We start from the raw sequence: 132,850 nt of genomic DNA, 5'->3' as shown, positions 1-132,850 counted from the left end.
TCAACCTTTAATTTAGTTGTGATGGGTAGCCTCTGATGTCTGCTACAAATTAAACTATGGTAATAGAATAGGCTTGTGCTCCTATCTTGCCAAAGATTTCTCATAGCCCTCAGTTTGAAGTGTGCTTTTAAAAATGTCTATTTGAAGGGCTATATACCCCTAATTCTTTACCCTACCCCTCAAGCCTAACAAAAATTGTGACATCCACCCTTTGGCTTGAACATGCAAAAAAACAGAAGGGTAGGGCTAAGTGGTAGGGCCAAGGGGTGAATGGGATTGGGCCTTGGATAACATTAGCTGACTAGCCATTTGGAGCTAAACACACATTAGAATGGAAAAAATGTGGTATTTATTGCCAGTTTAGCTAGCTATAGAAACAACTGGGTAAGATCACTTCCAAATGGTCTGGTCTGGTGAGGTGTTCCCAGTTTGCAGTGACAAATACCTACTGTACAAAAAGATGCCCAAAGGACATTTCTATCAGCCATAAAAAATACTGGCTATGTTTTGTGAAATCTAGAGCTGTTTTTGTCAGCACAAGTAGAAGCTACATAGTAGCTGCATTCCGAAGATGAGATAGGGCGAGTTCTCCTCGAGTTCTCTTCGGTAGCTCTTTGGTCTCCTATATGGAAGGTAAAAAATTGTATTTCTTGTCTGAAATAACAGTTATTTTATAAGTAATTTACAGTATTCTAGGTTATAGTATTATATATGTACTTATCTGCAGTTTTGCACATAAAACAAGTTAATTTTACTTTCATTCAGATTATATTTAGCCTATTTGTGTTGTAGCACACAGCGCTGCTGTAATTGGACCCCTCAGCGACTGACTGCAAAGCGTTCTGGCGCGCTCTAGAGAGGGAGCACTGGCACTGCATAAACAACAAACGAGACGGAGGGCAAAAGAGGGCCATGTTTAATGGTCAGCAGCATGAGGACTATAAATTAGATATGTAATCTGACCTGTTAGGGTTTAGTCTGCTGCAGTAGTTTATAAAATGTTAATCCGGGGACGTTAGCAGTGACGCTGTCTCTAATGTACGTCTGTCTCATTAGCTGTGGCTCAGCTGGAGCTCAAGGACAGAACCTGTGAGTCACACACTTCCACAAGCTGCTTGTTGTCAGTCACTTTTTTTACAGTAAAGACAAATTCAGCTAATATATGTTACTAGTCAACATGTCTGACGATTGGGACACAACCAAGTGAGAACTTTGCTTAGACAGTGAGCATGCTGCAGTATGACAAGGACAGACAGACCTACATAATAACATGTGACCAGACACCCTATCATTACTATACATGTTTGAACCTCACAACCCCCATACAACAAGAGTACAGTCAGATCTCTATGTTATTTAACTTTTTAACTAACAGTGCTACAAAAGAGTGTTTGTAACTTTTATGCCTGCATAAGGGAACTCTGTTCTCCTTTATGAGCTGTAAAATATCAGATTAAATGTTTATTGCCTGTCTGCGTATCACCTGCTACAACTGCTCCTGCAGGCTAAGGGGGGCAGGGATGCCCAGGATTTTTCCTGCTGTCCTGACCAGGCTAATTATTTGAGTTTGAATCTTTGATTTATCTGTTAGGTTGCCAAACCAACAAGTAATGCCGTATCTTAAAATTGATTTAAAAAAAAAAAAAATATATATATATATATATATATATATATATATATATATATATATATATATATATATATATATATATATATATAAATTTTACTTAGATTTTTTACAGAGCAATTTTTATGTATTAAATATTAATTTACAATGTAGAAAACAAATTAAATAAAGCATTAAATGAGAATATATTACAATAGTATCACAATATTATGTTTTGAAATACTGCATTAATTCTCAAAAACACAGTATCGATTTTTAATTATTAGTTTAGTAAACATTGGTGTCAGACAGGGGTTTATTTAGTGTTGTGTTTAAATCTCTACCTCCAGATAGCAGCATTGTACTCTGTAATATATTCCACTGTTTTGATTGCTTAGAAAATGTAACTTTCCTTTTACTGAATACTAAATATTGAATTATAACATTGTGTTTTCCTGTAATTTGACTACTGCTTATAGTCGTACTCGCAATATACTGTATCACTATATATTAAATCCCTTTATTAAACGATTTATTTTAATATGCGTTGTAGTGCCCTGTTCTTGCCAATACACAACCCCAGCCTTTGTGTCTGGTTGAATAATTTCCAGTAAATTTCATTGGCTGTAAAATTAGAAGTCGACAGGCCCTACAGACAGTGGATGCTGAGTGTCTCTGTGGGAGCTCTTGCTTCCAGTCTGTTTCAGTAACCAATTTCTACTGTATGCCAGAGAGCTTTAATCTGAGAGGCTGTATGGTGCAGTAAGTCTCAGTGTTTGCTGAGATGATACTCCAGCATGTCAGCTGTGTTTGCTCTCAGTGTAAAAAGCCATGAGATTTACTTTCACAGTTGCAGACCACAGCATGCGGAGGAGCAGAGGTTCCCCGTGAGTAAGCAGTGGTCAGAGCATCCATATGTTTAAATTATGGCCTCATATCTTATTTCTTTGACAAAAACACATCTTTCAGTAATGGGAAAATAATAAAATGTTTTCTACATAAGTCCACATCACTTATTTAAAAACGAGCATACTTATATAAATAGGTTTTGTGATGAAGTTGTGAGTAAGAGTCCTCTATGTGAGAGTCCCATTAAGCTTATGTTTGTGCAAGTAATGCTGCAGCATGTAAATGTGCACAACTCTCTTACTTTAGGCAGAGGAGGTGTAGATTTGCCTTTCTTACCAGCATATGAGCAGTTTTTTAGGTGTTTTCTTTGTCCATCAAATCTCATCTTGACTTCCATAGTTCCCCTGAACTGCAAATTCTTAATAACAGTTGATAATGTAAAAAATGCAGGCTGAGAATGCTTGGCAGTTAGCTTTCCGCTAAATGATGATTATAAGGCTTAAATATTTAATTAATAAATCATATTTTTTTAAATATAACTCACATCCTATTTCTGACAATACATGTTACATCCACAGCTTTTTAGGTGTTAGGTGGAGGAGGTTACCAGTGTTGTGTAACTCCAGATGTATCATCATCCTGTATTTTGTTACCTATAGTTTTACCATACAAATAATGACATCAGCATTTCATTTTTAGTCACCTTTGGGTCAGCATGTGCTTTTAGCAAGTATATGACAATTCTGTAAAATCATTTTGAGTTAAATATTTAGTGAGCTAAAGTTTTAGTGAGTAGCTGTTTTCTAACAATTCATGTTTCTTGCATAATAAAAAAAACAGCAAAAATGTAACATTATTCACAAAAATTCCCCAGTTTTTCAGTGTATTATATGCTGTTTTATTTGAGCTCTTTAAAAGTGTTACACAAAATATAACATGCTGTTTTTTAAAAGGGAAGCTTGAGTCATCTGACACTCGTTTTTTACACTTCTAATGAGAATTTGCTACAGATGTTTCACAGCAGTTGATTTCATCACAGCTGTCCTTGTGCTCTTGCCTCACATGCTGGTCATGAACTCAGGAACTCTTCCACACTGGGTTAAGAGTCTCCGGGTGTTCCAGGCACTTGCCCTTTTCCCCGAATGAGACAACGAAGACCACTCAAAGAGCGCAACACACCAGAGGAACAGACCAACATTATAAATCCTGGATTCCTGGGCACAGAGTGTTTCAGGAAGATGATGAGGAGGGGATTGAGAGGAGTGGGTGGGCAGTCCATGAGGAGCCGGCAGATCTGAAAGGTGTGAGTAGTCTCAGACTAACAGTATTTGCAGAAGAACTGCTAATGTCAGGTACTCAGATGTTCATTATCATGTATATACAGTATAGTTTGTTTTTTGATTATAGTAAAATGGTCTACAAGTATGGAAAACGAAAGGGAAAGCTGTGGAGGTCAAAGACAAGAGAAAAAGATAGAATAAAAGAGTAGATTATGTAAGAAAAGTGTAAGTCTAAACAATTCCTTGTCTTCTAATCTTCCAGGCAGTTGTAAATACCAGAGCTCAGAGATGGACGACATGGAGAGCGAGGACCCCAACATTCAGGAGCTTGGGAATCAGATTGGGGGTCTAGTGATGGGCATCCAAGAAGCTCTGACCATTCTGTTTATCAGGATCCGACAAAGAGTTCTACAGACTACTATTCTTCTGTGCGTTCTCCTGCTGATGCTCTGGGTGGCCATATTCCTCTATGGGAGTTTCTACTACTCTTTCATGCCCACTGCCAGTTTCATCACTCCTGTGCACTTCTATTACAGGTGAGAGGAAAACGGTCCAGGTGAGCCTTAAAGGAACACTGCAGTATTTATATCTGTGCTCTCTGATCTATACACTCTCAGAAAACACAATACAGATTGTCACTGGGGTGGTGCCCTCAAGAGTATGTAATCAGTATCTCTTGTTAAAGGACATATTTGTTCTATATTTCTTTGCAGTTGTTTTTTTTCCTGTTTTAAAGAGAAATAGTTGGACCAGTTTGTACTTTTTGAGAGTACATTTACACTCTAGAACGTAATTGCAATGTTTCTCTATAAGGAGTAAAAAAAAACAGAAACACTTTTAGCAGTATTTATTGTTTTATCTAATTGTTATTTCCTTCATTTTTGTTCATGCCAGTCAAAGTGGCAAATAGAAATGACATAAAAAGTCCAGGCTTGGATATAATCCCCTTGTTAATAAAGTTGTCATCTGCCCATCCTACCCACCTAAATGTTTTAATTCTTCTAATAGATTAAATTCTAATACCTAGATACAATCAGAAAATGTATGTTTATCTCTTATTATGCAATATACAAAGGGACATATCTAAAAATCATGAATTTCCTGAATAAAAATGCAAATATGTATATACAAAAATTACTATTCCATTTTGTTTTTCAGAAAAAGGCTGTAAAAAAAGCTTAAGCATTCCTTTATATTTGCCATATGACATTGACATACCAGAAGTGATGGGATATCAGTATGTAAATTTATCAACGAAGGATTTAATGCCCACACTTGTACAAAGTGTGAGGTGTTATCGTACAAGTGAGACTGAACACTAACCAGTATGTTTATGGCAAGGCGATGTGAATTATCAGAGTTTGAGTGAGGTACAGATGGATGATGGGACATTTTATTTCCTAAGTTGCACAGGCATTTAACATTCCTCAATCCACAGTGTCTTCTGTGTAATTTCCGAGGTTCCTGACCCATGACTTTAGACTTATTGTATTAAAATGCTAAACTCATATTCCCGAATTGTTTGTTAGGATTGGATGACATTATATCCTTACTATAACAAAGAAAAGTTGTTATTATAATGTAAAAATGTTGATTAGGTTATCATAAAAGATTACAACAGTCTAAAAGCAACTGGTGTTTTCAATTATGTATAGGTAAGTACTTAATATAGGTAAATACTGTATATATAATATATTCTGGTATACTTATATAAATGATATATGAAATCATTAAAATTATTTATTAATAAGCAATGGTAATGCAATGGTATTCATCCATTCAAATATAAAGCATGACAAACACAAAAGAAACGTCTTGTATTTTGTCTATGGCATAATAGAAAGATTTAGTTCTAGAACTTTCTGTTTATTTAAACCCACAACACTTCAAAGCCAGAGAAACAAGACATTGGAGTTTGTGTATCCAAGACATTGTGTAACATTACCCCATTTTGATCGTCCAACAGAACTGACTGTCCAACTCCCCACCACTCCATCTGCTCTTTACCAATGGCAAACTTTTCACTGCTTAAGAATGGAAAGAAACAGGTAATATCATATATATTTTTCTTTTAGGCCTTTTACAATAGTTCTTATTGACTTATCTTACAATATATGGTCATAAAAATGTTTGAACGTCACAAAAAACTTTCATATATATATATATATATATATATATATATATATATATATATATATATATATATATATATATATATATATATACAGTGATGTCAGTAATAATCTGACCCTTTTTTTCAGTAACGAGTAATCTAACGCGTTACTATTTCCAATCCAGTAATCAGATTAAAGTTACTTATTTAAGTCACTGTGCGTTACTCTCTCTCTCTCTCTCTCTCTCTCTCTCTCCACCTCATCTCCTCCACACACACACACACACACACACACCGCTCCCTTACCCATTCCCCCTCCGCTCTTCCCCAATCACACGCGTCTCGCTTTCTCCCCTGTCTCTCTCTCTCGCACGCTCGGCGTGTCTTTAGTTTCCGCCCGTTTTCGGCCACGTCCCAATTCACTAGCCAGGGAAGCGGTCTGCCACAAATTTGATTGGCAGAGGAGAGCATTTAAAGATTTTACACCACACGTGATTGGAAGTTCACTGTGGCGCAGAGCGCACATACCGTAAAGACAAGAAAAGTTCCGGTGCTTTAAATGAACACTGTCACAATTAAATCCTTCTCAGTAGTTGGGTCCGGTATGGGTCCGCATTGGACAACGTCTCGGTCCGGACCCGGACCGCAGTCTGCAAATATGTGATCCCTGGTCTAGACCATATACACGGATCTGTTTTATAAAACCACTCCTTGCTGCCCTGCAGAGAACAACAAGTTCAATGTTCAGTTTTACAGTGTTAAATATGTCAGGTCAAGAAAGACTTTCTTTATTTTATTTATTTTTATAAAAACAATTATTTATGTTTAGTAAAATCAAGAAAGACCATATTTTATTTTTTATTAAAAAAATATTTATGTTAAGTAAATTTTTTTATTTTTATAAAAAAAAAACATTTTTTTTAGGAAATAGTTCAACTTAATAGAGATAAATTGTTGCTGTTAAAAATTCATTTTCCAATAAAGGGAGTATTGGCAAAACTGGTTATAATGTTTATGTTAAGGCGGCGGGAGGTGGTCTCTGCAGCTGCTGAAAGTAACTAATAAAGTAACTTAGTTACTTTTAAAATCAAGTAATCCATAAAGTAACTAAGTTACTTTTTAAAGGAGTAATCAGTAATCAGTAATCGGATTACTTTTTCAAAGTAACTATACCATCACTGTATATATATATATAGAACATTAAAAAAAATAACAAAAATGCGAAAGAATCTCAGAAATGTTTGGTCCTAATCTAAAACAGTTTGGTCATATTTGCAGAAACATATGGAAATAAAATTATAACTTTTCATACTTGTACTCACTGGCTTTAGGTAATGACATATGGGCAGCCCTACCAGATCACACTGGAGCTGGAAATGCCAGAGTCTCCAGTCAATGAGCAGCTGGGAATGTTTCTGGTGAAGATGTCCTGCTACTCCAGTGATGGGCAGGTTGTTGATACTGCTGCACGTTCTGTGAGTTCACAAAAATAGAAATAATACACACAGACACATACATGCATACCCAAACATCTGCTTTTCTTTACTGTGTATCAAAGCATTTTTTACACAAGGTGAGAAGTTGATCAGAAAATACATGCTTACTGTTTAAATATTGCTACTTTAGTTAGCACCTGAACCACATGTCTGGTGTCATGGACATTTATAGCCAACATACTGTACATACATGTTGCATTGGTTACTCATGTAACAACGTGATGTGGTTTGAGGTGTGTTAAGGTTTATGTATGCTGTTTGGAAACTGCTAATAGTTGGGGTATAAGTTTAGCTACATTAGCCTTAGCTTCTGTGTACAATGCATGTGCAAATTATCACTTACTAAACACACTTTCTTTAAATGGCGTATCTGTATATGTCTTGCTGTTAGACCATGCTGCACTTCCGCTCCAGCCTGCTGAATTCTCTGGGCACTCTGGCGTTCTTTCCCCTGCTACTGATGGGCGCAACCGAGCAGAAGCAGTACGTCCTAGTGGAACTCTATTCCTCTTATGTAGACAACTCGGTGAGAACCCACCCTCAGGAACACTGAACTTATAATTGGAGTAACCATGTAATGGAGGTTTATTCAAGGGTGTGTGGACACCCCTTCTGTGAATTTTTGCATTCGTTAAGCACTGCCATTGGATGGGACTCTTTGGAGAAATGTATTAGCATTCTTAGCATTCTTACATTAGATTACATTTAGTGGATGCTCTTATCCAAAGCGACTTACAAATAATGATGTATATTAGCAACAGAGGATATAAGTTCAAAGCAATTTTTTTTTAGAAATGGCCTAAAGGAGGTGAATAGTGGGCTAGAAATTTTGTATTTTTTGCTTTTAAGCTCCCCCTACAGCTGGGGCGCATATTTCACTTTTACACCACCGCTGTTATTTCAAATCATGCTATGAACTGCTCTAATGGACAGCTCTAAATTTACATGGCATCTGACGTAAATAAAAACATACAGACTGACATGGTAGAGTAATATTACAGAATTTTACAGAAATGACATTGAAACCATTCTACCAATGACAAGTCAATGGAGTATCAGAATAATTTTGAAGCTGTTATTTCATATATTGCTCATGCTTGGACAGAAAATAAGAAAAAAATAAAAAGAACTGTAAAAAATGTGAAGCAGGAAAGATGCTATATTGGAGGAAGCCACGGCACAGAATACAAAGATAAAAAAAGAGATCAATCTTTTTATCTTCTTCCTCTCTCTCTCTCTAACCTTCTCTTTACTTACCTTTTATTGGTTCTCCGTTTGTATCTTCAGTATAAGCCTACTGTTGGAGCAGTTGTGGAAATCTACTCCCAGCAGGTTCAGATCTACAAAGCCCAGCTCTACATCCATGCCCACTTCACTGGCATAAGGTAAGTGTGTAAGTGTGTGTTGTTCATGTGTGTGTGTGTGTGTGTGTGTGTGTGTGTGTGTGTGTGTGTGTGTGTGTGAGAGAGAGACCTTTACACAAAAACAGACTTATAAGGTCCTATTTTTTTCTTTTGCTGCATCCAGATACATCCTCTATAATTTCCCCCTGGCTTCAGCTGTGGTGGGCGTGCTGAGTAACTTCACCTTTCTCAGCATGCTCATCCTCTTCAGCTACCTGCAGATGGCTCTGAATGGCATCTGGCCAAATCGACAGGTATGTCCTCCCAGATCTGCGCTAACATTACTTTTACAGTACCGGTTCAATGTTTGGACTCACTTGAGTGGCATCTCATGATTCTGAAAGTTTTTCAAGTTTTTGATCAATTAAGTTGATTAGGTTCTTTAAGTTATGGGAGCTCTATATAGAGAAGAATCATAATCTTTAGCAAAGGCTCTACAAAGGCCCCTATGTGTTTTCAATGTTCATGCTTACTATCTGTAAACATTGGAATGGGACTTCTGTTCCTTTCAGGATGCACGTTGGAATCAATTCAGGCCGAGGAGAAGAGATGTTTCAGAAGCCACAGGTCTCTATGAGAGAAACGCACAACCTGAGGACAACAGTACAGGTAAATAAGACAGATTGCAGGTATGACAAACATCCACCAATAGAATTTGTTCAGAATTACGGAAATCTCCATTTAAATAGAGCTGCATTAATGTTTAGTAGGGATGCACTGAATGTTTGGCAAACAGAATTATTTGGCAGAAAATGCATCCCCACTAAATGCATCCCCATCTGGTGTTTGGATAAGTTCAAGGCCAAATAATATATATAGAATAATGATGTTTTTGATGACAAGAACCTATCACGATCAGCAGTGAGTGGAGTGAGGTGCTCCTTGTTAAAAAATGGCAAAAAAACAGAGGTACGATATAAGTACTTTTTTTGTACTACAAGGTACTCTTTTCATAATTGTATTCTCAAAGGTATAATACTGGTCTTCAGAGGCCCAGATGTGTTCCCTCTGAAGTCCAAAGTATTTCCTAACATTTAAGTACAGATGTAACATTTAACCAGCCAAAAGTGTTCTGTATCACTATACTAATAAACAATATAAACAATATACATTTTTCATTTGAAAGCCAGACAATTTTGGATCATCAAGTTCTTGACAAATATTCAGTTGATGAAAATCTTTAGAATCTTTACTGGTACAAAAACATTAGTATAAAAAAAGATTTTCACTGAAAGGTGCTCTATTGTACCTCAATAAAAATACAGCTCCAGTGACAAGCTCTGTACTCTTTTAAGTACAAAGTTGTACTTAGTGTGTATAAAACCATATAACCCTCTTAAAACCCTTTTCAAAATTCAGGCTTTGACCAAATGTTTATTTATTTTTTTCAATTTGTTCATTTAGTTGCATCCCTTATGTTAAGTCCTTAAAATGTCTCCTAAATTTACTAGTTAAGATTTATTTATGCTTACAAATTGAAATGTAAATAAATATTTTTTCATTTGTTTCATTTGTTAGGCCCAAAAACAAATATGTCTGGTGCATCAGTAATGGGACCCAGTGACATCACGGATTCCAACCCTGGCAAGATGGAAGAGTCTATTCTGGATGCAGGGGTGGAGGACATTGTAGAGATAAATAACTCCAAATGCTGTGATGAAAACCACTGCATACCCGAGGCACAGAATGAAGAAATATACTTGAAACTTAGGTTTCTGTCTGAGGGAGTGTCTGATCCGCCTGCAGATGCTACAGACAAGGCCTATTACCGCACTGGAACATGTCTGAGCTCTTAGAACACAGCAGTTGGGAAGTTTAGTAATGAGGCTAAAGGTTATGATAAGCAAAAGGGGACAGTGAGCTGCTGTTCTCAGTTATCAGCAGAATTTGAGCAGCAGATTCAGTCAGGCAGGGTGGCGGTAAACATTGTATTTGAATGAAAAAGATAGGAATGTGCACTCCAGTTGGTTGATTAGTTAGTTGCCTGTCAAGACGCTCTCCTATTACACACTCATTTCTTATAAAGTAGATGTACTGTACTGTCATGTTCAGACATGGGTTGTGTAATCACTCAGATATCCAAATCTATGGCCCTTTTTCAAGAAATTCAACACTGCAGAGCCAACAACATTTGTTTGTGGTTTACTTGTGGAAAGCAATGTCTGTATTTGCATTCATTTACATGTCCTTTCTCTTCACACAAGTTAGTCAAAGATGACTGGTTGCTCTTGGAATAACTAATGCCTCCATTGTATATTATGTGTTTATGTGCCCATTGATATATTATGTCATTTTAGAGCAAAAAAAGATCAACAGCTTTTCGTTTTTTTCTGTTACTGAAGGAGAGGGTTAATGTTGTACTATTGTAAAAAAAAATGGAGCCAATAATAAAGAAGTAAAGATTACCACACATTAACACTGTGTTGTATATATGTTGTATATGGTTTTATAAATAATGGGATGGACCATTCAGTTTTTTTTATTTCTGCATTTTTGGGCATTTAACATTTTTTTATACACGTGTGTACCTGGAATACTCCATAGATGACATTAACACCAACAGGAGACAGCGTGGTAGGTGTAAATGATCCTGATCAGCATCTTATGGCTAGAATTGTCCATTTGAAAACAGGATATGTGGCATGTGTAATGACATTGTATATCATAAGACAAATATTAGGACTGCACATTATATTCTTTTAGCATCACAATATGGGCATGTCCAATATCAATGTATCAATCATATCAATGTATGCGCAATGTCATGCAAGGCAAATTTAAGTCAATGTTACAACTAATACAATTACAAATACAAAATTCACTTGGACACTTTTCTTGGACTAGTTTTTTAAAAACATATTCACCAGAAGCAACTTCTTTCTGCCCAACATAATTTATTGTACTCCAACCATGGATACAAATCGTACATCATTAAAATCAGTTTTAAACATTGAAACATTGGCTTTTAATGAAAATTCGTATTTTTATTTAACTACACAACATGTTTATTACTCTTTTACGAAATTGTTCAGTCCTAATATAAATAATAGTTTGAGGCCTTGTGTAGCCATCGTTAAATCTGCTAATCTGGTTATAAAAAGATCAGAAGATTTTTTTGGCAGTATTATAAGCTCAGTATTGTCTGGGCTGGCTTTCTCCATGTCGCAGGTTCTGTAACAATTGGTGGAATTTACAGCTTCATTTGCATCCTGTGACATCACCATGTTTCCACATGGCATGTGTGAAGACAGACTTCATGCAGTTTTGCTGACCTAATCATCTGATCTGAGATCTTGAAAATGATGCACTGGGAAAAGTGACGTATAAATCACTGAAATGTACAACAGGTATTTATTCACACTTAGCGCTAAGTAGTGCTGACTAAATGAGTGAATATCCTTAACAATATAAAGCACACAGTTGAACACAGCCTTACAACAACATTTAAAAAGACCCTGTGTGGACAAGACATTAGCAATCGGAAATTCGGAAAAATCGGAAGAGTGGACATTGTCTCTATGGTTGTGCGTGCATCCAAGTGCCATTTCCTTACGTAAGCATTGTACTAAGCTGACCCTAATCATCCAACCACCTTCCATTGTTCCAAAGACTGGTTTCAGATCTTGCCTGTCTATTGTATGCACTTTTACATTAGATAGTTCTTGGTCAAATGACTGGGTTGTGAGTTCAAATCCAGGGTTCGGCATGGTTCCTAGGTGCTTCCCAGACACCTCAGCAATGGTCACCCACAGCTCACGGCACATGTGCTCATATCACTAGTGTATGTGTGTAAATTTGTTCACTGCATGGGTAAGTTAAAGGCAAAAAACAAGTTTCATTTGCATCATACACAAAAATAGTGCCTTATTTCAAAGGCAGAAAAGATAGAATGGACACTCAAACATGTCTTTTGTGGCTTCACAGCATGATGTAATTCATAGTGTGTAGTTTAGCTGGTAAATATGGTTTAGTGTTGTTTTTAAATCCATAAATTAGTTTGGGCTGGATGTCAGTGTCTCTATGCATAAAAAAAAGCCCTGCTATTTTGGGGATGCTCTGACCAGGCCTGCTCATAATGATTTGGCCAAATGTTATGTCAGTCACTCAGATCTACTGTACATAAATGTAATTTTTTTGACAGTTTTATTTATTATTTTAACTGAACTTTTTACTGAATTTGTTAATGATCGCGAATCCAGAAGCTAAAGATATTGTCAATGGGAAATAAAAATGGGAAATAAAAAATAAATAAATAAATAAATAAATGGAAATGATAATAAAGTCTAGTCTGTAGTCTATGTTATACTGTAGGGTATACAGGGTCTAGCATTATAAGGTATTGGTTTACATAACCCCACAGGCCAGCATATTTTGCATCTCTGTACGGTAGCTGGTGTGGTGAGTGTGCTGACTGGCATCCAGCTCAGTTCTTTGGGAGTCACTGCTGGAGCTTGTGGAAACTTCATGATGTCAGGGCATGCAAATAAAGGACTTCGGACGTCGACGGCAAGCTTTCGGAGGGAATTGTCAGGTGTAGTTTGGTAGGCTACTGAAATGCCTTTGGACCCCTCAGGGCAAGCTCGTGCCAGAAAAGGACAATACAAAAGTGAGGTCTGATTTTTGAGAAGCACTGCAGATGATCTGGACTTCAGACTTGGTAAATATACTTTATGAGTCGGTTTTCCAGACAGGAATTAAGCTCCATTTAAAATTTACTCTTGTAGTCCAGGAGTCGTAGAGTTAATCCCTCTCTGGGAAACTACCCAAATAATTATAATTTTAATAATTTTCTTAATACAAATGTTAGCTTAAGTGAATTCATGAATTATTGCAGTTTTTACTGTATATAGCATCCAGTTTACCCTTTTTTTGTATTTTTGTAGTTTGCTTGACTATATTTTATTGTTAGTAACCATGACCCATCTTCTTGTTTGTTTCACAAGGCTCTTCTTCTAGATCATAAGCTACTGGATTACTGGACATTTGTGCTTTCCTATGGATTGTATGCAATAACCATCACAATCTTCATTAATAGACTATTCTCAGTTCTTGTTGAAAAATATGAGCACATCAGCTGTCATGCATGTTGAAGATGATCCAGAACGGTCCACCAAGCCTAAGCAAAAGGAGAGTTTGGAGACCAAGGTGAGAGAAGAAGCTGAAAACAGAGGTAGCCTCATGTTTACTTCAGATTCTTCTCACCTTAAAAGCATGGAGAACAACTTAACGAAGGAACGATGTCTCACTGGACAAAGGTCAAAGCCCAAACTGGTATCCGCTCAGGCAGTGCTCTCGTCCAGACTGCTTCCAGAGTCTATTCAGGAGGAACCTGTAGTGACTTCAGAAAATGCAACAGGCACTCCAGGGAATATGGCACCTAATGCTGTCATGGACTACCATGAATCCAATGGTGGAAAGCCTACAGATGAAGAAAGAGAGGAAAAGGATGGAACAACAACTAGTACTGAAAAGGATTCATTAACAGACAGCAGCAAAGTCTCCAGAAAGGCCATGTGGCGAGCAGGACAAAGGGCAAGATGGAAGGGAAAGAGGAGAGAAAGGCTGGGAGGCAGCGTGGAGGATCTCACACAGGAATCTGAAGCTGAAGCTGTTCAGAAAGATCTAGGAAACCATGAAATTAGATGGAGGCACCAACAACAGCACTGGGGGTGTAAAGAAAGTAAAGATCAAGGTTCAATAGAAAAGGAGGACAGGCTATGCAACAGAAGTAGAGGGCAAGGAACCATGGAGGGGGACTCTGAAACCAAAGGATTGGTGTCACACAACATTTTATCGAGGGTCCTCGCTCACTCTCTCGCCTCATCCTCATCATCCTCGTCTTCATCCTTCAACTGCTCCTCAGCGGAAAGTGATGAGGTGTTCAGCGAGGGTGAGGAGATCATCAAGAAGAAGGACATGAGACGGGTAAGCCTGGCTGACAGAAGCTTAGACAGCATGTCATCTATTACTGAGCCTATCAAACATTTAGGGACATACATATATATATATATATATATATATATATATATAGAGAGAGAGAGAGAGAGAGAGAGAGAGAAAGAGAGAGAGAGAGAGAGGGATTAAGTTTACTCTTGGACTACACATCATTTAGAAGAAAGAATGATGTAGTCTGTAACTAGGCTTGATCCCTGTCTGGGATTTTGGGATGTTTTTGCCCTCACCAAAACCTTTTGGGATTTGATATCACATTGGGGGCCAAATTTGACATTCGAAGATTTAATCCAATTAACCTCTTGTTTATTATTATGCAGAAACAATTGTTGTTTTTTGTTTCATTTGTTTGTTTGTTTTTTTGTTTGATTCAGACAGTTTGATTTAGCCGCTCCTTTGAAATCCCACAAGTTTCTATAATAGGGCCTATAAAACTAGCATTAAAGAATAAAGTTTTGATAATTAAGAAGTCTAAGTGTTTAAAATTAATTTTCCCTCTAGTAACTTTACAATTACTGCTTTCCATGAATACACATTAAGACGTAATGTACATAAGTTGTACACATGTTTACTCATATATGGGTTTGTTTATGCATGGCTTGTTTATGTTATATCTATTGTAACTCCAATATGTTTATTTCTTGCAATCATGGTATTCTATAATGCTTAATTTTACTTACAGACTGTATATAAATCAGTTTATTTATTTTTGTAAATGTGCCAGTTCATCCAGTTTGGCTCATTTTCATCTATAGTTCCTGGGCAGGCTCTTCTGCTGTTTGGGAAAAACAGTATTTTCAGTAAGACACCCTCTCTCTGTCTCACAGGCAATTTGCATAGTTTTGAAAGCGAACCTTGACATCGGCCATTTGAATAAGCTAATTTGCATAGCCCAGTAGATGGAGATAGGGTTGTGATAGTAGGCTGTCATAGTCAAATTTGAAATATTATTTGCTGATATACCCAATGGAATGGTGTAAAGCACAAAATATTTATATTAACAATTATTTAAAAAATTGAAACTAAAATGGTATGTTATGACTAACATTTTCTGTGTCTTCTTGAAAAACTTCATACATTTTAAAGTAGAAGATTGTTGATTCTAGCCTGAAGAGACAAAGCTTTCATGAATTTATCATTTTGTAGACCAGCAAACAAAATCTGACACATAATCTCACTATTGAAGATAAAGAATGACCTTTTCCGTTGGCAGTGTCGATCCTGGAGGACGTTTCTGACCATGATGCAATGGTCATTAAGAAGGCAGAGCTCCTGGATTCAGCTGGCTGGACATCAAGGCATGTGAACTGTATTTTTTCAGTGTATAGTTAATATACACATAAAAATATATACCGACTATATGCAGAGGTTTTAGGCACCTAAACACATCCTTTAATACAGCTAGCTTGTTGAAAAAGGGGTTTGGGACGCCTCACGTTTGGAGCCTTCCGAAGGTGTTGTGTGCAGTATTGTGTTACCTTTTCATATATTATTTGAATAATATTTGAACATCACTGGCCAAATATTATTTGAGCAGTTATGCTTTATTTTTCACTGCCCACATTTTTAGAAACATCTAGCTTGGGGCTACACCTTGTTACAGACTATAACTGATATTTTTGCAAGCACAGTTTAGAGAGTTTATATAAACGCTGGTAACCCAATATGTTTTATGAATCTGTAAAGTGCAGCACAGATACAAATAATCCTGATGCTGCCTGTGTTATCAGGTAACATCCAGCTGGGTGAAGGCGGTGAGGTACTGAAGAGATTTAATGAAGTGGAGGACAGCTGTCTGCAGGCTCTCATGTCGGACCCTCTCCGTCGCTTCGTGCCTCGGTACTATGGGCAGATTAGCAGGAACGGAGAGACCTACATCCGTCTGGAGGACTTGCTGAGTGGCCTCAAGCAGCCGGTCATCATGGACTGCAAAATGGGCATCCGGTATGCAAGAGCACCATTCAGTCTGTTTGATGTGCTTCACATAAAACCAAGAGGTCTCATTCTGACTGGGTAAAATTCAGATCACACTGCATGGCCACAGATTTTGGTGCCTTATCTGATTTGAAGGCTTATATCATGGTCAACTAAACTTTTTTAAACAGCATAGTTTGATGCAGTAAGTAAGCAAATTATATATATTTTTTAGAATGTACAGATTATTCCCCAGAGCTGCCACTTTAATAAAAGTAATGGTGATAATTAATTGTAGTTTTAATCATAATACTAGGAGAAAATAGAAGATTATTAGTTAGACTCCAGTTTAAATGTTATGTAGTTGGTTACGGAGGGTAGGCAGCTAGTCGAGGCAGCAAGCTATGGCTAAAGGGTGAACAACTGGCCTGAGGCAGGTAGCAGATAAGTCTGACAATCAAATATCCATAAGTGTCAATCCAGAATGTGAACATTTTCCTAATATAGCTAATGAGTTAGGTCTGTATGCAACAGTCTAACTAAAAAGAGAGAGTCAAAAGGTAACATAGACATGAGTCCACCCTGAAACACTAGCATCCATTTACTGTCTACAAACTTGAGTGATCATGTGCATGTGGCAGGAGAACAGCACCAACATGTCCACAACCCACTAGATCTGCAGTTTTTACCTAAAGGAAACCTTTAACTACCAAAACACTATATTAAACAAGTGCGTTTTCAGTATAGACTTAAATACTGAGACTGTATCTGAATCTCAAGCACAATCTAGAAGATGATTAGAGTTTGTGAGCTTTATAAGAGACGGTAAAACTAGTAAGAGTCAAGCACCTGTTATCTATGTAACCATTGTTGCTCATGACGGGAAATGAGGTCTTGCAATAGAAGCTAATGTAGTGCTGAGAGAACTGGGCTGATTAGATCAAATTTTTCTGTTTTTATTAAGGACACAGGTCACAGCATTTACATGGAAAGTAATGCATTGTGATTGTCTAGACTTTTAATAATTAAGGAATGCACAATTCTTTTCACTATTTCTCAGCATGAAGGAATAGAAATGCTGTCCTATGTGTTAGTTAAATTATAGATATAAATTATGAGTTATATAACAAGCTAACAATAACCACTTTGGCACTGGGTGTGGCCAATTACACTCTCTTAAATTTCAACCCACAGATAGCTGTGATATCACCTGGTAGAACCAGTGACCTCCAAATGATAAGGCACCTTCCTCACTCTTGAGGTGATTCTGACGAGATTTTCCATGAAATGCATGCTATGCTATTTTTTCACACAACGTTTTATATAATTTGTATATTGTTTTATTAAAAAAACAAGTTTCCACAGATCTTTCGGTGTCCCAGGCTTTTGTTGAAGTAAAACGAGTTCACAGGACAATGACTGGGACCTTGAATAATTCTGTTAAATGGTCTTCCCTCTTCTATCTCAAGTCCAGGAGATTTTCATCCTCTGCATGACCTCTACTGTACTGCACTTTTACATTCTTTCTTGCATCACCTTCCTTTGATGCTGCTGAAATTCTCCTTCTCACTTTTGACTGAAGGACTTACAACTTATTTCACCTACAGAAAAACAGTGTTTCTTCTGCCTAAGATGTCAGGTACCCAGTATCGGCCTCCCATGCAGGCTTTTGTTCTGACAAACTATGGGGCAGTTTTCTAAACAGGGATTATGTGTAGACTTGGACTTCACAGCATTTTAAAATTTCTTACACTGATAGGAAAACATAGACTAGGCTTAATCCCTGTCTGGGAAACTGACATGTTGTTGCATTACAGCCACAATTATTATGATTTCAGGGCTGGGTACTGGCAAAAACCTGTCGCATATATGTGATATGTAACACAACACAATTGTGTTTTTTTTTTTTTAATAAAAGTTTAGGAAAAGAATAAATCATAGCATTTAAACCCACCATCATATGAATACAATCTGAGTTAAACAGAACAGTGGGAAGACTGAAGAAGACTGGAATTTAAACACAACACAAAACAAACTATTGTCTGCCACCAATCTTTACATTTGAACTATTAATGAATTAAAAACAAGTAAATCAATCAGTTAATCAAATAATAATGTTGTCACAGTAGTTTTTTTTTTTTTTTTTTTACTTTATTTTGGGATTTGAGGTTTGTTCGTTTTCCTTCTGTTGTTCCGTTCTTTAACCACTGCCTTTCCTATTTTGGTGTTGTCCACTCAGGACATACCTGGAGGAGGAGATTGTTAAAGCCAGGACCAAAGCAAGCTTGCGGACTGATATGTACCAGAAGATGGTAAAAGTAGATCCTACAGCCCCCACAGAGGAGGAACACGAGCGGAAAGGTGTGACCAAACTGCGCTACATGCAGTGGAGGGACAGCACCAGCAGCACCACAACTTTAGGGTTCCGGATAGAGGGCATTATGGTATGGCACTAAAAACAGCCTGCACTGCTTGGAGATCAGTTTTAATGCTATCTCTCGGTTATCTCACAGTGGACTCACATGTGTTTGTTCTTTCTCTATTTCAGATGGAGACAGGGGTTGTGTTACGAGATTTCAATAAAACAAAGGCCAAATCACAAATCATCGACGCTCTGTTATTATTCAGCAATAGGAAGGTACTCATTCTAGTAAGTTTCATTCATTAACGCTTATTGTCAACTTATTATAGATATCAAGTGATTGTCTGCCCTGTATTTCAACACTATATGACCAATGCTTAGAGGACATGTTTAGCCTGTAAACTTACAGAAAGAAGGTTCCAGGAATGTTCTAAAAACCTGACAATGGTAATAACGTTTTGCATCACAATGTCATTAAAATGTTTCTCACATAAGGTTCAACTAGAGGAATAAAAAATTATTAAAACTTTGAAAGAATTACTCAAATAAAATGTTTAAAAGAAATTATAACATGTTCTACTAACCAAATGTTGTTAGCAGGGTAATTTTATTAAGTATATTATTACATGTACTCATGTTTGTTTTTGGTACATATTTGTTTTTGGTACATATTTGATTCCTAACCAAAACATAGTGAATCAAAGCTGAGAAACAGAATTGCTCTGATTAAAATAGATTACAATATGTCAATATCAGCTGTAATAACAGCTACCTGTTCGTGCTGCACTTAAATTTTAGGATTGTTGGAAACATATTAGTGTATGGGTAAAGGGAATGTTGTAGAAAAGAAAATGAAAGATGGGTCCACACCCACCCCTCATCCGGGGTACAACTCCCCTACGTGTTCGTTTGATAGAGAGTCGCAGACAGGTGGAGTGAAGTTGAAAGCAAACCAAGCATTTATTACAAAGTACTGAATATTCAGGAGAACCCACATATGAAAGACCGTCTAACAGCCGTCCCAGCATAAGTTCTGACCCCCCTCTGATCTGACTCCATGTTTATACCCCAAATGACGTGAAACCTGCTGATGAGGCGTTGCTAAAATCATCTCATGTTAGCGTGCGTAATTTCACGTGTTAGTACTCAAGTTTCACAGGTCTGACCGGACCACTAGTGTTTGGCCTTGACTGTATCCAGCCGGACAGTGTGGTATTGTTTCAAGAATTGACTGGGTCCAGTCAGACAGTGTGATATTGTTTCAGTAATTAGACAGTGCCGCCCTCCCTATGTGCGCGTGTCCTCCCGCTTTGGTAGGTGAAGAACTTTGCACGCACAGAAAGAAAGGCCGCACTGTTCGTCTCAAAGTCTCCTTTGTATCAATTCAGTTTATACAGAGTGCACTAGCTGATGATTGCTGGCCGTTAGTCAGAGACATGCAGTGAATGAAATGCTTCAAGCATGAGCTACACAAGTCACACAATGGATTCCATATGTTATATGTTAATGTGTTGGTAGCGCGTGGTTAGTCCGCCATATAATAGATCCTATGTGTTAGTAAATGCCTTATGTATCATGTGGGTTAATTTGTCATAATAAAGTCTGTGTTAGTCACATGCCTGATCAAACAATGTTTTACTATATATGTAAAGAATATATATTGTGATTATTGGTTAATATTCTATATAAATGCGTGTAAAATACACTGTGAGTAATAAAAATGATCAAATACAATGTGAGTATTGGTTAATGCATATAAAATACAAGGTTTCACACAATGATTATGTAATTAAAGATAATAAGATAAGTAATTATAATTGAAAGATATTTGTCGATACACCCAGGGTAAAATAAACAGTTACTCTTCAGGAAGAATAGGTGTTTCTTGTTTGTATCAAATGTTTGATCATAAACAGTCACATAAACGTAACTGTTAGGTGTCAGATCGTGTTAATGTAATGTAGTTAAAGATGAGTTAATGGGACAGTGGGGTATATGAGAAAGTCCTATTTATAACCCCAGTTGATAGGTGCAGGTTTTATCATCTTCCTGTATCAAAATCAAATGTCCATATGTTTAAATATGCTCAAAAAGACAAAAGCTTAATTTTTCCTAAATCTTTCGATTTGTTCACTTGTTTTCTCATGTTTTTTAGAAGGCCTATCTGTCCAGACTGGAGGAACTAAAAGAGACGTTAAAGGAGTCTGCCTTTTTCAGCAGCCATGAGGTGAAGCATTACATTTGAGTTTTAAGTGTTTGCCTTTGTTTTACTCAAATAAAATTTTATGTCAGAAAAAAACATATTTAAATCCCTATTTTTGGCACCCTCTTTCCCAGGTCATTGGAGGTTCTCTTCTTTTCGTACACGACCACACCGGCAAGGCCAATATATGGATGATTGATTTTGGAAAGACCACACCCACGCTGGAAGGTGTGCACCTGAAGCATGATGTTCCGTGGGTCGAGGGGAACCATGAGGATGGCTACGTTATCGGACTGAACTCCCTCATCTCTCTGCTGCGCGAGGCCATCAGTGAAGCTGCAGGTCAAATCCTGGAGAAACAGAACCAACAGACTCACCACCAGGAGACAAATGACAAACCTAATCCACCCCAAACCGAGTCGACTTCCTCAGACTTGCTGAAAAAAACTGCAAATACCAATGAGCTTGTCTGATGTTTGTGATCTAAAGCTCATTTCACACACAGAACTGTTTTTGGACTGTACTTTACATGTGTTCAGCATTGTCTGCTCTTCACAGCTGGATTGTGGAATGCTACTTATTTATGTTTTATACTAGGCCTGTGTTTTTTTTATGAAACTTTGTGTTGCCAACCTACTGTGTCAATCTGTACATAAAGAACTAAGTAAACTAATTCTTTCATTAATGATCTTTTATTTAAGTTACTATATATATATATATATATATATATATATATATATATATATATATATATATATATATATATATATATATATATATAGTTGCAGCAAGATTTCTAAAACTAAAAAAGCCCATTCCCACCACCTCAAATAAAAAAACAGCACTTTTTTCTCATTATTATGTAAATTGCTATCTCATTATTTTGAGATACTAAGTCACTATTTTGAGATGTGTTTTGCTGAATCTGTATCTCAAAATAATAACATAGTTTCTCAAAATAATAAGACAGTACCTCAAAATAGTGACTTAGTAATTAAAAATAATGCCATTCTTTTTAAAATAATAAGATAGAACCTCAAAAAAGTGACTTTGTATATACAAATAATGTTTCTCAAAATAATAAGATAGTACCTCAAAATAATGATTTAGTATCTCGGTATAATAAGATAGTACCCCCAAAATAGCGACTTATTATCTTAAAATAATGAGTTTCTCAAAATAATGAAAAAGTACCTCAAAATAGTGATTTACTATCTCAACAATTATGAAATAGTACCTCAAAATAGTGCTTTAATATCTCAAAAATTATGAAATAGTACCTCAAAATAGTGATTTACTGTCTCAAAACAATGATTTAGTATCTCAAAATAATGAGTTTCTCAAGATAGTGATTTAGTATCTCAAAATAATGATTTAGTATCTTAAAATAATAAGATAGTACCTTAAAATAGTGATTTAGTATCTCAATATAATAATTTAGTATCTCAAAATAATGGTTTCTCAAAATAGTGATTTAGTATCTCAAAATACTGATTTAGTATTTTAAATTATAAGATAGTACCTTAAAATAGTGACTTAGTGTCTCAAAATAATAACATAGTTTCCCAAAATAATGAGATAGTACATCAAAATAATAGTTAAGTATCTCAGAATAATGAGATAGCATTTTACTGAATAATGAAATACAAAATACGTGCTGGATTTTATTATTATTTTCGGATGCGGTAATGCAACTCGGTTTCCATACAGAACAGGTATTTTGTCACACGGTGGAAACGTAATGTAATTTAACAAGAACTTACCCCCGCATTTAATTTAATAGATCATCTAATTCCCTCCCGTAAACTGGGGAAACTATGTATTTATTTATGGAAGGAGCACTTTATTATGTTGGGAGAAGATTTAATAATAAAAGATTTTTGTTCTAATTTGTCACTCTGTAATGAGAAAGGCGATGTGTTTGAGTTCATGTCGTGTACACCAGGTGGCGCCAGTTACTGTGTGGGTCAGTATCAGCTCGGGTTAAGTGTTTTATTAATCTGTTCTCAATTTAAACCGAGTGACACAGTTTAAATTCTCATCCTAAACTCTCCGCGGTTTAGTGGTTTATGGCATTTGAGCATGCATATGTTCATCTCAGTTTCACTGAATTAAACTAACTCATCTCCAGCTGCGCAGCTCCGCGCAGAGTTTTATTAAACCGCAGTTGTCTGAACAGCATGACTCCGCTACGCTGGTGGAGCCACAAAATAGCGGGAGATAACCCGCAGCAAGGTAATGCCTGTTTAATAAATATATACCGATTTAGAGTTTATTAACTCAACCAAACTCTGCTGCTTAAAGCCTGAAATTATAGTTAACCTTAAGTTTGGCAAAGTTTGTTTTATATTACTATGAGTTAACGTCAATTAGCTAACCTAGCTTGTTAGCGTTAATTACGCCTGCTGACATATGGTTAGCTAACTAGCACGCTGACCCAGGTTCTGGTGTTCTGTCAAATTGTGTTACCCATCAAAATGTGCTTCTTCCCACCAGTGCGCATGCGCAGAACCACGTTGTTTTTAACCTTTTCATGGTAATATATTACTTTGTACATTTATTATTTGTGTGAGTGTTAAACATGTGTAAATGGCAATGAATAATAAGTGAGCAATGAAAAATTAACGCTCAGCTGTACACTGATATATTGATTTTAGCTTTCCAAATATCTTACCGAGATCAAATGTGGTGCTTTCTCTGGCATGTTTGCGTTTCCATTAAAACAAGGGTAGCACAGTATGACCGTGTAGCACAACTCGACAGAACACCGGCACTGGACATGCGCTGACCCACATTTTATTGCACGTTTTCATGCCTTTTGTTCATGATAATTCGGTTTATCTACTTTTTGGGTTCTTTAAACAACCTGAATTAACCGTATTTTTTGTCTTGGTAATACAAACCTGTAAGTGACAGTTAATAATAAAAATAATAAAAATAGCATTAATAATAAATAAGCAATTTAAAATACAAAACCTTTTTTATCTAATCACGTCTGGCTATCTTAACGTTGTACACTTATACATTGAGTTAGCTTAAATATCCTGCTAGAAGTATGTTCCAGTATGGTGATTATTTTTTTGTATTTTTATCTTTTAAATATGCAGTAGGGTAGCACTGTTTGACAAAGTAGCGCAACCTGTCAGAGTACCTGCATGCAAAAGCAAGTCCCTATTTTATCATTCTAGATGGCAGTAGTAGTCATCAGTATCTTATTAAATTGATGATGAAAAAACAACCATTATTTAATATTCTTCCATAGGCATCAGTTAGTGTTGAAACCCTTACATTGACTCAGCATTTATTAGTTAATGTAGGGCTTTAGGAAGTGGTTTGAGCTCTTCTACTCCCCATGCCTTTAAGGAAAAGCTGCTCCCTTTTCCTTGTAGTATATAGGGATAAATATTATTATTTACTTGTCCCTTTATACATTGCAAGGACACATAAAATACACACAAAATACAATTTTAACAAGATATACAGGACCAGTCTAAAGTTTAGACACACTTTCCCGTTCAGTGTTTTCTTTATTTAATTTATTTTCTACATTGTAGATTAATATTAAATACATTTAAACAATTAAGGGACACAAATGGAGTTATGTACTAAACAAAAAAGGCATCTGTCCTCCACAATCCTCTGACCTAATCCTGATCAAATGAAATTGTGATTTGGGATGAGCTGGAGCTTCACAGCTTGAAGGAAAGCAGCAACTATTGTTCAGCACCTCTAGCAACTCCTTCAAGACACTGAGAAAACTATTCCTGAGACTTATCAAGACACTAAGAAGAAAATACCAAGAGTATTCAGACCTGTCTTCAAAGATAAATGTGCTACTTAGAAGAATCTAAAGTATAAAACATATTCTGGTTTGTTTAACACTTGTTTAGCAATTCTGCATGTGTTCCTGTATCACTTTAATGTCTTCAATATTAAATTTACAATGTGAAAAAAACTTAAAAGAAAGAAATTACATTGAATGAGAAGAGGCATGTCCAAACTTTACCAACAGGTACTGTATGTAACCTAACCTAAGTAAAGGTTAACACAATACATGTAAAATCATAACGTTAAATCAATGCTGAATCAAAGTGAAATAGATATGCACTAGACAAGTATATTAATTCTGCTGTCTAAGATCAACATTGTTTCAATACTTTGGAGATGGATAAATTAACATTGATTTAGCATACTTTGCTGTTCTGCTTTTTTTGTTATTCAACATGAAAATCCAATTCCGTTCCAATCCCATTTGCTAACATATACATACTTCCTGTAGCCTGTTGGTCTAATGAGAAGACCAAAAAGAAATAAATAACAATGTGTTGTGAAGTATGTGATGAAATTTGGAACATCTAAAAACAAATAATAAGCAGAAATAAAATATGGAAATATTCAGGCAGAGTTTGTTTGCATTTTTTAGCGAAACACTTTATTCTACTTTCTAAAAATGAATGGAAAATCCCGGACAATTCTTTTATTTGAGTTTTAAATCCGTTTAGCTCCATTCTCCCCCATTCACTCGCGGGCTCCCTCTAGCGGTTAGCAGTCATTAGTTTAATTTGTTTACAATATTATTTTTGCTAATAATTATGTGAAGTACTTATTTCTACACTGTGATTCAGAATACAATAATCAGGAAATGAAACAGATCACCTTACTGGAAATAATTATATACAAAAATCCAAAGCCGTGTAATTGGTTCTGAGTCATCTGCAATGACATTAGTTTTTTATGATTAGTGCAGGCTTTTTGTGTTTTTTTTTTTTTTCTTTATTGCGTATATAACAAAACAAAAAATCTGAAAAACGGCTGTTCTATTAATGGAAATTGTTAAAGAACTGTATGAAATGATATTGATAATATCAGTGTTACAAATATCAGCTGTGTGTAAGTTTGGACACACATTCTCATTAATAGTTGTTCTTTATTTGTATTATTACCTAAATCGTAGGTTAATATTAGCAATTAGATAGTAGATAAAAAAGAGTTTAGCCTTTACAAACACCTGATCTACAAACTCAACAAAACAGTTAAATAAAATAAAATAAATACGTTTTCCTTTCTTATTTTTTAAGCCTTTAATATTAATCTACAATGTAGTAAGTAATACAAATAAAAAAAGATTATTAAAGAAATGTGTGTCTAAAAATTTGACTAGTACTCTGTTTTTTGTTGTTTCAACTTTGTGATGTTTTCTTAATATGTATATATTTACTTTTATTTTTGTGTAATTTTGTAAAACATTTAATGTGTATCTTTTTAAAGATCTATCAAAAATGAGCATGTATTTTTTAAATTAAATGAAAAAATAAATATATAAATAAATAAAGTCTCCGTCTACGTCAGGGAACCCGGAAGCGAAGTACTGGCCCAAGCGATGGCGGTTATTGTAGTCTTTTAACTGTTTGGTTGTGAAGTTGTGCGCAGCCGCGGACTACAGTGACCGCAGTCGGTAGTTTACACATTGTAGTTTGTGAGAGCGGGGGTTTTTATATGTCATGTTTAAGTAAAAGCAGCATCCAGCTGGAGTTTATCTGAAAGAAGCGGGCAGTTTGCGGGACTGGCCGCGTTCACGAGGAACATGGCGGAGTCTGGCCGCTACTACAGCGGTAAGTGAGAGTAAACCGAGTGAAGCGGACTGCTGTCTGAACACAGTGTTTTCCTCACTCTTTAGATCTTTATACAGACCCTGCTGCTGTAAGAGAGGTCTGGATCAGTCACAGCTCTCCGGGAGGTAAACCTGTCAATTGCTTTTGTGTTCATATTTGCTGTTTCTCAACTTATTGTTATTACTGCGGTGTGTTCTGTCAGTGCATTCAATGTTACTGCTGTGTTTACTGTTGATGCCAGGCGGACTGACTCTTAAGTTAAACTGAGTTACTGCTGGGTTTGTATGTTTAGCTTCTTAACAGGTTAATATTTCAATAATTACGTGCATTACCACATACAGCTCTGAAAAAAAAATCAAGAGACCACTTCTGTTTCTGAATCAGTTTCTCTGATTTTGCTATTTATAGGTGAATGTTTGAGTAAAATGAACATAGTTGTTTTATTCTATAAACTACGGATAACCTTTCACCCAAATTCCAAATAAAAATATTGTAATTTAAAGCGTTTATTTGCAGAAAATGAGAAATGGCTGAAATAACAAAAAAGATGCAGAGCTTTCAGATCTCAAATAATGGAAAGAAAACAAGTTCATATTCATAAAGGTTTAAGAGTTCAGAAATCAATATTTGGTGCAATAACCCTTGTTTTTGATCACAGTTTTCATGCACCTTGGCATGTTCTTCTCCACCAGTCTTACACACTGCTTTTGGATAACTTTATGCCACTCCTGGTACAAAAATGCAAGCTTGGTTTGATGGACTATGATCGTCCATCTTCCTCTTGATTATATTCCAGAGGTTTTCAGTTTAATATTTTAATTTTAAGTGCCCTCTTTTTTTCCAGAGCTGTAGGAACATATTTACACTTAATTTAGTTTACATTTCACCATTTTGTGTAGGGTGCAGTTCAGTTAATTACAGTGCTGGCAGAACTATAGAATGTAAAACTACCTCTGTAGCTAGTAAGCATATTAAGCTTGTAAAACATTCTGCAACAAAATAAATACAGACAAGTGTAAATAAAAAAGGTATAAAAATTGACTAGTGAGTGTTATAAATCTATCTTGTTTAGTGCAATACTGGTTCGATTCCATTCTTCTCCAGTCACAGTAGCTAGTGCAGTAGCATAGTGAACTTATGAAAAATATGTTTGGTCTGTACTGTATGGCTGGGAAATTGATCAGATTAATTTGATTATACAAATTACTGTTTAAATTTGATTTACAAACTGGAATTATGGAGATTTATCTATTTAGGTTGAGCGATATGGCCCTAAAACAATAACACAATATTTCATGGTATGTCCACAATAACGATACTCTTGGCGATATAACAAAACACTGAATAAAAAAAAATATTTCAGGCATACACTATTGCAACAAAATGAAATTTTTATTTTATTATTGCATACGTATTACAGACCCCTAACTGAGATATTAACCCAAGAATGTGATCCAGAATGTCATGATACTAATAATGCTCTCCAAATATCTCCATATATCCAAGACTAAAATAAAATGAATGATACTAGACAGATATAATCTGTCTCTAGTAAATATTTATTGGGGACATTAGAACAGTGTGAATTATTCTTTTGCTAAAAACAGCAAAAATGTTGTACCCTGATGTGATAATTAGTGGTGGGTGATATGGCACGATATTTCATGGTATAACATCGTTCACGATATTTAAAATGTTGGTGATATTATTGCGCACGATAATATATGGCACACCCCTAATATCTATACGTACAAAATCTGAGAGAGGAAATTTCAGTAAATAGACATTTGCTTCTGTCAGAAACCTGTAAAGAACTCTCTTATATAACAATGATTTCCATATTTTACGCCTCTTCTTAACTAAAATAAGAAGGTTATATTTGCACAGTGTTTAATACAAAAGCTGCATATAAGGTATACATATATACATACTGTTACACCCCTAATTACAGTTTAATTAACAGTGTGCCATCACATTGTTCTGCATTTGTACCAGTTTTATTTTTACATTAAGATCATTCACGACAAATAATGTGCAGATGACTTCAGATTATTGCGAACTCCTTAACCACTCAAAAAAAAAAAACATAAAAAATATTGCATTTAAAGGAACACTGAAAACACAGGAATTGATTCTGTGTTTGTCTTTTATGTGGTCCAGAGCTCAATGGCCGTGTAGGTGGTCCTCAGTTCCATAACCGAAAGGGCCGAGGGTCCTTCAGAGGTCGTCCTCACAATGAGCAGATACGACAGAGGCACAGAGGGGGACAAACAGGAGGCTTCGGACCTGGACCACGCAGCAGGCTTGAGGATCGAGATGGCGATGTGTCCATGAGTGATTGCCAAGATGGAGCTTTTCAGCAGAGATTGTATGTGGTCTTTGTCAGATACTCCTAATAGATTCATAACTTGTGTGATAAAGCTACAGGACTATGTTTTTTTCTCAGAAATAAAAGTTCTCCTTAACATTTTTGTGTGACTTTTTGGTTTCTTTTAGCAATCCCTATGGAAGACCCAACCGAAAAGATGGTCGATTTGATCGAGACAGAAGAGGAGGTGGAGGGGGGCTTGTGGGATACAGGTCACCAGGAGTAAGTGCACCGTTACTGGATACACCCAGTCTGTTTGGTTGCACAAGCTCAGAAAAAAACAAAACTTGGTTTAAAATAACGGTAAGACTCTGAAAAGCATATATCTCTATTGGTCATATTTGATGGTCTGATAAAAGTTATTAGATTTGAACAATGGCTGCTCCTTGACAGATACCCTATGGCAAGAAATATGACAAGAAGTGGCTTCTGACTGCATTACAGAATCTGTGCCATGTACCTTTTATTCCAATACACGTGAGTAAGCTGTAAATGGACAACCATCATTTCTGTTTTCCTATAATAATAATAATCGTATTCATATTTACAGCGGTTTGGATTGAAATATCTTTGATTTGACTGATGTATAGGCTCTGTTATTAAACATATTTTCTTACACACAGAAATTAAAGTGCTTACATTTTACTTCTGAATGTGGCAATAGTATCTCATAGATAAAGATCTATTATAATGAAGGAATAAAACAGATTCAATGCAGAATGACATTACTTTATAAATAGTGTATTATGTGCAATATTACAGATTCTAAATCTCAACAGAGCATTATATATTTGTAATAGGGCTGTTTTTACATTATTCATATATCAATCTAAAATCTTGTGTTTTCTAGTGTTTTATGTTGTAATTTTACAAATTAATAATTGTCACAGCTGTACAGTAATGAATTACCATATTTAGCCAAGCCGTTACTTAAAACACTGCTTTAGAAGATCAGTGGATTCTCAGCTGTTATGTTGCTTATGTTGTACTTCAGCAGAGTATGATGAATGTCAAACATGTTCATATGTGTGTTTGTTTCGACGTGAAAATAGTACTCTACAGAGGGCAATAAAGTACAGTTCTTCCTAGAAGATGCCATATCAGCCAATGCCCTGAGCAAAATCACTCGCAGGATCACAGATACTGAAGGATATAAGGTATGAGACTATAATAGAAAATGTGTATTTTATTGTATGTTTATGTTCATTTCCCCAAACCATACGTGCCAAATTTAGGTTATTTAGTTAAAAAGCAAAAATATTTGAAATATTAATGTGGTATATTCCATTTTCCCTGTGTTTAGGTGGTTGTGCTTATAAACCCCTGCCCTCCTCCTGCCTTCCTCCAGAGTGACCTGACAGAACAGGACCTGGAACACTTGAAGGTAAGATGCCGACCTTAGGTAATGTATTTTATCTGGGAAATACCTGTCTGTACAATAACTATATATCTCTCTTATATTTTCATTTAGCAATGCATGTCCAAGCGTTTTGACGCCTCAGAGCAGCATCTTGATCTGAACAGCATCCAGACAGATCCAGGTTAGTGTTTTGTGTCTTGTCAACCACAAATGCACTCTGTTCAACAACAGAGCTTGTCTTTTTTATTTTAAAGTGTTTAAATTCATCACAAAAGAGCATGGACCTGAGTGTCCAGAGGGGGGCACTTGTAAAGGAGAGAATTATATCTGTTATTTGATTTAATGTGATGCTTTCCTCAGATTTGGTGTCTCAGAAAATTAAAGTGATTTTGAACCACAAGAATTGCATGCAAGCTGTAGTGAAGATCATTGAGGAGAATATTCCAGAGGTAAGCCTGAACTGTTGTTTTTTTTTTACTAATGCTGATCTGGGAATAGAGTTTAAACTGCAACATTTCTATGGTGTTTGTCATTGCCATTTAAAAGAATTAACATTCATCATTTTATGCCTGTAAAAGCATTTTAACACCTGCACTTTTAAGTCTGGTTAAAGTGGATTTGTTTTCACACCACATAAAAACCAAATGTTTTATTTAATATATATATATATATATATATATATATATATATATATATATATACACATTGTTTTTCCTCTTTAAGTTTTTTTTTTTAAAGATTATTTTGCTTATTTTTGGAATAATGATCTTAATTTTTAAGAATTTGTATCTTATTTTAAATAATTTGAACTAAAAATAAGCACAAAAAGACTCTGGTCAAGTTTTTCTGATTTTTGTGTCCAAATTGTAGCCAAAGAATCAGCGATTTTGCTTGGTTTATGTCTTACTTGACATATTTTGAAAGATCTTGTTGCTTAATGTAAGTATACATGTCTCAGTTTGCATATATATTTTTGTTTGAACAGGTGTGAACCCCCCTCCCCCTTTTCTGGGTTTTCCTGCTTTCTTCTGCAGCTCTCAGAGGGCTTGTTAATGAGCTGATTAGTTGATCAGGTGTGTTGGGAGCAGGAAAACCCACTAAATGTGCAGGGTAGGGGGTGCCAGAACCAGGATCTGGACACAAAGGCATAGAATTTAAATGCTTCTTATTTGAAAATTCACTTTTTTTAACGCTACAAGAAATGCATGTCAATTGCACTGCTATGATTAATGTATTGGCCTCGTTTTTTAATAGCTTTTTCTTTAAGAAAGTAAGACAAAAAAATAGGCTATTTAATTCATTCAAAGGTGAAAAAGTGCCAAAATGATTTAGATATCCGATTTTCAGACAGATGTTTCATTTCATTCGGTTTGAGCCCAACAATTTCATTTTGGTACACTTTTATTTAGATTGCAAGTTTTTACAAGCCAGTAATAAAAAGCAAAAAACAGTCCCCTCCAAAAGTATTGGAACAGTAAGGCCAATTCCTTTGTTTCTGCTGTACGCTTAAAACTTTGTGACATATAGAAGCTGAATATTCACCTTTTTTTCCAGCTATTTGTATCTGGATCAGATAAGTAGTTAGAAAATATCAGCTTTTGTCTGAACCCACCCATTTTTCTATCTGTAAATAAAAGCTGAAATGTTCATCTTTTTTGTAATGTTATCTTTTAATGTCGAACCTAAATGTTTTCACTCTGCATCAGAAATAACATTGTTGTTATAATGCTTTTGGAGGGGACTGTAGTTGACCAGAACCCAGAGACATATTTAAAAGGGAGTGGATTCTGCAGTATTTCAGTGAGAACTATAAAGGCAACATCATAAACCCTAATTTAGCGTCCCTTTCTCTTTCATCTTCAGCTGGTGTGTCTCAACCTAAGCAATAACAGACTCTACAAGTTGGATGATTTTGCAGAACTGGTGAACAAAGTGCCCAACCTGAAGACACTCAACTTGTCCCACAATGAGGTAACCAACATTTAAATACTTTACTAGTTAATACAGTCCTCCTAAATTTACAATTAAATAAAACTTTAGCTTGTAATTTTAATGATCTGTCTCTGTAATTCTGCTGTAGCTAAAGTCTGAGCGGGAGCTCGACAAGGTGAGGGGCTTTAAGCTGACGGAGCTGTGCCTAGACCGCAATCCTCTGTGTGACCACTTTAAAGACCAGTCCTCATACATCAGGTAAGTCCCTTCCAACAGTGTAACAGCTTTAAACATTGAGGCCAGGCAGGAGCAGGTCAGTAAGAGTGAAGATAGGGGGACATGTTCTGGCAATAGATGAATTGTTTATTCTGGTTAAATAGGACCAAAGTAATAAACAGGTAGGACTCATTTATGTAAGATTAAGATCTTTCATGGTGGGTCTAGACCAGGTACTGGAGTTCTTAGTAAAATAATACACTATGCGAACAGAAGTATTGGGACACCTGTCCATTCACTGTTTCTTATGAATAATCAAGGGTATTCAAAAATACCCTTGTTGATACTGTTTGTGGCTTTCTAACAGATTCGAAAGGAAATTTGCTGTGAGGATTTAATTAAATTCAGAAATAATACTGTTAGTAAGGAAATTGGGTGCTCATCACCCTACTTCATCCACAATTCCCCAATTTATCTCATCCCAAAAGTATTGAATGCAGTGTCATTATTCAACAGTTTTGGTGGGAGACTTTGTGTCCCTCTAGCCCATGCCTGGTAATTGACCACTAGTGTTGTGTTTATCTGGTCAAGAGCAGCATAAGAAACAAGAAATTATTTGCATTGTACATATAATTTAATGTTACTGTATTTACTGTGTGTGAGGTGGTATGTGTGTGTGTGTGTGTGTGTGTGTTTTCTACATCATTTATGTGCTATTACCTTACATCTAGCTCTTAGCTATGGTAATGGAGCAGAAGTGCAGCAGCCCGTGACGTCTTTTGGGAGCATTCTGCTCTGTGTGTTTAGTTTCAGCTCTCTCCCATAGGAGTCTGTATCTATGTGTGTGCTTGTGTCATTCTCTGGAGACCCAGTTAAATGTGAATTTAAGCTGTTCCACTATAGATAGACATTCGCACTTTGTTGATGAATATGGCAAAGATAGTTCAGTCTTGGACATGCTTCAAGTCAGTTGAATATAGAAATATTAAAAATAATTTAAATAAAATGAAAAGTAAAAAAACTACCTCTAAAGAGACTTGCTAAAATCTAAAAAAGAGACATCGGACAGATAAATTCTCTCTCTGCAGTTTGGCGGTATTGGCAGTATGACCATACCTGCTGCAGAATTTGTTCCCATGTTGTTTTTCATGCCACAGGTTTCTGATTCAGTGTTGCTTCTTCATTCCCCTTTCACCTCCCATCATATTGTTCCTTCAATCAAAGCAATGATCTTGGCCAGTAAGAGAGGCTGGTTAGCCAATGACGGGTAAGATCCCACCTTTAGCACCCGGGGCAACCTAAGGCAGGCACAGTCATAAAAACTGGCCACAAAAAACATGCATGTGTACAAGAATGATGTGCAACTAAGAGGGGGAAGTCCAATGGATGAAAGACTTGAACTTGGAAAAGAGTCTATCTGTGTTGGGTGAAAGGAGGAAAAGTGATCTATGCAACTGCTCAGAACCCTCAAAAACACAAGAGGTGACCATGCAACACTGATCTGAAGACAACCAAAATCTCCCAAAAACCAAGATGTTAAAAAAGAAAAAATAAGAAATGCCATTAAACATGCATCATATCAGCTTCCTTTAAGACAAAACCTCAATACAAAAAAACACTTGGTGCATCATGGTTGCAGCTTACCTACTGTAGCAAAATAATAATGACTCAGCATTTCAAAGCTGATTATGAGCTTATGATGAGTGAATCTGTTCTAGTGAAAGAGAATAGCTTCTCTATAGTGGGGCTGCTGAGGACAACTTCACTCTTCATTTCATCTTTCCTTTTCCCTTACAAACTTCCCCAACCTGTCCAATCGGTGTGGCTAACAGCATCACCTTTTTCTCCACAGCTTGCTCTGACACTTGGGACAATTAAAATGTAAATTTCTCTCCTGGTCTTTCTGTCAGATGGTGGCCTCTAGGCTGGGTCTTTCAAAATAAATTGGATTTTCTTGCTATTTCTGCACTGTCCCAGTGGTTTTCTAATACGTGCTTTTTTTCTCTGTCTATATAGCACATGCACATTTCTCTCTTAAGTGTGTGTGTGTGTGTGTGTGTGTGGTTTGTTGGCACTGTCTTGACAAGCTAGTCTACTGTCAGGGATACATGGACAATTGTTGCGTTTCTGTGTTTTTGGTGTTTTGTATGTGTATGCAAATGTCTTTGTATGTCAGACACTATGGGTTTTAAAATGTGTTTTTTTCTACATACCTGGGTGTAGGTGGGTGGCAGCAGCCGGTAAGTTAACTCTGGGTTTAAATTAACCCAAATTAACTAGGCTGGGCCAAAGCATGTATTTACATGCGAGTGATGGGAAGAATATGACAAATACTTCTAATCAGTACCTGAATATAATCAATATTTAGTAATTAATAATAATAATAATAATAATAATAATAATAATAATAATAATAATAATAAAAGCATTAGAGAAGGGTAATACAATAAGAATTTACATATGCAAACACTTCTATCTAATGCTATACCCATTATATTTTTATATATTTACATGTGATTTTACTGAAGGATATATTCATAATTGTGCAAGAAAATGATTTCAATGTGAATGTGCTTCACTGAATGATCAGAGCTAACTCTGTATATTCTTCTGTTATGTCCTCTTCATGTTGACAGCGCTATTCGGCAACGATTCCCCAAGCTCCTCAAACTGGTGAGACCCACCTTTCTAGTTTGTTGTCTTCCCTCACACTGGTATTTTATCATTTTGGAATCTTATTGAAATTATATTGGCATCAATTATATGTGTATAATATTTTAAGATGGAGCTTTTGAAATATCAATATGCCTTGATATATTGTTGTTAAAAGCTTGACAAACGTACATTACATTATGGAGGCAGCCGATATAGTGCTGGGTATTTGGATTTAGTTCACAATTTATGAAAATTAGAAACGTTTCACCACTGGATAGTATAGTGTGCCTCATGCATTGAATATGCATGTCATTTTCTGCCAAAGTTTGTTCTCAAAGAAAATTGATAAACACCGCCAATTACAATAATTCTCACACACTGCTGTTTACTGTGGATGGTAATGCCTTCTATCATGTATTCCCAATACAAATGTGATCCTGTGGACCAATTTTAAAGTTTATTTAGCCTCACTTACAGAATAACCCCTCACAACTTGTAGGTGTGGGTGTTTCCAAGCTGTCCCCTATTGTAACACATCATGATCAATTTACATACTGCTGTCCCATGACTTTTGACATAGGGTGAGAGCATAGGGAATGACCATTTACTAAGAAATCACAAAGTAATTTACCATCACTTTACCATCAGTGTATGTCTACACCAGTAGCATTAACAGTGGGCTATTTTTAGTCCTCATAGATTTTCATTAAACTTTTTTAATGTCTATATTTTTTCTGTTGCACTGTTTAACTGCAGGACGGTCATGATCTTCCTGCACCGATAGGATTTGATATTGAAACTGGTACTATAATTCCTACCTGCAAGGTATGCAATTCATTCATTCACTTAGATTGAACATCAATAACTAAATGTTTTTAATGAACATTTAACATGTGTATGTATGTGTTCCTAGGGGAGCTACTTTGGTTCAGATGAAATCAAGGAGTTTGTTCTAGGTTTTCTGCAGCAGTAAGTCTGTACTGTTGGCATTTTTCAGCTGTAAATGTTTTTCTCTGTGGTTGTTTAGTATTTAGACTTTGATTTTCTCAGAAATAGTCTGTCATGTTTCTGTTTTGTCAGATACTACAGTGTGTATGACTCTGGGGACAGGCAGTCTCTACTGGATGCTTATCATGAAGGTGCCTCCTTCTCTCTCAGCATCCCTATGTCCATGCACAATCCCTTCAGGTACATGGTCCCTTTATATACCCGACAGAATACACAATCCCCACTTTCTCTTTCCTTTTAAATCTGGCAGTTGTTTTTTTTTTTACAGTTTTTTACAAGCTTCATAATAAATGGACCAATAAAATAAAAATGCGTCAAAATAATTTAGTTTCCTTCACTGTCACAGGTCTTTTCTGGGAGACTATCAAAAAGATAGTCGCAACCTTAAAAAGCTCAAAGACCCAGGTGAGTGTTGACTCCATTTTGACAGAAAATTAATATGGTATTGAGATTGTTTTTTTTTAATTCATAATTGCATTAATCTTAGACACTTTGAAGGCTATTGTTATTACATTAATACAAGAATTTTGCACATTTTGTGTGTTTAGTGCCTTATCCTATCACTGTTCAGTTCAGGAGGGTCCCAGTTGTGTTTTATGAAGTTTAATTCATTTTAAACAGTCTAGTTGTGGTTTCTAATATGAATGAATGCCATGTGAGCCATTTTTTGTGTTTCTGTTTAACCCTGCTTAAGATCACTGACTTACTGTTCTCTGAAGAAAGACAGGATTTGGCTCTTGCTCATAAATATTTATAAATGCAAACATATCGCCTCTGATTGGCTAAAAGCACTGCAGTAAGGAAAGCTACCTGCCTTCCCCCATAATAATTTTTACAGCTGTAAAACTCAAAAGACAAATTTTTTTTAGAGATACAGCCTTAGTTGTAAAGATTGGCTCCACTGTAGTCCAGATTCAGCGCAGTGGGCGGTCCTGAGCCAAGGTGGGCGATGCCATGTATCTCCTTTTCTTAACTACTGCAGACAATAGAGGTTGAAGAACAGTTTCACATACAGCATGCATATACAACTCTGAGAGACCTATTGTATTTTACAAAGAACAAGAAAAAGTGGATTTCTTTTTCTCGTTTTCTGGTGGCTGCATTTTTATATTTTTCTCTTTGTACGTTCCTCACAGTTGCACGGTTCCGCTTGTTGAAGCACAACCGATTGAATGTGGTCGCCTTTCTGAATGAGCTCCCACGGACTCAGCATGACACAGCTTCTTTCAGTGTGGATGTAAACACATACAGCGTGAGTAAATGTCAGGATTATTTCAGGTGTTTTCTGAATGATCTCTTTTAAGCCTTTTGTAATTCAGTCGATCTGTTCTTCTCTGTTTCATATTTCCTACAGCAAACATTGCTGGCATTTACAGTGAGTGGGGTGTTTAAGGAAGGTGTGTATTACAGACCATTTAACAAGTCTTGGACTTTCTGTCCATTCTAATTCTGGTACATAAACTGGTATGTGTTTGTTTGTGCTGTTCTTTTGCAGTTGATGGCAAGTCGAGAGACTCTGTTCGTGCATTCTCCCGGGTCTTCATCGCTGTCCCAGCAGTGAATTCTGGGTATGAGAGTGAGAGAACTGGGGCCTCCCTTGTGTTCTTTCAGTAAACATTAAGTTGTAATTAGTTTATTACTTAACATGATTAGTAGTTTACTGCATTTATGCCTCTTGTAAACATCCAGCTGTTTTCTAAAGCACATTACATAAATGAAGAGAAGCTTCCTTTTTTCTGCTAAAAGCCTGTGTTTATCTCGTAGGTTGTGTTTAGTCAATGATGAGCTGTTTGTGAGGTTTGCCAATACAGAAGACATCCGTCGTGCGTTTTTCGCACCGGCCCCTACCCCATCCAGTAGCCCTGTGCCCACCCTCTCGGCTCCCCAGCAGGAGATGCTCTCTGCATTCTCCCAGAAGTCTGAGATGAATCTCGAGTGGTCCCAAAAGTAAGTGGACATTGTCAAAGAAATGTTTTTATTATGCATGTAAAATGAAAAGGCACATTTTGTGATTGCACTGATATACTACATATCAAAATGTTTGTGGACATTACATTACATTACATTACATTTGGCAGACGCTTTTGTCCAAAGCGACTTACAAAAGTCAAGTACAAAAGTAATAGGAATTAAGATAAACCATTTTAGATAGGGCTTAAAGGAGGTCGAAGGGAAATAAAGGGATAGAGAAGTGAAGGAGGGGAAGAAGGAAATGAGGTTAGAAGTAGTTAGTGTGTTAGAGGTGTTAAGAGAGTAAGTGCTCTTTGAAGATTTCTGTCTTCAGGAGTCTCTTAAAGATAGCGAGAGTATGAGAACAGTCTGGATTGCTTTGTGTGAGTGTTTGGCAAAGCAAGGCGACGTTCATTGGAGGAGCGCAGCGGCCGGGAGGTAACGGTGGGTAAAGGTGGGTAAAACGGTGGGTAAAGGTGGACACCCCTTACAATGAATTAAGTCAGCTACATTACATTGCACCCACTGCTGACACAGAATAGGTCTCTCTCTTGAGCAGATAAGCCTGAACATTTTAGTGGAATGCCAGGCCTGGGGTAGAGCAATGTAAAGCCCCCAGCATTGAGCTTTAGAGCTGGACATTTATCCAATACTTTTGGGATTATTTGAGCTAGGAAAGAGTTTGAGTTGTGATTGTGCAACATCCTGACCTCACTTATGCTTTTGTTGTTGGATGCCATTAAATCTTGACAGCAGTGGCCTGAAATGTGGTCAGTAGAGACAGTTACTTCAACAAAGCCAGGGTTAAATCTTATTTAAGGTAAAGAAAGATTGAATGTTCAGTTGTCCCAATATTTTTTGAGCTGCATTGATGCTGTTGTGGCTGCTTGGATGGACCAGTAACTTACTAAGACACTATTCTGGTTTGTTCACTCTAGTGGTTTCCCTATTACCTTGCTTTATTTGTTGAATGTTTGTGCTACTTATGTTTGTTTGCACCAGGTGTCTGCAGCATAGTGACTGGGACTTCAACAGAGCTGTTCAGATCTTCACAGAACTAAAGGTAAATCCAAATAACTTGCATTTTCTGAAGAGTATTGTTGATTTTAGAAAATATTTTTACAGAATTTTTATGTATTTCTTCTCTCACAATTATTCCATTGATCTCTCCTAGGCTCAGGGCTCCATACCAGAAGTTGCTTTCATAAAGTGAAGATGGATCAGCGTATATTTGTTTGTTGTTGGAAAATCTGATTGGTGTGAAAGGAATAAAAAAAAAGGAAAAATCAGGAACTTGTTTTATATGAATTTTTATTAGTTTTATTTTCTGTTTTTTTTTTTTTACTTTGTACTGCACTTCAAGCTGTACTGAGATTGAAGACACTAAGAGCACTTCTGTTTTGTTACAGTTGCATTGTTGTTATTAATTAATTTATTCATTTTGTTGAACCCCTTGTTTACTGTTTTAATTTCCTACATGAGGTACGAGTTCATAAAATAAACTCTTAAAGAGTTATCATTGTGTTGGGCTTTGTGTTTATTTTTTCATCACTGGCATGACTTGTTTACAGAATACACAAATTAACAATATTTTTTATTCATTGTTTTTTCTTATTTGATTGATTTCTTTTATTTTCTTGAAATTAATGACATTAAAACAATTAAGGGACACACATGAAATTATTATGTAGTAAAAAATAATTGGATCCCAACCAGAACCTGGATTCTTCTCTAATAACAGTACAGTTCCAGTTCATAGAAGTCCAGGTTTCTCATTAACAACACCACAATAAAAATATGGTTAAGGGTGGCTGGCCTATGGGTAGCCTAGATGGTGGGCAATCACCAAAACACCCTTCCTGCTTCTCTATTTTTTTTTGTGAACAATATATTGTTCCAGAAATCATTGCGATAGACAATATTATTGTTATTTAGATCAGGAAATGCATACTTTTTTGTTTATTTTCTGCTGTCCACATACTGTGTTAATGGAGTCACAGTTATTGAAGCATTGGTCATTGCATGACTGTTATATATATGTAAACAAAAACACAATAGATAGATATCACAATTATCAAAAATAATAGGTTATGTCCAATTGTTGTACGATAAGTTGAAAATGTAATTATTTGGACAGGCCATATTGGTACACTATGTTACACAAAACAGAATTTTAGAGCCATATCTGTGTTACAATTATTGATTTAAAGAGTAATTGACCGTTTAGATTGTTTTATATTTCTGCATAAATTTGACCTAAACATTTTCACACGTCCTTTAAGTAGATAAAGAGAACCCAGTTAAACAAGTTAGACTGTAAATATGAGGAAACCTACAAAAATCCCTGAGTAAATTTTTTTCTGTATGAAGGAATGGGCTAAAATTCCTTCAAGCTGTTCAAGACTGATCAACATTTAGAAGGGTGACACCAGATACTGAAAGCAAAGGTTTACACACTTTTGCCACTCACAAATATGCAATATTGTAATAATATAATTTACCTCATTAAATAAATTACCGAGTATAATATTTTTGTCTCATTTGTTGAATTGGGTCCTGTTTTAGGACTTCTGATGATGTTTTAGGTCATATTTACTATTTATTTATGCAGAAATAATTAAATGTTTCACAAACTTTTAAGCACCGCTCTCTGTCTATTTGAATATAAAATCTTGAATTGGTGCTACTTTAATTGCATAATTCTTTTTTTATAAGTAATGCGTAATTTCTGGATTTACTTGAAGAGAAGGTTAAGTAAGGAGATTCCTCTCAAAGTCCAATATATTGTTTATTTTATAGTAAATGAGATTTATAGTAAATTGATTCTAATTTTAGGTAGTTATTATATACACAAAATGACATTTGCTAAAAACATACCTTCATTCCAAATATTTGTTTATTCAGACTTACGCACTATACGTAAGTCTAGACCTTGGCTATTTGTTTGACATAAGAAATGTCATAAATCCTGATATTTTAAAGTTTTTCAATGTTATTTGCTTCCCACTTTTTTGAATATTCACAAGCCAAGCAATTTTTTTGCACCAGGAGTGACACAAAGTTATCCAAAAGCAGTGTGTAAGACTAGTGGAGGAGAGCATGCCAAGATGCATGAAAACTGTAACTATATAGCTCTAAATGACCATTTTTATTTGGAATTTGGAAGAAATGTCTGTAGTTTATAGAATAAAACAACATGTTCGTTGCAAAATCAGAGAAACTGATTTAGGAACTATTTTTTCCAGAGCGGTATGAACATGACCTTTTCAAAATGGCTTCTTTTGACTGCTGACTTCGGGACGGTACGTGCGTGGTGACGCAATGACGCTCTACTGTACCAGTCCGAGTATGAAAACAATAAACAAGGAGAAACGCAGGAGGACCTGTCGCTCTGTGTCGAAATACAATTTTATGAAAAGGTAAACGTGCGTTATTGAGCGACCAGTTTTCAGAGGATAAGAAGCTGCACTGGGCCAGCACTGGTCCGAGCTCGAACAGTTTCTGTGTTTTTGTGTCAGAGAGAGAATAGGAGGAAGTTCGCTAGCCAGTCTGAAGCTAGCCTCCCTGTCCTCTGCTGGTTAGCAGTTAGTACTGGGGAACGCGTTGTTTAGGCGAGCCTGCACTTGGTGTTTATTGTTATGCAGTTACCGGAGGACTGTAGTCTGCCTCGTCTCTCTCCGCCACCTCTTCACTCCCTCACCCCGCTCTCTCTGGCCCTATGTCTCGGTGGCTCTTTCCCTGGTCGGGCTCGATAAAGAAGCGGGCCTGTCGGTACCTATTGCAGCATTACCTCGGTCACTTCTTGGAGGAGCGTTTGAGTTTGGAGCAGCTGAGTTTGGACTTGTATAATGGCAGTGGAGTCATTAAAGAAATCAACCTCGACGTGTGGGTAAGTTAACCTAGGTTAGTTAACCTAGTTATCTAGCGAGCGTGAGGAAAGCTCGTTTGTTCAGCACGTTGTCGTGGTTCAGGCCAGTGTGCTCTACAGAAGCTTGGTTTAGAATATGAGACACATCTTGAGGGAGTGTTTCGCAATTTCTGGGAAAAGCAGCTGAATTCACAGCACAGTGTCAATGTGCACAACATACTGAATAGAGAAAGAAAGAACCAAAACCAGCTAAGGTAACCAGCTAGGTTTACTAGATCATCTAATGACTAGATAGGTTGTAACGTTAGTTATATCTGAGGGCTGAACATATCTAGACACAGCTCCAAGTTGGTAGCTTAGTTAGTAAATCAACTAACTAGCTAACCAAGTTAGTTTACAAACAGGGTGTCTAAAATAATAGCAAAGCATTTCCCTTGGAAAAATAGCTAAGCTAGCCTAACTAGCTTAACTATCCAGTAAACATGTAAGCCCATTTTTGCCACTTGGGAAAAAAATAAGGGTTCTTCACTAAGTCAGAATTATGAGATACTAAGTCACAATTATTAAAGGTTATTGAGTGGAGGTATTATCTCACAATTATGACTTAGTATATCATAAAATAATGCTTAGTTTCTCATAAACATGTCTTACTATCTCAATTATGACTAAGAATCTCATAATTATGACCACCTTTTTATTATTATAACTATATTATAACTGTATTATAGTTATTGTGGTCATAATTATGAGAGGTTAGTGAGTAGAGGTATTATCTCAATTATGACTTGAGTTATCATCTCATAATTAAGACTTAGTGTCTCATAATTATCACATAGTATCTCAGAATTATAACTTCATGGCAGAAATGGGCTTCCATTTCTAGCTAGCTCTGTTATTTGTCTGAGGGAAAGGCCTAACTCTTGTTTAGACATCCCTGTTTGTAAGCTAGCTAGGTTAGCCAGTTAGCTAGGTAACTACCAGCTGGAGCTGTGCCTAGACATGTTTAGCCCTAGACCTAGCTAGCTAGTTATTAGCTGCATTGGCTATTTATTAGTTGGTAGGTATGGGGTCGAGGAATGAACCAGGTATCAAACAATAAACAATGGTAAAAATCTATATCCTCTATATTCAGCTGTCTACTGGCATGTTATGTCTTTATACCTCTCTGAGCTGCTGTTGTTGATTATCTGTTTCTCTGTATGGCAGGCGGTGAATGAGCTGCTAGAGTCGCTAGGGGCCCCCCTGGAGATAGTGGAAGGGTTTGTGCAGAGTATAGCAGTAACAATACCATGGGCAGCCCTGGTCACTGACCACTGCACACTCGAAGTCACTGGTCTACAGATAACATGCAGACCCAAGTACAGAACCAGTAAGTATCTCATTAAAAAAAAAAAACAGTAAGCCCAGTGATGCATTCTGGGCTTTGGTTGTTTTGTTTAGTGAATCATGTGTAGTGAATCATTTGACCCACATTTTGTTGGTTGTTGTTGTTATTGTAGATGGGACCTGGGACTCTCAAGGCTGGTCCTCATGCATGACCTCAAGCATGCAGCTGGCCCAAGAGTGTCTGAAGGACCCACCTGAGACATCTGAAGAGCCACCTGCCCCTCTAGAGGGTCTGGAAATGTTTGCACAGACCATTGAGACAGGTGTGTAGCTATCCTTGGATATTTATTATTATTCTAGATTCTGTTATGCATGTGCAGTGATAAGTGGTAAAGGAGTTGTATGATTAATCAAAAGAAATGATCAATTGAACTAGGACTGCAATGAATAGTCAACATAATCGACAATGCTGATTTAAAAAAAAATGTCGATTGCAAATATCATTGTCAACTTGTCATTAATTTGTAACTGTACTGCACTACACAAGTGTTGGGGACAGAAATGCAGTGGGGGAGGGTTAAGAGTTGCTTCACCCTCAGCTCAGTCAAAAATGCAAACACATTCATATATTACATATTTACACATTTAAATGTTTTATGGGCATTTCAGGGGCATTTAAATCCCACATTCAGTTATTTCTACAATTTTAAAGTGATAGACAAAGCTAGGAACAGGGACATGGCAGAAATAATTGTTGACCAATCGAAAAAATAATTGCCAGATAAATTGACCACCAAACTAATCAATAGTTTCTAAACCATTGTTTACTGTACATTGATAAAAAATTTGATAACTGTCATGATAAATAATTATTTATAAATCTCAGAAATAATTGCCCTAAATGATATTCCATTCATATAATAGTTATATAATAGCATAAAACAATTACAACTTTTTAAATGACAGACATTTACTTAATAATAGTTTGGAATTTATGCCGCAGTCCACTCTATGTGAATGGAGATGCAGTTATTGACACATTGATTATTGTAGAATGATATAAAATATTTATAAAATATTAATTTAATAAAGTTAAAAGTTTTTAACCAGCATGCCAGGAAACACAGTATACAATATCCAGGTCAGCAAAAATGATTGAGATCATGTCCATTTATTGGATGATAAGCAAATAACGTAATTATTGTAATTTGTTGATACTGGTAACTGTCAATGAACACTATGACTACTTTACATACTAACTCTCCTGTTTCTGTACTGTGTAGTTCTCAGGCGGATAAAAGTCACTTTCTTGGACACTATAGTGAGAATTGAACACCAGCCCCTTGATGCTGAGTCTGGGGTGGCCTTAGAGATGCTAATTAAACGGTAAGAATAAATGCACTTGCCACACCACTGTGTATGATAATGTATTTTCAAATATTGCATGTGTTAATTCTGATATACATTTAACACTTTATATGATTTAAATGTTAATGTGTTCAACAGATGTGTAGTAAACAGATACAACTACATTGTAATAAAAAAAAAAAACGGTATATAAAAAAAGCAGATGAATTCTACAGATAATTAATCTGACTTACTATTGATAAGACTGGTCGACCAGACCTCCTGTCACTGTTGTACATGTAATTGATATGTATTCTGCTCCCGGTACCTGTGGCTCATACTACAGGCTGGATTACTGTGACGAGGCTGTGAGAGACTCGAATCAGACAGTGCCTGTAGATATCCACCAGCCCCCAGCCTTTCTGCACAAGATCCTCCAGCTGAACTCTGTAAAGCTGCTCTACGAGACTCTCGGAGAACCACAGGTGAGAGATATGTGCCATTCTAAATAGGACAGGAGATTTAAACATTTATACTGAGACTAAAAGTACAACATGAAACTAAAACCGATAATGACAGTACAAAGGGAACATTCTGCTGACAGCTAAATTATACTGCATTCACGTTGAAGTCAAAGCTTTATTGTTGCAATGCAGGAATATAGGAGCAACTGAGATGATCAACCAGAACCTATTATCCCAGGTGTTTGCATAATAATAAATGCCTATATAGACTGTAGATTGTGGCATTATTGGTGGTGGTGTAGTTAAGCATGTTGCTGTGAATCTGTTTATCAGGGACCACTTATTCCTGAGGATATTCGAGCTAGTAAAGATGATGTGAATGATGATGATGAAAAAGAGATGGACTCTGCCCCTCAGTCTTTACGGACGCCTCCTGAACCGCTGCTCATTGGGAGCTGTTCTGGCTTTATGGAGACCATTGTTAAAATTAAACAAAACGACATGCTTCCAGGACCCAAGGTTTGTGTAGTCCTTACTAAAGAAGAAAATGTGCTGACTTATGTTTATTTTTTTTTTGCTCTGAAGTAAACAGATTATTTTTTTAATGTTTTGCCTTTTTCCAATTTTCTAGTTGGAGCTTGATGGTAAGGTGGGCTGTCTGCACCTCTTGCTGTCCCCCAGTCAGATTATTCACTTGACAGACCTTTTGACGGCTCTCTGCATTGAGACAGGTAACATTCACTCCTGAAATCAGCATTGTTAACTTTTCTAATCCAGCCTTCTGCCTTAACAATCATCTTCCATATGCATTAGCTCTCTGCTTCTCTCTCACACAGTTTATCTCTTCTTCTTTTCTTTCTCCCTCTTTTCAGAGGGTAGCAGTAATGCTCATGGAGGTCCTGGTGGCAGCAGTCATAGTAGGCCTCTGGGTTCAGATGATCTGAGGTTGATAGAGGAAGATCTTAGTAAGCAGCTTAGTGTAGACACAGCAGACAGAGATTCAGAACTGGATGCAGACCCTTACATCTGTGGCCTGGAGAATGGAGGTAAGCGTACTGCCTGGTTGTGTGCTTTTTTTTCCATATATTTTAAGTAGCATCTTGCTGTATCTACGTAGTTAAAGTCTGTAGTGCAGAAGCCATGTGCTGAGAAGAGAAAGCCCTGTTTTGAGCAGCTAGCTGGTTTGCTGATTTAGACTTATGCTGGGTGGAACTGTTTGTCAGCACTTTTGAAAGCTGAATATTTTTAATATAAATACATGCTGCATGTCATGGTACATGAACATGTACTTTTATTGACTTTTTTTCATGTCTGTGGAAGCTGAATGGCTGATCTGCAAGATATGTGTGTGGGTGCTCCTGCATCGAATATAGATGTGATTTCTGACAGAGTCTATAGTCTGTCAATTCTAGCCAGATGCTCAGGTTCACAATCATTATCACACACCACACTGTAAATTTCATGTATATTATTTTGGACTTATTTTGGTAATTCACATAACCTCACAACGTATATAGGTGTGGGCATACCTAATTTATGCCTACTGTACCAAAGTTTGAGAGTCACTGAATTTCATCATATCCTAGTTATCTATATTTAATGTTTAATTAAAATATGCTGTGCTTTATGGAAATACCATATACACAAATGAACACATACACAAAATTGATTGAAAATAACAGTAAAACAGCAACCTACAACAGCACTTTAATGTTCTACATAAAATAACTTAAATGATGATTATGCCTAGCTCATCATCATCTGTAACATTACCTCCACCTAGCTAGTAGTCTCAGTTCTGTCCACACAGCTAGTTGCCTCTTTAAATTTGTCACTGTTTTCACCAACAACTTTAATGTACTATTCCTAATGTTTTCCATGTGTTCTCTTTGATGCTTTGTGTCCTAGAAATGTTTTACTCTATGGGGCCTGGATATATGACGAGCAGTGTGATGTCAGCACGCTCAGGAAGCGAGCTGTCAGACAGTGACATGGAGTCTTCAATACACAGTCAAAGCAGCCTGGCTCAAACACAACCTCTATCTCCACAGGTCAGCTCTGTCTGGGGCTGTAATGGGGCAATAAAACGTTATGTTCTCGTTGGAGTAATGAAGTACATTGCATGATTACTTTGTAAATATACACAGTATGCAATGTATTCACATGCAGTGTTCTTCATTACCAATCTTTTGGAACACTGGAGAACTGTGTGTACCATAAAAAAGACAATCAGTGTGTAATAAAACCATAAAATACATAGTTACAAGTAAAAATTGTTTTTTAGTTGTTTGATTCAGTTACTTTTGCAAGTTATTTGAATGGTGCTTTTTCTACATTTGACATGAAAGTGTTATGTATCATTTGGATCTCATTGTGTCCACCCTTAGTATCACTTTGTTTTTTGGCTTTGTTGTTGTTGTTTTGTTTTTTTTTTGTTTTGTTTTTTAATAATAAACTTTTCGTTCCTTCTTTAGGGAATACTCAATTGCCCCAGACGTTATCCTGTACCAGGTACCTTATCCAGCTTGCCTCAATGTAGCAGGCCTCCACGTACGTTACTTCATTTCACCTTAACAATAAACATACACTCCTATTTACTTTATATCCAGCCAACATGCTTATGTGGGGCTCACATGGCTGGAACATGGAATATAAAGTGGGTTCTATGGGCATAGGCTTTAAATGGGCCAATTGGGCCCTCTCATTGACACTAGCCATAGTCCCACATAGTTCCCATCTCGGCCAATATGGGGCCAATGTTTAATCCATCCTGGTCCTATCACTGACCCTGATGGGGCCCATCAGTTACAGCCTTCTGTGTTCAGCCAACATGGGATCCAAAATTTTTCGTGACCTCTTGCACTACCCATACAAGCCCCACATGGCCATGTTGCCTGAGTATGTATTAATTTCAAACATATTACAAAAAAAACTCCACTTTATTTTACTCCTTTCTGTAACAGGGCGCTCATCCCATGGTGGCCAAGCAGAATCCATGAAGCCTGACTCCTTGTTCCGCCTCTCGCTGGGGGGAGTCACTCTGACTCTTCTGGAGCAGGAGCCGCCCCCGGGTCCTGACGGCCTGTCCTCAATGGCTGAAGTGTCACGGGTGTTCTTCCACGAGTTGGCCTTCTTCAGAGACAGTATGTTCAGCGAGAGAGATTTTCAGAACCTGAGAGGCAGCTTTGCTAAGGCTTGCCCTCATTCACATCTCAGGTACATAATGTATTTCCTATCTCTCACTCTTTCTACCTTCTTCCCATTTTTTCAATGTACTATGCATGTATTATAATTTTAAATATTCTTGAGGAATATTTGTGACCGAAAGCTTTCTCTGCTGTTCACTCACAGCTCACATCTGGCACACAGCTGTGTTAATGTTTTACTTCAAGTTGTTTCACTGAAATTGATTTTAAATTCAGAATAAAAAAAGAATTGTATAAACAACACTTTAGTCCCATTAGTTTTGTTATAGTATATATACAATATGTAATATTATGTATCATGTTGGAATATGCATTATCCTAACACTATTTTGGATCAACATTCGGTTTCCTTTTTGTTCACTCCTGATAATAATGATGTTTTTGTCTCTAGGTTAACAGGAGCAGCAGTGCAAGTGGCATGTGAGATGCGTAGCTCTGGGCGGCATGCCCGTTGTGTGACCTCTGACCTCTCCTTCAGCAGGCTGGAACTGCTGGAGTGCCTGTGGGAGCCAGGCAATCCCCAGTACATTGAGGTAGTGTACCCACAGGGGTTTTATATTACAGTAAATCAAGGTGAATGGACTTGCAGTATGATCTTAAAGAGGTCCTTATTTGGGGTGTGCCATATCGTATCATATGCAAAAAAAGTATCACTCTCATTAGTATTGCCTTTAACACTCGTGTTGCTGTACACCATGAATATATTCATTTAAAAGCTGTTTGACCAGTGGTAGGATGTCTCTCCCCCCTCCCCCACTTATATGTGAGTCTTGGTCCTCCCAAGGTTTTTCCTTGCCTCCGCGCTCATATGTTCAGTGTTTTGTCTGATTCTTTGTTCTGTAAAGCTGCTTTGTGACATTAGTTGTAAAAAGTGCTTTGTAAATCAATTTGATTTGATATCACCAAATATTCTGACATGGTAAAAAAAGCTCCATATCGTGATACTTAAAAGCAGTATGTTTTTATGAATCCACTAAATATACTACACTATAGTTTTGTGGTAGATTTTTATTGTCATTTTATATTATTTTGTGTGATTTATATATTAGGCAAAAACCATGTGCCTCCATTTTTGTTGTGAGTGCTGCTATGTAATGGCTTCAACTCTACCCAGTGGTTTTTCTCCTTCATCATCAAAATTTCAGACAGAGTTGTCAGTATTTTCTGTTTTTGCTAATCTCAGCAGTTCAAATATACCATTGGGATATACAGTGCTGTTATTTTTTTCAAGCACATGTTGCTTCATATTTGTTTGGGGAAACAAAAACTTTCCGAATTGCAAAGCAAAAGTGAAATCAAATTGTTGTTGGAAATTTGCTCCTCTCCGAAAGCCTCTTACCGGTTACAAATGTTGTAAATGTGAAACTCTCTTGTTCTCTGTTAATTTAAACTCATTGCAGTTCAGTATTATGTTTCTATTACATATGTACACCTGATGAATTAATCCACTAATCTTAAATTAAATAGGTCTTAAATTGCATAGCTTACATATATAAAATATTTAATGATCTTAGACTTTTGTCTAAAAAAATGTCACCTCTCATTCCAAAAGGAAGACATTCACTGCATTGTTCGTCTGTGTTTTGTGTGTTTCTTCAGTTGCTGCAGTTCCAAACTGCTGGTCTCTTTACTGTGGGAGCCACTGCTAGACCCTGTGCACAACTACACTACAGCCTGACAGAGAAACACCAGCGCAAGGTGCTCAAATTCAGTTCATTTGCTTAAATGCCCTCACCTCTGCTTTTAGACAACAATCTTTAGCAGCCTCAGCTCTACTGGACTTGGGGAAGTCACAGATAATAATGCATTATATAACTCTAGACCAAGATCATCCTACATTTTTCTTTAAATTATCTGTCTCTGGTTTGCTTGGTTTAAGCAGTGTGGTTAACAAGTATACTGATACTGTTCTGCAGAGTGGATCAAAGCAGCGTGTGGTGCGCAGGGACAGCTCTCTGCGTGTAGAGCTAGGTGATCTTACCACTGAGGTAGACCTGGACACGCTGGGCAGACTAGGAAGCATTATACAGGCTCTGAGCCACTGCCCCAGCCAGCCTTCAAAACCAGCGCACACACAGGTACTGAAATATGCTGACTTGGTGGTGAAGTTCCATGTTGTCATTGTTGCTAATTGGAGATACAAGGCTTTCTATACACAGTGTCCATTAGTCATTAAATGTGTGTACAACAGAAATAGCATCTGTTAAAATCCAGTGCTTATGACTGTAACTAGACATTGTATATTTGAATCATTCTCTTATTCTCCTCTACACATGTATAATTATCTTTTGTATGTTATCTTCAATCTATCCTCCATCCCTCCACAGACTCAGTCATTAGAAGTGCACTCCTCTCTTGCTGTCCTATCCCCCCATGTCGTGCTGAGGCTCCGCTTCCCCATTCCTGACCTGCGACCTCTAGACCAGAGAAGGCCCATTAATGAGCGGGCCGTGCGTAAAGAGATCCTCAGTCTGGAGATATCCAACCTAGAACTGAAGTCTCAGCAGGGACCAGATATACAGGAGGAGACACCTTCCACTCTCTGTGCCAGGCTGACACAGCTGCTTGAAGCCAGCTTCAGTGACCTGCACGGTGAGGGTAGACCGAGGGTAGACTTTCTCTCACAGAAGTTCAGCCACTATTTCCAATCTAAAGCCAATTCTACACCAAACATTTAAATAAATGATTTAGGATGCATGGATAATTTCAGTATATAGTAGCTTTAAGCCAATGGTGGTAAATAGTAACAAAGGACTATAAAAGCTCTACTTAAATTGATCTTTACTGATGTATTTGCATTTTTAGTGACTTTTTAGATGAATTTGACTGCACTTCAAATGCAAATATCTTATTTTTCACTCCATTACTTTATTGGAAATCTTTTGGATTGTAAGGGCTGGGTGGCTTATGTTTTAACTTTTTACTTTTACATTTTTTTGCTTTTTGATGCAAAAAAGAGTGCATCAGTAAAATTAAATGTTGGACAAAAAAATATGCATACAAAATGTATTTTTTGCAATGTCAGGTTTTCCAATATTGTGTAGCACTAATATGCAAGTCTCTCTGAACAACAGGGTCTGTTGTCTATATTGAATAGAAGATTAAATAATTAATACCATTAAACAGTTAATGTAAAATTTGTTTTTTTTCTCCTTTCTTTAGGAATTTATGAAGGTTGGCAAGGAGAGTCTTTCCCTTGTATCCGTGCCCAAAAGAGTTCAGACCCTCAGAACCCAGATGGCATGCCTAGGTGTGTGTGGGTGCATCACCATACCTGAACTTGTATACACTAAACTTGAAACTGTAGATTATTGAAGATTTTAAAGTAGTTAAGTCTCTCTATCTCTTTCTCTCCACAGAATTGTTGTGCGTGTGAGTGGAGAAGCAGGCGCAGACAGTAGAGGAGTAGGTGTGGGTTTGAACCGGGATCTGGGTCTTGGCTCTGTGTCTATGGAAAACCCTTGTGAACTGAGAGAGAAGAACAGCTCCCCATTCTCATCCAACCAGACTATGTTTGAGACAGAGGAGGTAGACGGCTTTCTTTTTCTTACTCCTCTCTTGTTCTCTTGTAGTCACTCTTCTGATGCTGTTATTTTTTGTTTATTATGCTTATTATCACTTTATACCCATCTCCCTCAATTGTCAATGTCTCTTAATCCATATTTTACTTATTTTTACTCTGTTAGATGGTGATTCCAGCAGATCCAGAAGAGATGAAGGAATTCCAGTCCCAGTGTGTGGCTCAATGTCAGTATGTGGTGGATATCACACTACCTGTGGCCTACATCCTTTTGCCTGGCAAAGAGGCTTTCCAGAGCATCTACAATAGGCAAGTGCTTTTAATTTACAGTTCAGACATTCGTTTAGTATCAATACATACAGTTAGAGTAAATGTTTCAGTATAATTTTAATCACAATTCCTGTATTTCGCTATAAATTATAATAGTGAATTACATATACATCACTGATGCTCATTACAGGGTGTAATTGAAACATTTTCATAAATTTCAAGAGACAGATATCCGTTGTGTGCCATATATTGTGATATACATTTTGGCCGTGTCATTCAGGTCTAATAAAAGTATGTTTTTGATGTCACAAATAAACTTAAATTAATAATATAAAATTACCCACTTTTTAAACAGCTCTTAAAAGTAATAGTAGATTTGTTTACATTTTTTAAATGTAGATCTTTTTCAATTTTCTACAATTTAACCCTTTCTGTCTTTTGTTTCTCAGGATCAATAATGATTTGTTAATGTGGGAGCCACCACCTCCCCCACCAACCCCCACAAAAAGCTCTAATTGCCCCCCACAGCAACACAGATCAGACGATGATGAGTTTCAGCTCTGCAAATCTGCCTTCAGACTTGGTTTGTCCATATTTACAACCTGATTGTCTTTGCATGTGATTTTTCATATTCGTTTCATACAATTAATGCTTTTTTTATTTTCTAATCATAGAATCAGACTCAGAAGGGGAGGATGAGCCTCAACTGTATTCACACAGTGACCCACGGAAAAAGAAACAACAAGAGTCTCAGCCTAACCACGCCCTCAGTCTCCTGTGTTTAACAGTGCTTATTGGCAAGGGCCGCATACAAGCCATGATGGACACCAAGGTGAGCAAATTATAATATAACTGAAAAGTAAAGTCAGGTGGTGTGTTTTTCTCATATTCTGATTTTCTCACAGAATGAGGCAGGGCGGAAAGTAGAAGACTGCCATGGGGAGCTGATGCTAGACTTTGAAGGCGGAAAGATATTCAGTGTTACACAACATCAAAACAATCCCAATCTGAACTTCTTGACGATAGAGAGCAAAAAGGTTGATCTCTACCACAAAGGTAAGTTGTTAAAATAACTGTTGGATCTCTCAGAAACAAAGCCTCATCTATATTCTAGTATGTCCAAGTATCTATGTTCTTCTGATAACAGCATTCCCCTTCAATAAATTACATTTAAATATCTTTTGTTCATAAAAAAAGATATAGTCCAGGTCAATATTACAAGCTCTAATATTCATGTTTTCATCTCTCTGAAGCGGATGTCCCAGATTCCCCTATTCCTGTTCGATTAGAAATGCCCAGGTTCATCCCTCCAAAGCATCTGGACCCAACAATTTATCCCACAGAAGTGGGGGTCAGCAGTGTTTGTGGTAGAGACACAGGTGGTCAGATGCTGTCAACTGCAATCAAAATCACACTTGACCTTCAGCGCAATGTTAAGGTATGTATTTTTCAATCCACCGTTTTTTTGTATGTTCTTTACATTAAGATGACATGATTTATAACTCGCCTCTCTTTTTTTATATAAATAGGAGTTTCTGGTTGCCCTACGGCTCCAGGGTGCTACTTTGCGGCATCATGTGGCATTGACCAATCACAGCTGGCATGAGCAGGTACCATTTACTTTATTATGTAAGGAATGCACACAAATGCTTGGATTGAGTTGTGGAGTTGGAAATAAAGTGGGGTGGTAATCGTCCAACATCCAGACCTCACTAATGATCTTATTGCACACAGCAATGCTCCAAAATCTAGTACAGAGTCTTCCTAGGGCAGTAGAGACAGTTGGTACAAAACAATAAATGAGCAGGTGTCCAAAAATATCTGTCCATATAGTGCAAGAAGTTTTTTTCTTCATTAATATGCTTCTCCTGTTTCTTTCATTTTCAGCTGGTTGATTTCCTTGATGTCATTGATGACGATATTCTAGGATATACTGCTCCTGCCGTCATTACAGTCTTGCACACCCACCTGGCCACCTGCGCAGTTGACTACAGGTAAAAAATAAAATAAATTAAAATTAAACATTAAAGAATCAGTTCAGTGTAGTAGGTGATACATGAAGGTAATTTCTTCCACGTGTGACCCACCCATTGATTTAGAAATGATGCAGCCAATTTGTATTTGTATGAATGTTTTGTTCTTTTGTCTCATTTCCTTTGTTTTGGTCCCACTCAGGCCCCTGTATCTTCCATTGCGAGTGTTGTTTACAGCAGAATCCTTCTCTTTGTCCAGTAATATCATTGTGGATACTGCTACCTTTCACCTCAGGTACGTTATGGAGTTAGTTGTAATGGAGTATTGTTAGTCATGCTAATGTTGTTGTATATGCCGTATATGTACTGTTGGTGGAGCTTTAATGACTCTGAACCCCTTTTTAGGTTCATCCTGGATGACTCTGCGCTGTATCTAACTGATAAATGTGACAGTGAGACTGTGGATTTGAGACGAGGTACAATGCTTGATTACTCATCTGTGCATTATGTACATTATGTTACTGTGAAAAAACGTGTTACTTAGTTTCAAAATTTAATTTCACATAATGTTTATTCTGTTTTGCTGCTTTCCCCCCTCCCCTTTTTTACAGACTATGTGTGTGTATTAGACATTGATCTATTGGAACTGGCCATTACTACATGGAAAGGCAATGACACTGGCAAGTTGGTGAGTCTGCTAATAACTCTATTTTGTGTTTCAGCTTTGTATTACATTTTGGCATAATCTTCATGATCTTTGTATTCACTCTCCCATATTCAGACCCAGCCTCTTTTTGAACTGCGCTGCTCAAATAACGTGGTTCATGTGCGAACATGTGCAGACTCCTGTGCTGCTCTGGTGAACATCCTACAGTACTTAGTTTCCCAGGGTGACTTGCACCCACCCCCACGCCACACCTCTCCTACTGAGATTGCCGGACAAAAACTTCCGGTGAGACCCTTGACACCCTTTATTTATTTTATTTTATTTTTTTTAGATAAAACGTTGAGGTTATTATTTTGGCTTGTTTTAAATCCTAATTATGTGGGTATTATCTTGTTTTATCCAGCTCTCAGAAACTCCTGCGCCTTTACCACCCTGCCCACCTGCAGAGACAGCAGAGATTAACCAGTATGATCTCACTGATGCCTTGATTGATACAGAAAGGACCCAACGTGAAGAGGACCAAGACATTGGTAGGTCTCCCTCAAAAAAAAAAAAAAAAAGTCTATTTCAGGTATGTGAGATTAGGGGTAAACTGCAGGGCTCCAGGACCAAAAATGAGGGCCAGTCATAAAGGCTTACGCATCTGTATGCATCTTCATTGATTTTCTTTCAGTTTTTATAAACATTCTTTATAATTATTGAACTTTTGCATAAACATCAAGAAATAAATATTACATCACCTCAGGTTGTCTTTTAATTTAATTAAAACAGTTCTGGTGAAATTCAAACTGAGCACCTGCTATGTGTTCACAGAATGGCATATGTGTTTACAGTGAGGCACAAGGGTCCTATGGTAGTTATAGTTATGATAGTGATAGTTTTCTAACCCCCCTTTTGTGTTTGGTTGTCAGACTCCCCTTCCTCAGTAAAGAGAGGTTCCCCTGTCTCAGTCTACTTGTTTCCTGGAGAAGCCCCCAAGTCACGTGCTGCTGTGCCAGAGGGGGATGAGTCAGATCTTGACCACCTTGTGTCCACAGCAACAGAGGCTCATGCAGATATGATGTCTGAGGAGGGTTCTGAGGGCTCTACAGACAATGATGACTTCTGTATTCTAGAGGCTCCTGGCATGGGCATTCCTGTATGTTTTCTTTACTTTTCTGTAGTTTTATAGATTTTACTGTTATTTTTTTATACGTTTCTCTTGTCATCTATGGCATTGTTACTGTATTTATTCAGTATTTCAGCAACATTAATGATCCATTCAATAATATTGAAACTGAATTCTATGGAAATCACTGAATCACGGAAATCTCATTTTTTTTCTTTACAGCCTAAGGATGGAGAGCCAGTTGTGACTGTTTTGTGTGAGGGTCCTATAAAAGTGCGTGATGGCTACTTCTCTCGGCCTCGGGGCAGCTCTGACCTGCTGCGGGCCCCTGCTCGCTTCCCTGTTCCCCAGAGTAGGGTGGTACTAAGAGAGGTATCCATAGTTTGGCATCTCTATGGGGGCAAAGACTTTGGAGGCAAACCTACCTCTGCTCACACACAACTCAGCCACAGGTAAGAAAAAAAAAACGCAAATACAGTTCTAGAGACATCGTTGGTTTGCCTGTTTGATGCTAAATATAATAATAATAATAATAATAATAATAATAATATCCCTATATTAAGAACTGGAGGTTGTTATTCTTTGTTATACAGCAGTAAGCTAGTTCCCACCTAAAATCTGATTGGATAAGAAGCATTTTAGCTGTGATAACAGCACAGCTTTTTCACAGTATCACTCCACTGACACACTTGCAACTGTTAAAATGGCTGAGCTGAACTTGATACTTGGACAGTTCTATGGTTCTCTATTCATGCCACAAAAAGGGGGCCTTATCTTATCTGCAGTTATCTTGGACAGAGTACATGGCTCAACAGTTACCTTACAGAAGCTGCATTAAAACCATTCAAACAATGAGACCAAGGCCCAATCCCATTTCACTTCTTGGCTCTACCACTTAGCCTTACCCCTCTGTTTTATGTGTGCATGCCTAGGGGTAGGGTGTCCTGATTCTTGTTAGACTGGATGAGTAGGAGAAAGTAAAACAGATTTTTCAGAAGCATGCTCAAAAAGGAGGGTTGAAAATCACAATACAATAACCTCTATTTGTATTACTATAGTTTAATGTGTTTCAATGTTTTATGGCCATTTTATTCATAACAAGCATTAAAAATCTGGCTAAAGTTTGAGTTCCACCTTAAATAGATCAACAGACAACACTTAGCTAACCTTAAATAATTCAACAGATGGCAGAGGCTGCATCATTTAAAGGTGAAAAAGTTTTTAAATTAAATAATTAATTAATTAATTGATTTCAGCTCCCTATAACAGAGGGATTAAGGGTTGGACAATAATAATTGCCTGCTCTACTCCCATCACAACAGCCTGTCAGAGTCGCCTACAGGATCATGAAGGGTTGTCTAAATTTTAAAAATTAATATCTTCCCCTTGTATAACCCTGTTACACTCACAAGCAAGGAGCAGAAATGTGATTGGGCCCAAAAGAAATGGACAGAACAAGCACAGAGTACAATTTCACCCAAAGATGAAAAAAACATTTATGAAATTGAACACATGTTATATATATGTCAGTTCTCATCTGTTTTGTACTGGTGGTGCACACACCATCTGGCACCATAATAATCACACCTATATTTTGATGGGTGTATCCTTAGTGATTTCCTGAGTGACAACAACCATGTGTGTGTGAGCGAGAGAGAAAGCGAGAAGGGGATAGTGGAAGTTTAGTTATGTTATCATTATTTCAGGATAGATAAAAAGTAATCTACCTTTTGAATTGCCGTGTTTGTAATGGTAAATAAAACTACTAGAACATGACAAGGCTTTGTAAACTTGGCAAATTGATTAATATAGGCAAAAAACTTGTTAGTTTTTTTTACATTTAAAACATTAACAATGACAGCACTAATCTAGACTTTATGTAAGGTTGTCAGCTTGCTTTACCTTAATGTCTTTAATATAAACAAATCTTCCAATTTTACACTAACTTTAGCCCTCACTTCAGTACTCGGGACATTATTAACGTTTATTAATATCAATAAAATGTTTCTCTGTTTTTTTTTTGTTTTTTTTTTTCAGGGGGCGTTCAGCTCCTCTTGGTGCCCGTGGTTCTCCCTCTCGCTCAGCAGGCTCCTCAAGACCGCAGAACTCCTGGCGATGGGTGGGAGGCAGTGGTAGACAGCACTCGCTGCTAATGGAGATACAGCTAACTAAGGTTAAACACATAGGGAAAATATTTTCTTTATATAATCTTGTACAAGCAATAGATGCAACCGTGACAAATAATATAAGTTTCTTCCTCAGTGAGTGTTTTACTTTACTATCTGTACATTTTAGCAGATGGGTACAACACAGCACACTGTTGCTGTATAGGAACTGTATAAACCTTCTGTTTATTGTTTTAGGTCAGTTTCCAGCACGAATCCTACCCTGTGGTGACGCCCCCTGCAGTCCCAGGGCAGGATGTGGATGGCCCGGGGATCGGTGAGCAGCCTCTATCCCGGCAGGTGTTCATCGTGCAGGAGCTGGAGGTGCGCGACAGACTGGCTTCATCCCAAATCAACAAATTCCTGTACCTGTACACCAGCGAGAGCATGCCCCGCAGAGCCCACTCCAACATGGTAAATAAGTCTAGCCACTGTCTTCAAGACCCATATTTAGTCATTGCTGCAGTATGTATTTAACTTAGCTGTATGTATGTGTCTTGTAGTTGACAGTAAAAGCTCTGCAAGTGCTTCCTGAGTCTGGACTGGGGGGCCCAGAATGTTGCCTGAGGATCAGTCTGCTGCCCCTCCGACTTAACATAGACCAGGTAAGCCACATTATTGCTTTACTGGCTTCCGTTTTTTATGTTGGAACTTTTGCTAGTGCTCATTTGGCAGACTGGTGGCAGCGCTGTTCACGCACCACTGTCCAAAGAAAAATATGTATCTTATTTATATGGATCATTTGAATACAGCAGCTGTCCATCACATTATTATATTATTTCATAATAAATTCTCCAAAATTAATTCAGAATAAAAATGTTCTTTACTTTTTTTCTTCCCCTGTAAAGTTACTATGTTTTGACAGTGACACAACCCAATGTATGTCCAAGTATTTGTGGACACTCCTTCTAGTAACTGCAGTCATTTACATTAAGCTGCACCCACTGCAACCGATCTGAATATGTAGAAATGCTTGAAGAGAATTACTGCATGAATCAATAGAACAGGAGCCTTTGAAAAATAACACGAACACAAAAAATTGTACAGAACCAATTTTTTTTATATTTCCACCAGGATGCACTTTTCTTCATGAAGGACTACTTCAGCAACCTGGCTGCTGGGGTTAACCCATACCTGCCTGTTGACCCTGCAGCTGAAGGTAAGCCCAAGTCAACATTTAGCAGTGGATAGATGCTTTTGCAGATTTCTTATACGTTGTCCTATCCTTCTTTTACAGTGAAGGCAGATGCTACACAAAAGCAGTCAGAGGATGCAGAACCTGTCTCTGGCTTGGGTCCTGATCTCACTGCTTCTGTGGAGACAACTTATAGTGAGCAGAGCTCCTCTTCAGCTGGTTCCTCCTCTTCTTCTGACCAGCCAATTTATTTCAGGTAAATCATGTACCAGATTTACAGTCTAATTACAACAAACTGTATTATTTTTTTCTCGGATTTCTTAGTTTGTATCTTTTGATTAACAGCTGTTTTAATATTTTTGTCTCCTGTCAGAGAGTTCCGTTTTACCTCAGAAGTTCCCATCTGGCTTGATTACCATGGAAAGCATGTGGCCATTGAACAGGTAAGAATTTAGAAAATACAAACTTCTATATAAGAGCAATCAGACTTTTTAATTTAAAAGATTCATTTATTTCAAACACTAAAGAAAATGTTTTTTTCTTCTTTACAACAGTCCATAAGTAACAGTTTTTGAATGCAGTTTGAAAGGGCCTTAAGACTGCTGACCAGTGCAGCCAAACTGGCCATTTTTGTTTGGTTACTTAGTGCATTGTATTTAATCCTGTAATTTAAGAGCTTGTTTTGTTTTGTAAGGGAACATTTGCAGGAATTCTGATTGGCCTTGCCCAGCTGAACTGCTCAGAGCTGAAGCTGAAGAGGCTGTGCTGCAGGCATGGGTAATTAGCTCAATTTCTTTTACATAAATCACATTTTGCCTCCTTTTTTCCCCCATCTGAACACTTCTTTAATTTATACATAGTGTTTTGTTTAGAATAGCTTGGCGAGTCTGATTTCCTACTATATCTTAGTATTGATGTGTTCCCCAATTAAAAAAGACTAATCTGTCTTTTTATCTCTCTAAGAAAAAAGTTTAATGTTTCTTTTTCTCTTAGTTTGCTGGGTGTTGATAAAGTCATTCAGTATGCTGTGAATGAGTGGCTAACTGACATCAGGAAGAATCAGTTACCAGGCATTCTGGGAGGTGTTGGTCCAATGCATTCTGTAGTTCAGCTCTGTGAGTATGCTTTATAAAGCACTTTATATAAAGCGTTTTTATATATGTCTGTGATGTCTTAATATTTTAATATTTTACCCTGGTTTGTTTATGGTTGTTTTCTACTTCCTTATAGTCCATGGAGTGCGGGATCTGTTCTGGATGCCTATAGAGCAGTATAGAAGAGATGGGCGCATTATCCGTGGCCTACAGAGGGGGGCAGCATCTTTTGGCACTTCAACAGCTTCTGCTGCCCTGGAGCTTAGCAACAGGCTGGTGCAGGCTATACAGGTATATTCACTTATATCTTTGATCATTCTAGATCAGGCTTTTTTCGTTTTCTCATTTAAGATCCTTGTTCTGTTCACCAAAATAATATAAATGGCACTTTCAGTAGATTCAAATTCACAAATGGTAAAGTTTAAGTATTGTTCCACAGGCCACTGCAGAAACTGTGTACGACATCCTGTCACCAACTCCACCCTTGACTCGGTACATCACAGAAGGACGCCCCGCCACCCGTCCCAGGCGAACCCCCCAACCAGCAGACCTCAGAGAAGGGGTGGCCAAGGCCTATGACACAGTCAGAGAGGTAAAATTCTGCCTTTCTTTTCATTGATGCTTAGATGTAAACTAGATGTAAGCTAGTCAGTTAATCAAGTGGGTCAGTGTGCTAAAAGCAGGGAAAACACTAAAATGTTTCCAGGGACTGAAAGCCACAAAAGTCCATTTACTACATTTATCTTTTGTTTACTGGATTTATGACCTAAAAACATTTTTTTATTATTATTATTTGTATTATTTTTATACAGCCTCTTGCAATTAAACACACTATGCATTTAACACTGATATGTATACTGTATAAAGGACATTTTCTGCTGTATCACTTATACCCTTTAACATGGTAACTTGGCTGCCTGTATTGGATCTGTAATGTTTCAAATGTCCTAATAGATGTACACAATACACAATGGCAGGCATACAGCTTATAATATAGTAGTAATAGTAGTAGAAAATAGCCAACCGATCACCCCAACAAATAAATGATTTCCCCACAAGCATGCACCTCCACACTCATTCATCCAGGTATTTTAACAGGTTAACTTATTAACTGTGACTTCAGCTGATGAAGCCTTTTTCCTCTTTCTTTGCTTTGCAGGGAGTGATTGACACGGCTCAGACCCTGTGTGACGTGGCTTCTCGTGGGCACGAGCAGAAAGGTCTTCCAGGGGCGGTCGGTGGGGTTTTGCGTCAAATCCCACCCACTGTGGTGCGTCCCTTAATAGTGGCATCCGAGGCCACGTCCAACTTACTCGGAGGCATGCGGAACCAAATCAAACCTGATGCGCGAAAGGAGGACTTCTTGAAGTGGCGCACAGAAGACGGCCAAGAATGACTGTCAGAGATGCTTGCTAAATGACTCTTTTTGCTAGTGCGAATGGTAGAGTGACTGTGCGAGTGAAAATGTGAGTATTAATTCAGACATGATGATGAAGGAGAAGAAAACAAATTTGTCACTCAGCTAAGCCTGAGATGTTTTAAGTGGCTTCCAGATGTTAGTTGCACATTTTTCATGTTCATGCAATGCAAACATTTTCTGTGTGCACTTTGGTACAAGCAAAGCTGTCTGTAGATGGCCAAGTGCAATTCGCTGCCGTCTCATCTTATCTGAAAGTATGCAATCATATCGATCTTGAACACTGTTTACCATTTACCAAATTACCTGTTTATTGTTTCTTTCCTTCTCGTATTACACACCTGGGGCATCGAGGATGTTTAGCTGTCTTTCTTTAATTATTCAAATTGCTCAGTATTTCTTTCTGTCATCTATAACAACTGTGACATTGCTCATGTCTGCGTAGAAGAATGAGACAATATCTGTCAACATCAAGCCGTTGATTATGATTTTGGACTATTCACATAACTCTGACCCTGGTGTTTATTGTGCCATACTTCTGTTCACTATTAAGGTGAGCAACAATCAGTTTGACCATTAGTTTGACAAAGTCTGTCTCCTCCTAATGCCAGTATACCGTATACATGCTCCTGTAGCATAGCACCCACGCATTAGTTTTCTAATCAATCACTATTTTGTTTTGATTTGTAGTTCATAAAAACTTTGCTAAAAAAAGCCTTTTTGTTTGCTTTCCCAAATTCAGACTTGCTTAGCTCCATCTTGTTATTGCCTTTCTAAATTTTAAAACTGTTTATTTTATTTTGTAATTATGACTAACAACATGATTATCATACTCATTGTGATGATGTCTGTGTATGAGGGATGGCTTTCAGTGACTGAAAGCGTGGAAAGAGGTTTGTGGGTAATACTTCACACTTTTTGTTAAACATAAAACAGTACAAATTAAGGGAAGTGGTGTGAGTGTAGGATTGTGTGTGTGCGTGTGTGTGTGTGTGTATGTACACAGTGTCTTATGCGTGGATGAGTGCAGAGGTGCATGTTAGTGGGTTGATCATTGTTTTGTTGAGGTGATCTGTTGGCTATGTGTTTTTTCTGTAATTACTGCTATATCATAAGCTGTAAGAATGACCTGTATAATACCAAGACAATGTGTAAACAAATTAATACAAAAATAATAAAACATGTACATTTGAATAAAGGTGTACTTTCTTTGGTAATTATGGATGTGAATTACATAGCTATATTGTAGGGGTGACTGTATTTTTTGCTTTTCAAAAACATTTTTCCTATACCTGAACAATCTGCAAAAATATATATACACATTTTTTTTTAATGAAGATACTGTTACTTATTTAACATTAAGGGAATGTATGCTTAATGTTAGTGCCTGTACTTACATTTGGAAGAAAATGTATGTTAAAATTTATCACACTCACTAATAAGAATGATTTTTTTTTTATTATTTCAATGAGTTCAATTCCACTTCCTGTAATTTCAATTCAATGTTTATTGAATTGAATGTAATTCTGAATTTTGCACAGCCCTGGTCTGAAAGCTGTGCATCTTTTTTTGTTATTTCAGCCATTTCTTATTTTCTGCAAATAAATGCTCTAAATTACAATATTGTAATAATCCTGGTTTGAACCGGGTAGAGTAATGCTGCCTCTTAGAAAAAGCTCGGTCGCGCATCTACACCAAAAAACAGAGTATGCGTCTAAACCATGCATTGCGTTAGCCACAGTTTAGAAAAATATGCAGTGAAAACGTACAGAAATAAAATCACTTGTAGTTTGTAGAGACAGACTTGATAAACATACAACTTTTAGAGAAATATAAGAAAAATATGCCTTGAATTAAATTGTTACTGTGACACACTCTTAAGACAGATATAAAATCACTTGTACTCTATAGCACCTGATAAACATACTACAACTTTTGTTTTGAAAAATATGCCTTGGTTAAATTTTGAAGTTATATTTTACCAAACAAAAGTTATACTATGTTTATCAGATGTGTCTATAAACAATGCGTTTTTCTTTTTATCTGTATGTCATTAGGTGTGATATAATAGCAATTTATTGCATTAAAATTAATACAAATTCAACCAAGGCATATTTTTTAAAACTAAAAGTGGCAGTATGTTAATCAGGTGTATCTATATACATTGCTTTATATCTATATTTCATAATGGCATGTCAGTAGCAATTTATCACAGCTTATGTAATATAATAAGTGTGATTTCTTTTAAATATTTTATTTTATATTTTATAAATTGATATATATTTATATAGAATATAAAAAACATTTTGACACAAAATACAGAAAGATTTAAAACTTTTTTTAATCTAGCAAATGTATATATATATATATATATATATATATTAAATGATATGTAAACAAATTAATGTACTTTTTAACTGTTAATTAATTAGTGTGATTTGTTCTTTAAACAGCCATTTATAATATTTATATTAATATATTATTATATTCGTAATAAGTATAAAAATATTATTCATTAAACTTTAAAACCTCAACATTCTCTATTTTTTTCTGGAGCTGTATCTGCCAGTAACACTGAATCTGTCCAGAAAGTCTGCATGACAGCTGCTAGAATTTTTGTTTTTATTGTTGTTTTATTGACTTCTGGTGTCAAAAATGTGTTGTTTTAAACTGACTTTCCTGAATAATTCGAATTCGATATATTGCCTTAAATACTGAAATAAGGTTAAATGAATGTGCATTTTCATTAATTGGGACAAAACAAAAAAGCGTTCTCATTTTATTGGATTTTATTTTACGGCAATAATTGGTATTAACAGTTATTTTTATTAAAGTCCATATTATTTTAATATGCTTTTTAATATGTCTGGAAAACGAATTAGATCTTACTCATTATACTTTATTTGATCAGTGTAACTCAGTTCACGGTTGTGCCACTGTGTCCTGCAGGGGGCAGTATGTGTGGTCTATGATGTTGGCTGTAGCCGCTGTTTAATCCGAGAAGCAGAAATACACGTGAGGCGCTAAGGAAAGCTAACGACTAAGCATAACTTATATATTATTATATTTACACAAAACCTGTAGATCCAGCTTACACAGATATGAAGCTGCTGACGCACAACATGCTCACCTCGCACGTTAAAGGTGTAATTAATGGATACCCACTCCTGATAAAGGTAAGCAGTTAGCTAGCTCATCTGAAACCTAGTATCCAGTAACGTTAGTTCACTCATTAAATGTCTCCATACTGGCATGAATCGGAAGTTGGCCTTTAATTTAACAGATTATCTGGAATTTTCTGTCCCACCTCAGGTTGTATTAGCTGTTCAGTTGTGTTGCTGGTGTTGTGTGTGTCTGATGTTTTGTCTTCTTCAGTAGCTAATGCTGAAGCTAGCATCGCATCCAGTTTAGTCAGGCTTGTATTACACAGAAACCCAGGCAGGGCAGCAGCAGCAACGGGTTAATCTGCTCTTATTAAACCCTACAATTTCCTGCAGTTCACTTTCTTCTGTATATCAGGCGTTTCATGATCATCATAATGATTATTTATTAATTAATTTAACAATACTCGTGTTTTTTCTAGGACTAGACTTTAGAACTGTATAGTCGTTTGTGTTTACTGCCATACAGTGTAATGATAGTAAACTCTTGGTTTACTGTTTTTAAAACAAATTGCATTTAAAATTGAGCAAATAAAAGCTGCCCAAAGGATAATATTAATAATAACATTTGATTAGGCCCGTCCACACGTTTCCAGATATTTGTAAAACCAGTAGCTATAGTCTGCAATGCACAAGTTTCCTTGATTACAGGAGCTTACCTCTACTGTTAGAATGTTCTGACTGTGATTTGGTGCTTCAGCTACACTCAGAAAATAAGTCTATGGGTTTTAAAGCCTATTTTCAAAAGTGTTTACAGGTGTAAATAAGATAATGTCTGTAATATCCAGGGCGTGTCACAAAGCTGGATGCAGCAGAAATGGCATTTCAGTTAGTTGTGTTCAGGTCATATATATCAGTGTTGTTGGCTAACAGATGATAAATTATCCAAAGCAATCTCTAGAATCCTCGCGCAGCTCTTCAGGAGGCACTTTCCTCACTATACTTATGTTTCTCCAGTTTTATTGTTTTAAATTATCTAAAGATTATAAAAGTAAGTTTGTTCTACTACTTTCTGGTCACATTAACACCACCTTAACAACCAATATTAAATATTGTGTCAAACAGACTGCAACATACTACAGTTTTTTTTTAAATACTGCACGTATTCCAGTTAATCAGGACTAATTACACTTTTTGTCACAGTTGGTCAAGCACTGAAATTATTTGATATGCTTACAAAAATGTATTATAAAATGTTAAAATGTATCAAAATACATTAAAATATTCTCATATTGCCATTTTCCGAAGGCCACAGAGGTCAAAGTGAACGAAGTGGAGTTCAACCCTCAGTTTGTGAGCAGAATGATACCAAAGCTTGAGTGGAGTGCTTTAATCCAGGCAGCGGAAGGGGTAAGTGGTACTAAGGTTATAGGGACCATGATCTTTTTCAAACTGCATCACTGTTTTAGGTTGTTTCAGTGAAATGATGGTGAACATGTCATATGTTTTTATAGCTGGGACACCTGCAGGACTTGCCTGGCACACCCATAGAAAACTATGAGAATGATGCAGAATTTTTACGTAAAGTACACAGAGTTCTGCTCGAGGTAAGATATGTGTCCATTATTTTTAAAATCAGTAATCAGTTAAAATACAGAGTATTACTTGTAATATACCTCACTCACAGCTGTTAGTGTCTTCTTGTTTGTAGGTGGAGGTCATTGAGGGATCTCTACAGTGTCCGGAATCAGGCAGAGAATTCCCCATCTCTAAAGGAGTCCCCAACATGCTGCTCAATGAAGATGAGTCATAGGTGATGTTTCATCTTCCTTTTTACAAATGATGAAAAAAAACCACTGTTGTTAAATTGGACAGAAGCAGAGTTAAATTGGATTGCAACAAGTCTTCAAAATGAATGGATGGACATGGATTGAAATATTGGCAAGAATGAAAAATTGTCCCTAATTCTTGCAGCTCTTGTATGCCCTGTTCTTTAAGTTGTTTGTTTGTTTATTATGCTTTGTAATATACTTTAAAATAAATATGTATTGTCTTAAAAAAACTTGCAATCACTATATTTTTATTCACATAAATTAACAATGTAAGGTATATTATTCAGCAACTCTACACATAGTGTACAGTGGCAAAATTTCACCATAATTTCAGAGTAGGACGTTGGGAACACTGCTCTCTGGTGGTGGGTTTTTATTTATGTTCATATTTATGTAGTCTGCCTTTGTCTATCCTTCAAGTTGTTTCTTGTACACAGTTGCGCACTTATATACTAAATGGTAATTGCAAACTTTACACATTAAAACTAAATCAGTAGGTTTGATAACACTAAATGGCTACGATATAAAGCAATTCCTTTTAATTTACTTTACTATAAATACATATACATTTATAGTAAAATACATGCTGGGCATTGCATTGCAAAATAGTAAAGGTTTTTCTTATCAACAATCTTATTTACCAATATTTTACCATTATCTGCTTTATGTGCAATTTAGACAACATACTAATTAACCGGTTCTTTTGAGTTGTGAATGAACTGGCTACATTTTGTTTTAGACATTGCACTGAAATGTTAGACATTGTTTTAGACCCACTCTCATAATCTTCTCTACAGTGTACATTTCATATTAACAAACTGTGAATAATTTACATTTTAGTAAATAAATTATGCTAAAATACAACAAAAAATTAAGCTTAAAACAAACCAACAGACATGCTACACTTTTATTCATTGCAATATAATGCAGTTCCACTTATCTGACTATTATCACCAAAACACTATCAATATAATAGTATACTTGCACAGACACCTTTAAGCTGCGATCTGTGATCATGTTTTCATTTTAGATTTTTTTTTTTATATTACTTTACCTCACCAACCACCTCAATAAACTTGTTTTGGAGTGTTTACACCACTGCTGTACCTGGTATTTAGTGTATTTGGTTTTCCAGACAGTTCAAACTGAAGTATGTCTTAATTATAAGTCACTACAGATTTCTAAAATCATAACAATTACCTGCTGTGTGTTGAACAACATCTGACTGATTCCAAAGCCTTTGTGCATTTCTGTGATACCTAAATTGAAATAGATCTGAACATTAAAAGAATGCTGAACTGTTAAAATGTCAACAAGGTGTTTGGACCCATTTAATTGCAGGCTCTTTTAAAGTTTGCCTAATTTTCTTTTTTTTTTTTGTGAAGCTTCTCAAAACTTCACATGCCAAGCTCTGAGTTCAGGATGACGTGGAGTTTTAAATTGAGATTATATTTAGACTGTGAGAAGCCAGAAAAAAGCACTACATTTTTGGGGGGGTCGCTATTTTTAAATATAGTATTTTAATCCTTCCGCTAACCACCAGAACCTTGTATGCTGTATCCCTCCGCCCTTATCCCTTTCAGTGGGCGCTAGGTGTCGCCAAACCCTCCAAATCCAAATAAGGATTTTTCCTTTTCTTATCCTCTTGCGTTTGAATAAACGCTTAAATCCTTAAGTCATGTTTCAACAGGAAAAAACACTCTATTTTCATGCAGTGGTATCAACCACCCTACTAAAGAATTCATAGCTTGGTGTCTCTATGCCTTGGAGCGCATTTCTTAAGCCCTTTCAGCGTTTAGTCTTGTGTTTAGCCCACTTCTTCAAGTTCAATTACAGCCCTCTGACTGCCACTATAATAACCTTATAATGGGGGAGGTGGAGATCTGCAGTAAAGCTGTTTTTGAAAGATTAACGATCATGTAGTTCATGAACTGTAATTAACAATGAGACGGAGGGAAGGGAGAGGTAGAAGAAAGAGAGGGTGTAGTCCAAATGAAAGGACTGAAGTGTTAAGGTGGATATTAATCATTTCAGTGTAATAAATTAAATGTTAGTTCTAAAGTAAGAAGACAGCAGTAGGTGAAGCAAATTGAAAACACTGGCCCAGTGAGAGTTATTTTGGTTTCTCCACCTCACTGCTGCACACTGTATGGCCTACTGTTGATTATCCAGCAGCACCTGAGCTTGGTGGAAACTTTTCTGTGGAGTAGATTCCAAAGCTGTGCCAAAAGAGAGTGATTCATTCATCTGTTGGTGTGTGGAAAGTGAGACTGGTGAGGTGGGCTGGGGGATATAAAGGGGATCAAACTCGTAATTATGTAGGCTGTGCCAGTTGAGCTACGTGAGAAGCCTTAGAACGCAGACAACCGGTATTAGAAGTGTATAAAACATGATTGATTTTTGAAAAAGACCTGCTGTATAATTGTATGTATAATTGAGTGGTTTATTTTGTACAATGGTTCATACTCAGGTTTGAGGACCCAGAGATGATGAGGAGAAGAAGAAAACAAGACCTGGAAAGTCTCAGCTTGTCAGAAAATGTATGTAAGCATGTAAATGTTAGGGGGTGGCTCAAATATCAAATTCCACATTCTGACTGTAAGGAGCAAAAAAGACCAGCTCTCTGTATTGCTACTTTAATCTTTATATTTACAGTGGATTGATATTTTTGAGTCACCACAGGCTTTGTGGTTAAGGCCCTGCTGGTCTGGTTAGTAATCTATTCCTAGGAACCTAATTTATCAGTATTTCAAGAAATGTGAGGCAGTGTAAGGGGATGGTTTGTGCGTTCACATTATGTAGACAAAAATGTAAATACTTGTTTTTCATTGAACAGCGACAACTTGACTGAATACTTACACAAGTGGAATCAGGTGTGCTGTTGATTGATTAGAATACAGTAACCTGCAGCCTGTGGATATGGTTTGACACCCCTGATTTAGAACATCCTACATCCTAAAACAACACTTGTTTATCAGCAGGCTTGCAAACTTTCCTGAATTGGTGTGAAGTGATAAACTGTTGTTGACTCCCTGTGATGTTTGAAGTTCCCTTCCAACAGAACGTTTTCACTCCCTGTGGTTTGGAACCACCCTTAAAATGTCTGCACACCCTGAGCACTCTTTTTCATAGGGAAGTAAGTGTTACTGGAATGCATTTAATGTCTGAGGCTTTAGACAGTGTTCAAAACCACCCATGTTTTTTAAAGGCTTTAAACACTTCAGGTGTCTATTTCCATTTACCACAAATGTGAACAATTCCAACTATGTACAAAACATTTCACTCTGCATGACTTTGTTTTACATGTTAGATAAGGAGTTATGCTAAAATGTGTAAGTTTGTGTGGAATGCCACCTCAACTAAAGTGATGAATTGATTGATATGCCTGTTTAGGAACCAGTAGAAATTGTAAAGTAAAATAAAGCGCTACAAAAACAATAGTATAAACGTGTGTTAATAAGCTTTCATATGCAATCTTATTTTTTTTTTAAGAAAAAGTGAGTGTGATTGCAGCTGTTGCTGTGTTGCTGTGATACACTGTATGTGTTAGTTGCTAAGGTGTAATAGACTTGTGTCCAGAAACTCTTTGCTAAAATGTGAGGTGCCTAAAATGGTTAGTCGAAAGCTCATTCATTCATTTCAGTAAAAGTACTGAAGAGTAATGGTCAGAAACCCGTCTGTGTGCTTTTTGTCAACTGGTGTATGGAAGGGCTGAATATAGTGACATAATTTCTGAACAGTCTGCCATTCATTCCTACTGGAAAAAAATGTATGCTATTTTGTTTAAAAACATAGAACCCTGCTGTAGTTCTATACTTGTGCTGCTTACTTACTCTACATTATCCAGAAACTGTATAGAGTTGGAGGTGCTGATATCTTGAAATATTCTGCATAGCAATAATTTAAAAATCACACTAATAATCATGATTTTGTAGATATGCAAAAGTGCAAGATGCAAATGATATTGGTTATAGCATATTACATTCCAAAGATCCACTAAGGCTGAATGATCTGCCCACTCTTCTCTCTCAAAACTGAGCAACAGGGTAGTTTTTTTCCCTCTCTCTACCTCCTCCTCGCTCTCTCCTTTTTTCCCTCTCTCTCTCGGGAAAGTTTCACGTTTTCTACAAGTTTTGTCGCGTCTGACCGAGTTTTTTCCTCATTACTGAGCGGAATATAAACTATTTTATTTCTTCCACATTTTTCTTTTTGTCTCTCTCTCCCAGGACTGCTGAGTGAACCAGGCTGATCGTGTGTCAGAGGATCGCTGTGTTTGTCAGAGTCAGTGAGCGTTAGTTATTTAGGAGAAGTGAAAAATATGGACGTCTGCCTAAAGTTACTTTGTTGATTGTTTTTCTCCAGAAGAAGGAAACAGTTAAGTGTGTGTGGAGCGGCCTGTGTGTCGTGGGAAAGTTAAGTAGGGAGGAACATTAAGAAGAAGAAAGTAGTTTAACTAAAATAGCGACTCCTCACAAAGCTCTGGACCGCAAGAATCCAAACCACAGCGGAGGTCCGGCAGAAACACTTGAGAGAAAAGACGGTGCCGTAACGTATTGCGCTAAATCGTATTTAAATCGCTCAGATAATGCTGAATACCAGAAAAGTCGTCAGTATAATCGACCAGGTACGACGTTTTTTAGCCAGGTTAGCTGAAGAGGTTCTGCAGAAATATGCATAGCTTATTCCAATCTAAACTGTTATGTAATTAATGCATTAACGTTTTTAATGTTATTTGGATAGTATAACGTTTTGTGAATGTTACAATTAGATAACGTTCTTAGAACGTTTAAATTGTCAAGTTTTTATTTATAAACGTTCTGATAACATCGCTGCAACGTCACCTGTGTTAATGTTTGAAATTTATAGTTTTGTGAATGTAATCTAGCTACTTATTTAACGTTTTGATAATGTTAGTATTAATCTAGCTAGAAACGTTAACCTAGGTTATGTGTACCAATATTATTTCACATGTTTTCAGAACGTTCCTGGAAAAATATTTCTGTACCGTTACCTTTCCGAAACGTTGCCAAACGTTCTTATAACCTTCTCTGTTAGTTGGGTAGTTTACTATGTACAAACAAACCAACCTGACAGCCTGCGCGAGCGAAGGAAGGCGGTGAAACCGTGCACGCGATCGCCACGCGGAGTGTTGAGCAGGTGAAGGCGGCGGCGCTGCTGCGCGCTGCTGCTGCCCACGCACGCACACGCGCGCGCATTCACTCACGCGCGCACACAATCGCGCGGTCCGGCCACTCCGCGAGGAAACTTCTGCCCCTTTTTTTCTGTTTTCTCTCTCCTTCTCTTTTCCCATTCCGCGCGCCTTTCCTTCAGCCATGTGGTTCATCAACCTGTTCCTGCTGGTGCTGAAGCTCTCCGTGTCCGCCGAGGGCTTCTCCACGTGCCACTCCTACGACCTGGACGAGCACAAGTCTAAGCGGATAGAGGCAGTGCGCGGGCAGATTCTCAGCAAGCTGCGCATCCGCGCACCCCCGGACCCCGCGAGCGCCCCGGTGCCGGACGCCGTGCCCGTGGAGGTCATGCTGCTCTACAACAGCACAAAGGAGCTGCTGAAGGAGCGCAAGCGGCAAGCCGAGGCGGCGTGCGAGCGCGAGAGCAGCGAGGAGGACTATTACGCCAAAGAGGTGCAGCGCGTGGACATGCTGCCCCAGCACGCGGACAACAGTCAGTACAGCGCGAGCTCTGCTCTCTGTGTTTTACTCGTATTGCTACTGCTTATCCCTGATATTACTGACAGAGAATGGCATTTTTATAGTACAGATTTATCTGACTTAAGAGTTTGTTTTGCTAATTTAGTAGTTTTGCAATGTAATGAGCCAGATTTGATGATAAACCCCATAAGAGTCCATACCCACTTCTGAATATTAATACCAAATTCAAAAATAAATTTAATTAATATTTTCCTTTATTTTCATTAAAATTTCACTGATATAAAAAACAAAAATAATAATAGAATAGCATTAACTGCATGACTGGCTAAAATACTGTTCACTGATGTGAACAATCATACAAATTAATACAATAGACGATAGAGATCAAATTTTATTGATGTCCTTTTATTGTACAATAAATCGATAATGTAATTATCGTGACATCTTTTAAAGGGTCTGACAAAAAAGCTCCATTTGTCCTTATTGGTTAACAGGAGTTAAGTCATAGTTTATTTTTGCCAGAAGGTTCATAAAAATGAATTTAATAAATTTAATAACATTTAATAATAAAATTACAGAGGGTTATAGCAGTACACCCAGTTTATAATATAAGAATGTGTAAGAATCATAAGTGGTTTAGCTAGTTAATATACTTTGAGATTTACTATAACATGCTTAGAATTGTTTATTTGTTAATGGCCGACTATAGGTATGGTATAGCATATCATATGATAAAGTCTTTAAAAAGATTGTTAAAAAGTTCCGATGATAGCAGCAGTATTCTGTCTTGAAAACAGTATCTTTTGTATTTGTTTTGCTATTTACTGGGAAGTTTAAGCATCAAAAGTTCAGAGCTTGGTAATTAAATGTTTGGTAACTAAATGTTTAAAAAGTTTTGTTGCAGAAGTATATACTTGAAATTAATACTTTTATTTTGTGTTGTGTCACATCGTCCTATATATCCTTATTGTAATAATCGTGATTTTTTTTTTTTAGGATCATATCGCCCACCCATATGATATGTCTGATATGTCAAGTTTCCCTTATTCACATACATTTTCTGCTTCCTGTTACCCCAAACCCCCAACCCCACAGATACAATAGGCCCCCAGGCCCACAGTCCATACTTCAGAGTGGTGCGGTTTGACATCACCAACGTAGACAGAAACTCCAGCACGCTCATGAAGGCAGAGTTCCGCATCTTCAGGGTTCAGAACACACATGCTCGTGCCACTGAGCAGCGGGTAGAAGTCAACCAGGTAGGTCATAATCATGGACATGAACATAAAAACTGACCTGCAGTTTCTGCAGAGTAAGAGTGCTGGTCTAGCATCATCACCATCATCATCTTTTTCTTCGTCTCGTACTGTCCTTTCAGATTCTGAAGCCAGATGACGTCACCGGTGCCTCCCAGAGGTATATAGACTCAAGAACTGTACAGCCACAAGCCAAGGGGGCGTGGCTGTCTGTGGATGTGACCGAGACTGTAAAGGAATGGATGGCTTTCAGAGGTCAGTGAGTTCAAGCAGCCACTTCACAGTCGCACAGGGTTGCTAATCATTACTCAATGCTGTCAAACTTAAAGCTCTTCTATTTTACAAATCTGCAAATAACATCACAGAGCAAGATCTGTGGACTCATTTTCATCATTTCATAAACACTTCTCTTTGTTGTCATACACTGTATGTCCAAAAGTGTCCAGACACCCCTTTTAATTAGTGATTGCAGATACTTGCACCCATTGCTGACACAGCTATTCAAGGTTTAAAGGATTCAAGGAGATTTTATTGTCATTCACACCATATGTGGTACATGTGGAACAAAATTCTATTCACAGTCCAGTTACACCCAAGAGCAATTGTTAAAATAAATTAATAAAAGATAAAATAAAATAGAATAAAATACATTTTAAGACAAATACACAAAACTAGGGAGAGTCGGCAAGTAGCAGAAATATAAATGAATATCAGTCATCAATAATCAGTAGTGCACACACAGCTTATATCATCTTAATAGAAAACCATTGGTAGAATGGGACACTCCAGAGTGACCATACATGAGCCAAAGCTGCAGCTAGAGGAGATAATTTTGAGTGGTGTTTGTGATTCAGACCTAATTAGCAAAATTCTGTAGCTGATATCAGTAAAAAATCTGTAGCTGATATCAGTAATGATTTGAACATTAGCCTACTTCCACTGCTGAAAGACATCCTATAGGAAACACTGTTACCTGTCGGTCAAACTGGTACACAAAGTTAGTCCCCTGTTTAAATAAAATTAAATCTGTGAATATGTGAACTTTTGGACATAAAACTTTTCAAAGTCTTTACTTTTCCAAATCTGTGTGAAGTGAATAATTGTGTTTCATTATCCTCCCACTCAGAGAAGAACCTGGGTCTAAAGCTCAGCGTTCATTGCCCTTGCTGCACGTTCGTGCCATCCACAAACAACATTGTACCCAACAAGAGCGAGGAGCTAGAAGCTCGATTTGCAGGTCAGGGTCTCTCTGTTCTTTTTCTTCTCAATTCCAGTCTCATTTCAGATTGTTTGCCCTTTGTCTGAAATGCTTTTGCTGATTTCAGCAACTGTGGACAATGTAGTCAAAGTTTAGTATAAGCTGATTTTAATGTTACAGGTGTTGATGATGACCTGATGCGGCAGAACAGAAGGACAGGGGCCACTAAAGGTCAAATAGAGTTCAGTACCAAGACACCGCACCTCATATTGACCCTCCTGCCCACGGACCGGTTGGACAACCCCAGCAAAAAGACTCGCAAAAAGAGGGCAGCTGCTGACACCACAACATGCTCAAGGTAGTGCTCAGAAGACAGATACATTGTTTTGTGTGTGGTAGCATCTATAAAAGAACCATTGTACTTTGTTATATTGTAAACTTACTAACATACAGTGTATCCAGTGTTTGCATGCAGTGACTTGCTTAGGGAGTGCCTTGTGTTTAAGTGTGGAAAAATATTGCAGAGATGTGCAGAAACCTTTTTTGCTTGTGTCATTTCATTCCTGCATAGCTGAGCAGAGACAAATCAAGCTACACACATTAAACTGCAAAGAAAATCCCTAGTGACTGATTACAATTTAGCAAAACATAATATTTAATAAATAAAAGAGGTATATAAAATGTGTTAGTGCAAAGTGACTATAAAATATGGTACATAGTCTGGACAGACTTTAATTTTTTACTTTTAGAGCTAGGTTATGTAGCACTTTTACTTTAAAATCACAGATTCAGAATCATTTTCATCAATCAATACATACATTAAGTAATTTACATTTACATTTTATTGCTATATTAAGTATATATGCCATTTGTCTCTGTATTTCAAAATTTGAAATTTGAGTTTGAGGGCACTTCAGTTTTGTACATCTTTATGCATCTTATGTTAATCGAATTGCTTTGATTGTGTGGCTTCTTTGTGGCACTGATTTGTATTTTCCTTAACTGAAATACAAGGAGGTTATAAAAGCGCCATGTAAGGTTTAAGGGGGCTGCTCACTAATAAAAAAATAAATAAATGTAAAGGGAACAACAATAGCTTGCACATCACTTTAGGCATTGCAGTTTGTTGACAAATAAAAAACTGTAGTTATGTAAGAACTAAAAATCCTATTTGAGAATCGCTCATATATTTAAACAATATTGAGATTTACAATATTGCCCAGACATAGTAAATATATTTATAGTGTAGTAAATGAAATATATTTAATATATTATTGTAATATATTTAAAATATACTACATATTGGACTAAAATGCATTGTAGGTTACTAAGCCAACGTTTGTGATTGTCACCTAAGTAACCATATTCTTTTTAATGGGAGACTCATTTTTGTCCATCTTTAGTTTAGAATTAGGTTAACGTGTGTAATGAGTTTTTAAACACAGTTCTGCCTCTAATAAGTTTATTTGTGATCGGTGTGTTTTAGTTTTACACTGCCTGAGTTTAGGACAGAGATATAATCCTGTATAAAATAAATCCAGCTCAAATAGTGCCAGAAATAGTCATTTCTTGTCTGTTCTCCCACAGGAATGCAGATCAAAGCTGCTGTTTGAGGTCTCTTTATATTGACTTCCGTCGGGACCTAAACTGGAAATGGATTCATGAGCCAAAGGGATACCGTGCAAATTTCTGTGCTGGCAACTGCCCTTACTTGTGGAGTGCAGATAATCACTATAATATGGTGCGTAGATTAAATTCTCTACCCTAATCAGCCAGGAGCTGCCCAAGGCCAGTCACGATTATCTTTTACATTAGTAATCTTACAGACCAGTCCAGCTTATCAAGGTTTTTAAGAGAATCAGAATGTTGGAGCCAGGTGTGTTAGTGGTAGATCACCGGGACTGGTTTTGGGCAATGCTGGTTAACATCTTCAAAGTTTTTACAAGCTTTTTCTAGCTATTAAGTATATTTTTCTGTCCCTTTTCCAGATTCTGCCGCTGTATAATAAAATGAATCCTGAAGCTTCAGCGTCTCCTTGCTGTGTGCCTCAGGACCTGGAGCCCCTCACTATTGTTTACTACTTGGGCCGGACCCCTAAAGTGGAGCAGCTTTCCAACATGGTGGTGAAATCCTGCAAATGCCGCTAATTGCTGGAGGTACTAAAGTGGGACTACTGGAGAAATTGAGTTTTTTGGGTGTTTTTTGGGTGATGTGCAGGAGAAGAGAGGAGAGGACATAATTTGCAGGATGAACAGAATCCGAGGACATCAGGAAGAGCCTGGTGCACATGCTGTTTCTCAGGTTTCACACATTTTGAAGTGAATCAGAGACTTGCACAGCATTACTTGAGAAAGACGAACTTTTAATTTCCTTTCATTTCTTATAAAACAAAACTGTTTCAGGTTAATAATCATAATCAGTCGTTCTGTTCTTCACATAGCAAACAGTTTATATCGTAGTCTATAGTTTAATATACAGCTTGAGTAAAAAATAATGTGTTCAGGCGGTGGTGGTCACGAACAGAAGAAACACACCAAGGTCTTTTTTGCTGTGTGCTGCTTGTATAGAGTATGGACCTAGTTGTGCAAGATCAGTTTACTGTAGAGCAGTTTATATTTTTGATTACAGCAAGTGTAAATATTTTTCCCAGACAGGTAAGGGTTGTATATGTTTATATAACAAATATAATAAAATTTGATTACATAACTCAAATTGGGCACTTTTAATCAGATGAACTTTATTTAAACATGAGAATGTTAGGATGCTTTTTTTAGTTGTTATTTATTTACTGGCTTCATATGCATACGTTTATTTATACATGTGTTTATTTACAATAATTTATGTTTAGATATGTAATGACTTTATTTACACTGACATACACTGACACCTATATTGTGTCCCAGTTTTTTTGCTATGTCCCCAAAGAATGCTGCACTACACACAAGATATGTGTGTGTGTTCATTATGGATGTGAATTCTGCCAGTTTCTTGTCTGTCTGCACAAACAGTTCTAGTCAGATGTCGCCGGTTACGATCATTAACGCTCACTTCTATGACGTATTCCTCATACACACAAGATACTGTGGTTTGAGGAATGTTAAATGCCCACAGAACTTGAAATAAATATTAAATGGTCAATCTATCTGGCACCCACTATCAATCAAGCCTCGCTCAAACTCCAATTACACATCGCCTTGCCATGAGCTTGCTGGCCAGTATTCAGACACACTCACAAGACAGCACTTCGCAACTACTATCGCCCCCTGAGGTAACACTTTATAAACAGTTTATACATTTCTATTCCTTGATTTTTGGCGTGTCAGTGTATTTGTTAAGTCATACACATCTGCTCATTATCTGCTTATTTGGTTTTATCTATTGATTTACTTTATTTAGCCTGCTGAATACATCTTTTTACACATGGTATTTATTTACGTATTTAATTTATTTTATTTACTTACTGCATGAGTTAGCCCTCTTAGCTGATACTGGGCTGCTTTCTGTATTGAGGAGCACCTCTCCTGTGGTCAGGGCTGCAGATGTCCGCTGTAAACAGGATGTGACCGCCCGGGCCTCGCAGCCTGTGGTCACGCGTGGCACAACAGAGGAGGCAAAGGCTGATAGAGAGCCTTTCACTCCCTCTCTATCCTCTTTAGACCTCTGAAATATGGGTCACGTCGAGCTGAGCGTCTCTGGAAGTACATCAGCTGTGCCGTCCATATCTGCTGTATTTTACTGCTGAATAATGCTCTTTTAGCAGCTGCTCTTTTGGCCTACATGTTATATATGGCCGTTATTTCCTCCCGCTCTCATCTAAACCTATAAAGCCTCAGTGTATCCTTTAAACCCAGCCGTATAGGTCTTGGCATGGCAGGCCGCTGTTTGTTTTTGAGCGGAGACATTAAGTTTTTTGTGCTGTTATAATGTTTATCTGTGGAGCTCTGCGGCCTGGGGGGCCGATCGTTGGGAAATGAGAGGCTTTCTGTGTCTGGCTGCCAGAGTCCAAACCAGCGCATGCCTCCGTCTTTTCGAGCCCTATGAAAACAACTTTTTATAACCCAGGACGAAGCGGATGCTGAGAATGAGAGTGTGAGAGAGAGAGAGACTCTGTTAAATGCAGTTACATAACGGCTTCTATATCCAATCAACAAAAATATCGTCTCCAAGCAACTGCTCAGTCATCGTGGCCGGCTGTCTGCACACAGAAGTCGCCGCTTTACACAGAGCAGAGATTTCTGAGCAGTGGTTTCTGAAGCTTTCTAGGTGGAGGAAAGGGGCTTAAAAGCTGATCCAGATTCAGGCTGAATGGGCTGTACTCTGAATGTCATAGGCAGTCCATCAAGTTCACACAGCTCCTTCCTACGTTTTCCTACTTCCTTCCCTACAGCCTACACAAGCCACAAAATAATAAACTGTGGCAGGTGTAATTCAGCTGAGAGTCACTTTCATGGCCTTCTAGATTTAGACTCCTAGTAAAAGTGTAGACCAGCAAGATCAGGTTACAGGTATTTCATTAAAATATTCCTTCAGCTTGGATATTTTCTTTTGCAATACAATTTATTACAAGACGTTTTCCTTAATCATTCAAATGATATCAAATGAAGACTCTTTTTTTTCAAGATGTAGTACATAAATATGCATGTAGATATAGAGGTATGACCAGAATTTGATGTTTTGAAGGTTCAGCATTAATGTCTTAACAGGCCTTTTGAGATATGGACTTTAATAGGATCTATATGGATCTTTGTTTATATAACTTCAGCAGAAGACCAAAACCAAGCTGGAGCTCCCAAAGACGCAAAATATCCACCTCATATTCCATGATGACGAGGTGGGGACCATCTTTGTTTACATTGTGTTGAACTGTGCAAGAGCATGTCATGGCAGATCTATTAATAATAACACCGCAATAATGAACAGACACAATAAGTAGTATAATATATTTAGTTAGAGGGAGTCACCCTAATTGAAAGAAGAATTTAATTGAAATAATTGAAATAATTGAAAGGAGAATTTCACTTGAATAATAGTTTTAAGAACACAACACAAAAAAGCAGGGTCCAGTTACCCAAAAAATATTTAAATCTCAGTGCTAAGAACCTTGTGGGAAACCCAGCTCACAATGACTTTTTATATTCCAGCTAGTGACCAGTCACCATTAACTAAAACCACAGTTTATGGCTGCTAAAGTTGGTACTTAAACATCTGTACAGTGTTCAAACAAGAATATGAATAACACATCATGCTTATAGCAAAAAGGTTCTATTGACTTACATTACATCTATTGATATTACATTAGTGGAACCTTTTTTTTATTTTGATCTAGAACTTAGGTTCTTTGAATAAAAATAAAGATTATGATTATCCATTAAAGTCGAGCCATTATACCATACCAAAAATAATTTCTAATGGCTTTGTATAAAGCCTTTTATTTATTTAGGGGGTATTTGTACAATAATAGCATGGAAATTCGATTTAATAAAAGAACAGTCACAACTAAATAAATCCTGGCAATTGTAGAAGTAGAACTGATTCTAAATTTGTTCAGGATTTTGAATTTCATATAAATAAATCCCACAGTTTTTCTGTTTGATATAACAGCAAAACAAAGTTTGCCTCCAAACCAGCCTTAAAGCGTCTCTGAGTGGGTTGTGGAATTCTGAGTTTAGACATGACATCATTTTATGTTCTGCATCATTTCTGAGTTCATTTCAGAAAAACCTTAACCAGCATTACCATGTTTACACCACTGTGCCACAATCGGAGATTGTGGTTTGACAATTGTTCATGAAGTCTTTTCACTCAGTTTAGGAAAGACAGGTTAAATCTAAACATCCTGTGAATCTTAATAGTCACTGCATTCCTGTGTAACTGGTACTTTGATTGTCCGTAATTTGGGAAAGGTTTCATTACTTGTAAAATTGTTCCTGGTTGGTTTCTCTGGAAGGAAGATGGAATTTACGAACTGAATGCTCTGGAAAGCTCTTCAGTAGATGAATGTATTACTTTCTACTCTTTGGAAAAATATGCTTTATCTGTCTGCCTGAGTAAAATACTGAGAATAACCAGACATAGTTATGTACCTGTATTAACAGCATTAATGCTCTATATCACTTAGAACACCATATATACATCTTTTTGTTTTTTAACGACATGTTTTATATATGATACTTAATTATACACCAGTTTATATGGGATAAATGTGAAGGTATCTACATATATACATTTTTGCACATGCTGTTTTGGGAGAGCAATTGGATAATTCATGCACAGTCATTTTACACATCATCAAAAAAAGTAGATGAACTTATAAGGAATCAACTGACAGGCGTAAAACTTGGTGAGCAGTTGTGTCATAGACTGTCATGGAGTGACGACCAACAAATCTGTTTGGAGGCATGGTGTTCAGCTCCAATAGTAAAAAAAAAAAAAACTTTGGTCTTCATTACAAGCACCTTGACAGCTAAATGTTACATTAATAAGAGTTTTTAAACAGTTTCCCTACCATTTCTGAACACACTCTCTGGTGTACTATTGAAACAGTACAATACTAGTCCACACACTGCTGCCATCTCAAGAACCTGCCTTAAAGACACATCATCAGACATATCCCTGATTGAAAATGCGTGGGATACAAATGCTCTGTCAACACTCCAACCCTACCACAAAATCTACAGAAACTGTGAGAATATTTAATCTGCTGGAATGGATTATCACAGGACACCATTAGGAACTTCTTCAACTCCATGCTTAGATGTCTGGAATGTTGTGTTACACATGCATTATTCAATATTTTTACGTGTGTAGCTCAATAAACGTGACCAAGCGTTGGCCATATCAGTTTATATTTTAATCATTTATTGTTTCTGGTAACTTTTATCTGCCTTTAAAATAGCATTGCAATCCCACACTTCCTTCTGGGGGCATCTGTTTTTGCAAACTGTTTCTTTGACAAGAAGTGTATGTGAGCAGAAAACATCTAAAGCCTGAGAAAATCACAGCTTAAATAAACTAAGGAAACAAAACACATGCACAAAAGCCGATAAGGCCTGATTTTCTGGGTGAGACAGATGGGAAAAAAGGCGTTCAAGCCCAGACAACAGCCCTCTGGGTGTAGGGAGGCAGTGTTAGGTGGGGCTGAGCTGCAGGCCCTCAGAGGTAGAAATTAGGGGAGCTTTGCCGGCCCTGTGGCGAGGCTCCTCACTAAACCACCATCATGTGTTTGTCCTCTTGCCTCTAAATACCCCCTTCACTAAGCGCACCCGCCACTTATCCCCGCAGTCAAGCTTTCCAGGGCCTTACAAAAGCCATTCCTGGAGCTGTCTCCCGCTGGCCTGCAACGTTTTTCTCTCTCTCTCTCTCACTCTCATCTGCCACCCCGGGCATTTAAAAGTTCATCTGGTCGGCACCTTCCAATTTGTTTGGACTTTTCCATAAACACGTTGTTTGTGTTTTTGCGATCTATCTCAAGTTTTGTTTACGTAATGTAAAATGAGGGTTTGAGTAGATGTATTCAGGCCTATTCTGGGAAAGGGTGAGTTGTGTAAAGAATCAGGTTACTGTGCGTGTGTGTGTAAAGTGTATGTGGGAGTGTGTGCGTGTATGTATGTCATTTCAGACCCAGCTTTCCAACCACAGAATTAATATATTCTACATACACATATACATCATACAAGTTCACTCAGTTTATACTAGGCCTTCAGTATCTGTAGTTAGTCTGTGGAGTAGGACAACAGGAGCAAAAACAGGAAATGGTGAGAGAGCTTTTAGGAAAAGCAGTAAAATGCTTGTATAGTCAGACAGCCATAAGAGGGCGCCATCCAGTCATTCAGAGTTCACACCAAACCTGACCCGGCCTGACCCTGAACTGCTTTCAAAGAAAAAAAAACAGTTTACATTTAATCCATTTCTACTTATGAATATTAGTCACATGATCCACAAATCTATTACACTATTACATTTATCTGACATGGATTATGTAAGACATAAAAAAACTGTAAATATAAGACATTTAAAACATTTCAGAGGTACAAAGTGATGCAATTGTAATGCATTCTGAAAGCAGTCACAATATTGTGCATGCCACAAATTGAAAATATCAAGTGCAAACGAGAAAATCACAACAATCACTCAAAAGAAACTGTATAAAAAACTTTGTTGTAAAAAAAATTGTAAAAAAAAAAAAAAAAAAAGCCATCACTAAAACAATATGTGGCAAATTAATGTAGCAAATGTGCGTAAGACTTCTGTAAATATGGCACGTGATCTGTGTTTATGGCACAGCACTGTATTTTAGAGGGAGTATATTGAAAATGATTTACCAGAATTTCTGCATAATTCAATGTGTAACACTTTAATCTAAGTCAATATAATCCACTAGAGGTCACTGTGTCATTCAATAATATGCCTTTTTATTATTTATTTGTAAATCACTGAATATATTAATAGTTTTTGGTAAAACGTTATTTTTGGCATAGTTTCAAGAGGTGATGGATGAAATTATGTAACTTTATACAAGGGAAACGTTCTGATTTTTTTTATGTGTTCTGATTTCATCACAAATTTTCACCATAAATGTTTGATAGAGGTGTATATTTCAAAAACAGGCTCTTAAAAAATTAAAAGGTGTCCCATCTTATTTTCTTGGTGAGGATGTTAAAGGGTTAAGATGTAAACAAATTTACACAGAGCGGTTTGTTGTTGGTTATGCTGTTTGGATATCTTTGAAATAATAATTTAATAGTGGCCAGTCACATGCAGGGCATATTGAGACAAACTAGTTTCTAAGGAAATGTATTATTTTATATCAACATATAAAAAATAGAAGATGTGTTACATTTGTTTATAATGACCCACTAAATCCTGTTTTTAGCATATTCATTAAATTATACAGAACTTTTTTGCCTGAAAATTTTAACATATATAGCAACCTTATAACCAGCGTACAACCAATTATTTGGTTATATTTATGCTACAAGTCACATGACCTGGTGCTTACATATCAAGACAGGACCAATTTGCTGAAGTGCTACATTCGTACACTATGAACACAGCATAAATCATTGTCTAGCTTTTTGTCAAGCTCTTTGGTGACAAATTACCACTCAGTACTCAGACAACCTTTAACTCCTTTCTGCTGCAAAGCAGCAGTCACGCCTTCACACCGTTTAAAAAGGCAACCTAACTGCAATGAACTCTGATGGTCCTCTCCTTCCACTAACGTATTGCAGGCTGCGGCCACTGACTGCAGTGTGCACTGTTACACACTACATCATTTTGTGGTTCTAGAAATCTACAGAACTGCTGACCTTAGGTGTCACAGTCAGTCTTTGAGAGGTGGGGGTGTCGGGGGGTTTGATGGGGGTTGAAGTTCACTGCTGCACTCACTCTGTAGTCCAGTAGGACTCCTGTAGGGGAGCTGCCTCCTCATGCTTCTCCGCTTGGGTTTGCGAGGCCGGTTCGTCCCGCTGCCGGACGGTTTGATTCGGTCGCTCAGAGTGTCAGAGGACTCGTCGATGTAGGCCAGGTTCTCACCAAAGAAGTCCAGGAGAGATGGGCGTTGGGGAGAAGAAGGGGACGATGGAGAAGAAAGAGATGGAGAAGGTGCAGGAAGAGCAGAATAGCTCGCAACCAAGACAGCAGGGATGTCCTTTATGCTTAAAGGCCTTTTCTCAGCAGTTTCAGGCCCAGAGACAGAACCAGACTCCTGCGAGTTCCAGTCAGACCCAGACCAGGATTCTGACGAAATCTCGGATCTGGAATCTGACCCAGAAACTGATCTAGATCCAGACTTTGATGCAGGCTTTGACTGGGACCTCAGCTCAGGCCGGGAGACAGGCCTGGACCTCTGACCTGATGTAAGCCTTGATCCAGGCCTCATTTCGTACTTCGCATACAACCTGGGCAAAGATAACATTTCCCTATTAAGCTGTGGTTAAGATGCTGTTGTATGCAAGCCTCATATCTACATTTTTAATGATTAGGACTAATAATACATGTCTGCCCTAAAAGAGTAGTTTGGTGAAAAATCAACTACACATGATGTGCCATGTGCTTGTTATCTGTGGTTTGGGAACTGATAGGCTAACATTGCCAATAAACACTAAACTTATGCAGTCACCAATCTCATCTTTCTTCCATCTGTCTTTATTGCTCCAATATTCATGAAATATTCTGTATAAAATATAAAGGATGGTACATCAAATGAAGCAGAGGTTAGCACAGACCCCCTCCCACCTGGTGTCAGAAGCAGTGTTATATCGGGAACCAGGCCAGCTCACAAACAGATGCCCATTTTCCTTGACAGCCTCAGCCTCAAGGGACACCCCATGAGGAAGCCCATCCACAGCCAACCTCGGGTGTCGATGGTGGGCGCCACGGTGGCGTTTCCTTCGGCGTCTGCGCTGGAGCTGGAATGGGTCATTAAGGTCCAGAGGGACAGGGATACGGAAATCCATAGACATGTTCTGGATGTTCTGAGTCCAATCTGTGGCATGGGCTCTCAGCTCTTCCATCTGTAGACAAGACAAGCATTAATAAATATATATCATTAAATGTAGAATGAGAGGCTATAAATGACTCACGGTGAAACTGCATATATAAATATTAGCACACACAAATAGACTTTTTATTAAACCCACCTCTGCTCTAGTTTTCTTGGAGAGCACTCTGAGCCAGTTGCCTATCATAGTGAGGATGGAAGCGAAATACGCCAAACCAAATACAATCCAAAGCCACACCAGTGGTTTGTAGAGAGGAGAGCCATTTCTGCGATTGTCTTGGGGAGTTAAGATGGACAAAATTTATTTCAGACTTAAACTCAATTAACATGTAGGGCTTCAAGTGTCTAATGAAACAGCCATGAAATCTCTAACTAGCTGACTTTATTAGGAGTAGATACTGAATGATTATCTCTTATCTAAATGTGCGCTCCTGGATAAAATCATTTTTTCACTGAGGCTGGCTTAATCAGCTTAAATGTTATTAACTTTTCAAATCACCAGGGGAAATGAGCTAAATTAGAGAATGTTGAGCATGCCGGGAGAAAATTTCTTCTGAGGCTTCCCGCAAACCCAACGCAAATGCAATATCCTGCCCCCGTAACATCATTAAGAAGGTAATTAAGTACCTGCTACATAATCACCAAAGCCCACAGTTGTCAGCGTGATTACTACAAAGTATCCTGCCTCCAGAAGAGTCCATTTTTCCACTTCTTGAAACACCAAGGTTGGCAAGGCAATAAAGATCAAGCAACCAATCAGAATGGAGAAGACAGCAGATATGACCCTCACACTGGTAGCACTCACCCGTTTCTGCAGTTATGAAAAAGAGTAGAGAAAACATAGCTGTTATCAAAACATATCCTCTAGCTCAGAGTCTTTCAGTCCTAGTCCTGCCGCCCGGGCCCTGCAAATATGTGATTTACCCTTCTTCCAAAATAGCTTATACATCTAATCAACTTAAAGTTGCAGTGGGCTTATTAAAACAGGCAGTCCTCTAAAATGTGCAGGGCATGCAGGTACCAGGACCAGGACTAAAGAATACTGCTTTAGCTCCAAAAGTTGGGGATAAAACTAAGTGATCAAACTAAACAAACATAAAATACCATATACTGGTTCATCAGTTGATAATTAAAGTTCTCACCAGAAACAGACCCTCTATCTTTGCTACTGCTCTCCGGAGTATAGTTCCCAGGTGATCGCCCACTCCAGCTAAGAGAATTCCAAACATAGGGATTCCTACTAATGCATAGAATATACAAAACAGCTGGCCTCCCTGTGTCTTTGGGGAAAGGTTCCCAAAACCTGGACAGAAGGAAGCACACAGAAGAGGACACACTATATTATGACCTTTACAGTTTAGTAATGACATGTAGTCTATCATCAGAGGGGTAAACCTGTAAAACTCACCAATGGTGGTGATAATGGTTCCACAGAAGAAAAAAGCATTGGACAGATCCCACCTACTGGTGAAATTAGCAGTGCTTCTAGCATCAACTCCAGCCTCAATCGCATCAACCACTTTCTGTAGAATTACAAGAGAATTATAAGACATTGGACCACTAGGTCACTAGTGGTCCAAACTAGGAGTTTTCACAAACTAAAACACCTGTTCTAACTAATGAGCATTCCTGAGTTTTTGGTTTAAGGGTTCTTTTTCATGATCATCAATTAAGTTTAGTCTGATTAACTAAGGCTATGTTCCGACTGCCAGTCTAAATCCAGTTGTTGCACATCTAGATTTTATCCAGATTGATTTTTTAATTGCCTGGACAGCTAGAAACCACATGAAGTCCATTTTTTGTGAATCCACAAAGTGGTTTAAAGTGGTTTAAATTGTGATTACAATCAGATTTGTAGAGAAGATTTTAAATTTGTCTTTTGTGTCACTTACAGCACACCAAACAACAACTTCATCACATCCAAAAAGGGCACCAAAGGGTAGTTACTGAAACCATTTTGGTAACCAAAGAAAACACTGCAGATTTGTCTGCAGTCTGAACATGGCCAAAAAAATCCAGTTTTGTGAAATCCCCCTTGGGATTCGTCTGTTTACCTGTGCAAACAAATGTACCTGAGTGAACTCAGTGAGGCTTTTCTCTCTGACGCAGGAGTGGTTGTGCAGGAAGTCATGGCGAGAGGTGAGAAGTTGTTCATAGGCTAATTTTTCTTCAGGTGTTTCCAGCCAGCCAAACACCAGTGCCCCCATCACCAGATACAGCAGTACAGCTGTCAGGATCATCAACAAGGTTGAGCAACGCATGGTTCCTAAGCACTTCTCTGGAACTCCGATTCAGGTGGTTTCATCTGTCATGTCCATGTAACCAATCTGCAGGGGAAATGTAATTACAAAGGGAAATATGATTACTAATTGCTAGGCTTTTCTGCCTAACAATGTTAAGATGAAACCAGAAGCAGAGGAATGAATGGTGATGTGAAAGAATATATATGTACAGATACACTGCCTATAAAAAATACATTCCCTCAGCTTGTCTGTGGGGTTTTCTTTCCTACTAATTAAACACTATAAAATACTGTGCTTGGAAATAATAAAATAGTACTTATTTTATGAATAGCTTTGGCACATGTGCATTAGCTGCCTGAGAGAGCCTGTTTAAAAATCAGCACCATGGACCAGCGCCTGGTCTGTGTTAACACTAGCCTCCTGTCAGTCTCTATATATATGACACTCCTCAATACCCCATTACTCCATGTCTTTCTCTAGTCAGTTTGGCTAAAACATTACAAAAATGTTGCTACAAAAATTTGGTTAACATTGAAAGGGCTTTTTTTTATTAAATGATAAACTCAGTGACGCTTATCCCAAAGAATTACTGGGATGGAAATAAACTTTTTTGTTCACACAGAAGAAATCATTACAAAACAATTTTTTCTAAGTGCATAAAGATATATAACCTAATTATAATTAAGCTAAGTTTGTTAGCTGATGCACTCGTCAAACATGGAATAGCTGGTTAAATGGTGGAATGGCCATGCAATTCCAAGAATGATTTACTAGAGTGTTTGGATTGGTAGATACGTTTTTCTAAAAAAAGAGACTTTAGAGGCATGCTTTCTGTTTTTGTCAGATTAGGCAGATTCATTCTATTTAAGTTGTCATGTTCACCTAACTGACTGCTAGATGTTGTTGTTTTGTTAATTGAGACTAAAGCACCCTAATGTCAGAAATTTGTCTGCAAAATAACTGTTACTTTCTGTGGACTTGAGAAGTGTCTTGTTGCCTATTGTACTGTGTGTGGGCATAGTGGGACCATAGGTCACCTATGACACTGTGTTGCCATTCCAATAGGCAGTCTTGTCCACCTGGTCCACCAACGAGATATGAGATGTCCCTCTCTCTTCTTCGCATTCAGCCTCAGTTACTGGAACCTACTGGGACCTACTGGAACCTACAGCAACCTGCGGAACACAGCAGCCAAGAAACTTGCTAAAACAGCTCTGTGTTGAAGACGTGTCAGCGCGAACCAGACACGAGACAGAGTATCATAAGCATAACAGATCAGAACACAACAAATGACGCCATAGTAACAGGGCCTGTGGTGGAGGTCTGTGTAAACACTGTGTTCTAAAGCCTGCTGACAGAGCCGTGATATACAGCAGGACCTTCAGCATCACTGGCACACTGGCAGCCTGCGTGGTCAGTATGATAACACCACATGAAAGCGGCGGTCGTTATAGTTGAGAGATTGTAGGATATGAGAGGGTTGTAATGATGTTAGACACCATACCTCTGTGTGTGAACTGTGCTGCACATTTCAATGCAACTAATTAATAATAACTAAAGTCCCTCATGAGCTGATATGGATTTGTTATGGGCTTATTATAATGGAATACAATCTGATTATTAAGTGAAGGAAAAAAATATATGTAGAGAAATGATATCTCTAATGCTTAAAGTATTTTTTTACTGGGTACATGGTTCCTCAGCTCAAGCTGATTAAATACAGTAGTTGTGTTTAGTCCTTTAAAGAACCTTATGCTACAAAAAAGCCCCAAAAAGGTGTATTTTTGGCACAAGTTAGAACCCTTTATTCTTTGTCCTTTGCATCATTTTAGTAAATAAAAACAGTTGGATTGTATGTTTGTAATGACTATTTTTAATTTTGCTTTCATATCTGTGAAACTCAGTTTCTCATTCACTCTTGCATTAAATATTTATTACCAAATGTTTTAGGACTAAATAAAATGTTAAACAACAATAAATTATGGGAACAGATTACATTTGTCACTTTTATATTGAAATAAAAATTAACTCTCTGTAAGTTAAAAGTTACAATTATACGAATTTACAGTGCAAATATTTTACAACTTTCATGCAAAAACTTAATATCTAACTGAAAGTTAAACATTAACATGAAAATTAAGTTGAAGTTGACGGTAATGTTTTTTTCTTCTCCTGTAAAGTTTCCATATGCGAGATGTAAGGTTTTGTATGATAGCTACACAAAAATAGTATAACAATATATATATATATATATATATATATATATATATATATATATATATATATATATATATATATATATTATTATTTTTTTTTTTTTCAAACACATCAGAAATATGTTTTGGTTTAAGAGCTTCCCCACACTACCATCATATTATCAGATAAACCTTTCAATTCCATGGGTCCATATAAGGGTTCATTCTTTCATTACTCATTCTCACTAATGCGCACCTTACACTGCAGTTTCACTAAATGATTACTGAAGTTTTTCAGTAGGTTTAGAGATTGATAACTGAATAATAAGTTAAGGATATAACAGGTTGTCACTTCTATTCAATGCAATACTAAAACAGACAGATAGACTGAGGACCAAATCACCTATGTTCTGTGGAACCACTGCTGGTTCTAGATATAATATATATTTTTTACACTACTGAATAATCATAAGTAAAGAAAAGATGCACATGATACATACCTTTCAATATGATAAAAGTCTTAATCCTTAATCTACATCCAGCTGTTGCCACTGTGCCCAAGTGCCTCTTACCTTGTAAAAAGAAAAGAGATGTAGAAGTGTGAGATCCCAGCGAGTGACAGTCAGGAGTTCCCTCTGTGCAGTAAAGGACAGGAGTGTGTGCAAACACTCCCCGGGTGTTTCCCCATTCTCAGGCCTTTACATCAGCCTGCCAGCACACGAGAAAAAACAGAGAACATATGACAGAAAGCAGAGAGAGCAGAGATCAGAGGTGTGCCGAGGAGAAGACTGGGAGAAAGAGAGACAGAGAGAGGTGGAGGAGGTGAAGGAAGATGACAGTTTCAGGGAGGTACAAACATAAATAAATGTTTATCTGTCTCCATCTCATATTCCTAAACCATGTTCATTACCCACTGTTGGCTCATCCTTCTGCGTCCAGCCCCATGTTATTCTTCACCTTCACTCGAGCAGAGCGCATTCATCTTCAGAGACTGGATACTTACATTCTAGACATTTTAAAAATTAGCTTTTTAGGTTTTCTGAAAAATGCATCTGGAAATAGCTCTAAGCACTTTAAGCAACAAACAGTATTTCTACATTTTACTGAAATTTTATTTTGGCCATTTAAAAACAGAAGAAACTATAAAACAAAAACAAAAAAACAGGCAAAGAGCCTTTTAAGTATCTATATTGTTGTTTATTATAAGAGATTATTATTCTTAGCAATGCAACAATATGAAGTATTTGTCTGAAACCAAACCAACAAAATGAAATGTTTGGTCGAAGATAGAATACTAAACATTTTTTAAATTAAATTTGTCACTTTTTTATTATATAACTAGTGTGAAATTGATATAAGGTTTGATATTATCTACTGCATATCTACTACTATTATACACTGCATTCAGTTTTAATTAGACCACATTTCCCAGTTTCTGCTGCCCAATCCAAAACATAACATGAATATAAAGATCTATAAAGTCTTCTTCAATTAGTTGAAATATAAGCCCTGCATACATTTTTCCACTATTTTAATTATATTAAATTTAAAGTACATGTTTTAGACCTAAAATATTCTCAAAACTACAGTACAACTGTGTCTTAGACATCAGGCAGTGAATTCATAACCATTTTGTGTAATAATTTTATGTAAAAGAAAAAATATCACTAAAAGACTACAGTGCCCATTTGCTCAGTAATACAACATTTTTGAAGCTTACATTTCGAACATGTTGAAAGGATGTATTTTTCATTGGGTTGAAAAGACATTTCTATGAGGAATTTATTCTTTAAATTATTTATTCTTACATTTTGTTCTCACCCAACCTTTCCCACAATAAAACCACAACTTGATAAAAACAGCTAGCTAACAGAAACGTTTAGGTTACATTCACACAGCAGGTAAAAGTTGACCAAATCCCATTTTTTCAGCAAAGTTATTGCTCAAAAAGGCAATGCTTCATGTGAAGTTTCGGTTTAATTTTGCTGGCATGATAGGAGCTTTCAAAGATTTCTTGTAACTACTGCTAGATTTGAAATGGACACTGCACTGCTACACAGATAACACATCTGCATCACAAATGTACAAAAGATCAGATTTGACTTTTACATCTGCTGTGTGAATGAAACCTAAGCTCCTAACACCTGGTCACTTCATGTGTCCTGAGTGTCAGGATTATATCTGGATAAGGCCAAACTATACAGAAAGTGTGAACACTATAAAGTCATGTTTAAAACATACAAATTCGATCAAACTGTTCCGAGACTGATTTGAGCCACCTTATATCAGACCCGGTGTAAAAGGGGTCTAAATTAACTCAGAAACAACTGATCTAGTTCCTGAATGGTATTTTCTGTTCCTTCACCCCCTCGTCACAAACAGTTTGGATTACTTTGTTTAACTCCTGCGCACACACACACAGGACTTGTGGTAGATCTTTATCTCAGTCTTAAAGCCGCACTGTGTAAACAGGCTTCTGTGCTAATGCAAAAACCCACACTACCCTTTTCACCAATCAAGCAGATGCCATGAAGTTTGAAAAAGCTTATTATAAGGGAAGATAACTTCATTCCCAGAAGTAAAACAAACAGAACTCAGGTCCATTTTTCCAAAAGTAGAATGTAAATGTGTGCATTTGTTTAAATGGCTTCTTTACGGTAGTGTGCGAAAGCGTGGGCACCCTGGTCAACATTCCTCTGACTGTAAAGAGAACACTGCAAAGATTTGAGCAACCAAAGAGATTTGGGAATCTTCCAGATAACTTACACTTAGACCTCAGACCTTCATTAGTTTGTTATGGCCATGATGAATCGATAATGCTTTGGGTTTGTTTTGCAGCTCGTGGCATGGAGACATTTTATTGGGACAGAGAAGAATGAGTTAAGTTAATAACCTTGCTTACAATATTAAGCATCTTTAACTTTATGCCTGGAAATAAGGTAACCTAATCTATTTAGCTCTTCCCAGTAACCAATATGTTGACCTGGGATGCCCAAAATGAGCAAGCTGCTGACATAACTTTGCCCTTTAATAGTTGCAATAGTGCATTTATCCATACCCACCAAATATTTTTAGCTATGCTACACTGACATGCCGAAAGTCATTGGATAGTAGTACATAAATTGTACAAGGCAAATTACAGGAGTTCACGCAAGGCCTGATAGTGGGTGACAAATGGATGGGGCATTTAAAATGTGTACAAGGAATATGTGAAAAATGCATTATCACGCACACAGAAGACAGTGCAGTGTTATTAATGATTGTGACATCCACAATGAATGCAGGATGTCCAATATGCATATCTCAAAGCTTAGTGAAGTGTTCCTTAGATTCCATAAGACATGCCAAAAGTTACAGGACATTTAGGCATGTAATGTAAGTGTATCTACAATTGAATTAAATTGAATAGTGTTCTACTTCAGAATGAATTCACAGGATAAGCAACCAGCAGCAGGGAGAAAAAATAACCAAGATACGAGTTGCAATTTCAAGGTCACTTCTCAGACTTTAATAAACTCAAAATTTTGAACTCAAAAGCACTGGAGAGAAAACAAATCAAAACACTACACAAGAGTGCTTTAAATATACAGAAAATTCACGCTGCCTTGAAAAAAATAAATAAAAGGAAAAACAGGCAACTCATTTTTAAAGTAAGCATTTTCTATTACAATATGTTAGTCTGACATAAAAAAGACAAACATTCACAAACATGTACACATACTTTAACTGAACTTAAAGGTTCTACTTAATATATTATTCTCATCAAAAGAACATAACCTTTTAATTCACAACCTTTCCCACGCAAAATGAACTATTCAAGCCTTGCTGAAATAAGACCAACCAGGCACTGTGGAGCAGCCAGATGAAAAGTGTGTACACACTCAACACCGAACACCATACAAGGAGCGGAAACATGCTCAGGTTGGTCTGAGTCATACTCTACACACATACTCTCACACACACAGACATACACACACTCCTCAAGTGTTTTATTCTACCATATTCATAGCAATCAATCTATGGCACATAAAAAAAATCTTAAACAAAATCTATAAATAAAGATATTCACAAACTTCAAGTTTTAAAAACAGAAACTTACATTAGCTTAGCTTACATCACAAGTCATATGTAAACATTTTTGTACAAACTGTAAATAAGGCTTTGAGCATCCTAATGTTCTCCAAAAGGCAGAAATTCATAAATGTACAATTCATAAAGGCTACAATTCACTACCAAGTCTTAAGGGGTGTGAGGGAATGGGGAGAGGCAATAAACATTCAGAACGAGACAGGCAGCTTCAAACACATCTTTTCCTGCGAACCTGCGAAAAATCATTTAAAATAGATTTAATCCAAAAAAGGAAAATTGAGGTAAGTTAAGGTTAAAGTTTATATAGTGTAGGAAGATAGTGAACTGTGTGTACATAAATGTACAAACCAGTGGCAGTGAGAGACTGCTATGGGTCAACATCTTCCTCTTCTTTAAGTGGCTCTCTGAGTGAACGTGGTAAAGCATCAGTGCCCAAAAGTCCCCTGCGCAAAACGTATGGACAAGCTGGACCACTGGGGATGTCAGCAAAACCTGCAGACAGAGACAGTGAGAGCAGAAAGAGGAGAAGAAATCATATCAGAGAAAGAAATCATACAATGGTGGTGGATTATTCTCAACTCTTCAGTGATACTGAAATTGTGGAGGTTAGCGTGTTAGCCTGTGTTGCACTAGTACCAGATGGACCACAGTCTAATTTTAGAAACTAAAAAGAGTGCTCCTATATGATAATTTAAGCTAAAAAACGCAAACTTTACATTTCTATAAATTATTGCTTAAATCAAGTATACCAACTCAATTTGATTTTTATCTGTAAATGTTCCGATACCCACTGTAAATAAAACCCACCTTTCATGACCACCTCAGGTAGGCCATAGGGTTCGTACTCTGTGTCATCATACGCTGCAGACATGCGACTGCGGTTGCGCCTGATGCGCTCAGCCAGGTGAGCTGGATCTGCTGGGATGGGGAAGGCACTGGAAAACATGAGCTTTTCTGGTTCTGATGGTGGAGCAGGAGAGGAGGGAGGGGATGTTGTTAATTCATCATCCTGGCCCTCCTCTTCCTCACTCTGCTTCATTTCTTCAGTCTGGGTGCAGACATGCAGTAATGTCTTTTTCTCTTGGAGAGCTAAGGACCTTCTGATATCTTCCACTTCCCTTTCCTCACACTCCTCTGTCTGTGTGGACACGCTCTTCACTTCTTTGGTCACTGTATGGCCTGAAACTGTGGTGGTCTCTGATCTTTGACCTTGGTGTGCAGCAAAATGCTTCATGACATCATCCTCCATCAGGGCAGAATTATCAGTTAGACTCCCAAGAGCAGAATCATGCTCAATCTGCTGATCTGACGTGCTTTCAGGAGCACCAGTGTGTTCTGCAAATGTAACTGACTCATTGAAGTTAAGGCAGGGCAGTTGGTTGTCTCTTAAGTCCTGTGGTTCTGTAATTAGCTCAGATTTTCCTGTGGCTGAATGATTCTCTTGGTTTTCTCTTCTGAAAGTGTCTTCCATGGACTGATTCTCAGGGCAGACCATTACAGATTCTGAAGCATCCTCACAAGGTTCTCTTGATTTGACTGGATGAGCTAAATCATGCCTCGTGTCCTCAGAGATCTCTGTTTCAGAGGAGGACACTTGGGATGTGCCATTAACATCCACGACTGTGTTGTTCATTTTAGGTTCATCAGTTGATTCAGTGATTGTGCAGTCATCAATAACGACATAATCCTGAGAAAAAAAAATACATTAACAAAAAAAAAGCAGAAGAATCAGTAAATTGTTACATTAAATAATTAATAATAATACAAATAATAATTTGCTAATTGGAATGCCCTAACAAATCTTATTTTGTGTTTTTATCCTCAACATTTTAAAGTGACCCTTTTTTTGTAGGGTAGGTGTTTAATATATTGTGATACAATTTGTTTGCCCTCCCAGACCTTCATTTACTTTGAAAATACAGCAGGAAAAAAAAGATGAACCAATGCCAATGCTAACAAATAAACATGTGTAGCATTTTAAAAGTAAAGATCTGTCCACATAACAAGTAACAATATCCGAATCCCCCCTATAATAGCAACAGTTTTTGCCAAATTATCTAATACTTATATTTTACCTTTACTTTGATCACAGACTGAAAGTGCCCTTTCGTTGTTTTTGCCAGGAGCTGATCATCTCCTTCCTCGTATTCAATCTGAGGACCAGAGAAATCTTCCGGCTGAGAAAGATCTCCACACTGCCCTGCATTCCTGGAACAGACAGTAAATACTAATGTGAAGAAAGAAAGACTGCACCTACAGCACAACATAAACCCTCCTTATCCAGCACCTGTGTTTACTATGCCAACACACTGCCCATCATTTTAAGTGGCCTACAGTCATATATAAATATACATCCTGAATACACACTACACATCACAGGCTTATGCTTTTAGTGTGCGTTTATCTACAACAAATGCCAATCAAACGCTTGCATTAACTTGTACCTGGTCTGTTGATTCTGGCCGTGATGCCCACAGGGGCTGCACGAAAGGATGAGCTGGTCCTCTCGCACTAGAACTATGGGGCTGCCATTGCTATGGTCGTCCATGTTCTCGCCCAGGGATGAGGTGGAGAGTCTCCAGAGCTCCAGCTCTTCAGCTTGTCTGCTGTTCTGCTCAGAGATGAGCTGGAGCTGTGTGTGCAGGGCCTGAACCTGAGAGAGAGAGAAAATGTTTAATAACAAAATCAATAAGAAATTAAAGATCTATGCATGTCTGATCAAATTCAATTTCTGATCAAAAACTATTTCTAAAAAATAGTTCATAGTATGGCATTTTTTTTATTGTGGGCAATCATTATTTAGTGCTACCTCTGCCCATTCAGTCAAGATGTTATGAAAAAGAAAAAATGCTGACGTGTGTTCATTTTAATTACCCGTTTCTGAAGAGAAATAACTTGCACTGATGAGTATGCCTCATCTTTACTCTCTGTATCTGCCTCTTCTCCTTTATTCCTGCATCCTTCTTCGCCATCCGCAGAATTCCCACCAACTCCCTCTGCCTCCTCTCGCCTTGAGGAAGTTCCAGAACAGTGTATAGCTTGATTTACTACTGCTGGATCCTCTTCTTTAATGTTCTTCAAATTAGAAATCCCAGCTGGAGATAGTAGAGGCTTCTGTGATGCTTGCAATTCTTTGGACATTAGTGTCAGTTTTGATTTCAGCTGTTCGTTCTCTTTCTTGATGAGCAGAAAATCTTCTTTTGACACTTCCAGCAGCTGCAGAGACAGCTGGTCATGTTTAGCTTTGAGAAGAGACAGCTCATTCTGTGTTTCATGCAATTCATTCACTACCCTCTTCAACTCACTGACATCATTTTTGGGGTATGCTATAAGGCGCTGGGGGAATTCGGAAATATCAGATTGTTTTGTTGACATATCTGGATTTGACACATTGGGAATCTCTGTGCTTGCTGTGTTATTCTCATCCACATGACCTCCATCTTGCTGTACAGTAGTGTGTGGTTCCTGAGGTTCCAATGGTTGCTGTGGTTCCTTTGCTTTGGTGTTTTCAGTGTGGGCGGCAGAATCACTAACCTGTCCATTCGAGGTGGGCAATGAAGAATGTTCTAAAGTGCTTATTACTGAAGACACCTGATTCTGGTCTGACTTATCTATATCAGACTGTAGTGGTATATCATCCATAGTGATGGAAGCCTTTTCTTTAAGGTCTTGAAGAGCTTCTTCTCTATCTACATTTGCATCACTTATTACTAAACCACAGCTTGTCTCCTCTGCAGCTTCTGTAGATTGTTCATTGTTTGAGGTTGCACTGCGGTTAACCATCTCCTCCCCCTGTTTATCTGCTTTGAGTGAGGCGATCTCGTCACGGCAGCTCTGCAGTTCTTCTTCTTGCCTTTGGAGGGCAGCATCTCTTTCCTGTAGCTCCTTCAACAGATTTTCAATGTGCTTGCTCTGATGCTCAAAAGCTTGCGTCAGCTGCTGAGTCTGACTAGTAACTTGGTTCTGAAGGACCTCCAGCTTTTTCTGTGATTTTTTGGCCCTCTCCGCTTCTCTGTCTCTCTGCATGCGCAAACGTTCCACCTCCAGGACCAAAACGGTAGTGTTATCCAAATCTTTATCTTCACTGCTTTTTTCGTGACCTTCCTTTTTTGTAACATCTCCCTGTAAAATACTTTCCTCTGTATTCTTTTCGTAGTGTTCCGTACATTTTGTCCGAATGCCACAATCTTTTATCAGGGATGCTATTATTGTTTCCTTTGAGAACATTGTGTTCTGAAGGTTCGCAGACTCCAAGAAGGAAATGCTAGCATCAAAAGGTGAAATAACCTTATTTTCGAATGCAGTAGAGTCATCTGTGGTGTTTGACTGGTTTCCAAGTTGCAGATATGTTAAAGGCATGTTGTCGTTTAGACTTTTAGAGTCTTTCAGGCCAGCAGACCTTTGTAGTCGATCCAACTCTGCTTGGAGTTCTGCAATCTTTAGACCATCCAGTTCATTAGTTTTGAGTCTTTTCTTTTCCTCCTCCTCTCGCTCCCTTGCCCTTTCCTCCCTTTCCTGCTTAAGTTCCTGCTTAAGCATATCAAGTTCGGTCTGAATTTTCTCCCTTTCTTCCTGAAGTTCTTCTTCCTTTCTTTCCATCTCAGCCAGGGCCTCTTGGAGCTTGAGTTTCTCCTCTTTGCTCTCCTCCTCTTCTTTTTCTCTTGCCTCCTGCCTTTTTTCAGACTCTTTCTCCAAACGAGCCACCATTTCCTTGAGTCGCACACTTTCCTTTCTCTCCTGTTCCAGCTGGGCCTCCAATTTGCTCCCTTTCTCTTTGAACTCCTGGGCTTTGGCACGGTGCTGCTCGGTCTGGCTCGAGTGCTTCTTGCTCAGCTGCTTCAGCTTAGTCCTGGCCTCAGCTTCCGCTCGCCTCTGCGTCTCGAGGTCATCCAGACGTCGCTCTAGCTCCTGTTTGGTGTCTCTGAGCTCATCCCGAAGAGCAGTATTTTCTTTTTTTAACTCCTTGAGAGAAGATGAATCCTGTTTCTGTCCTTGGTGTAACGAGATTGAGTCTTTGCCTCTTGAATCACAACGAATATCGGCCTGTGAAAAGCCTTCATCTTTAAACATGCGCTCACTGGTTGAATCAGACATGTAGGAGTCTGTGTCTGTGTCCTCTATCCCTGTGTCTTGTTCAGTAATAGAGCTCTCCATGTCTAAATCACCAGGCCGTGTAGCTCTGTGTTGGTTTCCTTCATGTTCTTTGGTGCTTAGTGTCACAGAATCCTCAGATCCAAATTCACTGATGTGTTCTGACTCAATACCCTCAGCAGGTTCTCGGTCAGGGGGATAGGGTAATGCCACAGGTCTGTCAATCTCTCTTGGTCTTGCAGGTTTTGGACCTCTTTTTTTCTGGGCTGAGACCTGGTGAGGTGGAGAGCGATCAAGGTGGCTGGAGAGAACAGGGGTGGTGAAGCTGTCTCCACAAACAGGAGTGAAGGAATGAGAGACCAAAGGTGGTGGAGGAGGAGGAGCTGCAAGCTTGGCTGAATATAAAAGGAAGAAAATAACAGGGCCATTAACATACTAATACATCTGTTATTTCAATGTTAATTTATATAAACTAAGTTTATATAAATTTACACACAGAACTGTAACATTAATTCCAATAATGAGAGAAACAGATGGTCTACATACTGTAACAATACATTTTACAGTAATTCCATATAGTAATTATATCTGATAAAATTGACAATGTGTTAATATTGTGGCTGTTAAATAAATAACAGGAATAAACATTTATTCCTTAATTAAATAAAGGTTAGCTTAGACATATACAACAGTTTTGTATACATCTGTATATTAATTTTTATCTATTTCCAGTTTAGATCAATCAGACTTATAACATGCACCATCAGATATGCTCCAGCAGGTGGAAGCAAAAACACATGATACAGTGTTTATGATGACAGAATGCAATAACACACTGTAGGCACACTGTAGGCACAAACACCCATAAAAATTCCACTCTCTGTACATGTCTTACCCTGCAGCTCTTTAATGAGCTTCAGTGCTTCAGCCAATTCTTCAGTCAGCCTCTTCACCTCTGCCTCCAGGGTCTTCTCCTTTTTCTTTAGCTGCTCCAGAGACACACTGAGGGTCTCACTTTCCCTCTGCGACTCCTACAGGCCAGAAACAGAGGAGCATAAGAGAGGAAAACAAAACAGATTTCATCTCTAGTAAATAATTAATAATGTGCATCTCTGTATGCCCTACTGTCACAATGAAATATTCATCAGTGTCTAGACATCAAAAGATCTGTCGAACACTGACAAAAAAGAAATCTAAACTACCAAAGACAAAGAAAGACTAAACAAAGCAGACTGGAATCAGAATAGAATAAGGCTAAAATCCTACCACAAAATACTACACAATGTGGGGCAGGGCCTATACATATTTTTTATTTAGCACAGTCTTATCCAGAGTGACTTATAAAAGTGCTTAGTCATTCAGCCTAACATTGTTTTGTGTTTTGACTAGCCTGTGTGTTTCTATCTTTAGGGTTTCGATTCATCCCTTAGCAATTAATAAACCACAAAGGCAAAATGCCACAGGGTTTTTTATTTTTTTATTTTAATTGATTTAAAATCCACGAGTATATTTTTGACTAAATTAACCTAATCACCCATTGTTGTGGTCACAAATAAATGGCAGAATTACAGGAGAGGAAACCATCTTAACTTTCAATAAAAATCTATGTAAAAGATTTTATTCCAAATCATTTTGTAGCATTTCTATTGGACCATTCACCATAAAGGTTTCTGCATGACAGCAACAATACAAAAACAGCAGATCCCACCCTTCTTAACCCTAGAAAAACAGAAACAGAAAAAAGAAAAACAGAAAAAAACTGCCATACAGAGATAATGTCATTATATCTGCAGGCTGATTGTGCTGAGTCATTTATGGCAGTTTAACAGCTGCACCTCTGGTGGAAACTCAAGACAAACCCACTACTTGTGCAGCAGATCAACCTCTAACAGAGAATATAAATGAAGGGTGCAGTGTTCAATTTAAGAACATAGCTTGGAACACAACCTTTGGTCTTTGACATGGTGCCAATAGTTTTATATTCATCTGATACAGAATAATCATTTTATATATATATTTTTTTTTCTTCTCTTTTCTTTTTTTTTTCTTTACAGGGATTAGACAACCTGTGTGCTTATGTGTGAGTGTGTTAGTACCTCTGTATTAGCAGCAATGGGTGCTTAAGTAGCTAAATGCATTTATTAGAAGGAGTGTCCACAAACATTTAGGCATATAGAGCACATCTTAAAGTTTATATATGTGTTTATAATAGTGGGCGAAAAAATGCAAAGCTGCATCAGATCCTGAACAGCTGCACATGTCATTTTCCCAGCCATTTTTTATTGTGGCAATAAAAAAGCCTGCATGTGTGTATGGCACTGCCTGCATGTGTGGGTGTTTGTGTATAAATACTATTTCAGCAGTGAAAAGTTCCAAATTTGGTGGAAAAAAAAACAAAATTATGGAGAGAAAAAACTGGTAAACTATGACATCAAACTAACTAAGTGCTCCTGAGTATATAAACAATTTTTTAACTGAAGCAAAATATTTAGTTTTTCAGAACCGAAAAGGCAAAAACATCTCTTTCATTAATGGAATAATAGTTTAGACACAGTCATTTAATATTCTTATATTACATATATTTAGTTACATAATTAGAACTTAGAAGAATATGATGAATTGACCTGCCACTGTATGAAAACAAACCTGTGTGTTTGTGCATGTGTATACAGGGTGCTAGGCGTACCGTGAGCTTTGCCTGTGTCTGACTCTCTCTCTTCTGACTCTCAGTGAGATCAGCCTGTGTGCTCTTCAGCTTGGCCTGTACTCCCTCCAGATCCTGCTCCACTGCCTGCTTCTGCAAAGCCAGCTGAACAGAAAGACACACACATAAAAATGACCCAACTGAACACTAGAAGCCTGAGGGAAGGAAGAGGAAAATAAAGCTAAAAATGGACAAAGGGAAGTGGAAAAAGAGGAAGGCAAAAGTGGGGTAGAGGGGATGAGGAGAAGCCAAAAAAAGACATAAGACAATGACCATCACTTGAGATTTGGGTGTGGCAAAAACGGCTCATTCCAAAAAATATTCATGAGCGGTCTGATCACCATGCACTCTGCAGTGAAACAACTCCATATATTTGAGTCACAGCTAAGATCTGCTTCATCCATGCTGAAGCAGGAGGGTGAGATACAACTCCATGTTTCGGTACATAAAATACAATGTTGATAAACATAATCATCATCATGATTTATGGATTCAGTGTCATGGTCATGATTCCAAAAACTCCACAGACAGATCAGTACAAACCAGCATGAATGATGACCACATGCCAAACTATGCATTCCAGAAAAATTAACTTCAAAATATTTATATACACACACAATATGAAACACTTACAAAGAAAACATTTCCAGTTAAAGTGTGTAATGACTTCCCATCTTGCAAGAATATCAAATATCAATATTTAGACATACACAATAATGAATAATACCCTAAAATAAAACCCCACACCATGATCAATAAAAGCCTTTGAAAAATACTCAAATAATTCTACATCCTCCTACCTGTGCGACAAATTCAGCCATATGCCTTAAATGTTTTCTTGTTATATAATATACCACAACATGCTTTTTAGAGCATATTGGACAATATTAGTATGTGCAAAACCCAACAAGTGCATTTACAGATATCAGCAATCTTCCAAACGAATTAAATTCCATGCTGATAAACATCAGCACAACATTATTAGAAAGACTGGAATCTCACATGTTTCCTCTTACCTAGACTGCATTGATGACCTGGAAGTAAGATACAGGCATGAATTGTTTAAAATCTAGAAAAATATATATTTTATTTCTTCAAATGTTGCATTCCCTACACTAAACAAGCTACATTAATACGTGACTGTCATTTGCCATTTAATATCCCTTACTTCTACTCCAGTAAAATGGGATTTCTTTCTAACATTAACAGTTTTATTAACAGATTTAACCTTTAGCCATGGCGCAAAGCATGAAGTACATGTCCCAACTTTAAAGATGAACCCAGAAGCAAGAAATAATACATTTTACAAAATGCTGCTTTAAAGATATTTGTAAATGGTATTATAGCTTTAAGAATATAAAGCATGAATACTGTTATAGGCCTTTACAGCAGTTTAACCCTATACACCAGAAGGCTGGAATATAAAAGACATTAAAGGTTTTATGGCCTCCAACATAACTGCTATTTATTATTAGTTTATTATATAACCCCTCACATACAAAACACATTCAATACATCTATGTAGGTCACTTATTACAGTTAACACATCACCAGCACAGAGAACGAGGGATCCAATTAATCGTAATGCTGGTTGGCATGTTTACCACATGAATTAAGCAAATGTTCGTATCCACACAAGCTTTAGCCATACTATGAATGGATAGCTGAGTCATCCATTCAGGTGTGTGTGAGTGTGTGTGTGTTGTGTGAGAGAGAGTTTAATCAGTTAATCGGTTTGTAATAGATTAGATAGCAGCATGTACACGCATGTTATAAACAGAGCACTGTTCCTACCAGCTGTTGTCTGACAATGACTGAATCCTTATTAATTATCACACGTGGTGGACTATGTAACAGGCCTGTTAAAAAGCTACAGTTTACATGATGCCATTTGGCCACAAGCTGGCAGTGTAAATGGCATGTTGGAGAGTGCTGTTTTACTGCTAAGCAAACAAAGTCAGAGCGATGAGTTAAACACACACCATCCCATTTGTCAGTCTGAAAAACAATGCAATGTTTTAAAAACATGGTACACAGGGAGACAGCTGAGCATGCAGGCTGCACGTCACTGGCGTTTAATTTACTGACCCCTTCATCAAGCTTGGGCTACACTCCTAAATAATGACTACCGAACCAGAGAGCAATAGAGAGAGAGAAAAAAGGGAGAGAAAGAGATTTGTGTTTATTCAAATCAGACATTACAACACTGACCTTGACTCAAGTGCCTTCTGTCAGAAAGCCAAAAGGAAGAGAAGAAAAAGGAAAAAGAATGACAGAAAGAGTATAAGAAAGCAGAAGAGAGGCCAGAGGAAAGAGGTGACATTAGTGCATTGACCTGTGAAACACACAGTTAAACTCATATGAGAGAGAAAGAGGGGAAAAAAGAAGATAAAGAGAGACAGCAAGAGTTTAAGAGTGAGAGTGTGTGCAAGATAGAAAAAGAGTGAGGAGTAAAAGAGAAGGAGTAAAAGAGAAAGAGCAAGAGAGAAAAAGAGTAAGAGAGAAATATATAGAAAAGAAAGTGTGAGAGAAAAACAGCAGAAAGCAGCAAGGGAACAAGGAAATGCTGATAACACTGAATTAATGTAACACAAAGCTACAGTAACATATCTCCTTAAAATGGAAACTTGATAAAGAGAGGCCAAGAGCAAGAGAGGCAAGGGAGGGAGAAAGAAAGAGAGAGGAAGAGACAGCTCAAGAAAGAGAGAAGCGTTTATATAATGAGTGTTTAGAACAGCTGTGCCGACAGCTTATTACAGCGTGTGTGTGTGTGTCCCTGAGCGACTGTCACACTGTTCCAGTACTGTGCTGTACTGTTCTCTGCAGTATTATGTGAAAATGTGAATGTGCTACGTGGCATAATCTCTGTATGTGAGAATACCTTGTCGTACTGAGACTGTAGAGTGTTGTGTGCAGTTCTGGCTTGCTGGATCTCCTGGTTAAGTCTGTTGTTCTCCTGTTGATGCTGTTTTTCCATAGACTGCCTCTCCCTCTGCAGCTCCAACAACTCCTACACACAAAACAGTGAGTTACAGTTCAAATCTGTCCACTGATTCATACTTTCATGCATGAATCCAGTCTTTTTTTTCTTAATGGATCATCACTCGCTCTTAAAAATGAAGGTGCCTTCATGATGGGAACTTCTCAGTACATCTCTTAAACATCCTTAAATCATGAGCCTCAGTACACAGCCACCTGGATACCCACATGTGCACACATACACAGGATTACTTACTTTCTGGTGCTCTCTCTCCATTTCTTTTTTGCGCTGCTCAGCATTGCACCGGGTGGTTTCAGCATTCTGCCTCTGACACTTCAGCTCCTCCTGAAGATGTTTCACACGCTGTTCAGCTCCCTGGGCCTGCACACAACCACACATTCATATATTATTATGATATATGAAAAAAGGATGCAAACACTTAAAAAGCAACTGAAGTGTGGAGGGCGTCGGCATTTATTTATAAGTGTTTTTTCGTACACTGACATGCCAAAAGTCATACAACCAAGAATCATGACCCACAACAATTCACCATGTGTGATATCAATGTTCAGGTTCCTGCATTGAATGTGGGTGTGATTTCCAGGCAATTCTATACACTTGCCACCCATTGTGCTACACTTTCATACCTTCTACGGCATATTTGTTATACACACATAATATAAAGTAATGTAATGTAACATGTATAGAAGAATGCTAACTGCCTGCGCAAATTAATGCAGAAATAGAAAATTCCATCATTGATGTACAGTGTTATACCTTATGGTGACTTTACAGGGAAAAAAAAGGGAAAAAAAAATAAATGTAACAATGGTCTATTCCAAGTCTAAAGCTCTTTTATTGATCTGTTTATTGTTACATTTTATAACAAAATAAAGAAGAATTCATTACAATTTTTATTTTTTAAAAAAAGGTGCAACAATTGAGATTTTACAAAGGTTCATATCACAGAAGTAATATTAAAATTAGAAGTCAAGAATGCAAGTCTCAGCATTAGCCAACTAATAAATAACACAGCCATGCTGTGTGTGCATGTGTCTGTGTGCGTGTGTGTGTGCGCTCACCCTGTCCCCTTCCTGAGTGATGCGTGTTTGTGCTCGAGCCAACTCGTCTTTGGAGCGAGTGAGACTCTGTTCTTTGATGTTGAGCTCTTTCTGAGTCTGAGCGAGACAAGACTCAGTATCCCTGTAGCGCTCCTTTTCCGCTTGTAGTTCCCTTTGCAGCCCAGACACCCGTCCAGACAGAGCTATCACATAAACACGTTAATTAATTTAAACAGTACTACTAAAATAAGAATTTATCATCAAATTACCAAATTATTCATAAACATTATATCCATTATATTCTTAAACATTATATAATATATTGGAAAACCACCAAGTCCCCCAATTTTCATAAAGATTTATATCATTTTAGAAGTTGAAGGTCTGCTCGGTTAATTTGAAAGCCAAATGATTTCTTCCTATACTGCAGTCCTATACTGTCCCGTAAAGTGTTCCGGGAGCACAGCATGTTTCAGTGGAAGAAGACAATAGCACATTACCTCAGCAGTGACTACACACAACCCGAATACAATGAAGAGCATTCAGATCCGTCACACACAACTAAACAAACTCTACTGTGCATACATACACGCACTCACAGCTTCCTCTCTTAAACACACATACACACATTAAGCTGAGCTCTTTCAGCTATAAACCAGACACATGCCTATATTACAATAATAACACATCATTTAGGCACTGGACCACAGACTAGCATTGGATGATTAAAGTGTGGATAAACACCACTCCAACATATCCCGAAGGGACTGGGTGGAGCTGTATCACCATTTCAAACAGTTCCACTGCTCTACAGCTCAGTGCTGGGAGACGTTTATACCTGTAGTTGATATTGGGCATGTTGACCATAAGCTGCTCCCATTCTGTTTCCATTCCCATTCTCCTATTTTTCTCCCACTCCTATTCCCATTAGCATTGCACAGTATATTGTTTCAGCATCGCTACTGCAATAGTTACTGTACATGACAGAACATACAAGGTCTTTGTGTGTTTACATGTATTAAAAAAATTTTTTTCACTATCAAATTATCCCATTATTTGACTACCCAACTTCATGTACAGGCACTGATTGGATTACTGACAATCAAACGTTACGATATATGAACTCCTCACAAAACTACTTCTATAAACACAAAAATAGAATTGCCACAAAGCACCAAAACACACACTTCCTTTCAGTTTCACAGCTGCAGTGCATAAAAGAAAATAAAGATATCCCCAAAGACACACTCACTGGCCCAGCTGTGATGAGAGACACAAACCAAAATTGTAGCCTTCCAACTTTAAATGGCATATGACACCCTGCCCTCTAATGTAGTGACTAATGTTCCATATACAATGACGAGTCACCTTCAGACCTGGAACATGTGGTTTTATGAGAAAACATCCACAGTCAACAGCACTATCATTTCAAATCTGGTCATCAAACATGAGACAATAGGGATTATCTTTCTTTGCTTTCCATAACACACCCTGTTTTATAATAGATCAGTAAAACTGCACAGTGAACGACTGGCAGGGTGTAGGCTCTTATAATTAAAAGAAATGTCATTTCCTCATTATAAAAATAAAAAAACATCCCTATATTTAATACTAGTTAAAATATCTAAAATAAGACTCAGCTGCTCCCCATCACCAGTCTTAGCGTGCTTTTGTCAATATGTTTTTGGTCCAAACAATCAGGCTAATCTGAAACAGCAAAAGAGGTGGTCCTCGCCCTGATCAACTGATCAATTCTGATGGTTTGTACTTTCAGAACAAATACAGGGAAGCTAAGACAGGCTATCGTCACCTATTTAAAAACAGAATAAGAAAAAGAACCGTTGTTTTGCTGGAATGCATCTCCTCTTCTAGTGCACAACAAATTATGTGATGTCTGTATCTACTGTAACTGTAGATTACACCACGGATACTATAACATCTTACCAACCACATAGCATCATAGCAGCAACCATGGATACCATAGCAACTTCCTAGCATCCTCTTAGCAACACCATAGTAACTACTTAGCAACCTTCTTGGACAAGTTAGCTACCACTTAGAATAGGGCTGTCCCTAACGATTATTTTTTAAACGATTATTCTAACGATTATTTTTTTCGATTAGTCGACTAATCTATTCATTGAGAAACATATTTAAATAATTGTTTTACGTTTTAAAGCAAACGATAAATTACTATATTTATATATAATAACAACAACAACAACAACACAAGCCTACTAAACCAAACCCCACACTTATAATCACTTACATGTACAGCACGTTGTTTAGATCTATAACGCTAAAAATGGATAAGCTCCCATACACCACAACCGTGTGTTGCACTGTTTTCTGTGACCGCTAGATTTTGTGACCACTGGCAAGTAGTTCTCAGCAGACCGGTGCACTGGCCGATTCGAAACGTGTTCGTTTCTAATGTTTACCCCGACTGGCCAAAACGGTTCTGTTTAGGGCTGAGGGTAAGGTGTAGGTATAGAAAGCTTCCGTTTTGCCAATGAACGCTCATAACCGTGAGCACTGGTCACAAAATTCCGACGGTGACAGAAAACGGTGTGACACCGCAGCGCCGACGGCGCTAGCTAAAATAACTTAAGGCAGCTAGCTTAGCTAAAAACCTGAACTTATGAATAATGCTACTGTTTCTGGAAACTGCGAAATGCCATGCACAAATATAAACCAAAAATGTATAATTTCTGCCTGTGGCAGGTTTAAAACCTTTGGTAGACAGTCTTAAGTCTTTTTAAGGACACCCGCGGAGACCCTGATGTAAACGGTAACTTACTGTGTGACCCTGTTGACATAGTGCTCCTGGATGTTTGTGCTTCAAGTGCTCCTTTTGCACGTATGGCAGAGGACCACATTGTTGCCCTTTTGCGTGAAATGCTCCCAAACTTTAGATGCCTGCTGGCGTTTTTTTGTAGCTGGAGATTGCTCTCCGGAGTCCAAGCTCTCTAGAGCTTAGATTCTCTGCCCGAACCCGACATGACCCGAGGCCCGCCCGTAAATCCGACCCGGGCTCCAGAAAATAGTCCGAGATGTAGGCGTCTGTTTTTTAATTATATTTTTATTTTAAAAAAAATAACGAAAACTGAAAGTGAAACTAAACTAATTTATTTATAAGCGCTGTTTTCACTACCGCAGTTCTACAGCGGGGGTGTTGTGCCGATTCTGTCCGCGAAGCGGGAGTCAGATTCAGCAGAGAGTCGGATTCGGCACAAACGCGGCGGCACCTCGCGGTCCGCGGTGTCAGTTGTAAGCGCTCGCGCTAGCCGCAAAATACGGCAGAAAACACTGAGGGAGCTGCAGAATTATGAATGGGACTAGAATATGAGCACGAGGAGATCAAAGAGAACCTTCACCTGTGAGTAGAACAAGCAAATCTCTCTCTCTCTCTCTCTCTCTCTCTCTCTCTCGCACGTGAACTCCTCCGCGTTTGACTTGCAGAACTGTGTTTAGCTGTTCTTAAAAATCATTTTAATTAAATAATAGTTCTATGCTTCTATGTTACCGTGTTAATTAACATAATTCTGATCATATTTCGCTCATTAAAACAGCCCGAAAACAGCCAGTTGGAATTTTTGGGCCCGATCTAACCTCTAATGCTCTCCACAGGCGCCGGCATGTTTACGACGCGCCGACGCACGTTATGCAAATCGATGTATTTTTGTAATCGATGACGTCGATTATGTCGATGCGTCGCCCCAGCCCTAACTTAGAAACACCATAGCAACTACTTAGCTATATTAGAAACTTACTGGGATACCTTAGTAATCGGTGTGAGCCATGTTAGGTGCGCAACTATCCTTCAGGAAATACACTTTTCTAGTTTACAAAAAAATAAACACAGTGTGACACATGCGCATTTCAAGGTAGTATGATTTGGGGGGGGGGGTCACCTAACTGATATGTTGCTATCCAATGCACACAAGTCTACAAACCAGAGTTTTGAAAGAACTGCCAAACTGGCCGGGTTGTGTTGTCCAACCTAATTTAGCCTGTGATGGTAGACCACAAGTTGCTTAAGAATACTTCAACAGTCCTAAAATGTCATCATGGGACCTACAGGGAGCTGTATGCCACAGGTGATGTCAAAGTGCCTCTAACAATCATCAACAAGTTTGCACCATGTTTTAGAGTGCTGGTGACTTTACTCAATAATATTATCCCTGCGTCTACTAAGACTTTACGTCAGACACTTACCATCTCTCTCTTTCCTCAGAGCCTCCTCGACCTCGTTATCCTGAGAGTCAGAGCCTGTAACGATGACCTCGCTGGAAGAGAAGGAGGGGGTGGATGCTGGTCTACCTCTGGGATTAGACATTGTGTCATCCCGTTCCCACGGAAACACGGAGGAGGGAGTACGAGTCTCTGATTGGTGGAGTCCACGCCGGTGGGATGGGGTTTTGTGGGGTTGCTGTGGGAACTGTGACGAAACTCCACCCTGAGAGGGTTTGGGGCTGTCTGCAAACATGAGCTGTTGCTACAGAGGGACAGGACCAAGGAAACCAGTCAGTACAAACATCTCTGTTCCAATAGTCTATTAATCTGTCAAAACTGCTCATGAGTGACTCAAAATGTGCAGAACAAAAGTTCACGCAGGCCAGTTTGAAAAAAAAAGACATGCACACAAAAATAAAAAAAATGGAGAACAGAATTTGAGGAAACTTACTCTGACATGGTGAGCCTTACTGTCTTCTTCCCCTCGAAGACTGTTCTTACTAACTGCAGTTTCACACACAAAGAAAAACTACGTCAAATAAAGATGTTTGCAAATTACTTTTAGCTTTACCAAGTACCTAACCCCTCAGTGCAGCATCATAGAAACACTGCACTGTACAGACTTTTTATATCTAGAAAAAAATAATCTTCAAATGGATCTTGTATCTCCATTTTTGCCATTTTTCACTTTGACAGTTTTTGATTAACGAAATTGTATTAATTACCCAACAGAAATACACTGAAAGTCAAGCAAGCTTTTTGGTTCACCTGTAATATTTTGCGAAATACTGATTTTGTCTAAAACCAAATACTATAATTTTTGGTGGGGGTGGTGTGGCTTTTTGTATGACAAACAACAGAGACACAAAGTGATAAAAGTGACTGAAAACAATAAAAAAAACAGAGAGAACAAGGGTCAGAAGACAAGATACCGCTTTGATCCCAGGGTGAGTTCATGTTCCAGCTGGGAGTAGAAAACAGCAAAGATTCCCCGGAGACGCTTTCCTTCTGCAGCTTCTCCAGCTCGGCCTCCAGTCTGGGGGAGGGGGAGATAGAGGGGGAGGTCAAAGGAAGCCCTAAAACATTTAGCACTTCTGTGTTAATTAGCAGAAGGTCCTATTGACGTTAATTTGATTTCCTAAATTTGCATTTCTTTAGCAGTTTATGGTAATCCACAGAGATTACTGAGGCTATACGGGTTTCCACACAGCAGGCAGTTTGGTAACGCTGACGTGCAGAAACATACGTGAGTAAGTTAATACATGCCTACTGTGCTAACTAATCACGCTGTGTGCGTTTGCATGTTTGAGTACAGTAATGTGAATGTGTGGGGACACGTGTCTCACCGTTTAACTTCCTGTGCAAGCTTCTGTGCAAGTGCTCTGGCCGACTGCAGCTGGTTCTCTACAGAGCACACCTGAGTAGCTTTCACCTGAAGCTCTTGGGCCAGGCGCTCCTTTGCTCGGGCCTCCGCCTGTGCACCTTCTCGTACTCCCACCAGCTCCCTCTGCACTGCAGCCAGCTCCACACGCACCTCTTCATACTGAGAGAAGAGAATACCAATGGCATAAGAAGCAAATACTACAACAAAAAAACTCTCAAATATTCAGTTATAAATTATGATTTCCAGTGTACACTAGTGGGGTAAACCATATGTAATGGTTTATTGTTTATTTTATCTGCATTAAAAAAAAAAAAAAAACACGTTTTATCTCACGGATCAAAATTTACTAACTTATTTTTTAAAATGAGTGATGCTATTCCAACATTGCTAACAAACACTGGACTTAAGACTGTCTCCAATTTAACTTCCATAAATACACACAAAACCTTTTTCCAGATGTGGTCTACAGCACAGTATGACTTCTCAAGGCATTGAGTAACAGTCTAAGTCCAGAGTGTGTTAGGGGCATCTTCTCTTATTGTAAACCATAGAAGCATGTGTCGGATAGCAATCGTGTCTTTGCTGACTAATTGCATCTGGGGCAAGTGATAAATCATGTTAATTAGATTTTTGCTGACTCCTTTAACTGAAATCTGAGTAATGATTTGCAATGTAAATTTTATCTGTTCTGATTGGCTTTTGTATTTTGTGTATATTTATCCCAGAAAATTGGCATAACACCACAGTGTGTTCAAATGACTCATAATACAGGAAACTGCATTATCTTTTATGCCTAGTAATAAAATAGCAAAATAAACAGTCTAAAGTTACCTATTGCATCATTTAGCTCAATTAAAACTCTGTAATTATATGGCAAGCTCAGTTAATGCCTGTTACTTAGCAGACCATTAGGCTGTCTTTCTTTATAATTACAAATATTGCTTAATCTCTTATTGCAGTCACGTATAATTTCAGTTAATCCATTTCAAATCGTCAATCAACTACAAAAAACGGTATTTATGTATAAGATATGTAACCTTTTGCTTCTGTTTGTGCAGGGCTGCCTCTGAGTTGTCCAGCTGGAGCTGTCTCTGTTGTCTCTCTCGGTTCAGCTTCTCATTGTGGGCCTGAAGCTCCCGAACCTTCTGCAGGACGAGGCCAGAGAGACCTGCGGTCCAGTCTTCTGTGGCCCAGCTCATGGTAAAATGCACACACTCACCAGAGACAGAACCCTGTTACAGAGATTCTGAGGGGCATTGACAGGAGGTTCTCAGATCTGGGGGAAAAACAAGAAGAGAAAACGAGTGTGTTTGGATACATGAGCTGGTACATATGAACCTTTTTTCATTGCACAAGGACTGACTTCATGTTTTAACAGCTGCAGTCACAGCAGAGCAGCGTTGTGCCTCAGGGAAGAGTCTTGATTCCTAGTTATGTGTTTCAGTCAGGGAGAGTGACTACATCATCAAGCTGGTTCCTCCACATGTCTGAAGACATTAGAGGGAGTTTGTATTTTTGTTCAGGTTCACATGGAAACACACTGGAGGGAATTTTGCTGATACACACACAGACACGCAAACAAAGACATGGCCGATTGCGTAAACATCAACTGATAGATACCAAAGGATATTTGTCAGACATCTACAATTACCAGCTTTAAAAAGCAATAAAAACATATTTATTTAGATTGATATTTTATATACAATATATAATATTACAAAACTACAATTTAGTTTATTATCTGATCACATCACCACCATAAAAGTCATTATAAATTATTCAGCCTATTTACTTACTCGTCCGAACACTGACAGTGCTTTGTTTTGCTCACTGGGGATTTAGGTTTTAAATTTTGTTTGATTCTTTGTCATGCAAGCAGACCTTCAGAGCTTTGCGACAGCACCAGTTGTAAAAACCTATATATAAATAAATGCATTTTAATTTGCTATTTCAGACATTTTTAATAATCTGCTTGCCACATGTTCAGTGCAATCCTTTTTTTTATTTTGATTATTCATACTATTTGTATTATTATCTTTTACAATTATATTTTATTATTATATCTTTACTGTTATTATTTTTCTTTTATATATTTTCCCCAATACTTTAAAATATGTGTATTCAATTTTTTTGTCTTGTTCTTTGCACTGTCAGTAATATTTAAATATTTGTTGTTTTATTATCTTATGTTGTAAAGCATATTAAACTGAATTCCACATATGGAAAGTGACAGTTATATAAACATATAAGTTAGTCACTGTTATCATTATTAATATTATAAATTAATATAATATATATGTTTATAAATTATAAACACAGATTACAGAGAGGGTGATACTCTGGTCTATTTTAAAGTGCCTTTTTATCTGAAAATGCAAAACTATTGATTTGAAAGGGAATGATTGGTGGGTGGAGGAGGTTTTCCATTCATTAACGAAAGGTGTTGTAAAGAGAGGAATGCAGTAAATCCGGACCTGATCCAACAGCAGCAGCAGCTTCAGGTCTAGATGTGTAGAGATCACTCCACCAGGACCTTTGGTCTCACTGATTAGCAAAACAAAGCCAGCAGCCTGTTCATGTAAATGAAGGGGATAAAGCAGCAGCAGCAGCCCTTCCCCTGGGCTCTGTGTACTGACTCGACCTGTCATTACAGGCATTTAGCTCCCAAAATAAAGACTTTGAACACGATTTATTGTTACTGTTCGGTGCTTATAATAAAAAATAAAAACGGAAGGAATATAATGACGATAACGTTAGGTTAGTGAACGCTATATAAAGGCTTATTAGAATACAGCAGGTCGTACACTTGTGTAAAACAGTCAACCACAAACTGTAACACCGCAAAAAGCATATTTTAGTGGCAGTTTCTACAAAATAAGCAAATTCAGCAGCTAAAGACCCCAAACACTGAAACAGCGCGCTGTAATCAGAAGTCAGGCTTCGCCGCTGCCGTTATGTTAGTTAGCTTAGCAAGCAAATGTTTGGGAATCACTTACCGCCACTGCTGGGGTTTGAAAATCACGCCGGTTCAGTTCATGTGAAGATGACCAGCGTTAACCATTCACACATATCTCTCTTAAACCCGCTGTTAACAGAAAACACCAGCTATGAAAACAGCGTTTATTAACCTAACAATACAGTCCCGCGCCTCCAGCGCGGCTCCGGCAGCCCACCTAAACTCGATTTGACACGAGGCGGAGAGCGTGACGTAGTAAAGGAGGCGGGACCTCATAGCCTGCAGTTCATATTTTCACCACTGGGGGCGAAGCGGCGCACTGACCGCGAGCATACTACCCACCGCTAGAAGAAGCCCGCGAGCAAGTCCTTAATGAATGGGGCTGAATGGAGCTAAAAACTATTTGTCAGGGATATTTCTTTAATATGTAAAAAATAAAATGGAGCTAATAATTGAAAGAAAACTTACCTAAATTTTTCTAAAGTAAGCGGGTTGTAAAAAAAATCAGATCTGAATTATTTCCAGTGATTAAAATGTTTAAGTATGCTGTTTTCTGTCTGTAATGCACAAAAAAGACTCTAATATTCTACTTTAAAATATATACGGCAAATAATTTCAATTAACTAAAATGTTCTTTTAAATTGCGTTATTAATATTTTATATTACATAAACCATCTCTAAACAGTAAAAAAAAAAACATGATTACAAAGTGTTCTTAATTACATTGAATTGGTAAATATTAGCTATTAATTTGCCACATAGGTACGACTTATTAAGGCATTAAAACAATAAATAAGCTTGCTTTTCTAGAAATTAATGCCCAAAAGGAAGACTCCAAGAACTATCTTTTGTAAGAAAATGTAGAGTGAATTGGCTTCTTACAATGTTTTGGTGTCTCTTGCAGTGGGACATGGCATATTTCTAAGTAAAAGACACTTAATTCTCATACTAAAAGCTGACGGGTTCAGACGCAGACAGTATACAGACCCAATAATCTTTCTTGGGCAGTCATATTGTACACAACCTAAGAGCTGCCTCAATAAGTCATAGCCATGCCTTAATTATCTTGTTCCCATTCATCAATATCTAGTTCCCACGCCTTAATAAGTTGTGGCCACGCCTTAGAATCTCATTCCTACACCTTAATTATAATGTAATTTTTTTTTACATAATGTCAGCTTAGAGACTCCATAAAACAGTTGTTCTTTACAGATTCTCTGCTGCAGTTTCCATTTCCCCCCAGAGGAGGGCGGAGCACCACACTGACTGACTGATTATTCCCACTCCTATTAACTACTGAGGAGGTTGTGACCATATAAAGATGGACGCCGTGTCGCCGTTCCCATTCATTCAATGAAAATGAAGCCAAAATCTTCAGAGACCAGAGTCTGCGCAGTAGAGACCAGAGGAGGGAGAAAGGCTGTGGAGAGACCGCCTACTCATTTAAATAACCCCGCCCCTGAGGGCTGCCTCGCGGTCACAGACTGCAGAGCGGGGCGGAGCGGAGGGTCTGTTATTGGTCCCGCCCATAAGCAGCCCTTTTACCATAACCACACCTTTTTTGAATAGAGCCGAATAAAGTTTTAAAAACCGAATTCTGTGGGGATATAAAAAATTTGACAATATAAGCAGAGGTTACACTAGCTGTTGCATTTAAATAATGGAGGTAGAATTACAGTATATTAGAAAAAAACGTGATTGAAAGTTGTCTGTTTTGCCATTGAAACCTATGGGGATGGGTGGAGTTACACAGCTTTCTGCAGCCGAACAGCAGGGGGCGCCCGACCTGTGGTGGCTTCACTTTTAAGAGACGATGCTCTGTCCAGCTATATGGTTGTGACAATGTTATTAAGAGAATGTTAACAAGTCAACCCTTGAATAACTTTCTAGCAATATGACTGTACTCCAACCTTGTCCTTTGAGAGCTTCTTTTATGCAGACTTTGAAGAAGAAATGGATGCAATAGATTTGGATTGGTGTTAAAATATGCAGAAAGGTAGTTCTCCAGAGTGGGTTTGTTCATGTGTATAATTGGGGCCCATATGGAAATGTAAATTTGCAATCACAAGCCATCTTAATCTGACATAGGTTCCATCTAAGCCCCAAGTGCAGAATACAAACCGAGATGGGGTCCATGTCTAACCTTCTTAGTTCCACATTGGACTCTGATGGGGCCCATCACTGACAACTTTATTCATGGCCAACGTGGAACCCATGGATAAAACATTCTAGTTTCTAGTTGGGCTTTCAAAACAGTTCCAATATGGGCATGTTAACTGTTAGTCAGTAATCACTTGAAAGCCTCAAACAATTCTGGTATTGTTGCTGACTGAGTTCATCTATTTATGGGCAGCTGTCCAGTATGATAATGCAAAATGTCACAAAGTAACAGTCATCTGGATTCATGAACATAACAACGAGTTCATTGTTCATTAATGTCCTTCCCAGTCTCCGGATCTAAATCCAGTAAAACAGCGTTGGGATGTGGTAGATGTGGTCATTTGTGGCATGATGGTACTCCAAAAAATCTGCAGGAATTTAGTAGGCCTGTGTATTGGGAACCTAGACCAGCCCACTACAATCACATCAAAGTGAATACGCTCTATTTTATTAAGTTTTTTTGCATTATTAAATTATATAAGATTAGATTACATTTTATTTTCATTGAGAAAAAACAAGTACAAGTCAGTAAAAACCCTGTACAGTACTGGTACTAGGTTCGCAATGAAGTTCAGATTGATATCCTAAAAATATTTTTTCAGCTGCAACCAAACAGCAGTTTAAAAGCACTTGTACATTGCCAGTTTTTATCTACTTACATAATTATTATTATTTTTTTACATTATATGGTAACTGTGACATAAACAGAGTGTAATGCGATAATCTCCATTATTAACTACTCTAGCATTTTCATGCAGTCTATGTAACACCAGTCCGCTTCATGGAACTGCAGTATAATCCTTATTAATACAAACAGAGAATAAAGCCTTAATAGTGCTGAGCGGTGTGGAAATCCTCACACTGTCTGATCAGAATACTTCCAGGTAACTGTCTACCAGAGTGACAGGACAATCATAGACACACTGCAGGGGACAAAAGAGTTATGATTAGGATGATACTTAGGTTATGTAACGTACATAGGGATTATTGGCTTGGTGTAATGAATGTGCTTTTCTTGTCTAAAGATAGTCCATGCCTAAAGACACTTCACAGCCCCAGTCCCTATTATTATACCTGTTGTGTTTCCAATTAAAGCACATACTTTAAAGCGTCTTCTGCCTGCCCCAAAGCACTGGGGTCTTCTGCTTTGGTTTAGATGCATAACAATTTAAACCTCAAATACACAAGATTTTTTAATGACATCACAATGGTTATAATTATTTATGATATAAAAAGCATATTATTAGTCACATGAGGGCCATTATCAAAACACTACAATTTAATTTGACTTTTTTATCATATTTCTTTTTATCACATCTTAATCACTTTTTTATTTTCTTGTCATGCATGCATCCACATTGTCATGGCAATCAGCACGGCACAGCACATTTTGATTTTCTAAATTTATTACTGTGATATGTAGACAATATTAGAAATTATAAGTGAAATTAAAATTATTAATTAAAATGACAGTGTGGAAAAGGAATTCTTGGATATATGTAAATAGATTGATATGAAAATAACATGAAAAATAATTTGTATTAAATTTAAACAACTATGCAGACACAAGAGATACAATGACTGAACAAGATTGAAACTTAACAGAAGTACTAAATGACCTCTGCTTTTAGTGGAAGTCAATGTAAAAAGGTTTAATTCCAGGTCATTTTGGAGTATGTTTATTGGTCCTCTCCTCAAAAATGCAGATACAAGCTCACAATTAATATATTTGTGCCGAAATTCATATAAAATACACTACAGCAGTACTGCATGTATGACTAGCATTTCATAAATTAGGTTTAATCTTCAGCTTCCAATGAAATGTATGTAGGCCAACAGAGCTATGATGCTTCAGCAGTTGCACGTATGAGACATCTGTTCTCACACACACATGCACACATACACCAGAGGCTTAGCTGGGTGGGTAAGACATAGCTGTCACATGTATTTATACAGGATTATTCTTGTATTCCAGTTGATTACAACACAGACCAGAGAAGGTGTCACACCGGTGCACACGGAAATTTTGGATTTTCTTAACCTGCAATATATTTTCGCTTGAAACTCAATGTACATGTGCCTCTGAATACTAAACCTGGGCTGCTGACAACTCAACTGAAGTAAATCGACATTTGTAAAAACCAGAAACCAACTGCCTGAAAGGTAAGAAGATTAAGAGGTCTACTGAGCAAGTTTTTTTTGTTTGAGGAAAACACTTGTCAAAAATAACTGTCTATAGTTCTACAAATGAGGATTAACACTCGTTTGTACAATTTTATTCTGTATCAGATGTTTCCCTGGTCTGCTGTTTTCTCTCTGGAGCCAAAAGTGCCAGGCCAGCGCACTCCAGAGGAGCTGGTCACCAACACTTTGATGCTGGAGTTGGGGGCCATGGTGAAGAGAACCGAACGCATTCGCCTGGAGAGAGCCACCGAAGTCCGTCGTCGCCGTGGCTCCTCGTCCTCAGTGGACTACAGCTGGCTGGCCGGGCCTCAACCACATGTCCCCTATGAGCTCACGCCAGGAGATGTGCTGGACCTGCAAGAGCTTTGTGCCCAGATACCTCCTTCACAGTGTGGCCCTGTTATAGTCAGGTGGGTCCTGTGTTAACAGTGTTCGAAGATCAGATCCTACAAATTATTTTTCTATTTCAAAGGCAGTAAGTGTTGTATTTGATACCTTCAGAAAATCAAGACATTTTATACATAAGACTCTTTTTGACTTTATTGATGTCCTCCCTGATCTAACTCTTTTGATTCCGTAAGAAACCAATAGTGTGATAGAGAGTTACAAAACAACAATACAGAACCTTTTATTTTATTTATTTTTTATCCTACCCAATTTGGAAGACACTCCTTCTGATGTATTATCACTGAGTAGCCACTACACTCAGAGGAAAGAGCAGCAACTCAGCACCAATACGTCAGCTAACAGAGGCCTGTGCTGACTCTTTAAATCAAATGGCATACATACTCAGCATGTCCCTTGGGATCCTCGAATCATAGGCTTTCCCCTCATCACCCCTCATGCTGGTCCATACAGGCATATGTTAGCCAATCTATCACTGGGTATTTGGTTCTTTCCTCCAAGCACACTGGCTACTTAGTTGCAAGGTAATGTCTGACTTCATATGTATCGGAGGAGGCATGTGCTAGTCCTGATGCTCCTAGTCTTAGTAACATTGTAAGCGATAGGGGGAATCCTAGTGAGTGGCTCAGATAAACTGGGGAGAAACAACTGAGAAATGTGCTGAGATCCTTTCATTAAACCAAACTATGATTTTTGTTTGGCTCAGCTCATTACTAATGATTTGTTTCATGCTCAGGTTCCGCAAGCTGGTGACAGAGTATGAGCCAGAAGTGCATGAGGTCCCGCAGCTGTTCCGCACTGTCCTGAAAGCTTTCTTGGATGAGGCTCAGGGTAACGAGCTGCAGGCCCAAAATGGCCGCTGCGACAAGCCCCGCAGCAAGAGCCTTTCCTTCGTCACCTTCCGCTCCAGACTGCGCATACTGAGCCGTGGCAGGGGAAGCTTCGGAGGTTCCAGAAGCAACCTGCAGGAGGAACCTGCCTGGTCTGATGAGGAGGAGGAAGAAGAGGAGACTGTGGGGCACGCAGGAACAGTAACGAGACCTAGGAGGGGGAGGAGCCAGAGCATGCCAGAGATTATCCCCCTTGAGCAAGCTGCTCAGAGCTGAGGAGACAAGGGGATGAGGATGAGAAGGGGGAAGGAGGATAGAATGAAGGCAGGGATGAAGTGTTAAAAAGAGAAATTGAGGCTATATCAAAAGTAGCTCCCTATTGAACATCTATAGTGCTACGTGGTGCAGGTGAGAAGGAAGCCATTTGGGATCCAGTGTTTGAAGAAAAAAGGCTAAATACTAAATGACTCCTTCCTTGACAAATATAGTGCGCTACTAATGGGGGAAAAGCCTTTATTTCCTAACCTATATAGTGCACATCAGGGATCAGCCATTTGGTATACAGCCTGAGATCATGTTACTGAGAGAGATCAATAGGGAGCTACAGAGAGAGAATGGACTCCAACTGGATATACAAAACAACTATTTGGTTGTCAAGTCAAAATTTCAAGCCCTATGTAGTGTACTATATTGGGAGCATTTCTGATCAAACCTGAGCAAAAGAAAGAGACGACTACATGCTGTAAATCAGACTAAACGTAAAGAAGAGAGGAGAAATTTGAGGGAAATCCTAAGCTTGTACATACATCATTTTTCACACATGTGCTTATCATACCAAAGACCACAAGATGAAAGTATGTAATAGGCCTCAGCCTAGTGACCTTTGAAACCTCCTGAGATGTTTGTAAATGTTGTATCATATGTAATTTTTGAACTTTCGCAAATAATAAACCTGCACATATTTTCAACAAGACTTATTGGTGGATTTTTTGCATGTACAATAAGACTGAAGTACAAAGGATTGTTAAACCTGTCCACATTAAACCAGTGTGGATACACCTGATTTAATGACACACACCAATGACACACCAGAGAGAAATAATAAACTGAATATCACTGCTTTTACTACTATTGATGTCCAGTACAGCCATCTTGGATTTTGAATGTAGGGTTGGTGAGGCTCTCTCGAACTTCCAGGTAAGAAAATCAGACTTGTGTGGGCATTCCAGTTAAAAATTTAAATAGTTACATCTGAGTATAAATGGAACTTGACATTAATAGGTGCTGTACACCAGGAAATCAGTAAACTGATTGTTGCCTAGTCCTGTCAAGCTGGAGGTACTATATGATGGGGTGGTTCTATTCGTGGGCAGGAAATGGGTGGGAAAATAAATAAATCAATAAATTTTACTTTTGTAGACATTTTAATATGCACTTCCTTTCCAGACATCAGTTACTATGTTCAGTTTTTACACAAGGCAAGGCATTCAGCTATAAAAGCGAGGAAAAGTAAGTTTTGATAAAAAAGTGCTCATTAAATAATACACTGTACATTGGTGCATGTAGTTTGAATAGTCAATCAGAAAACGAGAAATAAATGGCCTGATAAACGACGAACCAACAAGAGACTTTGAGTTAGCTGGTAAAATTAACCATTATCTCTTTTTCCTCTAGCATTCATCGCCTAAGCCTGAGTAGTAGAGAACTACATAGTGGCTAGTTTAAAAGAGACAGTCCAACTTAGCCTGTACAAAGGCTTAAATAGTTTTCTCACAGTGGACATTTTGACTAATTTTGACTCAAAGGCCATTGTATTTGGACGTATTCTGAATGGTCAACACTGCATCAAAAAGGTCTTCATTTACACTAATCACAGTGTAAAATCATGAGACTCAGGGTATTCCTCTTAGCATTCAACTATCTCCATTTGGCAAAAATAAAACAAAGAAAATAAGCAACTCTGATCAATTTACAGTAAAAAGCCATTAGGAGGCTATTATATAGTTTTTAAATCGTTATCAAACTTATTCTCCTTCATACAAACAGGAGTCAGAATGATGTACATGAATTAATTTAAGGTGGAAAGCTTCTAACAATGAGAACTGTACAGACGGTCACATTATTTTATAGTAAAAGGAAAGCCTTTTACATCATTCGTGTTATCATGGATTACTGATAACACTGTCAGAAGAAACCAAAACTAAACCAGTTTGCAGAATCAAACCATTCAAAAATAAGCCCTCTTTTTAAAATATATTTGAAAAGTGAAGGCTCGATTTTAATATGATAAAGAGAAAAAAAGTGTCAAATGTGACTGCAGTACTCCATACTCCCACTGTAGTAGAGTAGAACAGGATGTCTTACTTCAACCTTCACAATGGTCTTTCCAGAAGGGGAGACTAACTGCTCAAAGTTTGTACAAGTTTAACCAATACCGGCCATTTACCATTTATCCAACAATGTCCCCATTAGGTAGATCTATTATTGTCCAGTTATTCTTGTTGCACTTCGCCCATTATAGTCCACTGATGCTCATTACATTCCACTCCTTTCCCTTCTTCATTCCACCTTCCTTCTTCATGGTCTTTCCATCTCATGCGAGGAAGACCACGAAAATGATGAAGAAAACAACAAGTACGAGGAATATCTTGATCATGAGCCAGCGATTAGAGGAGACGGACTGAAAGTATTTGAGAATCTCAGTGTGGGCCATTTCCACATTTAATTGAGTGTCCTCCACGTTAGAATCAATCCTATAGAAAGAAAAAGTAAATCAATGTCTATTATTCATTACAGACACAAATAGCAAATTTCCATTGCAACCAGATGAAAATAAACTGTGCTCGTTGTGGCACAATATGTACTAAAAAACATGAGAAGACGTAAATAAAAGTGACCGGCTCAATGACACTGCATGAAACTGATCTGAGGGCTTTGCTATATTTTTTGCCATTTTTCTTTGCTCAAAATGCTGTCTGTGTTATACAAGTCATGATAAATAATTCAAGGAATGGGCCAGAAAAATGTTATTTTAGTCTCAATTCAAAAAACACCATCACATACATTCATTAAACTTTAATGTGTCAAAAACTGGGCCAGCACTGGCTTATTTCTAATAAAATTAAATGACTGAATGACTTAAGTAAAATTACTCCACCAAATTAATACTTAATTCTATATTGCTACACATACTCCTCTCTCACCTCTGTATGGTCTCCTCCTGTTCTTTGACCATGTGTGCCAGCTGTTGGAAGATGGAGCCCAACTCTACGATGGTGCTCTCAATGTTCTGCATGGTATCTGCTCGACTCTGGATGTATGAGTCCTGTACAAAACCCCAAAGGCCATAACACAAGAAAATGAAACCAAGGAACACAATAGAAACAAAATATATGATATTATTTAACTAAAACTCTTGAGTCCGGATAATACCTGTTCATCAATAAGCTGCAGTTGGAGAGGATTGGCTGTCGAGTCCATGTCAATTGCGACGTCAGCGCCCAGGCTTCGAGATTCATCCTGCATTAATACTGAGCTACCTGAAACCAATTGTTAATTCAATTTTTATTTTCTCAAGATCTCCTTCTAAGAGAATACCACACAACAAATATTTTTAAATGTCAATTTTTACTGTATTAATATATCATGGGTCCATTTTTGTAGAAGGTAATAACTTACTGAAGTTGTTTGCAAGAAGAGGGGAGGCGGATACTGGTGCCTGAGAAAACTGTTCTCTTCTGCTACGCTGTTGCTTTAGATTCTATTCAGACAAAAGGATAATGTAAAACATCAAAAGCACAGGTGTGAACTGCTTAGTAAACAGTATTAAATAAGGATAAAGTCACATGGACAATAATAAAATATATCTCACCTCTGTTCTCACTTCCAACACTGACTTGAAATCATTGGACATAGAGGCCAGCTTTGACTGCAATCATCAGAAAAAGGACTGTTTACTTCAGTGCAATGTGGGGTGCTTCTTTTGCTATAATCAAATGCACTTAACATAAGTGTATCAAACTGTAAGGTAACTAGTCTGGTCAAGGTACATGAACTCAGACGAGAGAGATGGCAATCTGTTAAAGCTTTCTTTAAAAAATCAGATAAGGCTTCTAACCTGGAGGGAGACGACAATCGTGTTGGAATGTGTCTGGATGTGGCGTCCGTTCTGTCCGCTGCAGGAACGTACCAGATCTTGGAGCTGTGCTATCTGTTTATTCAAATTGTTGATGTCCTGAACAAGAGATAAAAAAAACACCATCATAAGGGAACAGTCTTACAGGAATAGGGTGCAAGCTAACCACACAGACTAATTTGTGGTCTATGTGTATTATTTATGTATGCTCTTAGCAAGCACACTGCAATACATCAGTAAAAGACCTTGGGCAAGACTCCTAAAACTATATTTTTGCCTGTAACATGATTCAAATGTAACTCATTCTGCATAAGAGTCAAATTTATTTAAGAAATGCAAGCTCAGGACATGCTTTGTCAATCCTCTGCTACTTCTTGTAGCAGTAATTTCTTTACGAACAGTTTCATACTGCACAAAGCAGTACAATAAAAAAAATAGTTGAGATTTATTTAAAGAGAATAAAATAATTGTTACTAACCTGCTTAATTATGTAGGTCAACTCTTCAATCTCCACAGATTTATCATCAAACAGAGACTTCCTTTTGGCCACTGAAATAACAAAGAAGTGTTAAAAATGTATGTGCTGATTTTCACCGGTTTGTATTGCAAGAATAATCTATACGCAGTTTAAGTTCCAAATTTTCTGCCTGCTACGGTACACAATTGCAATTCAAGCTCATTAGGAACACCATAAAATATAATTGCAATATTATATTTTGTTTATTATCTAACAATTTCACTTTAGGACAGGCAGTACTTACAGATTGTTAGCTTTTCCAATTTGGTGAAAGTGTTACTCAAGTCTTTCCCAATTCTCCTAAAGACACAACAGAAGAGAAAATTATGTCAAAATATTCTAATACTACCAGTAAATATATGTAAAGAAATATTTCAAATAGACTTACTTGGCTGTAAGTGTAAAATCACTTCGTTGCTTAAGAGCATTAAGCACAGGCTTTGTCTGCGTACCATTCTATAAAGTGAAGAAAGAACATTTCACAATATGGCATAAAACCAAGAACATTTGACAAAAGACATGGTGAAAACATTTAGTCAGTCTTGTAAATTGCTTGTGACTTCTGTGGTACCTTTGCCAAATAAGCAAAAATTAAAAACCATACACATCAATTAACCATAATTTTGATTGATCATTTCATAATTGAATATAGTTTTGAGTTCATGCATTAAAACAAAGCCTACTAAAACCAATAAAAATGGTCTTATTTAGGCTCATGAATAAATAGATGCTGGGTCATGATGTTTCACACACTCTTCCCAGATCTTTCATAGCTCAAAAGCAACAACAAAACTTGTTGTTGTTGGACAGCTTTAATGCAGTTCTAATATTTTAATATAAAATTAAACATCTTTAAACCAGCTCATCTTTTTTAAGCGAAGGGAACCAAACGTAACGTTTGCACTAAGGCACTTTAAAAGCTAGCATTTTTCTGCATAAATTAACATACAGTTGTTTTATGTGACCTTAAACACAGGAATATTAAAATAATAACATAAGGTTTGCACATTCAATCAAATCTGTTCTTACTACGACCTGTTGGAAGATATTACAGCTTGAACATGCTAGCCTAATCCAGCTAGGAATTTTTCTATTCTTGTTTTAGAAACTGAGAGCTAGTCGTCATTGAAGATCGTTTCTAGTTCTGTTATATGTTCAGGCTGTTTTGTATGAAGTGCATGCTTAAGAACTACCCATAGAATTTCTATGACGTTCAATTCAGAGCACTGTGAGGCCCATTCCAAAAGCTTCAGCTTGCATTTCTTGAAGCAGTTCACGGTGGATTTTAAGCTGTATGTATGTGATTCAACCTCTTTTCAGCTGTTGTATTTTTCCTATAGATTTGACATTTGCTTATATGCTTTGGAATCCATCTATTCCACTCTGTACATACAAATGCCTGCCATACAATTTCAAAGCATAATAGATCTACTTCAGTTATTTGAAACTGTTTTGCATATTTCAGATGCTGACTATTGTGGATATGTAAAGTTATTCCCTTGTGATTGTTCCATGCAGAATGTTTGTGGTACCAATGCTGTACTATCTGTGCATTAACACTCCTGTGAGCTAAAATTTTCTTTAAGTCTTTGCTGTCAAATGGGTGTTTGGCCACAGCACACAGCAGAGTTTTCTTAAGTTTGTTTAACTCCTAAAGTTCCTCTTAGGCGTCACTATTTGATGACATTTTGACAAGTGTGAAAGCTGGAAACATTTTCCTTCTTTTTTAAAGACATTGCAATTAGTTTCATTTTCAGATTCTCAACCAGCTGCATAGAGAAGCCAAATGTTGCTCACTGGTTGAAAATTCAGTTTATTTCTTTTATTCCTAATTGATACTTCCTGACCAATCATCCACATAGGCCTTTTTCATGGTTCAATAGGTTATTATTAAAAATCAAAATGTCAGGTATATGACACTTATCATTAAGTAAATAATAAAGTACATTTCAGCAATATCAAAATCAACTGTGAGGAAAAGATATAGGAAATTAAAAAGCAATGACCCACCTGTACCTGTCTTCCTTGCAGCGACTTACAAGCGGACTGAAACTCAAGTGTGCGGTCTCTACACGTCATGATGCTGAAGACACTACAACAAGGTCAATGGGTGGATAGGTAGGAAGGTAACTACAACAAAGATGAGTCCTAAATGAACCCCTCTGCCTTGGTGAGTTTCAGTTGGCCAAGGGACAGACAGTACAGTCAGACTCTATGAACTTGCTGGAGGACAGCACTCTTGAATGACCCCACGACTCATCTGTAGACAAGAGAAATAAGGCTTCAGTAAACTTATGATGACTTGATGAACAGAAATCATTACCTTAGATACACAGTCAGGCAAAAGTTCCCAGTGCATCCAGCATATATCAGCATAAAAGAAAAGCTGGAAAATATTAAACACACTAGCTGGTATAATACTTGTTTCTGCAGTTTTCAGTTACAAGGATTTATCTTAAGAATGAGGTGTAAATCAAGGAGCAACTGTACAGAGAATTTAAAGAGGTTGGTGGCTGCTCCTGTTTTCAGCATTGCTAAACCACTTAGTGGGTAGTTAGATATCCAATAATGGCTGATGTGCACATTTCCATCAACAACTACAAAACAAAAATAAAGGATCTTGTTGTTTAGGCTGTTGACAATAGCTGTATTTTTATTTGTCTATCATAGCTCTCAAGAAACATTGCTTGTGTGAATACGAAGAGACTAATATCTAGCGAATATTGGGTGAAAAGATTCAGATTAGTACATTATATATTACTAAGACAAATAAATACAATTTAAATCAATACAAACATATTGATGGATATGGCACTGTGCTTGCAAGAATAGCTTTCTAATAAAGCACAAGGAGGCAAAATGTTAAGCGTCTCAAATTATTATACAGGAAAAGGGCCACCTGCATCAATAAGGACCCCACCAACCAAGCACACTCACTTTTTGTCCCACTCCCCTTAGACAGGAGGCTGCAGAGCATCAACTGCAACACAACCAGACTGAGAAACAGCTTCATTACAGAAGCTACAAGACTCTTAAACTCCACCTAGCCAACACACTGCACTGACACTTTCAAGGACAATTACATGTTTAAAACAACACTGAAACTTTACTCACACTGAGACACGTTATCACTTTTCACGTGACTGATATTCATTCATAATCATCCATGCTGCTATAGCAAAACTTGCACTCTGGACTACGTCCCTACTAGCCTTTATATTTTGGGTATTTATCTGGATTTGTATTTTATATATTTTTTATTTTATTCTATTTCATTTTATATTTATATTTAATTATTTTAATAATTGCTCTTTGGATGTAACAGGACTGTGGGAATACAATTTCATTACACCTAATGTAGAACATGCGATGTGAAATTAGGGGTGTGCCATATCGTATCGTCTGCAATAACATCAGCAAACTTTTTAAATGTTGTGAACGATATTACATCCTGAAATATTGTGACATATCACCCACCCCTAATTATTACATAGGGTACTACTTTTTTGCTGTTTTTAGCAAAAGAAAACTTTACACCTCTCATTTTCCATTTTATATCTACTAGACATATTATATATTACTATTTTACTTTAATCCTGGACATATGGAGATATTTGGAGTGCATTATTAGTATCATGACATTCTGGATCATTTACTTTTTTTACAAATATTAAAAAACACAAGAATTTTGATCAGATCTAAGAAGTATGCCACGTCAGCTCCTTTGCAACAAAAACATTTTAATTTCATTTTGTTGCAGTAGTGTATTCTTGGAATACTTTTTTATTCAGTGTTTTGTCATATTGCCAAGAATATCTTTATCGTGATAATACCATGAAACATCATGATATTTTTATTTTAGGGCCATATCGCCCCACCACTATGTGAAATGACAAAGTCTACTTAAAATACGACAGTACACACTTCTTCTCTCATCATATTGAGTGTAAGCAAGTGATGATGGAAAGGTAGTGTTGCTTGGACTATGAACTTCACAACAAACCCTGTAATCTGAAAATGGTCACGTGACGTTTAAACTACCCACTCTGAGGTTGGCAGCACGGTGATCTAAAAATGAAAGCTATTAACAGGACGAGAAATAAACGCTAGCGTTAACTAGCCAACGGGTAACATTAGGACGCCTGGAAGCTTCCAGCTCAGTCGGGCTTTTAGCTGCGTGGGAAAAGCCGCTCAGGCATCATCAGCTAACGCTAGCTACTTAGCTTAGCTAAGCTAACCGGCTCAAGCCGACCATATCTAGGCTAACTGTCAGTTAACCTAACTAACGACTAAATATCATCGCTTAAATCCATAACACTCCAGTTTTAAGACTTATAACGATACTGTCAAAAGGACAGCAGTAAATATAACGCCATCCCTAACACGGAAAACCGTAAACCCTCTCCCGGCCCCGGAGTGGGAACAACCACTAGCTGCGCAGCTCAGTCAGCTGCTGAGCGTTAGCCTCGTCTGCTAACTAGTGAAAAGACTCGACAAAAGCCGGAGAATTGTGGTTCATTATACAATAAAAGTTATAAAACCCACAAATAAACGTTCCCCCTGACCCCACACAGCTATTCAGTCCCCGGTTACTCACTGTTATCCGGTTAATATGTCCGTTTGTCGCGCTCCCGGATTGCCGATGTTACAACTGAGGATGGAGTTTCAGTCCCAACCGCTTCCGGCGCGAGACGTCATTGCCACGTCCACTAGCAAGCACGCGACCCGCCCAAACACATGAACAATGACGTAGAATGACACGAAATATAACCAGTTCAGGACCAGTTTATAAACATCAGCTTTAAACAGACATTTATAAAGTACTTCAGACGCAGACTCAATCAAGTTCTCTATCCAAAAAGTGACTTGAGTAGAAGTTGAAATGTTCTCTAAGCTCCACGTTATAAAGTATTACATTTTTTGTACTTAAGCATTGAAAGTAGTTTATTGTAAAACGTAGTTCTCAAATACTGAAAGTAAAAGTACAGTACTGTGTTATGTAGTAGTGGAAAGTTCTCAGAGTGAAAGACAGAACGGGAGCAGTGAGGTCTTATTATAAGATCAGCTTGATCACTGGACCATCTACTGCTCTGGCAAAAAAACAACAACAATAATAATAACAATAAATTATTGTTTATTATTATTATTTTATTATTATTATTATTATTCATTTGGACACACCTTCTTTTTTAGTATTTTAAAATGTTCTGCATTGTAGATTAATACTAAAATCATCCAAACTATGACGAATATATGGGAATATTTAGTAAACAAAAGTGTTAAACAAGCCAGAAGAAGGCACTCCTTTATTTCTTTTTTATTTCTTTAATAACACCATTGCCTCAATAATGTGGATTAATTATATATATATATATATATATATATATATATATATATATATATATATATATATATATATATATATATATATATATATATATATATATATTTCAATTCAAATGAAAATTCAACTGTTTCCAGTTTAAAGATACAAAAATCACATTGTAATTACACATTTATTTTGAACTTCTAAGACATATCTTGAGATGATACCAAAGAAAAATCTTCCAATACCTTTTTTATAAATACATTTCTGCTTCATATTCGATTTTGAATATCAGTACACTTTATTTTGAGTTTTAAGATTTCTCCTTGTAATTAAATATATTTGCATAGAGCCTTGATGACATTAAGCAATTAAGTCTGTTTTACATTTATTACATGTTATTTTATTATATTGTGCTCAGCATTTACCAGCGCAGCCAGTTTCCCTACATGATTGATTTCTGAAAGCGTTATATAACCACTAACAAAGGGTGGTTGAAGAATCAGGTCTGACCACCAGATGGCGCCATTTCTCTCAAAATTCATATATTGACACAACATACAGCGTAGGGCTGGTGTTGATTGTGGCAATTGCAGCTAAATTTGGTTAAACGGGTTTATTGCAGTCTAAAGAGCTTAAATGAATAAATGAACTGACCAAATACAGATTAAAGAAAGAAATCAAAATAACTGGATAAGGGGCCAGATAGCCAGAGAGTGAGGGGAGCCTTTGAGATCAGTATCACTCTTAAGATGTCATGTTATCACTCATACACACTCACAAGGGCCCGTATCATGGAACCTCGACAAGAAGCAGCATGTTTGTCCCTTTATTGTGTTCTACCTTTTACAGTGCCTTTCTGTCTTCAGTGATCTTGGAGATTTGCTTTATATGTATATATATAGGCCAGGCGTGGTAAGTATAAAGTGGAACTGTGTTCTCTGGAATGATGGTGTCAGGGCCATTTCAAGGGATTTGGGGCCCCCAAGCAAAATGAACCAGCCACCCTGGGCCACAGCAAGCATACATGCTGCTAAATTTGTATCAGACACATAGGTCAGACGTAGGGCAGACATAGGTTATTCAGTGTAAATTATCACCTATAACAGTTTTTTCCTTTCTTCCTCTTCCTTTCTGATATTTGTTTTATGGCTTCCTGATGATTAACCATGATTGCAAAAGTTACATATTTTGCCAGCTGTAGGAAGCAGGAACTTGGCTGATTGGCTACCGTTTACATGATCATGACAGAATTTAAACAGACAGTAGGCCTGGCCCTATAAAAGCAGGCTAAACTTTTTTCACACCCTTGAAATCAGAATGAATGACAATATTTTTGTCCATGTAGTGTGAGCATGTTAATGGGAAAATATATACTGTATATATTTTTCTCTTTTTTCAGCAGGTTTACAGGTGTGACTCAAAACGTTTTCGTTTATGTGAGGACAACATTTCTGGGATAAACTCAGCAGAGCAAACATCATGCAATAACACAGGTAGGTGACTATCAGGCCGACACAACAGGCACTGTGTTCCTGTCGAGGTCTCTCTTTTTCTCTTACATATAAATGTGCCCGCTGTTGTCGTCTCTCCCTGATGCCATCAAAACATGCATGCACGTACATTCATGTTGTCCAGATACCATCCAGAGCCTCCCCGAACACAGCTGCTTCAACAAAGATTCACAGTGTAAACACGGCTGGCGGTTTATCATCACTGCCACAGAGAGAGAGAGAGAGAGAGAGAGAGGGTAAAAGAGTACGAGAGATATGGATGGATAGATGGAAATAAACAGAACTTTGTTTTGAGATGGAATTGTAAGGGTAGAGTGCGAGAGAGGAAGATAGAACCCCTGGAGAGAAAAAGAAAGAGTGATGATAAAGCGAACAGGCCCTGTTTGTTTTTCAGCTTAAAGCCGAGACTCTCGCCTCTATGTAAGAGGTGGAAAAATGCTTTTGCTTTGACCACTATACATCTCCCAGAGATCAACAGAGTAGAGAAGGACAGAAAGGGGGGGAGGAAGAGGAAGAGGAGAGCAAGAAAGCGATATGGAAATGTACCACAGCCTCTCAATGGATGACTCATGCTGTCTCTCCTTCTCTCTCACTCTCTCTCTTCATCTCTCTCTCTCCTAATTTTGTGTGGAGTTGCTAAATTTAGTTCTGGCACAGAGGCGGCCTGACAGACAGGTAGACCAGCATCAGCTTAGAGACTGTGGCTTCACACCTCAGACTCTTTACTCTCCCCGACAAATACACATATATACATTACATATCCTCGTCAACAAATAGATGCAACCAGAAGGAATGTCTGATTGACAGTGCTATTTGACAGGAAAATGTTACCCAGAACAAGAAATGATAAAACTCTTAGTAGTGTGTAACACATGTATTTTGTAGAGGTCTTGTCCAGCGATGATTTATCCCATTTAACTAACTAGCATATGCTAGCATATGCTTTCAGAAAAGGTAGGGTCACTGGTTGTTGGACATAATTAATGAAAAGTTGGGCTATCAGTGTGCCTGTAATGAAGATATGGTTGATTTGGTTTGATCTGGCATTGTACAAAATTTTACTCCACACAATAACAACATGTCTTCTGACTAAAGCTATAGTCCTTAGAGACTGCCAATTGCAAAATGTCCATATTTATCTAACCCCTCTTTCTCCCTTAAGCCCTTATGGGTGATGTGGAAATGGACATGATGCTGGGATTTGATAATGTCACCAGAATCAGATATCTGGGACCTTTATAAAACTGCTAACAACACGCTGCCCTGACAGCTGAGCTCTCATATATTAGTGCTGACCCAGCTGACCTTTCCTTGTGCTGCCCACAATTGCACATTTCACTGTTGTGAATTTGGAAAAGCTTTGCATGAACTCAACCTTAATTCACTTAACTTTACCATTTTTAAATGCTACACATTTCCAAAATAAGGTAAAAACTATAAGCAG

The 132,850-nt window shown here is 37.6% G+C and overlaps 11 protein-coding genes across 16 annotated transcripts; 8 read left to right on the top strand and 3 right to left on the bottom strand.

Moving 5' to 3' along the window:
- Positions 1–992: 992 nt before the first annotated feature.
- On the top strand, positions 993–11,163 carry bscl2l (BSCL2 lipid droplet biogenesis associated, seipin, like). 3 transcript variants are annotated; one of them, XM_015605372.3, is made up of 10 exons: positions 993–1,089; positions 3,537–3,807; positions 3,998–4,271; positions 5,702–5,783; positions 7,180–7,323; positions 7,736–7,870; positions 8,632–8,729; positions 8,872–9,001; positions 9,260–9,356; positions 10,266–11,163. In XM_015605372.3, exons 2-10 carry the CDS (start codon positions 3,801–3,803, stop codon positions 10,541–10,543), a joined length of 1,245 nt encoding a protein of 414 aa, XP_015460858.3. In that variant the 5' UTR covers positions 993–1,089; positions 3,537–3,800; the 3' UTR covers positions 10,544–11,163. The 3 variants fall into 3 exon arrangements, with proteins under 3 accessions (XP_015460858.3, XP_049340389.1, XP_022539272.2); XM_049484432.1 differs by lacking the exon at positions 993–1,089 and having other exon boundaries at positions 3,480–3,807; XM_022683551.2 differs by lacking the exon at positions 993–1,089 and having other exon boundaries at positions 3,481–3,756.
- A 2,045-nt stretch (positions 11,164–13,208) lies between these two features.
- Positions 13,209–16,022, top strand: LOC125804838 (uncharacterized). The gene is made up of 3 exons (XM_049484473.1): positions 13,209–13,404; positions 13,691–14,672; positions 15,913–16,022. Exons 2-3 carry the CDS (start codon positions 13,809–13,811, stop codon positions 16,003–16,005), a joined length of 957 nt encoding a protein of 318 aa, XP_049340430.1. The 5' UTR covers positions 13,209–13,404; positions 13,691–13,808; the 3' UTR covers positions 16,006–16,022.
- Positions 16,023–16,386: 364 nt separating this feature from the next.
- LOC103032446 (inositol-trisphosphate 3-kinase C-like) lies at positions 16,387–21,851 on the top strand. Its single transcript, XM_007247490.3, has 5 exons — positions 16,387–16,643; positions 18,853–19,057; positions 19,162–19,263; positions 21,131–21,202; positions 21,313–21,851. Exons 1-5 carry the CDS (start codon positions 16,411–16,413, stop codon positions 21,649–21,651), a joined length of 951 nt encoding a protein of 316 aa, XP_007247552.3. The 5' UTR covers positions 16,387–16,410; the 3' UTR covers positions 21,652–21,851.
- Positions 21,852–23,179: 1,328 nt separating this feature from the next.
- nxf1a (nuclear RNA export factor 1a) lies at positions 23,180–39,800 on the top strand. 2 transcript variants are annotated; one of them, XM_022683553.2, is made up of 22 exons: positions 23,180–23,413; positions 26,856–26,915; positions 28,951–29,158; positions 29,287–29,461; positions 29,552–29,635; positions 30,211–30,315; positions 30,462–30,542; positions 30,630–30,699; positions 30,879–30,967; positions 32,382–32,489; positions 32,599–32,708; positions 35,303–35,339; positions 36,078–36,146; positions 36,235–36,290; positions 36,402–36,509; positions 36,676–36,734; positions 37,466–37,581; positions 37,684–37,726; positions 37,825–37,897; positions 38,094–38,276; positions 39,282–39,342; positions 39,454–39,800. In XM_022683553.2, the coding sequence occupies exons 1-22, from the start codon at positions 23,359–23,361 to the stop codon at positions 39,490–39,492; spliced, it is 1,989 nt and encodes a 662-aa protein (XP_022539274.2). In that variant the 5' UTR covers positions 23,180–23,358; the 3' UTR covers positions 39,493–39,800. The 2 variants fall into 2 exon arrangements, with proteins under 2 accessions (XP_022539274.2, XP_022539275.2); XM_022683554.2 differs by lacking the exons at positions 23,180–23,413; positions 26,856–26,915 and adding an exon at positions 26,542–26,790.
- Positions 39,801–41,607: 1,807 nt separating this feature from the next.
- atg2a (autophagy related 2A) lies at positions 41,608–63,037 on the top strand. The gene is made up of 42 exons (XM_022683555.2): positions 41,608–42,168; positions 43,354–43,516; positions 43,647–43,796; positions 44,757–44,859; positions 45,167–45,305; positions 45,618–45,803; positions 45,916–46,015; positions 46,157–46,330; positions 47,193–47,335; positions 47,759–47,834; positions 48,248–48,500; positions 48,882–49,023; positions 50,090–50,188; positions 50,407–50,568; positions 50,818–51,082; positions 51,653–51,740; positions 51,850–52,018; positions 52,177–52,319; positions 52,730–52,863; positions 52,955–53,112; positions 53,186–53,336; positions 53,534–53,718; positions 53,810–53,890; positions 54,168–54,274; positions 54,456–54,548; positions 54,659–54,729; positions 54,865–54,941; positions 55,035–55,205; positions 55,324–55,450; positions 55,832–56,058; positions 56,251–56,480; positions 58,066–58,201; positions 58,392–58,607; positions 58,697–58,798; positions 59,268–59,352; positions 59,431–59,584; positions 59,702–59,771; positions 60,023–60,105; positions 60,322–60,443; positions 60,559–60,713; positions 60,862–61,014; positions 61,582–63,037. The coding sequence occupies exons 1-42, from the start codon at positions 41,998–42,000 to the stop codon at positions 61,816–61,818; spliced, it is 6,051 nt and encodes a 2,016-aa protein (XP_022539276.2). The 5' UTR covers positions 41,608–41,997; the 3' UTR covers positions 61,819–63,037.
- Positions 63,038–64,817: 1,780 nt separating this feature from the next.
- On the top strand, positions 64,818–67,002 carry trmt112 (tRNA methyltransferase activator subunit 11-2). Its single transcript, XM_007247441.4, has 4 exons — positions 64,818–65,015; positions 66,249–66,350; positions 66,455–66,547; positions 66,652–67,002. The coding sequence occupies exons 1-4, from the start codon at positions 64,941–64,943 to the stop codon at positions 66,751–66,753; spliced, it is 372 nt and encodes a 123-aa protein (XP_007247503.1). The 5' UTR covers positions 64,818–64,940; the 3' UTR covers positions 66,754–67,002.
- Positions 67,003–70,330: 3,328 nt separating this feature from the next.
- Positions 70,331–79,872, top strand: tgfb5 (transforming growth factor, beta 5). The gene is made up of 7 exons (XM_007247439.4): positions 70,331–72,454; positions 73,537–73,700; positions 73,820–73,952; positions 74,824–74,934; positions 75,076–75,253; positions 76,483–76,636; positions 76,884–79,872. The coding sequence occupies exons 1-7, from the start codon at positions 72,106–72,108 to the stop codon at positions 77,040–77,042; spliced, it is 1,248 nt and encodes a 415-aa protein (XP_007247501.1). The 5' UTR covers positions 70,331–72,105; the 3' UTR covers positions 77,043–79,872.
- Positions 79,873–82,520: 2,648 nt separating this feature from the next.
- On the bottom strand, positions 82,521–90,661 carry kcnk4a (potassium channel, subfamily K, member 4a). 2 transcript variants are annotated; one of them, XM_049484179.1, is made up of 9 exons: positions 90,335–90,661; positions 88,677–88,814; positions 87,469–87,723; positions 86,805–86,919; positions 86,539–86,699; positions 86,024–86,207; positions 85,536–85,672; positions 85,132–85,409; positions 82,521–84,794 (listed from the first exon to the last, which is right to left on the bottom strand). In XM_049484179.1, exons 3-9 carry the CDS (start codon positions 87,655–87,657, stop codon positions 84,218–84,220), a joined length of 1,641 nt encoding a protein of 546 aa, XP_049340136.1. In that variant the 5' UTR covers positions 87,658–87,723; positions 88,677–88,814; positions 90,335–90,661; the 3' UTR covers positions 82,521–84,217. The 2 variants fall into 2 exon arrangements, with proteins under 2 accessions (XP_049340136.1, XP_007247502.1); XM_007247440.3 differs by having other exon boundaries at positions 90,407–90,661.
- A 2,658-nt stretch (positions 90,662–93,319) lies between these two features.
- On the bottom strand, positions 93,320–114,577 carry si:dkeyp-115e12.6 (centromere protein F). Of its 2 annotated transcripts, XM_022683556.2 has the most exons (18): positions 114,376–114,577; positions 112,743–112,866; positions 112,417–112,655; positions 111,342–111,538; positions 110,928–111,031; positions 110,447–110,499; positions 109,978–110,257; positions 105,781–105,962; positions 104,954–105,079; positions 104,600–104,728; positions 101,701–101,823; positions 99,910–100,045; positions 96,798–99,409; positions 96,368–96,576; positions 95,999–96,131; positions 94,731–95,610; positions 94,272–94,415; positions 93,320–94,155 (listed from the first exon to the last, which is right to left on the bottom strand). In XM_022683556.2, exons 3-17 carry the CDS (start codon positions 112,576–112,578, stop codon positions 94,291–94,293), a joined length of 5,451 nt encoding a protein of 1,816 aa, XP_022539277.2. In that variant the 5' UTR covers positions 112,579–112,655; positions 112,743–112,866; positions 114,376–114,577; the 3' UTR covers positions 93,320–94,155; positions 94,272–94,290. The 2 variants fall into 2 exon arrangements, with proteins under 2 accessions (XP_022539277.2, XP_007247498.3); XM_007247436.4 differs by lacking the exon at positions 112,743–112,866.
- A 3,856-nt stretch (positions 114,578–118,433) lies between these two features.
- On the top strand, positions 118,434–120,868 carry zgc:162144 (RD3 domain-containing protein). Its single transcript, XM_007247435.4, has 3 exons — positions 118,434–118,658; positions 118,785–119,089; positions 119,821–120,868. The coding sequence occupies exons 2-3, from the start codon at positions 118,785–118,787 to the stop codon at positions 120,188–120,190; spliced, it is 675 nt and encodes a 224-aa protein (XP_007247497.1). The 5' UTR covers positions 118,434–118,658; the 3' UTR covers positions 120,191–120,868.
- A 451-nt stretch (positions 120,869–121,319) lies between these two features.
- On the bottom strand, positions 121,320–129,284 carry stx5a (syntaxin 5A). The gene is made up of 11 exons (XM_007247434.4): positions 129,164–129,284; positions 126,577–126,826; positions 124,955–125,022; positions 124,811–124,866; positions 124,528–124,598; positions 124,032–124,148; positions 123,786–123,842; positions 123,593–123,674; positions 123,347–123,453; positions 123,118–123,239; positions 121,320–122,667 (listed from the first exon to the last, which is right to left on the bottom strand). The coding sequence occupies exons 2-11, from the start codon at positions 126,643–126,645 to the stop codon at positions 122,508–122,510; spliced, it is 909 nt and encodes a 302-aa protein (XP_007247496.1). The 5' UTR covers positions 126,646–126,826; positions 129,164–129,284; the 3' UTR covers positions 121,320–122,507.
- Between the last annotated feature and the right edge of the window lie 3,566 nt (positions 129,285–132,850).

The sequence above is a fragment of the Astyanax mexicanus genome, chromosome 10 (assembly GCF_023375975.1).
Source record: "Astyanax mexicanus isolate ESR-SI-001 chromosome 10, AstMex3_surface, whole genome shotgun sequence".
NCBI classification, from domain to species: Eukaryota; Metazoa; Chordata; class Actinopteri; order Characiformes; family Acestrorhamphidae; genus Astyanax; species Astyanax mexicanus.
The sequence above is the reverse complement of the archived record's forward strand: the minus strand, read 5'-3'. Positions and strand labels throughout refer to the sequence as shown.

Bases quoted from the DNA above. Each gene is read 5' to 3' on its own strand.
- bscl2l (XM_015605372.3), top strand. The intron at 7,324-7,735 runs GTGAGTTCACAA...TCTTGCTGTTAG, and splicing joins TTGATACTGCTGCACGTTCT to ACCATGCTGCACTTCCGCTC. The intron at 9,357-10,265 runs GTAAATAAGACA...TTCATTTGTTAG, and splicing joins ACCTGAGGACAACAGTACAG to GCCCAAAAACAAATATGTCT.
- LOC125804838 (XM_049484473.1), top strand. From the start codon at position 13,809: ATGAGCACATCAGCTGTCATGCATGTTGAAGATGATCCAGAACGGTCC. The intron at 14,673-15,912 runs GTAAGCCTGGCT...TTCCGTTGGCAG, and splicing joins AGAAGAAGGACATGAGACGG to TGTCGATCCTGGAGGACGTT.
- LOC103032446 (XM_007247490.3), top strand. From the start codon at position 16,411: ATGCTGCCTGTGTTATCAGGTAACATCCAGCTGGGTGAAGGCGGTGAG. The intron at 16,644-18,852 runs GTATGCAAGAGC...TTGTCCACTCAG, and splicing joins GACTGCAAAATGGGCATCCG to GACATACCTGGAGGAGGAGA. The intron at 21,203-21,312 runs GTGAAGCATTAC...CCTCTTTCCCAG, and splicing joins CCTTTTTCAGCAGCCATGAG to GTCATTGGAGGTTCTCTTCT.
- nxf1a (XM_022683553.2), top strand. From the start codon at position 23,359: ATGACTCCGCTACGCTGGTGGAGCCACAAAATAGCGGGAGATAACCCG. The intron at 32,709-35,302 runs GTAAGTCCCTTC...TCATGTTGACAG, and splicing joins GACCAGTCCTCATACATCAG to CGCTATTCGGCAACGATTCC. The intron at 36,147-36,234 runs GTATGCAATTCA...ATGTGTTCCTAG, and splicing joins CTATAATTCCTACCTGCAAG to GGGAGCTACTTTGGTTCAGA.
- atg2a (XM_022683555.2), top strand. From the start codon at position 41,998: ATGTCTCGGTGGCTCTTTCCCTGGTCGGGCTCGATAAAGAAGCGGGCC. The intron at 55,451-55,831 runs GTAGGTCTCCCT...TTTGGTTGTCAG, and splicing joins TGAAGAGGACCAAGACATTG to ACTCCCCTTCCTCAGTAAAG. The intron at 60,714-60,861 runs GTATATTCACTT...ATTGTTCCACAG, and splicing joins GGCTGGTGCAGGCTATACAG to GCCACTGCAGAAACTGTGTA.
- trmt112 (XM_007247441.4), top strand. From the start codon at position 64,941: ATGAAGCTGCTGACGCACAACATGCTCACCTCGCACGTTAAAGGTGTA. The intron at 65,016-66,248 runs GTAAGCAGTTAG...CATTTTCCGAAG, and splicing joins GATACCCACTCCTGATAAAG to GCCACAGAGGTCAAAGTGAA. The intron at 66,548-66,651 runs GTAAGATATGTG...TCTTGTTTGTAG, and splicing joins TACACAGAGTTCTGCTCGAG to GTGGAGGTCATTGAGGGATC.
- tgfb5 (XM_007247439.4), top strand. From the start codon at position 72,106: ATGTGGTTCATCAACCTGTTCCTGCTGGTGCTGAAGCTCTCCGTGTCC. The intron at 72,455-73,536 runs GTCAGTACAGCG...CCAACCCCACAG, and splicing joins GCCCCAGCACGCGGACAACA to ATACAATAGGCCCCCAGGCC. The intron at 76,637-76,883 runs GTGCGTAGATTA...TCCCTTTTCCAG, and splicing joins CAGATAATCACTATAATATG to ATTCTGCCGCTGTATAATAA.
- kcnk4a (XM_049484179.1), bottom strand. From the start codon at position 87,657: ATGCGTTGCTCAACCTTGTTGATGATCCTGACAGCTGTACTGCTGTAT. The intron at 86,920-87,468 runs GTACATTTGTTT...GTAATTCTACAG, and splicing joins GCCTCACTGAGTTCACTCAG to AAAGTGGTTGATGCGATTGA. The intron at 86,700-86,804 runs GTGAGTTTTACA...CCTTCTGTCCAG, and splicing joins AACCATTATCACCACCATTG to GTTTTGGGAACCTTTCCCCA.
- si:dkeyp-115e12.6 (XM_022683556.2), bottom strand. From the start codon at position 112,578: ATGAGCTGGGCCACAGAAGACTGGACCGCAGGTCTCTCTGGCCTCGTC. The intron at 105,963-109,977 runs GTAAGTGTCTGA...TTTATGTGATAG, and splicing joins TCTGAGGAAAGAGAGAGATG to CTCTGTCTGGACGGGTGTCT. The intron at 96,577-96,797 runs GTAATTAAAATG...TCTCTCTCTCAG, and splicing joins TTATTTCTCTTCAGAAACGG to GTTCAGGCCCTGCACACACA.
- zgc:162144 (XM_007247435.4), top strand. From the start codon at position 118,785: ATGTTTCCCTGGTCTGCTGTTTTCTCTCTGGAGCCAAAAGTGCCAGGC. The intron at 119,090-119,820 runs GTGGGTCCTGTG...TTTCATGCTCAG, and splicing joins TGTGGCCCTGTTATAGTCAG to GTTCCGCAAGCTGGTGACAG.
- stx5a (XM_007247434.4), bottom strand. From the start codon at position 126,645: ATGACGTGTAGAGACCGCACACTTGAGTTTCAGTCCGCTTGTAAGTCG. The intron at 125,023-126,576 runs GTGGGTCATTGC...TTCACTTTATAG, and splicing joins TGCAAGGAAGACAGGTACAG to AATGGTACGCAGACAAAGCC. The intron at 124,149-124,527 runs GTTAGTAACAAT...TCTCTTGTTCAG, and splicing joins TGACCTACATAATTAAGCAG to GACATCAACAATTTGAATAA.